The 144,179-nt window shown below is 41.4% G+C and overlaps 3 protein-coding genes across 3 annotated transcripts; all 3 read left to right on the forward strand.

Annotated features, from left to right (window-relative positions):
• The first annotated feature begins 5,563 nt into the window (after nt 1–5,563).
• On the forward strand, nt 5,564–100,493 carry scamp1 (secretory carrier membrane protein 1). Its single transcript, XM_060935638.1, has 9 exons — nt 5,564–5,740; nt 51,723–51,800; nt 52,046–52,153; nt 69,218–69,329; nt 70,979–71,107; nt 89,670–89,829; nt 95,932–96,033; nt 96,161–96,278; nt 98,641–100,493. The coding sequence occupies exons 1-9, from the start codon at nt 5,684–5,686 to the stop codon at nt 98,788–98,790; spliced, it is 1,014 nt and encodes a 337-aa protein (XP_060791621.1). The 5' UTR covers nt 5,564–5,683; the 3' UTR covers nt 98,791–100,493.
• An 8,474-nt stretch (nt 100,494–108,967) lies between these two features.
• Nucleotides 108,968–111,319, forward strand: chchd10 (coiled-coil-helix-coiled-coil-helix domain containing 10). The gene is made up of 4 exons (XM_060935013.1): nt 108,968–109,144; nt 110,057–110,264; nt 110,712–110,853; nt 111,176–111,319. The coding sequence occupies exons 1-4, from the start codon at nt 109,104–109,106 to the stop codon at nt 111,193–111,195; spliced, it is 411 nt and encodes a 136-aa protein (XP_060790996.1). The 5' UTR covers nt 108,968–109,103; the 3' UTR covers nt 111,196–111,319.
• Nucleotides 111,320–114,773: 3,454 nt separating this feature from the next.
• Nucleotides 114,774–142,768, forward strand: ddt (D-dopachrome tautomerase). Its single transcript, XM_060935639.1, has 3 exons — nt 114,774–114,955; nt 133,507–133,682; nt 140,189–142,768. The coding sequence occupies exons 1-3, from the start codon at nt 114,848–114,850 to the stop codon at nt 140,259–140,261; spliced, it is 357 nt and encodes a 118-aa protein (XP_060791622.1). The 5' UTR covers nt 114,774–114,847; the 3' UTR covers nt 140,262–142,768.
• Nucleotides 142,769–144,179: the final 1,411 nt, after the last annotated feature.

Here is a 144,179-nt window from a genome sequence, read left to right on the forward strand (position 1 = left end):
ATATTTGGACAGGATGCTTCTTCACCAAAGTGATTTTCAAGAAGGTCCTCATCTCATCTCATCTCATCTCATTATCTCTAGCTGCTTTATCCTTCTACAGGGTCGCAGGCAAGCTGGAGCCTATCCCAGCTGACTACAGGCGAAAGGCGGGGTACACCCTGGACAAGTCGCCAGGTCATCACAGGGCTGACACATAGACACAGACAACCATTCACACTCACATTCACACCTACGGTCAATTTAGAGTCACCAGTCAACCTAACCTGCATGTCTTTGGACTGTGGGGGAAACCGGAGCACCCGGAGGAAACCCACGCGGACACGGGGAGAACATGCAAACTCCACACAGAAAGGCCCTCACCGGCCCCGGGGCTCGAACCCAGGACCTTCTTGCTGTGAGGCGACAGCGCTAACCACTACACCACCGTGCCGCCCTCAAGAAGGTCCTGTTAAAACTAATTACATGTTACAAGATTGAGAAAGTTTAAAAACAAAATATTTAAACTAATTGAAACAAATTACGTTACAGGCATTTAGCAGACGCTCTTATCCAGAGTGAGATACAACATACCTATAGGGCACGTCAGTCGTTCCTACTGGTCTAGGGAATCCAAACTGGTAACCTTTTGGTCCCAAAGCTGTTTTTCTAACCATTAAGCTATGGCTTCCCCCAAAGCCCCCAAATTCCATCCATCTATTATCCATAGCTGCTTATCCTGTGCAGGGTCACGGGCAAGCTGGAGCCTATCCCAGCTGACTATGGGCGAGAGGCAGGGTACACCCTGGACAAGTCGCCAGGTCATCACAGGGCTGACACTTAGGGACAAAGTACCATTCACACCTACGGTCAATTTAGAGCCACCAATTAGCCTAACCTGCAGGTCTTTAGACTGTAGGGGAAACCGGAGCACCCAGAGGAAACCCACGCAGACACGGGGAGAACATGCAAACTCCGCACAGAAAGGCCCCCGTCGGCCACTGGACTCGAACCCAGAACCTTCCTGGTGTGAGGCGACAGTGCTAACCACTACACCATCATGCTGCCCAAAATACAATCAACATAAAACAAATTACTGTGTGTGGTCGTATTTGCAGATAAAGTCACCACAGTACGAGTGGTGCAACTACTATTAATACTAATGCTAATCATTCATTTACTAGTGCATCTCAAAAAATTAGAATATTGTGAAAAAGTTCAATATTTTCCATCAGTTATTTAAGAAAGTGAAAGTTATATATTATATGGCCCTTTTCCACTACCCTTTTTCAGCTCACTTCAGCTCGCTTCAGCTCACTTCAGCCCGACACGGCTCGCGTTTCGACTACCAAAAACCAGCACGACTCAGCTCGTTTCAGCCCTGCTTAGCCCCTAAAACTCGCACAGTTTTGGAGTGGGGCTGAAGCGAGCCAAAGCGAGCCGAGTGAGGCTGGGGGCGTGAGGAGACACTCCCCTGTGCACTGATTGGTGAGGAGGAGTGTCCTTACATGCCCACACACGCCCCGCGAGCGCGCTGGGATCTGTAAGCACCGCAAACCCGGAAGGAGAAGAATTACGAATTACGAGAATTTCTGAAGCCTTATGCGCCTCGCCTCATCTATACGCTCTTGCCAGTATCTGTCCGCGTTGTCGGTGACAACAAGCCACAGCACCAAGACCAGCAACACTAACGACTCCATGTCCTCCATGTTTATTGTTTACTATTCGGGTCGTGAGACTACCGCTTAAAAGCTCACTGATGTCACTGTTTGCGCTGCTTAACGACATCACCTGACGTCCACCCACTTTCGCTAACTCCACCCAAAGTGTCCACCCACTTTCAGCCAGCACGGTTCAGCGCGGTTGTAGTCGAAATGCAACTCCAACAGCCCCGCTCAGCTCGACTCAGCACGGCACGGCTCAGCCCGACTCAGCCGCGTTTGTAGTGGAAAAGCGGCAATAGACTCATTACACATAAACTAAAATGTTTCAAGCATTTTTCAATTTTAATTTTAATCAGTATAGCATACAGTACAAAAACATTAAAAAACCCCATCTCAAAATATTAGAATATTTCATTTCGAGTTTGAGTAAAACAGTATGAACACAGTGTATCTCTCGTTCTAGTTCAGTACACACAACCACAATCATGGGGAAGACTGCTGACTTGACTGTTGTCCAGAAGATGATCACTGATGCCCTCCACAAGGAGGGTAAGCCACAAAAGGTCATTGCTGAAAAGGGTGGCTGGAAAAGGTGCACAAGCAACAGGGATGGCCGCAGTCTTGAGAGGATTGTCAAGAAAAGTCGATTCAAGAACTTGGGAGAGCTTCACAAGGAGTGGACAGGGTGTATTCAGACCAGGATAGTTCGATAGTTCACTTGCTTTGGTCCGAACCAAATGTTTTTTTTATTTTTTCATTTTAGTGTGGTTCGCTTTCATACTGTACATTTTAGTAAGCGAACCAAAATCTGTCAACAAAGCCACGCGCCCTGAGGTCGTTCAGCTATTGGTCAGAGACGACACACACACAAAGCGTTAAGTTCAAAAGTAGTCATGGAGGCTTTCCGTGCTGTTATTCTTTTTAATGTCATCAAAGCTATATATTTTTTCCAGTTTTTACTGTTTTCACAATTGTGCGATTACTATGCTGTTGTACAAGTAATTTATCAACGACGACGACAAAGGGCAAGGCAGCTACGGAGGATAGCGCTGATGAGCGCACATCATGTTGTGACAGTTCTGGCTCTTCACGCAATAGATGAATTTCTTTTTTGCGTCGCTAGTACGGCCACTTTTTGAAAGAATGTCCCTGATTTTAATGTAGGTCTGACGGAGTTTCTTCACTTTTAGCCGACATTGTTCTGGGGAGCGCGTGAACCCCTTCTCCTTCATTTTCTCACTGAATACAGCAAACACGTTGGCATTTTTGTGTGTTCTCTCCAAAAGCTCAGATATGTGGACATCTGCCCATATATCCACAAGGGTACGCGTTTCTTCCTCAGCCCACGTTTGCCCCCTACTCATTTTTTGTACTCTGTAGTCTAGCCTACCACTGGTCTGAATGACTGAACGACTGTTGTAAGGTTCCCTTGACAACCGAAACAGTGTTTGCACTTTGCGGTGGAGTGTCAAGACTCTGTTTCCCATAATGCTCGACAAACGACGGAAGCTCCCGATTTACAAAAAAGCAAAACTGTCGGATTAGGTCCGGTCTGCTTTCACACCTCCAAAAGATCCGCACCAGGGTTCCTTTGGTCCGGACCGAGTCCGACCTTGCAGCTAGGTCTCGGTCCGCTTGTTTGGTCCGGACCAGAGTTCAGTGGTTTGTATTCAGACCAACCCAAAAGGTCCGGACCAAGGGAAATTTGGTTCCTTTGGTCGTTTGGTCCGGACCAAACAACGTAGGTGTGAATACGCCATCAAGAAAGGGGATACAACTTTCGCATTCCTAATATCAAGCTACTCCTGAGCCAGAGACAATGTCAGAAGTGTCTCATCTGGGCTAAGGAGAGAAAGAAATGGACTGTTGCTCAGTGGTCCAAAGTCCTCTTTTCAGATGAAAGTACATTTTGCATTTAATTTGGAAATCATGGTTCTAGAGTCTGGAGGAAGAGTGGAGAGGCACAGAATCCAAGGTGTTTGAAGCCCAGTATGAAGTTTCCACAGTCTGTGATGATTTGGGGTGCCATGTCATCTGCTGGTGTTGGTCCACTGTATTTTATCAAGTCCAAAGTCAAGACAGTCATCTACCAGGAGATTTTAGAGCACTTCATGCTTCCATCTGCTGACGAGCTTTTTGGAGATGCTGATTTCCTTTTCCAGCAGGACTTAGCACCTACCCACTGTGCCAAAGCTACTACCAAATGGTTTGCTGACCATGATATTACTGTGTTTGATTGGCCAGCCAACTCGCCTGACCTAAACCCCATAGAGAATCTATGGGGTATTGTCAAGAGGATGATGAGAAACACCCGACCCAAAAATACAGATACACTGAAGGCCACTATCAAAGCAACCTGGGCTTCAATAACACCTCAGCAGTGCCACAGACTGATCACCTCCATGCCACACCGCACTGATACAGTAATTCATGGGAAAGGAGCCCCAACCAAGTATTGAGTGTATAAATGAATATACTTTTCAGAAGTTGGACATTTCTGTATTGTAAATCCTTTTTTTGATTGATCTTAGGGAATATTCTAATAATCTGAGATACTGGATATGAGCAATTCCAGCGTTATGGACGTGACACTTGAACTCAAAATGGCAACAAATGACCCAGTGCATGTTTTATTGTCTCCCAGTATTTAAACAGGTGTTGCATATTTTAAGGCTGTACCATACTGGAGAAGTGATAGAACAAGAACAATTCCCATAGTACATCTAGGGCATGCCAGAAAATGCCAATAAAAGATGCGTTATGGATGTGACAGAAAAAGTATCATTTTTCTTGGGTGACTGTACATTTTTATCAAACTCTGTGAAATTGTAAACCTAATGTCGAAATGGAGATATCCATTTGATAGAGGGGTCCAAGGTGAATATTAAAAAATCTTTGTTTAAAATATTTTGTATTTCATGCAGAGTTTCGGAAGGAAAAGTCAGCGTTATGGATGTGATGAAATTCCGTTATGGATGTGACGCGTCTGAAATAGACATGGCATATGTTTAGAAAATCAGCAATTTAACCACCATAACCCTTTGAAAAACTCTGTAAATATCAGCTAAAACTATCAAAGTTCTTAAAGAATATTTAGGATGGCTATTGTTTTGCTGTTTTGTGGATTTTAGCATACATTTCTGTGGCTTGTGGCAATAATATAGAATTGTACATGATCAAAGTTGATTTTAGCTTGGGGTTTACATTATAAGAAAGAAAGACTGACAGTGACGTATTAGGTTGGTTACAAATTGGTTCAACTTATTCACATCTGTAAAATACAGGCCTAGGTGAGATCTCTGGGAGTGGTTTTGATGTATTACATGTTGCTTTATTTTTGCATGGTGAGGTTGACATTTACATGGAATTGCCCATTTCTGATTTTCATGAGCTATAAGCCATAATCATCAAAATTAAAACTAAAAAAGGCTTTAAATATTTCACTTTACATGTAATAAATATGGAATATATGAAAGTTTACCTTTTTGAATTAAATTACGAAAAAAAAGGAACTTTTTCATGGTATTCTAATTTTTTGAGATGCACTAGTAGTCTCTAGTTGGCAGCACATACTTGGGTATGTTTTCCTTCTGTCACGTATAACTGAAGATTCATTGAAATGTTTCCTGAAGTCTGTTTTCCAACAAACAAACAAAAACACTGAGAATGAGAAAAGAAATCCTCCATAAAAACCTGAAATTAACCATGAAATTATTGGAAAGTGATATTTCGATTTTATTCATTCAAAATTTCGACTATTTCAAACAATATACCGTAGAATTAAAAAAAAGCATTTCGAAATATGTAACGATAACAATGACATTATAACGACTGGAACAAACAAACAAACAAACAAACGCCACAAAAACTGAAGTAATCATTTAGACAACCGGCACGTCCACGTCACTTCCGGTGCTGCCATTTTGTAGCTGCAGATCAGTGGAGAGTCGCCGCCGTTGCTGCTGTGCAGGATAGGGTTAACATTAGTGTGTTTTTGATACGGTTTTATTGTTCTCGGAAAGTGAAGACAGTTCATTGACGAAATGTCGGATTTCGACAGCAACCCTTTCGCGGACCCGGATTTCAGCAACCCTTTTCAGGTACAGAGAAAATCAAACCGTTCCCCTTCATCGATATCATTCAGTTAGTTAGACAGCTAGCTAGCGAGCTAAAGCTAACGTACCCAGCCCTGCTGAACAGTGTCCTGACTGATCATCAATGCGTTTATTTTATTTCTGTCAAAATAACTTAAACCTGCTGTTTGGTTTAAATGACTTCTAATTTACATGCATTTATTTAACGACGGTTTTCACGTCTGTTAGCTCTGTTTATTATTGACATTATTATTATTATTATTATTACCACCAAATGCTCGCTGCATATTTACTCAAGCTGTGATGGATTATTTATTTTTTTTAGTTAATAAAAATAGACATGGTGCTTGTCGTTTCACCAGATATACTGCATTATCTTCTGTTAAAATTTTTATTTTGTCCTTTCCAGCACTGATTAAGTCGGTTTGTTCGCATAACCCGATTCGCAGGATGAATCCCAAAAGACTTTGTGTTCCCTCCGTAGGTGCACTACATAAACTATCAAAATAACGGTTCTTCCGTTCATTGTAGTGCACAAAGACGACAGGTAGAGAGCGGTTTGCGGTTGAACCTTCTTCTGCTCCTGAGCTTTGCTGATCATGTTTACTGAGAAGAAGCAGCCAAGTCAGCTCAGGTGTCTATTTAAAGGGCTGTGACTCCTGTGCATGCAGTCTGAATGGTGTTTTTTTTTTTTTTTTATTTCAGTGTTTTTTTTTTTTTTGTTTTTTTTAAATGGATGTCCTTCTGGTGCAATCAGAAGGCTTTATATAGGAGATGAGCTGCACTGCTAGTCCAATGACCTGACTGGTGTGTTTTAACATATTGTTTTGTGCAGTTTTGCAAAGCACCTTTTGCTTGAGTCGTTTTCAGATTTAATCCTGGCTTCAGATTGGTTTCAGTGTTAAGCTGCAAAATCAACTCGCCGGTGCTGCAAGCTCTCACATGATCAACATTATTCATCAAAATCCAAGTTTGTGTCATGTGATTTCACAGAGCATTTATTTATTTATTTATAGAAGTCCTTTTATTTCAAAATGTGCAGCGTATCTACGAGGGTACTTCAAAAAGTTCTCGGCCTCATCCAGAAAATGCCACAGGAGAAAGATTTGTTCTTGCTTTATTTTTCAACATAGTCTCCTTTAACGGCGGCACGGTGGTGTAGTGGTTAGCGCTGTTGCCTCACAGCAAGAAGGTCCGGGTTCGAGCCCCGTGGCCGGCGAGGGCCTTTCTGTGTGGAGTTTGCATGTTCTCCCCATGTCCGCGTGGGTTTCCTCCGGGTGCTCCGGTTTCCCCCACAGTCCAAAGACATGCAGGTTAGGTTAACTGGTGACTCTAAATTGACCGTAGGTGTGAGTGTGAATGGTTGTCTGTGTCTATGTGTCAGTCCTGTGATGACCTGGCGACTGGGCCAGGGTGTACCCCGCCTTTCGCCCGTAGTCAGCTGGGATAGGCTCCAGCTTGCCTGCGACCCTGTAGAAGGATAAAGCAGCTAGAGATGATGAGATGAGACATTGCTAATGTGGTAAATGACTATTCTAGCTGGGTGGCACGGTGGTGTAGTGGTTAGCGCTGTCACCTCACAGCAAGAAGGTCCGGGTTCGAGCCTCATGGCCAGCGAGGGCCTTTCTGTGCGGAGTTTGCATGTTCTCCCCGTGTCCGCGTGGGTTTCCTCCGGGTGCCCCGGTTTCCCCCACAGTCCAAAGACATGCAGTTTAGGTTAACTGGTGACTCTAAATTGGCCGTAGGTGTGAATGTGAGTGTGAATGGTTGTCTGTGTCTATGTGTCAGCCCTGTGATGACCTGGCGATTTGTCCAGGGTGTACCCCGCCTTTCGCCCGTAGTCAGCTGGGATAGGCTCCAGCTTGCCTGCGACCCTGTAGAAAGATAAAGTGGCTAGAGATGATGAGATGAGTCTCCTTTAACTTCAATGCACTTGGTCCTCCAGTGTTCAAGCTTCTCTATCCCTTTGCGGAAGGTCACATCTTGAGCCTCCAGATTCTCCTCAATAGCACAGATGGCTTCATCATCACTCTGAAAAATGTGACCATGCGAGTGGGATTTCGGTTTGGGAAACTGATAGGAGTCAGATGGTGCCACGTCGGGTGAGGTAAGGTGCATGCAGTTCAAAGCCGTGTTTGGTTGCTTCTGCCACTGCCACCTGTGTTGTGTGGACGGGCACATTGTCCTGGAGCAACAGCACGCCAGCTCGAAGTGTTCCTCTCCTTTTTCCTTTGATTGTTTCTTTCGTTTGAGTTTTTGTGGACCGTGATATAAGGCTTTATAGTATACAGTTCTGCTCCTTGTTTCCGAGTGAGGACGAGAGCTTGTTGGAGTACCCTCGTATATCTACCGATATATACTTACACTAGTCTTTATCAGAGCTCTATCTGATGTGTCTCAAACAAGCACTGATGTTTTTGCACTGTATGGATGGAGATGAGAAATTGCTGCATACTGTAATGAATTGCTGTGGAACAGCTGGCGTATGGCGATCCAGATGCAGACCGAGCAAAAATAATTTAGTGGACTGAACTGGGGGGGACAACAAGAAGCTGTAGCAGAGTCATCCCATGCTTGGAGAAAATCTGTCCTTGGTTCAGTGACTTGATTTTATTTTAAAAATGAATCAATGCTGCTTCTGTCGCACATCCTATCCTTGTGTTGAGGCTTATCCAGTCCCATGTATTTCTTCTTTCGGCTGTTACTGTTAGGGGTCGCCACAGCGGATAATGTCCCTCTATCTCCTCCTGTCCGCTGTATCTTTTTGTCACACCAACCCTACTCATGTCCTCCTTCACCACAGCCATGAAACTCATCTTTGGTCGTCTTCTTTTCCTTCTACCTGACAACTCCATCTCCAGCATTCTTTTCCCAATATCCCCTGGATCTCTCCTCTGTACGTGTCCAAACCGTCTCAGTCTCACTTCTCACTGTGTCTCCAAGACGTCCTACATGTCCTGTCCCTTTTTAATATTCTTGTTTCTAATCCTGTCTAACTTTGTCACTCCCAATGAGAATCTCACCATCTTCAGTTCCGCTACCTCCAGTTCAGCCTCCTGTCTTTTTGTCAGTGGTGCTGTCTCCAAACCATACAACATTGCTGCGCTTATTACTGTCTTGTACTTTCCCTTTCACTCTTGCTGGCAACCTTCTGTCACAAATCACTCCTGACATCCTCCTCTCCTCCATCCATTCCAACCTGCTCACACTCTTCTGCACTTGCCATTACTTTGTACAGTTGACCCCAGCTATTTGAACTCCTCTGCTTTGACCACCTCTCTTCCTTGTAGCTGTACCATTCCACTGTCCTCACCCTTGTTCATGTACTCTGTCTTTCTACTACTGACTTTCCTTCTCCGTAGTGCATACTTCCGTGTCTCAAAGTCCTCCAGTCCCATGTATTTATGGGAACTAATTAGCTGAAGGAAGCTCTTCAGACTAGAGACGACCGAAAGCGCATGTGTAGAGACATTTTAGTAAGAAAGGGAAGAATTTATGGGCTTGTACAGAAAAATAAAAGTTGATGAATTGCCCCTTTTTTTTTTTTTTTTTTTTAAGGCATTTATTTTTCTGCCTCAAACCTAAAACTGACATTTCATCTGTTTAAAGTCAAAAGTGATGACTGGAAGTGCCAGTGTGAAACAAACCATCACTTTTGATTGATTAATCATGCTTAATATTAAAATATCGAGTCATGTTTGAATGAATTAACTTTATGAAAATGGAACTTCATAATTTTAATTCAAATCATCCTACTCTGTAGGAACAATTGGAAATGCATTTATTTATTTATTTATTTATTTATTTATTATTTTTTACAGCCCCAGTTAAAAAAAAAAAAAAGTTGGGACGTTGTGTAAAACATGAATAAAAACAGAATGTGAAGATTTGCAAATCATGGAAACTCTATATTTCATTGAAAATAGTACAAAGACAAGATATCAAATGTTAAAACTGAGAGATTTATTTTATTTTTTTAAAGATATTTTTTGGGCTTTTTCCACCCTCACTTGGATAGGACAGTGCAGAGACAGGAAACGAGCAGGAGAGAGAGAAACGGGGAGGGATCGGGAAATGACCTCGGGCCGGAATCGAACCCGGGTCCCCGGAACCACGGCATGGCGCCCCATCCACCTGAGCCACGATGCCCCCAGATTTATTGTTTTTTGAAAAATGTATGCACATTTTGAATTTGGTGTCAGCAACATGTTTCAAAAAAGTTGGGACAGCGGCAACAAAAGACTGAAAGTTGTGTAATGCCAAAAAAAACCCCTAATTTGGTTAATTGGCAACAGGTCAGTAACATGATTGGGTATAAAAAGAGCATCGTAGAGAGGCGGAGTCTCTCAGAAGTAAAGATGGGGAGAAGTTCACTGCTCTGTGAAAGACTGCGTGGGTGAACAGTGCAACAATTTAATTTAATTTAAGAAAAACATTCCTCAATGTAAAATTGCAAAGAATTTGTGGATCACATCATTTATGGCAGGGGTTCTCAACCTTTTCTACTTTAAGGCCCACCTATTCATTTCTTGTACCAAGTTGGGGCCTGTTTTTTTAAAATATATATATATATAAAAATAAAATCTCACACACAAGATCCCCACTTATTTTGGCTCAACTATTCTATTAGAATCTAATAACCTATTGTAAAGTGTATTAATGGGATGCAGCATCACTCCCTGTTACAGACGGGGAGCCCAGAAATTAAATAAATGCAATAAAACCAAACTGTTTAATTGTAGATTTTGTATTTTAAAATTGTAGCCAACATAAAACCATTCATGCAGGGCATTCTCACTCAGAAGGGATGAATGATCCAAAAGTGGAGTCTGGGCAATTAACACAAGAACTTATTGCCATGTTTGTGTACAGCAAACAAGCAAGTTATTAAAACCAAGAAGTACAGTAGAAACCACTCAATGGGATAGATCTTTACACGTTAACAAAGGATTTTTCCTACGAGTTGGACAATTATCCATCCGTTGAGTTCCCTGACATCTCAAACTACCTGGTGCTGCAGACATCGTTCTACGCAGACAAACAGATGAAACCTGGAAAAGCCTGGAGGTGTACAACTTTTTATATGTGGCTGGGTTAAAGATCTGGGGATCAGGACGGATCTAAGTGCAGGAAGAGTGTTTATTAGTAGGCGTGAGATTTACAAAAACCAATCGCAAACAAAAGCAGATTATTTAAACAGCGTTATAAACACAGCTAGAAACAAACATGGCGGTGATACTTCAGAGTCTTTATGAAAACAGCATACGTATCTGTGCATGCTGATTGCGCTCAAATCAGTATCAGGTGTTTCTCATAATGACCAGGTCCCAGGCGCATGCACAACGCTCTCCATGAGTGTGCGCGGCTGCTCGAGCTGCACCAGACTCAAGTACGAAAAGGCGCGACAATCAAATGTTCACCTGCCGTGTAACTTTTAGCTCACGTGTATATCACCATGCATTGGCACCAAAATGGCTTGTTTTCATCGATAACCCATCGCAAGCTGTAGTGTGACTGTAGCTTAATGAGGCGGTTGTGACACTGGATGCAACCCAGTAATTGTACCCGACTACGAGTAAAAATTAGCTTCAACTTGGGGTGCGGTGCAGCCCACTAGATGGTGCTGGGCCGTGGCTCAGTGGTTGAGAAACGCTGATCTGTGGTACATAATCATTTAAAAGATTCGGAGAATACTTCAGTAAACCATTGTCTGTGAAAGCAGTTCATTACCGCATCCACAAATGTAAGTTAAAACCAGATATAAACAGCATCCACAAACACCGCCACCTTTTATGGGCCTGAGCTCTTTTACAATGGACTGAAGCGAAGTGGAAAATTGTCCTGCGGTCTGACAAATCAAATGTATAAATTCTTTTTAGAAATCATGGACACCATGTCCTCCAGGCTAAAGAGGCGAGAGACCATCTGGCTTGTCTGTGCACAGTTCAAAAGCCAGCATCTGTGATGGTATGAGTGTACATTAGTGCACATGACATGGGTAGGTTGGACATCTGGGATCATTAATGCTGAATTATATCTACACGTTTCAGAGCAATATGTTGCCATCCAGACAATTTTTTTTCAGGGAAGGCCTTCCTTCTTTCAGCAAGACAATGCCAAACCGCTTTCTGCACATGTTAAAACTGCATGGCTCCGTAGTAAGAGTTTGGGTGCTAAACTGGCCTGCCTGCAGTCCAGTCCAGTCCTGTCTCCCATTCAAAACATTTGGTGCGTTATGAAGCACAAAATACGACAAAGAAGACCCTGAACTGCTGTTGAGCAACTGAAATTGTGTATCAGGCAAGAATGGGACAAGATTTCACTTTTCAAAACTACAGCGACTGGTCTCCTCAGTTCCCAGACGTTTAGAGTGTTGTTAAAAGTAGGTGATGCAACGCAGTGGTAAACATGTTTCTGTTGAAACTTTTTTTTTTTTTGGAAACTTGTTGCTGACCTCAAATTAGCGCATATTGTTTAAAAAATAAAAATAAAGTTTCTCAGTTTCAACATTTTGATATGTTGTCTTTATACTATTTTCAATTAAATATAGGGTTTCTGTGATATGCAAATTATTGCATTCTGTTTTTATGTACAGTTCACATAGCGTCCCAACTTTTTTGGAATCAGGGTTGGAAATCATAATTGTTTGCGCAGAATTTTGCATCTGTGAAAAGGTGGCATTCTTACTTGGGTTGTCATCTCGTATCAAAATTTAAACCCATAGTGGCTTTCAACTCTTCTTACATTATTAAGCATGACGTGTCCAGCCTGCTGCTGTGTTTCTGCGGCACGTAATCCAGGCAGTAATAGCAGTTGTTGCACGGTATTTCCCAGTGCGAGAACATTAGTGCGCTATAGAAATAGTGTACGTCATTTAAGATGCACCGAGTGACTCATACTGCCAACAGCCATTTTTGATAAACAGTTTTTGCTCGCTGATTGAAATAGGGATGTACTAGTGCATCTCAAAAAATTAGAATACCATGAAAAAGTTCCTTTTTTTCATAATTTAATTCAAAAAGGTAAACTTTCATCTTTCCTATATTCATTACATGTAAAGTGAAATATTTAAAGCCTTTTTTGTTTTAATTTTGATGATTATGGCTTATAGCTCATGAAAATCAGAAATCCAGTATCTCAAATTATTAGAATATTCCCTAAGATCAATCAAAAAAAGGATTTACAATACAGAAATGTCCAACTTCTGAAAAGTATATTCATTTATACACTCAATACTTGGTTGGGGCTCCTTTACCATGAATTACTGTATCAATGCGGTGTGGCATGGAGGTGATCAGTCTGTGGCACTGCTGAGGTGTTATTGAAGCCCAGGTTGCTTTGATAGTGGCCTTCAGCGTATCTGTATTTTTGGGTTGGGTGTTTCTCATCATCCTCTTGACAATACCCCATAGATTCTCTATGGGGTTCAGGTCAGGCGAGTTGGCTGGCCAATCAAACACAGTAATATCATGGTCAGCAAACCATTTGGTAGTAGTTTTGGCACTGTGGGTAGGTGCTAAGTCCTGCTGGAAAAGGAAATCAGCATCTCCAAAAAGCTCGTCAGCAGATGGAAGCATGAAGTGCTCTAAAATCTCCTGGTAGATGGCTGTCTTGACTTTGGACTTGATAAAATGCAGTGGACCAACACCAGCAGATGACATGGCACCCCAAATCATCACAGACTGTGGCAACTTCATACTGGGCTTCAGGGCTCGAAATTAACTTTTTTTCTTTGTGTCCCCCAGTGGTCCCGAATTCTGTGTTGTATTGTCCCGAATGGAAGCAATAGTGTCCCCATTTTTTTTCAACTCTGAAATAACCAGTGGTTAATATTATCATATGAAGTCTCATCTCATCTCATTATCTCTAGCCGCTTTATCCTGCCCTACAGGGTCGCAAGCAAGCCGGAGCCCATCCCAGGTGACCACGGGCGAAAGGCGGGGTACACCCTGGACAAGTCGCCAGGTCATCACAGGGCTGACACATAGACACAGACAACCATTCACACTCACACCTACGGTCAATTTAGAGTCACCAGTTAACCTAACCTGCATGTCTTTGGACTGTGGGGGAAACCGGAGCACCCGGAGGAAACCCACGCGGACACGGGGAGAACATGCAAACTCCACACAGAAAGGCCCTCGCCGGCCCCGGGGCTCGAACCCAGGACCTTCTTGCTGTGAGGCGACAGCGCTAACCACTACACCACCGTGCCGCCCATCATATGAAGTTACTATTATAATTGTAACTATGCGATTTTGAACCCTTGATATCATTTTTACAATAAGTCACAAGACACAAGCGACACATGTCCTATACATCATCTACTTCAAAATTACAGTTATTGCATTTTCAGTTTATTAAACTTTGGCGATCTCACTGTATGAATAGATACCTGTTTATTTAAAGGGGCCAACTAGCTCATTCAGAAAATGTTTCAACTCCCTACATCTGCAGTACACTTTAGTTGAAAATAAGACCCCTTTTATGTTCATTTCATCTACTTATACCTTGAATATCTGTTGGCACTTATAAGGCCAACTTATAATTTTCACCATTACCGTTATCCATTTTTATGAACTTTCCGTTATCCATTTTATGAACTTTCCGTTATCCATTTTTATGAACTTTCCGTTATCCATTTTATGAACTTTCGCTGCCGGGTGCAAACGTTAGCAACATCAGCATAGTGCCAGCCAGGGTCCGTGTATCATCCGATCATTCAAGTATTCCATTCAATCTGGAAAACGATGATACACGGACCTGCCAGGTCCGAGCCTAGTTGTGCTGCTGACTGACTAAACTTTCTGAACTAGAAAGACACCAAGAAAACTCACTTATTCTGTTGAACGGTATCTTCCGTCAATATCATCCACATCATTCCTGTTGTATTTTATAACGTGTCTAAGAGTGTTCATTCAGTTCATTCAGTTGCTAGCGTTGCCTGCAGACCAGGCGATGACACTTTGGATCCTGAAGGTCCCGGAGACGTTATGTCTGGGCTTTCAGTTTCTTCCCCGCGGTCGGTCCGCTTCAACCACTTCAGCATTTTTGTTCTGGCAAGAGTCGGCGCAGCGTGTGCGCTAGCAATTCCATTCCAAGTCCATATAATGCGGACTCCGGCCGAAGATTCTAGAACAGAATGCGCTGCTCTGTAGCCTACGGATGCAGGTGCATCGAAAGTGTAGCTACTATGTATTTTTCGCTGTTAACGTTTTAAAATTAAAATTGACAAATTAGGAGAATGTCTACGTATGTGTTACGGCTTTGTAAATAATATTAATGTAGAACTTTTTTCTAGATCTATTTTTTTCCATTGTCCCGGGATTGTCCCAGATATGATAATTTTGTGTCCCGATGACATTTTTTATGGTCCCCGGGACATCAGGACACCGTTAGTTTCGAGCGCTGCTGGGCTTCAAACACCTTGGATTCTGTGCCTCTCCACTCTTCCTCCAGACTCTAGAACCATGATTTCCAAATTAAATGCAAAATGTACTTTCATCTGAAAAGAGGACTTTGGACCACTGAGCAACAGTCCATTTCTTTCTCTCCTTAGCCCAGATAAGACACTTCTGACATTGTCTCTGGCTCAGGAGTAGCTTGATATTAGGAATGCAAAAGTTGTATCCCCTTTCTTGAAGATGTCTGTTCGTGATGGGTCTTGATACACTGACACCAGCCTCAGTCCACTCCTTGTGAAGCTCTCCCAAGTTCTTGAATCGACTTTTCTTGACAATCCTCTCAAGACTGCGGCCATCCCTGTTGCTTGTGCACCTTTTCCAGCCACCCTTTTCAGCAATGACCTTTTGTGGCTTACCCTCCTTGTGGAGGGAATCAGTGATCATCTTCTGGACAACAGTCAAATCAGGAGTCTTCCCCATGATTGTGGTTGTGTGTACTGAACTAGACCGAGAGATACACTGTGTTCATACTGTTTTACTCAACTCAAAATAAAATATTCTAATATTTTGAGATGTTTTTTTTTGTACCGTATGCCATACTGATTAAAATTAAAATTGAAAAATGCTTGAAACATTTTAGTTTGTGTAATGAGTCTATAATATATAACATTTTCACTTTCTTAAATAACTGATGGAAAATATTGAACTTTTTCACAAGATTCTAATTTTTTGAGATGCACTAGTATTTGTGGAGTAAATGTATGGACTGATGACCAAGCAACCGCTTTGGCACATCGCAGTATCGCCTTCAAAATGTCAGCAAGATAACTTCTTGAGATTTGTACATCACCATATACCATTGCACCTGCCTTTGAGGAGGTTGCTACTTGTTGTATTTCCAGAACCTTTGGTACAACGGGGAGTAAGGCAGGCTAAGATGAGGAAGGTGGAAAATAAGGCTGCAGTAGATGGACAGCAGGAGCTTTAAAGCATGCACGTGTACAGGAGTTTAAAACGGAAGAGCAGTGAAAGTCAACCAGAGGGCTGATGTGTTGAAACTGAGGAGTCTGGTTACATCAATGATTGATTTATGCTATAATTGTGTATGTAATCGCCCGTATTAATGAACTCGTTCTAATATGTTCTTGTTCCGATAGCAGCAGCTTGCATATGGACTTGAATGGTGGACGCTTCATATACGTGAAATTTTTTTTTTTTAAGAAATATATATATATATATTTTTTCTCATTTTCTGTAAGGAAATCCTTTTTTAGATGCTCCATGTTTCCTGGCACAGGAAAGTCTTCAGCACAGAGGACTCGAGCTTTTAGGAAAATCCACATGACACCCCTCCCACTCCCCATCTTATTAACGTAAGATGGATCAAACTCTTCAGCAGACAGGACATGCTGTTACAGGAGAACAGTCACCTTTAGGGTGTGTAAAAATAACCATTTTTATTTCTGGCTCCGTCACACCACGCTGTCATTGACTGACTGATTATTTTCCTATAACAGCTCACTTCGTCATGTTTTATTCCTTATAAAGTTATATTGCAGCTGAATCAATAACTGTCAGGCTCGAACTTTTTAAAAAAAAAAATGCTGCTGCTTTGATTTCGTTTGATGAATTCTACATGTTGGTAGAAATGACTGCGCAGTATTGCTTCTGTTCTTAACATTCATGAAGGTATTCGGAGTCTCGCACACCGTTAGGCCAGGACCACGCTGGTGTTGTGAAGAGCTCAGAGGTTAATCGCAGTGCTGCCCTTTGAGATATGCGTGCTTAATGTTTACCTGCAGCCCTCCCTGAGAATATTTAACATCAGCACAGTCTATGGTGACAGTCAGTCAGATTTCTTTTGCTGACGTTTTAGATTTGCGAAACATTTGAATGCGAACGTCCGTCTTTTTTTCTCTTCGCTAATAAAGCAGTGCATCTGTTTATCATCCCTTTAATCACGGCCTGCCCTCACCCCCCCACAATCAAGCCGCCCACGCGAAAGCAACCTGTGAAAAGCTTCACAGTCCTCACCAGCATTACCATGACATCCGCACGCAGAGAGACAGACAGACACCTTTATCTGTCACATGCACACTCAAGCACAGTGAAATTCGTCCTCTGCATTTAACCCATCTGAAGCAGTGAGCACACACACACGCACCCAGAGCAACAGCACCTGGGGGGCAGTTGGGGGTTAGGTGCCTCGCTCAAGGGCACGTCAGCCTAAGGCTGCTCCGCGTTAACCTAACCGCAGGTCTTTGGACTGTGGGGGAAACCCACGCAGACACAGGGAGAACATGCAAACTCCACACAGAAAGGCCCTCGTCGGCCGCCGGGCTTGAACCCAGAACCTTCTTGCTGTGAGGCAACAGTGCTAACCACTAGACAGACAGATACCCCTTTTCCACCAAATCAGTTCCAGGTCTGGTTCGGGGCCAGTGCTGGTTCACAACTTGTTCAACTTGCGAGCCAGCTGAGAACCAGTTTGCTTTTCCATAGCTCGCGGTGCTAAGGGAAGCCACGTCATTACATCGTTGTATACGTCAGTTACGTCGCTACGTTTGCATAAACCTTGGCGCGAATATCGAAGCAAAAACAACACGGAAGAAGCAGCAGCAACAACAATAATAATAATGGATGACTTCGCGTTTGTACAGCTGCGGCTTCTCGTCGCTTAAAAATGGCGATCTTTCGTGGTCTTATTATTGCTGGTCTTGACAAAACCGCCCCCCACCCCCCAGCCACACTGACGTAAGCAGTTCTTTCCTCTGGCCCAGCAGAGAGCTGGTGCTCGCCTGGAACCGTTTTTTCTGGCCCCAGAGCCAGTTCTTTGTCAGTGGAAACAGAAAACCCGGTTCCAAACTAAGCACTGGCCCCAAACCAGCCCTGGAACTGCTTTGGTGGAAAAGGGGCAATACATGCTTCGGTGGCTCTTGTTGGTTGCAAAGCTTTCAATCCCTCCCCTGTCTAACAATAAGACGTGCACTGCATATATGCATGCATATTATATTTTATTTTTTTAAATTTGACACACGGATTAAATAACTGTAAGAAAAGGAAATGATCCGAGTTGAATTTGGAACTTGATGCAGTATGCAATGTTACCTAATTTTGCATTCATTTGTTTTCTTTTGATTTATTACACTTATTACATTTGCACTGTAAGTGGTTTGTGTGTGAAAGCTGCAGGTTTGTGACCCTTGTAACCCGGAAAATGATTTGTTCTGGCGTCTGACCAAAGAGTCACATATACTGTAATGGAATTTTTTTTTTTTTTGCTCAGTAAGTATGTTTCTCTGATCAGAGCATGCATTTTTTGGTCAATAATTGATGATCCTTTGTGCTCCTGTGCGCCATACACTGCCCAATTACAGTACTGTATTGTAACATTTTTGCATCGCTGAAGTGAAAAGGATCCTGCCCCCCTTCCTGCACGGTCATTTTTACTTCATTTAATTTGTTATTGCCAAATCGTTATCCGGCATTTGTCCGTCACGTTTTCCGGTAACCATCCGAGCTACAGTGCAAAACCGCAGCGGCTTGTGATAACATGCTGGTGAGGGATGCGTGCAAATAACAAACAGGGAGCTTTTGTTGTCGAGAGACGTGGTGAGAATAAAAGTCTGTGCACATGCAAGGGAATGCTGTCGAGGGGGGAAAAGTGCCTTCAAAACAGTGAAACGTTTTTATATTTAAGGAAGGGAATCAATGAAATGAAGTCAGTATTTGGTGTGACGATTTTGTGGATGAATGGGTCACTGCTGTCTCCAATCAAAATGTTGGAATAATTTCATGATGTAAGGAAACCCTTTCATGCGTACATCACTGTATTTATACGTTTTATCTAGATTCTTAAATCTTCTTTAATTTTGAGTCTGTTTAAATATTACTTTGTATTAAAAACTAAATAGCTTGTCCATGACAAAAGGCGAAACATTCTGCCTGAAGTGTTTTATTTAAAAAAAATTTTTTTTGAATGTCCAAAAATGTTAAGTGAGATCTAAAATATGTCAGGTTGAAGACAAAAATGTTAATCCCTTCTGAATTAAAACAAACTTTACAGTTTTGGATTGTTGCATGACACAAGAAGGTAAAAAGAACAACACGCATTTTAAAAATTCTGAAAACATTACTAATTTTTTAGGGGGGGAACAAACAAACCAACCCAATGATTCATACTGACTTCTGTATGATTCTTTTGATTATTTATTTCTTCTTTCAACTGCTCCTGTTGAGGATCATCCTTCCCAATTTATGGTCCACACATATTTGATTTTGGCATAGGTTTTACACCAGATGCCCTTCCTGACACAACCCTCCACAATATATCCGGGTTTGGGACCGACACAAAGTATACCCTGCCGTGTGTTTACCTAATCTGCATGTCTGAACTGTGTGGGAAACCGGAGCACCTGGAGGAAACCCACACAAGGGGTGTTCACGCGGCACATATTTGCATCGATGCTGCACCGATGTATTTTGTTGCGATATATCTTACACCGGTGTAAATTTTGTGAAGCGTTCACATGTCACAAACCTGCTTACTAGAGAGAAACGTGTTCGCACTGGTGCAGCCCCACTTGCGTTCACACGGCAGTTTTTGCGACCGTGCTATACGATAGTAATAATGCAGAAATGAAATATGTGCATGCATGAAAATGTACAGTACTTCCTTTTCCCGGTTGTCATGGCATCACCAAGCGCTGGGAAAACGTGGATGAAGACACCAGTGTTGCCAGATACTGCTGACGTTTTCCAGCCCAAAATATGTTCAAATCCGCCAAAATGCACTTAAAACCACCCAATCTGGCAACACTGGAAGACACGCAGTTCTGTTGTTGTTGTTGATATTCGCCATTTTGGAAGCGCAAAATACCAGGATGCAAATTATGCAATGCCCGTATGTAATCAACTCTCCTCACGCGTAGCGAGTCTACCCCTGTAGCGTTCAGACGGCCCATTTTATATCGGTGCTGCCCCGCAAACTAGCGTTTACTCCGGAGTAAATTTCTTAAACCACCTCCCGAGCAGGGTTAGATTTGCACCGGTTTAAGCAGCTTTCAGGGGCTACACTGGTGTGAACGCTCTACCGGGGCAGCCCCGGTGCTACACCGGAGTAAAAGTTGCCGTGTGAACACCCCTACGTACACAGGGAAAACGTGCAAACTCCATGTAGAAAGGCCCCTGTTGGCCGTGAGGTTCGAACCCGGAACCGTCTTGCTAACCACTGCACCACCGTGCCACCCCATTTCTTTGTCTGATTAAACCTGCTTAATGTTGGTGTGATGGCCCTTGATGCTGTAACTACACTGTGTGCTTCTGAATCTAAAATCCCACTGAAGCACACACTAGGGCTGAGCGATGTGACCCAAATCTCGTATCCCGATACAGGTAATTTCATATCCAGATAATGATACAGGTCATGTATATTATATCAAAAGCCATTTTTTTTTTCATTAAAAATTAGGAATGTAGCATTTTCAGATTATCAAAATCAGAAAAAAGTGTAAACCTGGTACAAGTGCTTATTTTTGTAAGGTTGTTTGTAATAATGGTGGGAAAATGGTTAGCATTAGTCATCCAGCATTTAAAAAAAAAAAAAAAAACAGCGAGTGACCAAAACAAAACATGTTTTGATCCAAAATAATCCATCGTACTAAAAACGTCCTTATTTCCCGCACACATTCTCAGGCTTTTGTCTAAACCGGGGAACAGGGGTGCTGCGCCCTCTTACCGAAATGCCAATTGAACCCCAAGTCACACTTGGGCCATGCACTTGTATGCTACTGCACAACATGCAATCTTTCTCAAAACGATCTTTTCTCCGTGAAAACATCCCAGCAACACCACGTGACAATGTGTCTGATCATCAAATACGTTATAATTACTCCAAAAATATTCCAATCATAGTAGACACACTGCCAGACGGTGCAAAAACAATCCGAATTGGTGTTTTCCAGACTAAGGCGCCATGTTTAGTTGTCGCGGCTGCTCTCGCGAGATTTGACATGGGTTACATACAAGGTCAGCTGACTTGTAGAGCGAGATTTCTCGAGACTGAATGACCTTTCACCCACCGGCACGGGAGTTTGACAGAAGTAGTTCGCGAGTTGTTTTTGTTGACACTTGGGCATTTAAAGATGTCATCCCGCGGCACGAAGCGGAAGAAAGCCAAAGACTGTCCGGGGCAGAAGATGATTACTTTTCTTTTTCAATGTTGACGATTTGTTACAATTTCCCTGTCAGGTAGCCTCAGAATGTCCCATTGTAGCCTCAATTTTTCAAAGGCTTCGCACGGCGGAGGGGAGGGACGGACGGACAACCGGCACCATCCCCCCCGGTCGCTTCGCTCCCTCGCCATGGTGAGTGCCCTCGTACTAAATTTTTCTAGAAAAACCCCTGCATTCTGGTCTTAATGATGACACAAATTTCTTCTTAAACATGTTTACCTGTAATTCGGCCATAGGAGAAAAAGTCGGCCTCTAATCCAAAGCTAATAACCTTTATCTTTTAACCTAATCGGTTTGTGCTAACCAGTGGCAGCTGGTGGTCTTTGAAATGGGGGAAGCTCAGTTTTAGGTCTATGTAATTTTTATTTTATTTTTTTTCAATTATATGTCAGTTTGTTATTTATATGCGAGTTCTGCTTTGACTCTGCCAAGTCAACTTAAGCGTTCCTTGCTTTTCTCATGCCCAAGCTGTTTTCAGATGCTTTCTGTTAAATAATTAATATTTTTACGTTTTTATAATCTTTACTTTCTCTGCATGTTTTAAATTTACTTTAATTTTATTCTATTTTATTCCGCTGGTTTCTTTTTCTCCTTTTTTCTTTTTGGCGTTTTATTTTATTTCTACTATTGTTTAATTCTTATTATTTTCTTTTAATTCTTTTAATTAATTGTTTTAGATTAAAAATAATTATTTTATGTAATTTTATTTCTCTATTGTTTACTGTTTTTGTTTTTGCTTCTGTAAAGCACATTGAACTGCCATTGTGTATGAAATGTGCTATATAAATAAACTTGCCTTGCCTTTTGTATGCCCCGTCAAATTTTGGCCAAATCTCCAAAACCCAGTTTTGACCAAACAATGCATCCTTCTCCTTCGCCATTGTGCCTAGGTGGCACATAGCGCCTCCACCAAGATTTTCCAGTCTTCTCTGTTCTTTGCTTTCTTTTCGATCTCTCCCCAGGTCTTTTGGATGCTCTTGAATTGTTTCTCGACGGTACGCCTCCAGGTCTCTTTTGGTCTTCCTCTTTTCCTCTTTCCGTCATCAGGTGTCCACTTCAAAGCTTGTCTTGTTATATTCTCTGGATCTTTGCGTATCACATGCCCTAACCATTTCCATCTTTTCCTTTTAACTTGTCATGATGTCGCGTTGACCTGTCCGTTCATATAGTGCTTGATTAGATATTTTATTAGGCCAGTATATGCTACACATTTTTCGCAGACACGATGAATGAAACCCTGACAGTCTTTTGCTATCCCTCTGTACAATTCTCCAGCATTCTGCACCATAAAGGAGTACTGACAAAACGTTGCTGTTATAAAACCTTAGCTTAGTCTATTCTGTGATGTTACGAGATCTCCATATTTTATTTAGTTGAAGAAAAGATGTTCTCGCTTTCTGCAGTCTGTTGGTAATGTCTTTCTCTGTAGCATTGTCTTTACTAATTATACTGCCAAAGTATGTAAATTCGTCTACTACTTCTAGCGCATCGTTTTCTAAAGTTATTATGGGTGGTGCATCAGTGAGTTGCATGGTCTTCATCTTCTTGCTAATTTTTAGGCCTACCCACTCCACAGCTTTTCCAAGGTCATCAGTCTTTTCCTGTAGATGTTTTCTGTTACTTGACAATAGAGCTAAAGATGGACACTAACATCTATGTTGAAGGATATTGATTTTGCCGATGACACAGCTCTATTGTCAATGCATCCTTGGGATGGTCTTATTAAGAGGCAAGGCCAACAGTACGTTCTCTTCATCAAAGCACTCCTAATTAACCGGTTTACTTCGTCATACTAAGACAGCTGAACTCAGTGACTGTTTCTCCCTGACTTTGGAATTAAATCCATCTTGGGCATTGATCCGCCCTGTTTAATTTTGAGCCTGTCCTCGTAAGGAAGAGCATCAGATGTCTTCTCCAAAATCAGGTGGACAACATGAGCAGCGGTTGCCATTTTACACAGCTAACGGCAAGCTAGCTGGCTAGATTTCCCCTTAAAGTAAACAGCCTTTACTGAACCGAAACAATAGCAAGTAACAACAAACTCTCAAACATGATATTTATGGTTTTATTTACAGTGTATACAAATGGAAATAGCAACTGTAGATTGGTTGGAAAAGAACGAGAATGAGCGGCTAGTCTCATTACTTCTAGGGCTGTAACGATACACCCAACTCACGATTCGATTCGTATGGCGATTTTTGACCCACGATTCGATACGCCCACAATTTTTTTTAAAAATGTTTTTTTAAAGTAGTAAATTTGACTTATTAACATTTACTTACTTACATTAACTATTTAATAACAAATAATTCAGACCACTGCAGAGAATGAGTAATATGTATGCAAAAATGAACAAATGTATATCCAAAGATTTTTATTTCTCAAAATAACTGTTGAGCCAGAAGCTCTGTTTTTTTCGGTTCTGAAAAAGTCATTTTTCCAAATCGTGTAAATCCGTTAAGATTTTTTTTGGGGGGGTGGCTCTCTCACTGTCTCACTCTCATAGGGCCAATGATTTTCTGTGATCGCGGAAAACAGATGGAAATTACGGAATTTTTATGGTGAAACATTGCTCGCGTGTCAAAATGTAGCTGCCGCAGAAGGCTTCCGCCCAAGCAGACATGCCTTCAGTGTTGCCAGATATTGCTAACGTTTTCCACCCCAAAATATGTTCAAAACCAGCCAAAAAGCACCTAAACCTGCCCAATCTGGCAACACTGCATGCCTTTCCGGTCAAGTGATTGTGATTGGCTTGTGGCACACCTAGCCAGCCAATGAGCTGCTTGTTTACAGATTCGCTCCCCGCGTCGCAACCAGAATGGCGACCGCTTAAAAGAAATGAATCCTCTGCCAGTGGCGAGTGTGGACGTTGCGTGACTCGCAGAAGATTGTCGCAGGTCGGCGAAAAAACGACTTACTAATAGATATAAAAAAATAAAAGTAATTTAAGTAAGTTTAAAATGTAATTTAAATAAAAAGTAAAGTATTCATAAATTGAAGTTTGGAAGCGCCTCTGTTTTTGGGCTGAGGAGAAGTTTGAAAGGGTGTACCGCGATTCTGCCTTCTTGTATCGCGATACGGATCGTGGCTCTGTGTATCGCGATTTCGATACGCATATCGTTACAGCCCTAATTACTTCAGTTGCCAACTCCCTGCACGGACTGAGCTTGAATCCCTCCGTGTAATTTTCAAACGCTGTCAGTCATATGACATTCAGAAGAGATTTGAGAGTTCCTCCAATCATCATACAGAAGCCCAGCATCCAGTCCCGCCTTTCCGTTGCTGACTCTCCAGAGATCCTCAGAATTACGTTTTAAAAGCATATTGTCCAATGTCTCGCTTTGCTGCACAAAGATTAAAGCATATCCCGTAGTGGCATTAAACTACATACACGCTGAGCATCAATGGGTCGTACTTCCACAGGCCACTATGGGGGGAAAAATAATCTTGTCAGATTATGACTGCCAGCGAGAAATAACTTTCGAGCACAAAATACTGATTTTGGAATAAGAGAATTAACACGTTGTTTACCAGCTGGGAGGTCCGTATCGTGAAATACCGTGACTGAGGTCTTGAAAGTGCTGACCGAGGCCCTCTGGGCCGAGGTCAGTATTCAAGGCCGAGGTCACAGTATTTCATCATACAGATCGACCTTAAGCCGGTAAATAATATTTTTATTTTTTTCCTTTACCAAATTCTAACACAGGGATCGAAACGGGAATTTGGGAGCACTGGTCCATTCGGACCAGTGCCTCTCAGAGGTACTGGTCCGAATGGAGTAGCACTGGTCCGTATTTATAATTACAAATTTCAAGCCGATTTTATATATTTATTCATATAATACAACCATATTATATATGAGCGATCCATTTCAACTGTCTATAAACTTCTTCCTCAGTCATCTCATTATCATCACAATCTTCGAAACCCTCATCCAGGTCATCATCATGGTCATACACCACATCATGCTGCGCCTCCTCATTCTGTCTCTCCTGGGACTCTACATCTCCTGCCACATACTCCCTCTCATCACCTGCAGGCTGCTCTGGCTTATCACCCTCCTCCATACTTGTTGAGCGATATCCGTTTGTTTTGATAGCTGTCAGAAATGTCAAGCCAAGGACTTTTAAACTTCGCGGGGGTCTAATCTATCTGACCAATAGTGGTTCAAGTTACATTTGTCTTCACGGGCAGCAACGAAAATGAACGGGAAGAAACGAAACTTCACGCAGCCATGCTGCATGTAGCGGTGTATACTGCGCACGTAAACAATGTGGCGGCGCCTGCATCTATGCCAACTTGACAAATGTCTCACAAAATCTATTGAAATTATCGTAAAAAACGGTAAAATAGACCAAATTCTGCTTAAAATAGGCGAGAATCGTTGATAGAAACCATCGAGGCAGTGAGTAGTTTGATATATAGCGTGGCGAGCCAGTCACCCACTCGGTTGAGTACATGTTGTCACTAGTCGCCCGTACCCTTTCCAACTCGCATTGGCGAGTGGGCGACCGCCCGTTTTAGATCCCGGTAACAGAAAACGAGAGCACCCGAAAGGGAAAACCGAGCTGAGGCGAGCCGCCATTTTGAATCCTCATTCACGGCTGTAATGCAAATTGCTTCCTCCTCGGTATACAAGTGCACTTCCATGGCAGGAAAAAAACTACATTTTGCCGCCTATGTCGTCCCCTATTTTTATACAAAATTGAGGATTCAGGATTCAGCCATGTTTTTGCTCGGCGTTAGCAACAGTTACAGGTTTTTAGCTTTCTCCTGAAATGTTTTCTTTTATTTCGTCTTCATCAGAGTAATAAAACTCGCTTTCGCTGTGAACACTGTCATTATCGCTATCCATGAGGTAAAATTAATGCTATTCTCCGGAGAAATGCGAAAATAAATATTGACGACAATTGCTACTATGTTTGTTCTTGTGAACGAGCGAGTTGCCAGAGGTCCGTATCTGGGGTCCATAACTGGGGTCCGTATCGTAGGATACGGACCGGCTCGCCAGCCAATCAGAGCTCAGGATTTGATGGAAACCGGACCGCGAAAAAAATAGCGTAAATACATCTTTAACAGGAACTTTTTCGTGACGTTTTACAGGAAGCTGGGCTTCCCTTGTAGCCTTAGAGTACAGTGGTGCTAGCAGGGCCAAGCAACCTGTTGTCCCAAATAAACTGTCAAATCAAATGATATGTTATGTGGCGTGTGCCTTCATATCACAGAACTCAAATACACACAGTACCCAAGATTGCTGTTGCCGTCAGTAGAGATGGCTGCTGCTAGGCAGATTTATCTGGCGTGTCAAGGTGACGGAGGATCGTTTCACTTGTATGTGGAAACACTAATGAAGCCAAGCAAAAGAAAGTGCAGGGCAAACCACGCATTCGGACATGGTGGAAAAAAAAGCTGCTGGCTTGAATCGACCGTTATCTTCTGCATATGAGGAGAGAACACCATAACTCCGAGCTGAAACACTGCTCTGCTTTTATCAAGGGCACAAAAGTGACATGCTCCATTAGACACTTCAAAGACTTGATTGCCTTGATTGAATGCACTTGATCAGCTAACGAGCTTGCGATATGTTATTACCTCACTTCAGCTTCTATATTCTGGACTGGCCAATTAGGTTTCCCGGCAACTGGGCAGCACGTTGGTGCTTCGGCTTGTCTAAGCTGACTGTGTGTGTGTGTGTGTGTGTGTGTGTGTGTGTGTGTGTGAGAGAGAGCGAGAGACTGCATTCAGGTGTTGTTGGTTGTATTCCTAAGCACTAGCGTGACTTTTTGCTCCAGACAACAGTGACAAAAACCATTGAGCAAATGTGATGCGGATATATTCAATGTGAGCAGGAGAGAACCGGATAGAAAATGGGATGTGAAGCTTTTTGGGTGTGTTTGAGCCTGCAGGGTCATGACGCCCACAAACGTACCGCAGAATAATGAGCTGTCAAGAGATGAGTGGGTAAAGAAAGGTGAAATAAGGCAGAGGCAGACAGGGATAGATGCAAGCAGGGCGGTAGAGCTTCAAGTGGAAATAAATTGTGAAAGTGCCATCAGTGGATTATGTGACTGGAGATAAATGCTAGGGATGTGCCTCCTGCCTCATTTGAATCTATTAAGTATCTGTTTTTTTTAAAGATATTTTTTTGGGCTTTTTTTCACCTTTATTTGGATAGGACAGTGTAGAGACAGGAAATAAGCAGGAGAGAGAGACTGGGAGGGATCGGGAAATGACCCCGGGCCGGAATCGAACCCGAGTCCCCGGATCCACGGCACGGCGCCCCATCCACCCGAGCCACGACACCCCCTATTAAGTATCTGTTGATGAACATTTTCAAGTTCCATCTTTAGGGAGGTGTAATCAAATATTGCTTTGTAATACAGAGCAGTACGTTTTCAGTTTAATACAACCCCAAATCAGAAAACAGTTGGGACAGTATGTTGAAATGAAAATTGAATGCACTGATTGTAAATCATCTTTGACCTGTATTGCACTCAGAACAATGCAACAGCACGTTTATTTGATATTTTACCTCATTAAGTTTGTTTTTCACAATTTCTTGCAACGTATTTAAAAAAAAAAAAACTGAGACAATAATGCATTTACCACTTTTGTAATGTTGCCATTCTTTCTCCCAACACCCAAAAGATGTTTTGGTACTGAAGACACAGAGTGATGAAGCGTTTCAGGTGTTATTTTGTCCCATTCTTCCTGCACACAGGTCTTAAAGTGCATATCACAGGTAAATTCAGGAGCAAGATCAATGTAATTCTTCTATTTTATATTAAACTTTGGTCAAATATCTGTCACATTTTCATATTGTGCAATTTTTTTCCCCCTTGTGCAATACCAGAAAAATTCAGTTGAAATCAAGACATTTGAGGCGAATTGGTCCGCCTCTGAAAAAACTTGGCATTTGGATTTCCCGGCAAACATTGATTTTCGTGACGTCACGTGCGGGACGCCTCCCTCTGAATCCTACGTCAGCGCTGGTTTGTTTATGAGAAAACGACCTGGTGGTTTTCTGCAAATTTCTTCAACGTTATCGCGTAATTATTAAAATGGTTAACAGATGTATCGTAGGAGGGTGTAGCAACACCAATTTTGATGGGATTAGTACTCGTTTTCCAAAAGACCAGACAATGAGAGAGAAATGGGAGCGCTTGGTCTACACAGGCTGTGCACTGAAACCGTGAAAAGCTCGCGCAGCCTGCTGGCGCTTTTGCAGGTGACGTCACGAATCTGGCTCCAGACTCCCTTGCGATTTTTCCTGACGCTTTTTTGTTTGTTTGTTTGTTTGCTGTAGACAGATGGCCTTGTGCAAAATTACCCTTCTGGATGAGTGTGTAAACTTTCATATATATAAAATATTTAAAAAAAAACCGAAATTGGTCCCGGATATGCACTTTAAGGTGTGCAACAGTATGGTGTCATGGTTGTCTTATATTTTTGGTTTCAAAATTCGCCACACATTCTATATTCGGGACAGAGGGTACAGGCACCCTCTTCTTCCACAGCCCTGCCTTTGTAATGTGTGCAGAATGTGGTTTTGCATTGTCTTGTTGAAATATCCCTGGAGAAGATGCCATCTTGATGGTAGCATATGTTGCTCCAAAATCTCAGTGTACTTTTCTGCATTAATGCTGCCATCACAGAAGTGTAATTACCTTTGCCAAGGGCACTGACCCGACCCCATACCATGACAAACCCTAGCTTTTGGACTTGTTGCTGGTAACAGTCTTTGGTCCAGCGCACACAATGTCCATTTCTTAAAAAAATGTACCTGGAATATTGCTTCATGTGACCACAATAGACATTTCCACTGTGTGATGGTCCATCCCAGATTAGGGATGTTAACCGATGACCGTTTGACCGATGGTTGACCGAATCAGCATCAACCGATTTAAATTTTTTCTGGTTGTCGGTTAAAAAAAAATCAGTTGTTTTGAAGCTGCCGATTTTGGAGTGGAGAACCTGGAATTCTGTGTTGTAAACTCTTGGGGCATGCCATGCGGTGTAAGGACGACAGCTGACAAATCAGAAACACCCATTCAGTCATGTCCCGCCCTCCCGCCCCAGTTGAAGACAGCTGCCACTCGGCGAAAGAAAAGTCTCAAAGTATCAGGCCAGACTTTTTAGCTTACAAATTACTATTTTTTAAAAAAATTATTATTAGAAGGCACATCGAGTTTAGTCCTGCCTTGGCCAGTGCATTCTGAAAGTATGTTTCGGTCTGTAGCCAACAATGCATGTTATTGCAGATCATATCTCTCCACACAAACTTACACTACGTTCACACTGCAAGGCTTAATGCTCAATTCCGATTTTTTTGTGAAATCCGATTTTTTTTGTGAGGTCGTTCACATTAACAAATATATGCGACTTGTATGTGATCCTCAGTATGAACGAAAAGCGACCTAAAAGTGTTCCGCATGCGCATTGCAGGATACGACGACGTCACACGCAGTGAGCACGGCCAGTGTTTACGGAAGTAACCTAAAGTTTCCTGTGTATGACAGTAGCCAGCATGGAGTACCTGGCGATGATGCAGTTGTTGTTGCGACGGAGCCAGAACATGCACAATAGCCTGATGTTAAGGAGGAGGTTGAGAAGGAAGAGGGCAAGGGTTTTGGCTCAGGCGTTCTGCGGGGTAGTGACTGCAACCTCTGTTCAAAGGAACATCAAAGCCATGTTGTTGTAACTTATTTTGAGAGACCCGCCGCCTACTTCAGCGCAGAATAGTGACGTTTGTGGCTTGTTGATGACGTGTAAGTCGGATGAATGCGACCTGGCGGTTCAGACTGAAGTCGCATATGAAAAGATCGGATAGGAATCGGAATTAGGACCACATATCCAAACGGCCTGGGTCGGATTTGAAAAAATCGGATCTGTGTCGTTCATATTGTCAATAAAAGATCGGATACAGGTCACATATGGGCGAAAAAATCGGATTTGAGTCACTTCAGCCTGCAGTGTGAACGTAGTGTAAAGGCGCAGATGCCGACTTTTTGGAGGGAAGGGGAGAGAATGAAATGACAGCGGTGTCTGGAGGGGGAGCGACAAACGCAGCTTTTATGTCTGTGAGCCAAGTCGGTGACGGCTTCAGAGCAACTTCAATACCATGCAGTAATGGTGTGTTGATATTGGTAACGGCGTTATAACGATTGTAGCTAATTAATTAGATTACCCGGCGTTATAGCAGCCTTTATTTTAACGCCGTTATTCCCATCACTGAATGTTATGTACTTCTTCTAGCACTTGCCTTTATTTTCAACGCCATCATGGCCAACTGAAACTGTCTCTAAGCTGGAGCCATTTGTCCTCCGCTCCAATACAAACCCCTCGACATCAGTACCGCGTTTGACTAAATGTTTCGCGCTGTAGAAAAGGTAATGTGAGTGGAGGGCAGCGACTGGGACTGAATGTGCGGATGCTCGCGGTTAGATTTAGAATAGATTCTAATAATTCCAATTCTAGAATTTTAAACTCGTAGGTTAACCGACTTTAACCGGCTAATGAGGGTCGGTCAAGATTTTTTTTGTTTGTTTGTTTGTTTGTTTTCGCCATCCCTATCCCAGATGTCTTTGAGCCCAGAGAAGTCAACAAGCCCTTCTGGATACAGTTAACATAAGGCTTCCTTTTTGCACAGTAAAGTGTTTTTTTTTTTTTTTTTTTTTTTTTTTTTAAACTGGTATTTGTGCACGTGACTCCACATTGTAGTGTTTGATAAAGGTTTGCCAAATTAATCCTGAGCCCATGTGGCTATATCTGCTATAGAAGAATGACTTTTCTTGATGCGGTGCTATCTGAGGGATCGGAGATCACGGGTGTTCAGCTTAGGCTTGTGCCCTTACCTTTTACACACTGAAATTCCTCCAGATTCCTTGAATTGTTTTATGATCTGTACCGTCAAGGGTGAAATATCCAATGTTCTCATGCATTTGTTGACAAACTGGAGATCCACAGCCCACCTTTGCTCCTCAAAGACTAGGTCTTTGCTAATTTTGTACCAAATCACAATTACAATAGCCTGTTTCAAATCACATCATTACTAGCCCTAAATTGCCCCGTCCCAACTTTTTTGTAATATGTTGCAGGCGCCCGAAATGCAGGAATGGATGTATATTAACAAATGAAATGAAGTTGACCAGACAAAACATGAAATATCTTGGGTTCATACTGTCAGTCAATTTAGAAATTGCTGCTTTTATTTTTGTTTTGCATTTTCTATACCCTCCCAACTCTTTCTGATTTGGGGTTGTATTTCGGTTTGTATAGTGTAGCACAGGGGTTTTCAAAGTGTGGGAGAGTCAGCCCCCCCTCGGAGAGCAAATAAACAACCCCCCCCCCCCCCCCCCCCCCCCCCTTACAATTTTTGTTGTTGCTATACTTAATGTTCCATTCGTATTTTTAAAAAATGGTTGTTGTACACATTATTTTTTTTCTTTTTCACATTTTAAACATCTGTGCTTTTTAAAACATCTTGTTTTACACATTTTAAACATCTCATAGCATCGTTAGCTAGCACCTCTTGGCAGACAACACACTGTGGCAGTGGAGCATCTTCAGATCCAGTCCATGAAAATCCAAACTTTAAATAATCGTGGTCATACTTCCTTCTTTTTCCAGTCCCCCAGGATTCCGCGGGCCTTTTTTGTGATTGTTGTGGGCTAAAATGTCTGATGTTGCGGGGGGTTTTCCAAAAAAAATTGCGATGAAAGTTGCGGTGTTTTTTAGGTTTTTGTTGCGATTACATTGCGGGAGGAAGTGAAAGTTGCGAGAAATTGTTGCAATTTTCTCTTTTTGTGATTAAAATTGAGTGATATGTTAAATATTAAGTTATTACTAAAAAACTATTGATTAAAAAAACAAAGACACTGAGAAATGGTCCTATAAACAACTTTACCAATATAAAAGATTACCAGGACTACAAAAATGCAGAAAAATAGGCTTTACTTATCCAAATGCACCTGTTGGTTCAAAAGTTAAAGTGCAGAGAACCTCACAGCACAACATGAAGTTACCTTCAAATATAATATAAATGCCTCAGCTTTCATATAAGAAAAAAACTATTAATACTAGTACTGTGTGCAGGCAGTCTCTCCTGAAGACTAAATTAAACAATAATTATAAACTAATAAAATAAATGGCTCAGGCTTCATAGAAGAAAAAAAAATTTGAACAGAATATCACAGTATGATGCTGAAGCTGCCTAAACAATGGAAAATAAAATACCATTTTGGCAAAAATGTTGGCATCCATTAATTTCTTGTATTAAGTAAAAAAAAATAAAGTGCACACAGTCCTTCACTGTAAACATAACACACGCATGCTGCTTCTCTTGAACACACGGAAGTAAGGCGGAAGGTAGTTTGTCGACGTCACCTCAAGACGACGCCAATGATTGGTCAAATTTGCGGGAAAGTTGCGGTGATTGGATATAATTGCAACACCGCCCTGAATTCGCCGGGATTGGTTGAATTTGCACTGAAGTTGCAAATCGCAACATCCTGGAGGCTCTGTTTTTTTGCTTGGCCCAGACTTTATCTCCTCACTCACTGTAGCTTTAGGTACTAAAAATCGATACATTTTGTCTCTCACATTGCGCCCCCCCCGAAGAACTCTGGCGCCCCCCAGGGGGGGGCGCTCCCCACACTTTGAAAAGCCCTGGTGTAGCAGATTAGGTCCGAATTTTACAGGAATACTTCACTTAATGATACAAGCACCAAAATTTGCACAGACTTAGTTTCGATACCCCTCCTTCAGAAAAGCCCGGTAGCCACCTGAAAAATTCAAGATGGCGGCCGAAAAAGCGGGAAAGCATAGTATCTATATTTTGACCTGCAATTAACATTTTACAGTTTATTACATCATATACACATAATTAAATGATGCATTTCACATGATTTTGTTTATTCTTCACCAAATTCACACATTTGATCAGTGTATATTTTATTTTAGGACTTTAAGTTCATGACTGCAAGACAAATAGTGTTCATGATCATCTATTTGTCATTATATAGAAGAATGATGTCAGAGCACAACCAGGGCACACTGAGTCAATACCCTGCCAATATTGAAGAGAATGACTTCAAACTTCTTGAAAAGTTTATCTTGTTTGACAAAAACTGTCCCTTAGATAGTGTTGATGAGGCCCGTCTTCAGTTGTTTGCTCGAAAACAGAGGGCATATGATGCAATCCCCCCCTACAAAAGGAGCACTGGTGCAAGAAACAAATCGTGCAACACATCAATCTGCAAACATCTGGGGACAAGCAATGTGTAGAGAAATGCATGAAGAAAGTCCATCTGAATGGGGATGGGAGAAAGAGGGTGATGGTTGGAAGGTATTGTGGACCACTTTGGCACCAATTAGTCGGAGTTGCCAGCAACTTACGAAGTGTAACTGCAAGGGTGTTTGCCATGGAAACTGCAAGTGTTACCGACTTGGCTTGAAATGTACACAGCTCTGTGGCTGTAACTGTGTGCCAAGAGAAGAGACCTACATGTATGGCAAATGGATCTCATAAGATGTACATAAACTTGTTGAGCTTAGTATTTACAACCCCGATTCCAAAAAAGTTGGGACAAAGTACAAATTGTAAATAAAAACGGAATGCAATGATGTGAAAGTTTCAAAATTCCATATTTTATTCAGAATAGAACATAGATGACATCAAATGTTTAAACTGAGAAAATGTATCATTTAAAGCAGGGGTTCTCAACCTTTTGCAACCTGGGCCCCACCAAAGCTGGTTCATTGCAGTTGGGGGCCCCTCTTCTCGCCCCGCCCCATCCCCCCCCCCCCCAAACACACTCACCCGCAGTGACGCCACCCGAACTACAGCACCTTATATCGATAGATAGATAGATAGATAGATAGCCCTGGGCTAGATGATTATTATTATTATTAATAGTAGTAGCAGCAGTAGTAGCATTATCCATAGTAGACTAGCAGTAAGAAAACAACAAAAACAACAAATTATTTGGGTAGAGCTGAAATGGGGAAAGCAAAAATACAGTGTGGGGTAGTAGTCTTTAAAAAGACTGTTTGGGTTTTGCGCTGTATCGATGGATTGATGATAGTAGACTAGCGAGAGTCGGCACGAGTTAACTCGGCAAGAAACCAGACTAGTGTGTGTGTGTGTGGCAAGCACTCACACGGTGGCCACGGTATGCAGACTCACTCACGTGACGTTGCGTCATGTTCGCGTCACGGGCTTAAAATAACCTACACACAAGATTTTATGATAGATTGATGATAGATTTTATAATAGTATTGATTTGTATGTAATAGTCCAATGTCCTGCATTTTGACATGGGTAAATGTGTTGCATCTGCTTAGCTACTATAGCCTGTTAGCCCCAGATTTTTTTTTTCCTCCATACATGAAGCCTACTCGCGACCCCCCTGGAGTACACACAACCACCCCCCCCCCCCCCCGGTTGAGAACCACTGATTTAAAGAGAAAAATTAGGTGATTTTAAATTTCATGACAACAACGCATCTCAAAAAAGTTGGGACAAGGCCATGTTTACCACTGTGAGACATCCCCTTTTCTCTTTACAACAGTCTGTAAACGTCTGGGGACTGAGGAGACAAGTTGCTCAAGTTTAGGGATAGGAATGTTAACCCATTCTTGTCTAATGTAGGATTCTAGTTGCTCAACTGTCTTGGGTCTTTTTTTTGTCGTATCTTCCGTTTTATGATGCGCCAAATGTTTTCTATGGGTGAAAGATCTGGACTGCAGGCTGGCCAGTTCAGTACCCGGACTCTTCTTCTACGCAGCCATGATGCTGTAATTGATGCAGTATGTGGTTTGGCATTGTCATGTTGGAAAATGCAAGGTCTTCCCTGAAAGAGACGTCATCTGGATGGGAGCATATGTTGCTCTAGAACCTGGATATACCTTTCAGCATTGATGGTGTCTTTCCAGATGTGTAAGCTGCCCATGCCACACGCGCTAATGCAACCCCATACCATCAGAGATGCAGGCTTCTGAACTGAGCGCTGATAACAACTTGGGTCGTCCTTCTCCTCTTTAGTCCGAATGACACAGCGTCCCTGATTTCCATAAAGAACTTCAAATTTTGATTTGTCTGACCACAGAACAGTTTTCCACTTTGCCACAGTCCAATTTAAATGAGCCTTGGCCCAGAGATGACGTCTGCGCTTCTGGATCATGTTTAGATACGGCTTCTTCTTTGAACTATCGAGTTTTAGCTGGCAACGGTGGATGGCACGGTGAATTGTGTTCACAGATAATGTTCTCTGGAAATATTCCTGAGCCCATTTTGTGATTTCCAATACAGAAGCATGCCTGTACGTGATGCAGTGCCGTCTAAGGGCCCGAAGATCACAGGCACCCAGTCCGGCCTTGACCCTTACGCACAGAGATTCTTCCAGATTCTCTGAATCTTTTGATGATATTATGCACTGTAGATGATGATCTGTTCAAACTCTTTGCAATTTTACACTGTCGAACTCCTTTCTGATATTGCTCCACTATTTGTCGGCGCAGAATTAGGGGGATTGGTGATCCTCTTCCCATCTTTACTTCTGAGAGCCGCTGCCACTCCAAGATGCTCTTTTTATCCCCAGTCATGTTAATGACCTATTGCCAATTGACCTAATGAGTTGCAATTTGGTCCTCCAGCTGTTCCTTTTTTGTACCTTTAACTTTTCCAGCCTCTTATTGCCCCGTCCCAACTTTTTTGAGATGTGTTGCTGTCATGAAATTTAAAATGAGCCAATATTTGGCATGAAATTTCAAAATGTCTCACTTTCAACATTTGATATGTTGTCTATGTTCTATTGTGAATACAAGATCAGTTTTTGAGATTTGTAAATTATTGCATTCCGTTTTTATTTACAATTTGTACTTTGTCCCAACTTTTTTGGAATCGGGGTTGTAGTTTAAGTTATGGTGATTGTTCCTGTTTTAGTAGTTTTGACCCAGTGTCATAGCTTTTGCATTCTTGTTCTATTACAATGTAACCACAAGGTTGTTTTGTTCCAGTTGTTTTGCCCTAATGGCATGTTTGTATATTTTCATACCTATGATTAGTTGCGTTTTAAATCACCAGAGGTTTGTTATATTGTTTACATATGTTTTGTTAGCAGTAATATTGAAATGAGAATTTATCTGTATATATGTGAATGAGGCTGTTTTATTATCTTTATGTGCAAAAGATAATATGAACTGGCCTAAGCTATGTTTCTTATAATTTTGGTTGTTGCATCATGTAGTTAAGTGTTTTTAAATGATATGGTTTTGTTTCAAATATAATGAAAAATTGGCTGTTTTCTTGAGCTCTGTCAAATTTGATGATTTATTAAGTTGTACTCTGTCAGTCAATAAGGTATGTATTTTTGAGTCGGCCATCTTGGAAAATGGCTGCCATCTTTACTGAATTGCCGCTTTTCCACTACCAACGCGGCGGAGTTGGGCTGAGCCGTGCGGTGCTGAGTTGGGCTGAGTCGAGCTGAGCGGGGCTGTTGGAGTTGCATTTCGACTACAACCGTGCTGAACCGTGCTGGCTGGAAGTGGGTGGACACATTGGGTGGAGTTAGCGAAAGTGGGTGGACGTCACGTGATGTCGTTAGGCGGCGCAAACAGTGACATCAGTGACCTTTTAAGCAGTAGTCTCACGACCCGGATAGTAAACAGTAAACATGGAGGACATGGAGTCGTTAGTGTTGCTGGTCTTGGTGCTGTGGCTTGTTGTCACCGACAACGCCAACAGATGCTGGCAAGAGCGTATAGATGAGACGAGGCGCATAAGGCTTCAGAAATTCTCGTAATTTGTAATTCTTCTTCTTCTGGGTTTACGGTGTTTACAGATCCCAGCGTGCTCGTGGGGTGTGTGTGGGCATGTGAGGACACTCCTCTTCACCAATCAGTGCACAGGGGAGTGTCTCCTCACGCCCCTAGCCCCACTCAGCTCGGTTTGGCTCACTTCAGCCCCACTCCAAAACCGTGCGAGTTTTGGGTGCTGAGTAGGGCTGAAGCGAGCTGAGTCGTGCTGCTCTGAGGTAGTCGAAACGCGAGCCGTGTTGGGCTGAAGTGAGCTGAGAAAGGGTAGTGGAAAAGGGCCATATGTGTGGTTATCAGGAATTCCTTAAGCACTTTGGTCTAAACTATATATTTAGCTCATTTTATGACCATCTCTCGAAGTGCTCTGTCAGTAATTTATGTGTTTTAAGCCAGCCAGCTTTAAAAATGGCCGCCATTTTGAAATTTTGTGAGGATACTAACCTTACTAGAGGCTATTTGGCTTTAGCTATGTTTCTTCAAAATTTGATGACTATCATGAAGTGAAGTGCTTTATCAGTACAAAATGCATTTTTAAGTCGGCCATCTTGAAAAACGGCCGCTATTTTGAATTTTTGTGTGGCTACCGGGCTTTTTTGAAACATCTTGATGTTATCTATGTCTGTGCAAAATTTGGTGCTTGTATCATTTAAGTGAAGTATTTTGCCAATAATCTGCTACACTAGTAGTCATACAATGGCAGCAAATTCTTCTGATCCATCCATCTTCTTCAGTAACTGCTTTTGTCCTGGTTAGGGTTGCAGAGCATCTAGAGCCTGCGCTGAGAATATTAGGCACACAGCAGGAAAATACCATCAGGTAAACTGGACTGAAAGTCCTAGCTGTAACAGTGCATCAGTTAGAAGTTTGTTTGGGAAATTTGGGACAATGGTGGTAATGCATGTTTATATATTCTGTGTAATCTGTGAATACAGATATTTCCATATTATATTTACTGGAGCAGTGAATAAGCCAGAAAACGTACACTCCACACAAGAGCACATGGAGCGTCTTCTGGTGTGAAATGGGCTTAATGTGCATTCTGCTGAATGCTATTGCCCATGTGCTTCGAGTTAAGTGCGACTTCATCCACCAGTCTATCAAATTGTATTATTCCTGCACACTATATATCTGTGACACTGACCTCTCCTGACCTGTCTGATCCATCCTGATGCCCTACTTCTGGCTGGAGTTCTCATGGCTGCGCGCTCCTGTTGAGGATGGGTCCCATATGGACAGCCTAAGGCCCTGTCCACACGCCAACGGATTCAGGTGAATCTGATAAAATTGTTTGTTTCAGCCTGGCGTCCACACGGCACCGGCGTTTTGGGTGCCCCAAAACGATATTTTTTGAGAATGGGTTCCAGAGTGGAAAAATCTGGCAACGGCGCCGTTGCGAAGTCGTCTGGATGAGTAGAACGGATTTGTTTACGATGACGTCACAACCACATGACTAGAACAAGCAGCACTCTCGCGCGCATCATTCGTAACAACAGAAATTGAAATTGTTTACACATTAACCTGACTGACCTGCCAGACAGACAATTTACACCTGCTTTGATGAACAGAAAGTACAGCCTTCCACACAAAGCAACAGTTACCTGACTATAATGGAGGCAGAGGGGAAAAGGGTCAGAAGACCCTTCAGCAGACTGTTTTGTATGAACCACTAGCCTAGTAAACTAGACCCACCCGCCTAGCTAGAGTGGGTCTAGCCTCGCAACATATAAACAAAAACACTCCGGGCATCAAATCGTGCCCGCCAATCACAACGCAAGGTTTTTGTTTGGATTCTTTGGGCGGGCTTTTGCAGGAGTGACGACAAGGCTGCGTGACGCTGGAGAAAGCACAACAGGAAAGATGGCTACGGCTAGTGAACAGCGCGCGTTTGACTCCGCTTTGGAATCAGTTTTAGAAGAATTAGACTTGGAGTTTTCGTTGAAACATGAGCAGGAAGAGGCTCTCCGCTCATTCCTTTTCAAGAAGGACGTTTTCGCTGTTTTGCCGACCGGCTATGGCAAAAGTCTGATCTACCAGCTGGCTCCGCTCGTAGCCAAAAGGATGGGGCTAGTTTGTGCAGTACGAAGAATTAATAAACAGCTTTGAAACATTACTTTGATTGTTTCTTATTTTCCCGTCATTTTAAATTTAAGGGAAATTATTTCACCAAACACCACTAAATAAAAACTCTCAAAAACAGTTTAAGCAAACCCTTGAAAAACACTTGGAAAAAAAGTGTGTATGTGGTACAGACTCCAAACTTGTGGTCATTATCTCCAAACTTCTTAATATCTAGAACCTGTTTATTAATTAATACGCATTTTGAAAAATTATTTATTTCAAGACCTCCCCGACTGCGCGCTCTGACTACGTCACAGTCACTGTTGCGCTGATTGGTCAGAGCGTTGGCCTATACGCACAGAGACAGTTTGAAAGACAGCGGTTTGTTCCTCCCACCCCCTTCGGAAATGTCTACGGATCGAGGCCAGACTAAATATTCACATTTAGTCTGGCTTGCCAGGCTAATGAACCACTGCATTGCATTCACTTTTGTATACAGCTTTTCTTTTAAATAAACAAGTAACTGAACCATTTCTTGAATTTCTTTTTTTTTTATTGGATAAGACTGCTTTTCAAAATGTTCACACACAATATAAAAAGTTATATAAATTATATAAAAATGCTTTTCAAAATGTTCACACGCAATAAGAAAATTAAGTTATACAAAACTATGCACACTAATAAAACTAATTTGTACACACAGAAGGCACGATTTCCTCGCGTAGTCGCAGCCATCTTCTTGTTGTGTGTTTGTTCCTGTGAGTGCTTCACGCCGGGTAGAAGAAGGGGTTTATGAGCAATTCCAGCGTTATGGACGTGACACTTGAACTCAAAATGGCAACAAATGACCCAGTGCATGTTTTATTGTCTCCCAGTATTTAAACAGGTGTTGCATATTTTAAGGCTGTACCATACTGGAGAAGTGATAGAACAAGAACAATTCCCATAGTACATCTAGGGCATGCCAGAAAACGCCAATAAAAGATGCGTTATGGATGTGACAGAAAAAGTATCACTTTTCTTGGGTGACTGTACATTTTTATCAAACTCTGTGAAATTGTAAACCTAATGTCGAAATGGAGATATCCATTTGATAGAGGGGTCCAAGGTGAATATTAAAAAATCTTTGTTTAAAATATTTTGTATTTCATGCAGAGTTTCGGAAGGAAAAGTCAGCGTTATGGATGTGACGAAATTCCGTTATGGATGTGACGCGTCTGAAATAGACATGGCATATGTTTAGAAAATCAGCAATTTAACCACCATAACCCTTTGAAAAACTCTCTAAATATCAGCTAAAACTATCAAAGTTCTTAAATAATATTTAGGATGGCTATTGTTTTGCTGTTTTGTGGATTTTAGCATATACTGAGTACAGAATTATTAGGCAAGTGAGTATTTTGACCACAACATCCTTTTAATGCATGTTGTCCCACTCCAAGCTGTTTAGGCTTGAAAGCCTACTACCAATTAAGTATATCAGGTGCTGTGCATCTGTGTAATGAGAGGGGGTGTGGTCTAATGACATCAACACCCTATATCAGGTGTGCATAATTATTAGGCAACCTCTTTTCCTCTGGCAAAATGGGTCAGAAGAGAGATCTGACAGACTTTGAAAAGTATAAAATTGTGAGATGTCTTGCAGACGGATGCAGCACTCTTGAAATTGCGAAGATGTTGAAACGTGATCACCGAACAATCAAGCGTTTCATTGCAAATAGTCAACAGGGTCGAAAGAAGCGTGTGGGGGGGAAAAAAGGCGCAAAATAACTGCACATGATCTGTGGAAAATCAAGCGTGAAGCTAACAAGCAGCCATTAGCATCCAGTTCTGCCATATTCCAGAGTTGCAACATTCCTGGAGTGTCAAAGAGTACAAGGTGTGCAATACTGAGGGACATGGCCAAGGTAAGGAACGCTGAAAAACGACCACCACTGAGTAAGGCACACAAGATAAAACGTCAAGACTGGGCCAAGAAATATCTTGAGACTGATTTTTCTAAGGTGCTGTGGTCTGATGAGATGAGAGTGACTCTTGATGGGCCAGATGGATGGGCCTGTGGCTGGATCAGTAATGGGCACAGAGCTCCACTCTGACTCAGACGCCAGCAAGGTGGAGGTGGAGTACTGCTATGGGCTGGTATCATCAAAGACGAGCTTGTTGGACCTTTTCGAGTTGAGGATGGACTCCAACTCAACTCCCAGACCTACTGCCAGTTCCTGGAAGAAACCTTCTTCAAGCAGTGGTATAGGAAAAAGTCAGCATCTTTCAAGAAGAACATGATTTTCATGCAGGATGACGCTCCATCTCATGCGTCCAAATACTCCACTGCGTGGCTAGCCAGTAAAGGTCTGAAAAGTGAAAAAATAATGACATGGCCCCCTTGTTCACCTGACCTAAACCCCATAGAGAACCTGTGGTCCATTATAAAACGTGAGGTCTACAAAGAGGGAAAACAGTACACCTCTCTGAACAGCGTCTGGGAGGCCGTGGTTGCTGCTGCACACAGTGTTGGTTGTGAACAGATAAAGAAATTGACAGAATCTATGGATGGAAGGCTTTTGAGTGTCCTCATGAAGAAGGGTGGCTATATTGGTCACTGATTTGTTTTGTGTTTGAATGTCAGATATGTTTATTTGCAAATCTGGAGTTGTCATATCAGTGTACCTGGTGAAAATAAATAAGTGAAATGGCTACATATTTGGTTTTTATTAAGTTGCCTAATAATTCTGCACAGTGAAAGTTACCTGAACACATACATATTCTCCTAAAATGGCCAAAACTAAAAACACCCCACTCTAACTTCCATACATATTCAGCTTTGATATTTATGAGTCTTTTTGTTTGATTGAGAACATAGTTGTTGTTCAATAATAAAACTAATCCTCAAAAATACAACTTGCCTAATAATTCTGCACTCCGTGTACATTTCTGTGGCTTGTGGCAATAATATAGAATTGTACATGATCATAGTTGATTTTAGCTTGGGTTTTACATTATAAGAAAGACAGACAGACAGACAGACAGACAGTGACACATTAGGTTGGTTACAAATTGGTTCAACTTATTCACATCTGTAAAATACAGGCCTAGGTGAGATCTCTGGGAGTGGTTTTGATGTATTACATGTTGCTTTATTTTTGCATGGTGAGGTTGACATTTACATGGAATTGCCCTTATGCGTGTAACAGACGTTGCATTGTGTTGTTCACCAGTCTTTTTATTCTGAAGAAATGAGACACAAATACACTGCTGAGGACGGGCTGCAAACGTCCAGTGGCATTGGCGCATACATTTCCAAAACGAACTGAAAGAGGCCAGCGCCTCATTCCCATAACTACCTGCGCTCTTAAAGGGCCAGCGCAGAATTTCCCCACCACTACACACAATGGCAAGTGGAAAAAAATAAACCCGTTACATGCGCATGCGTCCTACTACTTCTATTGTTCTGGTGTCTCCGATGGGACCATCTTACAGCGCACGTAGAGGTGTGGCATGTGTATTGCATCGTTTTCAGCAAGTGTTGCGTTGCCATATGGACCTGATGTTTTACTGATCCGTTGCCCATGTGGACGCGATATTATTTTTTTTTACCCGCTAAAGAAAAAAAATCTCGTTGTCGTGTGGATGTGTAGCCTAAAGATGAACTTCGATGATGGTTTTTGGACAATTAATCCTACGACTTAGGACTGCAGTTGCCATGAACAGTTTTGCACTCAAGTCTCCATCAACGAACAGTTAATAATGTCAACAAAATAGACTTCATGTAAAAACTCCAATGAATTTCCTGGTTGCACAGCTGTACTTTTTGACTATTATGGCACACGGTTGTAGAAGTGAGTAGGGCTGAACGATATATCGTTATCATATCTATATCTAGATATGAACATTCAAGATATTAATATCGAAAAAGCAACGATATAGACAATATAGATTTCCCCTCCCCGCGCTCGCCCTGCATATACAGCTCTGGCAGTCACGACAAACATCATTTTTACGATTGCCCTTGAATGCACTGCTAAGGCCAGCCAACCACAAACCTTATTTCGTGCTTGCTGTGGATCGACAGCTGAAGCCAACCAATGACAAACTTATGAGGGCGGGAGTGAGGGAGACGGAGACCGACGCGCGCACACTACAGACACAGCAGGGAAATTAAAGAGAGAGAAAGAAAACGAGTGCAGAAGATAATGCGGCCGGTGGCGGTGCAGAATCTGACTTGGTGCCAAAACATAAATCATCCTCCATTATTTGGAGTAGGGATGGCGAAAACTAAAAAAAAAATCTTGACCGACCACCGAGCCTCATTAGCCGGTTAAAGTCGGTTAACCTATGAGTTTAAACAGGGATGCAAACGGCGCGCCTTTTGGCGGATGCCGCCGTTTTCACAGCTGAATCGTGCAGATCCGATTTTTTTTTTCTTTTTTTTTTTGGGGGGGGGGGCGTTGGAGTGTCTGAATAATTTCATCAGAGTCAATTCTGTATTAAAATTACTAAATAAGCAAATGCCGTTACAGTCCATGAAACATAGGAAGCATGAGAAGAAAACAGTAAATCAGAAAGCTGCGCACATTTGCGCAGCTTCCGCGAAAACATGCGCAGCTTTCTGATTTACTGTTTTCTTCTCATGCTTCCTATGTTTCATGGACTGTAACGGCATTTGCTTATTTAGTAATTTTAATACAGAATTTACTCTGATGAAATTATTCAGACACTCCAACGCCCCCCCCCCCCCCCCCCCCCCCCCCCCAAAAAAAAAAAAAAAATCGGATCTGCACGATTCAGCCGTGAAAAAGTCGGCATCTGCGCCTTTAGTTTGTGTGGAGAGATATGATCTGCAATAACATGCATTGTTGGCTACAGACCGGAACATACTTTCAGAATGCACTGGCCAAGGCAGGACTAAACTCGATGTGCCTTCTAATAATAATTAAAAAAACCCAGAATAGTAATTTGTAAGCTAAAAAGCCTGTGTCTACACTTTTCTTTCGCCGAGTGGCAGCTGTCTTCAACTGGGGCGGGAGGACGGGACATGACTGAATGGGTGTTTCTGATTTGTCAGCTGTCGTCCTTACACCGCATGGCATGCCCCAAGAGTTTACAACACAGAATTCCAGGTTCTCCGCTCCAAAATCGGCAGCTTTAAAACGATTAACTTTTTTTTTTTTTTCTTTTAACCGACAACCAAAATAAAAATTAACCGGTTGACGTTGATTTGGTCAACCATCGATCAAACGGTCATCGGTTAACATCCCTAATTTGGAGGTATTTTGGATTCAAAAAAGGATGATGTTAACCAGAGTGAGGTGTTTGTGCAGGTCGTGCTTAGCAAAAATTGTGACGAAGCAAGGTAGCACAACAAACATGTTTCACCACCTGAAACAACACCATCGCGTGCTGCACGAAGAGTGTATGACAATCAGAGAAACACTGGGGACTTCTCAGTCATCCCAAAATAAGCCAAAGCAAAGTTTGATTGCTGATGTGTTCAGTAGCGTTACACCGTACGAGTCGACGTCCACCAGACATAAAGAAATTACAGACGTTATAACATACCACATTGTAAAAGACATGGTACCTGTGTACAGAGTCTCGAAAGAGGGCTTTTAAAAAATGGTTTGGATGCTGGACAAGCGTTATAGAATACCATCCCGAACACACTTTAATCAAGTGGCCATTCCGAAACTCTATAATTGTAAAATGAATGTTGAATCTGAGCTCCGTGAAATCGATCATTTTGCCACAACCACGGACCTATTGTTAAAGCAGAGCTGCAGTAAAATGTTTGATTTGTAATTTGTTAATGTTGATGACTGGCAGTGAGTTCTTACTGCATTTTCCACACTTTTTTTTTTTTGTATTATGTTTTTATTTTTCTGAAAAATGCTTGGTTTTCACCGAACCCGTAGTCTAGAGGTCTGCGCAGGACAGAATTTTCAGTCCCTCTCCCGCATTGTGCAGTCCCGCTTCCGCCCGCTCCCGCAAAGAATTATTTTCAGTCCCGCTCCCGCCCGCAAATCCCGCGTGATGCAGACATTCGCGTTATTTCTCACGAAAGTTCTTGTCATTGGCTTGGGGAATTAAACATGCTGAGCTTAGCTGAGCTCTCCACTGACCGATCCTTCATTTATTGTAAGTTTATTGTTTAGACTCTGACATTCTGCTGACACATTCCAAGTTGAGCGCTGCATGCGCTCTTGATTGACAGCTCTCGCTTTGCGCTCTCGCACTCCCACTTCCGAGTCTGTGGCGTTATGATTCCAACCGCGATTTCATTCTCCTCTCATATGAAGTGCTGCGCAACCACAACCAGCTCCTCAGATTATACACTGTCTATTTCTAGCTTTAAATTGAACAATCTGTGCGATACACAGTCCTTTATAATACTAGTTAATACTTTTTTTTTAATACTTTTTAACACTTAGGACTAATACTCTTGACTTTTTAACGGTAAATGTACCTCTTTTTAAAGCAGCACTTACTTCTGAAGCACTATGAGCTTCACTAGAGGAGCTCTGCTCTTCTGCCATGATCGGAGATCTCAAACACGGAAGAGCGGAAAGGAATCGGAAATGTACGCGAGATTAGACCATAGGCATCTTAAAATGTTTTATTAATGCCAAATAAAATATCCAGCACAAATTATATACGATAGACGTAAATTAATAATTTATAAATTTTATTTTAAACACGTTTTTAGTTAGCGGGACTGCAGCTTATCACTTCTCCCGCCCACTCCCGCATTGTGCACTCCCCCTCGCGCCCGCAATGAGCTTTCAAAATTTGTCCCGCGCCGCACTGCTTTGCGGTGGGTCTCACGGGTCCCGTGGGACTCCTGCGGGAGTGCAGGGCTCTACCGTAGTCATGTCATATATCGATATCGAGATATCTGGCATGAATATCGAGATATGAAATTTTGTCCATATCGTTCAGCCCTGGAAGTGAGTTATTTATAATCTCACTATCCGTTACCACCTAAATGAGGACTGGTTCCCTTTTGAGTCTGGATTCTTCCTCGTTTCGTCTCGGAGTTTTTCCTTGCCACCATCATCTCAGATTTGCTTGTTGCTCACAGTTCCCTATAGTCCCACTCCAAAATCGAGTAGAAAACCTTCCCAGGAGAGTGGAGGATGATATAACAGCAATTATTAAAAATGCAGGGCACTTTTTTTTTTTCGATGGAATAAAAACATGTTCTATTCCCTTCTAACTGGTTTCACTCATTTGGTTTGTTAGCATATCACTTATCCTACGTCAATGGAGAATGAGCGTTGAATATGGTTTACGATGCTGCATGGTTGTCAAGACAACATGACGTCACGCTTTGGAGACGTAAAACTTCTGCGCTAGAGAGTGACTGTGACAGTTTGTAAGCAAACATGGCCACCAGGTTTGCTTTGTTAAATATGGAAGATTTTGAGAGAATATTGAAAGACGAAGACGCGTTGAACACCTGAATGGAACGTGTATCTATAATAATAATAATAATATTGGCTGGCTTTTTTTCATGGGATATCAGATGTATTCCATTCAGCTAGCATGATGCTGAACGAATTGGAGACGAGTTCAATATCATGCTAGCTGAATGGAATACATCTGATATACCACGAAAAATCCAGCCAATATTATTTAAATATGGAATGGGGTGTTGACGTGGCCATAAACATCTGGCTGTATCGTTTAAGCCTGTAAATGCCTTGACGTTCTCTTTGAAGGAAAAAGCCAAATGTAGATCATGGGAGGTTCATGTCCTGGTATCCAAAAGTCATTAGTCCATCAGTATGGGCATTACAATAACGACGTGCATGTGTTGGATCATTCCTCTCTCTCAAGTGTCCCTTCGAAGAGCTGCTTAGGTCCAGGTCATACTTGTGGATCCTAATTAGCTACCACTGGCGTCATGTTTCCATCATTAGAAACGGGCCAAGTAGTACACCAAGGAAAACCACGCACACTTGTGTTATGAGTTGAAACAAGTGTGTGATTTAAGAGGTATTTGTCACTTTGGGCTGTCGTACTTTGAAGTCCGGTTAGGCGTTGCTGATCTGTTTTGTTTATAAAGACACTCGGTACGTGTTTGAGAAAATAGTTTTCTTTGTGCGTGTATGTGTGCGCGCATACACAGTTGGTTCATGAAACATTCATTGCTGTACTGTCTGAAATATTCATAGCGCTGGGCTCTTGATGGCTAGCCAGAGATGCCCCAGGTACTCAGACCTCCTTCAATAGTCTGTATACAGTTCGTCAGGTATGGGATCATAGTATTTAATTAAATGTTCTCACATTTCTTTCTGTGCTGTCTTGCTCTTAAAGGGGGGGAAAAATGTCCTGTCGTATGTTTGGTCACACAGATTCCTGCTTTTTATAGCCAGTGAAAATTATTGGAATCATCGTTTCCCTGCCAGATGGAAATTATAGGCTGCGGCTCCATCAAATATCCCCCTACTGCTCAAGCGTCAAGAGAGAAAGATGCTCTCAAATGTAATTTTGCCCAGTCCTTTTCTCTCTTTTGCGTTCTATTTTTTGCCGCTTTATTTCTGGCCTTGTCATGTTTTTCCATCCAGTCGTCACAGGCTAATCTGATTTAGCTCTAGGTTTGCGGACGCCGCTCGAGATGACGTTAAGCAAGAGAAAGCATGAGCTTTTTGCATTAGATTTGTAGGAAATGCTTTATAACTCGTACTTTTTATCATAAATCGTTTCTCAGTTCATATTGAGACGAGGTAGGTCTATGCCTAGAATCTCAAAAGGAAGATGTTCAAGCGTGAGGTTTTTACTTTCATGCAGAGTTTCAAAGACCTTGAATATGAAGTTTGCTGTCAGGGTCGCCAGGTTTCAGCAAAAGTCCAACCTTAAATCCAACTAGTTCTTCTATTATTGTGAAAAGGAAATCTCCATGTCTTGGAGATATTGTCATGCAAGGCGGCTTAAAGGACCCAAGGACCGTGTCCTGACTTTGTGGTTGATTCTGAATGTGTGTTCTGATCTTTCTGGAACAAACCCGAGCACTCAAGTACATCTGATAAATATTCATAGATGGCTATTGTGTGTGAATTTTTTTTTTTTTTTTTTTTAATTCGGGGTTTTATTTATTTTTGGTGTGTCGCTGAGTCAGCCAGCCCTGAGTACGCGACATCACAGCGGTAACCAGTTTTAAGGCCGAGGCATTTGACAGCTATAGACCAAAGCCAGACTCGGCAGGCGAGAGTGGTTGCAATGGCCTCTTCGTTCGGATTTTATTGGAGATTCTTTGGATTTCTCAGATAGTAATACATCTGACTGTGATAGTCCTGAAATTGGTGTGTGTGTACACGTAGAACCCTATTAGTTCGAACCATTGGAAAGTGAATCCGACAGTAACACGTCAGCCACGGAGGCCCCCACCTTATGAAATAAAGGCGGAGAACAAGGCCATCTAGAGAATTGGATGGAATTGAACTGACAGTCTCATGTGACTCATTAAAACAGGATAGGTGTTATAACTTATGCAACATGCAAGTACATGCATGCATTTTCACTGATAAAACGTAAAAGGCTAATTAATCAGATGAACTGAGACGATCACATTCTGAAGCAAATTAAATCTTTTACCAATAACTTAAATACACAATACAAGTTACATGTATTAATCTAAATGCAGGTAAACGAGTGTTGTTGTGATGTAACCAAATGAGAGTTGCATCTTACCCGTCTGTGTTCTCGCTTCTTGAAGGTCGATCTTGTGGCCGATTTTGTTTTGAAACAATCTGACATTCAGTTCTTCGTTCATTCGCTTCTTCCATGTAATGCCTCGGTCACAACCGGCCGTACGTGCTCCTACGGCCGGTCTACGTGCAAAAAACGCAAGAAACGCACGGAGGGCGCCTGAAACACACGGAAGGCGTGCGTGTGATGTGCTGATTTTCGAGCCGCAGACCGGCCGCAGAGGTTCTTTGTCATGTCAAACTCTACAGGCGCTTACGTTTTTTTCAGGTTGCAAGACAAACTTACGGCCAACGTGCGTCTTTCTCCACGAACAAAAAAAACGCAGCGATTTGGGAAACGCCAAAAAAATCGTACGTCCGGTTGTGACCTAGGCTTAAGGGCAAGATATTGCTGCTGAGGCAAGCATATCCAGCAGAGAAATCAGACGGCTGGTCCGCTCATTCTCCACTTTCTCCATGCTAAGTACTCCATTACTGCTCGGCTCACGCTCTGGGAGAACTGGTGCAACTGAACTTGCTTTCCTTGTTTTCTTTTCCTTTAATTGTTGGTACTGCACCCTCTTTCAATACGGGCTTATAGCCAATGGTCCTCAACGGATCAGAGGTTTCGTATGAGTCATCAGTAAAATGTGCCCGTGAATTTCTCGCAAAACGCGTTCAGATCTTTGCAGTTTGAACATTCTTGGGCCATGAATTCAACATACGGTAAATCCACCTTCTGTCGTGTTGCTGCACCCACCAGCAACACATCATCTACGTGGCATGGCGATAAATTAGCTCAAAATGGAGGATCGGAGTTGCAGTCAGCTCTGTGTTTTAGTATAGCGGAAATGGCGATGTGACCAATAGACGTACTGTTGTGACGTCACAGATGTCAAGGTCATTCACTCAGACCGCTACCTATATGAATCATTTTAATCGTAAAAATTACTGTATTAGATTTATTGTTAACGCTTAAAACTATTACTGTGCCATTCTTGAGGTCTCAAGGCATTTATAAACAAAAGGTGAGCCCATGGCTCTGCGTATATGCTTTAATGTGTTTGAGATCAAAGAGTAAATGGTAAATAATAAAAATGCAGTAAATAGCCCTATTCCACAACTGTAGTAATCCATATTATGTCAAGAAGCTCTGAACTAAGTAAAGAGAAACGACATCCATCATTACTTTAAGACATGAAGTGTCCTTAATTCATAAAAATCAAGCAAAACATTGAGTTAAAAGCTGTGTCCAAATGTTTGACTGGGTTTGGAAAAGAACACCATTGCATTGTTCAAACTCTTAAACTAGGCACTATTTAAAAATGTAATAGATCTGATGTGGTTCGGTGTGAAGGTATAGTCGGGTCCAAAGCACAAAAGAATTGAATGCAATTTTCAGCAAGCATTAACTTGGCAAATATGCACCCATGTGCCGAGTATTTTAGACCTTTAAAGCCTAGGTCACAACCGGATGTACGATTTTTTTTTTTTTTTTTTTTTTGGGCTGTGCGATTTTTGGCGTTTCCCAAATCGCTGCATTTTTTTTTTGTTCGTGGAGAAAGACGCACGTTGGCCGTAAGTTTGTCTTGCAACCTGAAAAAACCGTAAGCGCCCGTAGAGTTTGTTTGACATGACGACGAACCTCTGCGGCCGGTCTACGGCTCGAAAATCAGCACGTCACACGCGCGCCCTCCATGCGTTTCTTGCGTTTTTTGCACGTAGACTGGCCGTAGGAGCACGTACGGCCAGTTGTGACCGAGGCTTAACTATTTAAAACTATAGTGTAGAATAATCCCTGAAAATTTCAAGCATCTAGCATGAATAGTTCAAATGTAATGCATTATTGAACTTTGCAGTTTTTTGCAACACTCGTTTCCTAGGACCATGATTGGGGTGTTTTTTTTATATATAATATATATATGAGTGATTCCACGCTTATGGGTACTGAAATGGGGACATGAACTTTATTTTTAAAAATTCACCTAAAACCATTTCTTTTTTTACCATCAGGTCACAAAACATGTAATCTTTAATGAATGATATGTTAAAAGATAATTTTAATTTTCTGAGATGTAATAAAAACATATTTATATGCCAAAGTCAGAACGTAACAGAAGTGTTGTGGACATATATATTCTCAATTTTAACAATGTAGAATTACTTTTTGAAACATAGGAAGGTGATGTTTTAGCAAATATAATTAATAAACATGTGTAGTAGAATAAACATGCACATTCTTTCAATAAGATTAACATGGTATAGAGCTAGATTGTAATTAATTTGTAACAGACGCGAGATGGACAATCGTAACAGAAGTAATGTAACAGACATCATTTTGGAACTCATAGGCTTGACTTTGGCATATAAATATGTTTTTATTACATCTCAGAAAATTAAAGTTATCTTTTAACATATCATTCATTAAAGATTACATGTTTTGTGACCTGATGGTAAAAAAAGAAATGGTTTTAGGTGAATAAGTTCATGTCCCCATTTCAGTACCCATAAGCGTGGAATCACTCGTATAAATTTTTTTTTTTTTTTTAAATTAAAGCCTAAATATCTCAGAAACCCAAAAAAAGATACAAAAGATGACATCATTTATTACAATATTACACACTAGCTGTTGGGTAGAATGACAGTATTTACATCAAGTATGAAGCAAATCCAAAATTAATATTTGTTGTACTGACCCAGAAAAAATGGTTCCAGTGAATGAATGAATATTTCAATTTTAAACAGAACTACTACTTCCCCGTTACATTTCTGTATTGTCTGGGTTTTTTTTCAGGATCCCTCGGTCACACAAGTTACACGAAATGCACCACCTGGCCTGGAGGAATACAATCCATTTACAGATACAAAGCCGGTAAGTCTCTTTAGACCACATTATGGCGATCATAAAATTACTTTTATATTTATAATTGAGCTGCATTTTACACTGTTGAAAAGTGGCATTTGCGGAGGGTTTTTTTTCCCCCCCTTTTCACCTAATTATTTAATAGCATAACTTTGATTTGATTCATTTTGTCAGTTTGTGATGTTCCATATTTCTTTCAAATTTGGACTATAAACTGATGTACGATGCTAATATTTCTTTTTGAATGTTGTTAGGCTCCACCTGGCTCAGGTCCCAAAGTCCCGCCCACTGCGAACACACAGCCAGCCATCATGAAGCCTACTGAGGAACCACCAGCTTATTCACAGCCACAGCAAACACAGGTACACACACATCTGTTCTCATTGCAGCGGTAACGGGGACCGTTGTAAGCGCGGTGAAGGAGTCTGGAAATGAATCATGAAAGCCGTAGCCAAGGAAATCAAACTCCTAAAGGAACAACTTGAGTTTTCCAAAATCCAGCTGCTTTATGGAGCTGATCTCAGATGGGGTTTTCATTCTTAAAGCGTTACTTGTAACATCATGTCAAGTTTTTGCAGAAACGGGTAAGATTGATTGATTCAGTTGGCCAGTGTCGTTGAGTTTATATCGTATCATTTGTTTCCATTGAAAGAATATGTTTATTGAAAACAGTAAAAGATGCAACATTGTGACTTGCCTAAACTTTGCGTTTTACCAACTACGTTGCTCTGGCGTCAGATTTGTGCTTTGTGAAAAACGCCTAGTGTTTTTCAGTAGCCATGGATGCATGTATTAATACCTTCATCAAATACTTCAAATATCTCTTATCGTGGTATATGGCACCAAAACGTCCCGATCCATCAGGTTTCCAAGTCAAACTTTAAAATGTGTACGATTTCATGCACAGCAATATTAAACCCCCTGACGAGATCGTTTTCTCTTAAAAATGTTCCAGCAGTTGTCGTGATTGTCGTCATGAACTGTGTCACAAATCCTAAAGCTCTGATCTTGCATGCAAAAGTATTTAGGCCACCCATTTTTTATCTTCAGGTTCACGGATTTTTTTCAACATATTTTTGATGTCGGTCGAAATAAAAAATAAGTGTCCTTGTCCAGTTTTTTTTTTGCATGGCAAAATTTCAATGTCGGATTAAGATGATAAAATTTAAATTCAAGAGACACACTTTATATATATATATATATATATATATATATATATATATATATATATATATATATATATATATAAATAATCACACACACAGTGTGTGTTCTTGTGTATAAGTTTATAACACGGACTAGCATTCCAGTACTTACTTCTCTGAAGGTATGTGGTCATATGACCGTTGAGCTCTCATGAGCACATCGAAGGCTGATACGTTCGTGCTACTTGATTCGATAAGACATTCTGCGGCATCCTCTTCTAATTCCACAGTCAGATACTTGCAGTCAAAATCACGAACTAACGTTATGGCAGGCATATTCGGCATCGCGCTCGTTACATCACCACCTTCTTTCTGAGAACCAAAGATTGTTTTGATCTTTTCATTGTTTACTTTCAACGCTTGAGAGACGAAATCGCCCACGTTTTGGTAAGTGAGACAGTGAAAAGACTTTTCTTTACCACACTTTATGCTTACGTACAGTTGAGGCGATAGCTCAGAATCCATGCTGTCAGCGTCAGCCATGGTCAGCACGAGGTTGACACTGTCGTAAAGCGGTCGTAAATACCGTAAAAACATTCAAGCGACATTTACTCAATGTCGTAAATAGTTTCGTTTTCGGACTCGGCTGAAGTGGATATATACAACACACATTGTCGTTTGTATATGCGGTTCTAATACTTTTTATTTAAATAAATATGACCTAGTACCAGGGATACAGTGCTGTTACAAGAAAAATGACTTTTTTTTTTTTTTTTACATTTCTTTTTGTACGTTTCGGCGGTTAAAATAAAAATACACACAGACTTTATTTTTGTAGCGGTAGTATTTAACTGCCATCGGTGGATCCGTGATCCGAAAAATCTAAAATGAGTCGCCTTACGAATCTAGAAACAGACTGAGCCCATGTTTACATTAGACCGTATCAGCGGATCATCAGATTAACGTTTTTAAAACGATTAGTGTGCACACAGCAACACCAATACACGATTCGCGTGCACACAGCAACACCAATACACGGATACGCTCGGCTCCACAGGCATCCTGCGCTCCAAATCACTCCGCCCTGAACAGCGAGTGCCCTCTGGAGGGTGCGCACTCCGGCCCTGCGCAGCTCACAGAGCGCGCGAGTGAAGTGAACAAGCTGTGATTCGGGACTGAGCCGCTGTGTGTGTGATCCCAGCGCATATCACTTACCACTTGCAAGTGGAAGGATGGCAAGCCTAAAGACAATCATAACTACACAGTGGGCAGTATTTGCATCAGTATTTGCAGTATTTTCATACTTTTATACTCTTTAATGAAAGGTGATACAAGGCGGAAGTCCGCGCCGTTTTTCAGCAGTCGCGTCACATGACCAATGCCAGCGAATCAGGAAGGTGGATGTCACAGTGACGTTGTCCAATGAGACGCCAGCTAGAGCTCAGCACAGCGTATCCGCGTATTCTGAATGTTTACACAGCACCGGCGCTGACACGATCTGGATTGAATACGTGGATGCTGGCGGATTCCCGTTTCCAGGCGGTTTAATGTAAACGGACAGTGCATCCGCGAAGAAAACGAGACAGATACGGTCTAATGTAAACGTAGCCTGAAAGCAAAACAGACCTTTCAGAAGCCTACATGAGCGGTGCTTAAAATTCAAACATTAACCAGTTTTTATATTGGTTAATGTTAGTACTCAATAACAATCTAGAATCATACCTTAATATGCGATTTGAGATGCAACTAGTTTGTTGCGTCAGTATAGAAAACACGTTGTTTTTTTTGTTTTTTTTTTATATTCACGCATTACTTGCTTTTAATGCGACTTTCAGTAGCAAGGAGTAGCAGAAAGAAATTTACATAGTGATATTTTTCAGATAATTATTTTGTTTAAAAAAAAAATGGAAGAAAGCAAAAGAAAAGCTGGTTGGTTTCTCTCGTGATCCCATTTGTAAATCATGCAGCGACTCCTAGTTTGAAGAACCCCTGCTCTAATGTAGGTATTAAAAAGACAGGCTTAAAGAGGGACATAAAGACCAACTTATTGACCCTTTTGTTTCTGAGTTACTCTTCCATCTCCAGTTAAATTTGTAACCAGAGTTGCCAGCTTTCAGCAAAATTTCCAACAAAAACCCCAAAACGCACTTGAAAAATTCTAGCACTGGGAAAGGGAGTTGAATTTTTCACTGTCGTGTATACCAAATCTTGTATTTGCAATATCTGCAGTGTGCCTTTTTGTCGTCACTTAATCATGACATTCCCTCTTTCCCTCTGCTAATCTTTACAAAATATCTTGCAGTGTAATTCTGTACATTCATGTCTGCATTTACAAGTGTACACAGCCTATATTTTCAGAAATTGCTTTGATTTCATTTCAGTTATTTGCTTTAAAACACGATCTTGGCTGCCAACCAAGCTGATAACTCGTGCTGCGTCCGAAATCACTCACGACTCGGTGTATATAGTGGACTCAGTAGTGAGTTCGCCATTTTGTAGTGCTGTCCAAATGTACAGTGAGAATTATTACACCCGATATAGCGGACTCGTAGTATCCCACAATGCATTGTGAAAAGTAGCGTACAACCGATGGTCACAAACCAACCGGTATATACCATCATGCCTTGCGGTTCCTTATGACAGCGGGCACGAGAGAGATTTAGAAGTTGTGGTGCGAAAATGGCAGTAATATTGCAGTGTGTTGGGGTGAACGGACAGAGGAAGAAACGCATTCTAAACGGACGTTCAAGTACAATTAAAAATAGTAAGGGAATAGAAAATGAGCTGAAATAGAATGAGACGGATAAAATACAAGAGTAAAAGTTACAGTGCAGAGCGAGGAATTAATCAAAAGCCTCAAATCTGATTTCATAAAAGGGAGCAGCAAAGAAGACAGGATTCAGCCTTGATTTAAAAGAACTGAAAGACGCAGCAGACATAAAGTACTTTTGTATTTATTAAGCTGGGAAATACGCTCAGTATAATATGGATTTATCACAGAAATACATCTCATCTCATTATCTCTAGCTGCTTTATCCTTCTACAGGGTCGCAGGCAAGCTGGAGCCTATCCCAGCTGACTACGGGCGAAAGGCGGGGTACACCCTGGACAAGTCGCCAGGTCATCACAGGGCTGACACATAGACACAGACAACCATTCACACTCACATTCACACCTACGGTCAATTTAGAGTCACCAGTTAACCTAACCTGCATGTCTTTGGACTGTGGGGGAAACCGGAGCACCCGGAGGAAACCCACGCGGACACGGGGAGAACATGCAAACTCCGCACAGAAAAGCCCTCGCCGGCCACGGGGCTCGAACACAGACCTTCTTGCTGTGAGGTGACAGCGCTAACCACTACACCACCGTGCCGCCCACAGAAATACATGCATGTATTTATTTTGAAAACCCACCAGCCAACTGATCTGGCATGTTTTAAGTGTGTGACTGTAATGATGTAAATAACAGCATGGCGGAGTAGTGTCCAAAAGTGCGTTTTCATTTTACCAATGAGCTCATTACAACCCCAGTTCCAAAAAAGTTAGGTTGTTGTGTCAAACATTGATAAAAACAGAATGTGAAGATTTGCAAATCATAGAAGCCCTATATTTCATTGAAAATAGTACAAAGAAAACGTAATGTTGAAACTAAGAAATTTTGTTTTTTTGGAAAATTTATGTTCATTTTGAATTTCATGTCAGCAACACATTTCAAAAAAGTTGGGACAGGGGCAACAAAAGACTGATAAAGTTGTGTAACACTAAAAACACTAAAAAAAAAAAAAAAAAAAATCTAATTTGGTTAATTGGCAACAGGTCAGTAACATGATTGGGTATAAAAAGAGCATCCCAGAGAGGCGTAGTTTTTCAGAAGTAAAGATGGGGAGGGGTTCACCACTCTGTGAAAGACTGCGGGGGCAAACAGTGCAACAATTTAAGAATAACATTCCTCAATGTAAAATTGCAAAGAATTTGGGGATCACGTCATCTATGGTAGATAATATCTTTAAAAGATTCAGAGAATCTGGAGAAATCTCTGTATGCAAGAGACAAGGCTGAAAACTGACATTGGATGCCTGGGATCTTCAGGCCCTCAGGAGAGACTGCATTAAAAGCAAACACGTGTCTGGAGTGGAAATCACTGTATGGGTTCAGGAACACTTCAGAAAACCATCGTCTGTGAAAACAGTTCATTACTGCATCCAGAAATGCAAGTTAAACCCAGATAAAAACAATATCCAGAAACACCACCACCTTCTCTGGGCCCGAGCTCTTGTACGATGGAAAATTGTCCTGAGGTCTGACAAATCAAAAGTAGAATTTTTTTTTTTTTTAGAAATTATGGACACCACGTCCTCCAGGCTAAAGAGGAGAGGGACCATCCGGCTTATCAGTGCACAGTTCCAAAGCCAGCATCTGTGATGGTATGAGGGTACATTAGTGCACATGACACGGGTAGCTTGTACATCTGGGAAGGCATCATTAATGCTGAATGATGAACACGTTTCAGAGCAATATGCTGCCATCCAGACAAAATCTTTTTCAGGGAAGGCCTTCCTTCTTTCAGCAAGACAATGCCAAACCGCTTTCTGTACATATCAAAACTGCATAGATCTGTAGTAAAAGAGTCTGGGTGCTAAACTGGCCTGCCTGCAGTCCAGACCTGTCTTGCATTTAAAACATTTGTCGTGTTATGAAGTGCAAAATACAACAAAGCAGACCCCAAAGTGTTGAGTAACTGAAACTGTAGATCAGGCAAGAATGTGACAACATTTCTCTTTCAGAACTACAGCAATTGGTCGTCTCAGTTCCCAAACATTTACAGAGTGTTGTTAAAAGTAGAGGTGATGCAACACAGTGGTAAACATGCCCCTGTCCCAATTTTTTTGAAATGTGATGCTGACATCAAATTCAAAATGAGCATACATTTTTCAAAAAACAATCAAGTTTCTCAGTTTTAACATCTGATATGTTGTCTTTGTACTATTTTCAATGAAATATAGGCTTTCCATGATTTGCAAATTATTGCATTCTGTTTTTATTTACAGTTTACACAGCGTCCCAACTTTTTTGGAATTGGGGTTGTATATAGCGTTCCCTAGATAGTGATTAGGAAGTAGTGAGTGAGTGATTTCAGACACAGCTTAGGTTTAACCGAGACTGGGAGGAAAGGGAAGGGGGGGAAAGACGCCACCTGTGGACCTGAACTCGTTATTTCCACCCACAGCTTTTGCCCCCCCCCCCCCCCCCCCCCAAAAAAAAAAAAAAAAAGTAGCCCAGCAGTAAAACCCCCACGACCCTGATTATAGCTTTTCTGTGTAGGTGTCTGGCCTGTTAATTTTTAATGGCTGATCAGATCGAACTGGAACACCACAGATGTAGGAAACTTGCAGAACAGACTAGCGAAATATCAACAAACCCAGCAAATTTATTCAAAACACAACACTGTACTCGGGAAGAGGCAAGTTCTTGCAAAACGATTCAGTATGGACTCCTCAGACTGGTAGAAATTGTCAATAGATTGAGTCAAAATTGTAGCCGAATACAAATGAGAGGGCGTTTGAAACAGCTGCTGAATAGAATTATAAATAACTTCTCTTTTGATCTTTACTCTTCCTTTCTATTGTCCACCTCCATCATGTTTAGTCATGCATCTGTTGCCTAACTGACTCGTGCAGCAGTTTCTAATCTCATGACCGCTAATATGAGAGCGCTGTGTCTCCTGAGACATCACACTCTGTGTTCATGACAAATTGAGAGCGGGTGTGAAGACCGCTGTGACGGAGGAAGCCGAAGGCAGGAGCAGAGTAAAGGAGAAATGGTCATCATGAAGCCTGCTGTTTGGGTAGCTGTTGTTTTTAAACCCTAAAACACACGTTGCACTTGTCCTAATTACAACAGACAAGATACCAGTAGAGGAACCGCTATAGTGAAGCTGCACTGGGACCTGCTGCGCTCACATTATTTACGGTAATAATACAGCCTAGTTCGCGCATTGGCGATACGGAGAACAAATGCTTTACGTGTTCAGTAAGGGTGGAAAAAAGGAGAAACCTACATCAGTGGCGAATCCTTTTTCCTTTTATAGTATAAGACTGTTTGTTCACACTCTTGGTAATATTGTCAGCGTTCGAAAGTTTGCTTTCCCTTCTGGAAACCAATCAGGTTGCAACCTTGAAGATCCTGAAACATGTGGCCAGAAGAGTGTGCAAATAAATGAGATGCTTCTTAGTTTTCAGCACTGGTTGCATGCACAAATATCGTTGGACGCAAGTAGATTAGAATAAGTATAATTAACAATTATTCCATGAAATCGAGTCGCATACGAGCTGATAGCTGACGAGGCGCGTTGCGCTGAGCTGACAATAAGCCACGTATGATGAGAGTGAGTGGAATAACGGTTTTGTTCTATCCACATTCATTGGATTTTGAGAAACGGAGCATTTTTGGTTTTTTGCAAATTTGATAGATAAAAACTTTATACAAAACATCCGACAATTTCTGCTTGGGCGTATTTCTTAACCTGTCGATTACTGCACAAATTGACTTTCAGGTTATTTATATATTCATTTTTGTAGAAAACTGGCATGCTATTTGGTCGCGGATCCGCGAAAATTCGCAGATTTGAATAAATTTTGTGAAATTCCAAAATGCTCAAAAATTGGGAGAGGTGTTGACTTGGGGTAAATGCACAAACGTAATATTTGCTATTTTGCATCCGATGCCGTGTTTTACGGACTGACCGATTATGCGTGTGTAACGAGGTTCGTGATTGGAAGAAAATGTGTCAAGCGTTAGTAATGTAGCCAATCGGCAACGTGAATGGATTGGATTGTAGCTCATTCTTGCTTGTTTACAGCGTGGTAACCGCATTTCGAAGTTAGAAAGCGAATATTTTGAACAATGGCAAAAATTATTGATTGAAAAGAAGAAAACCGAGCAAGGGAAGTTGATAGTGGGTGCAGAGTGAAATGGAATTGGGAATGGTGTTCGAAACCGTTAAGAGTCGTATATAACGATAAAGAAACGGACACCACTGTGGGCGAATATTACCGGAAAGTTGACATTGCTGGTAAATGCATGTGCGTCTTGTGTGATGCAGAGACTAACTATACTGATCGTGGTTGCGTTGCCCTGGTTGACCATATCAAAACAAAAGGGCACGCCCGGAAACTGTATGAAAATCGGTCAAATCATCAGCTGCTGAGTAATTTTTCACTCGTCTCCGGAAAGATGCACAAAAACAAGATTTAACGTACGGCATTAGCCCTGTTTACTTGCAGGCCTCGGGAAAGCCTGCAGCTACACAGTCTAAGCGTCTGACGCCATTTGTGGACAGGAAAGCACACATTGAGGTAAGAAACCACTTTTTGCTGAAGTTTTTGGCACTTTCCTCTTAACTGTCAAACAATGCAAAGAATACAATATATCCTAATTGTAGAGAAAAGTTTCAAATTTAGAATGAAATGCTACTGATTTGACATTCAGATCTAGTTGTGAGTTACTTACAATTGCAAAATCATGAAAATACCTCACTAAAGTCATTTTATGCAGATAAAACTTAACATTTAGATCTACTGCAGGCTAAGTTTAACTAATCAAATGTAGTTTAGTGTACATGTGAGTCTTCGTAATGCACAATAGAACAGTTAGTGAATCTAATAGGCTATAGGCCTATATGCTTTTGCGTGAAACTGTTAATGTTGTGGTTTAATGCTTCTTGAATTTAAATACTGTACATGCTGATATTACCAGATATGTACTGTGATTTTAACTTCTTTTAAAACTTTTTTTTTTTTTTCCCAGGCTTTAATCTTAGCTTTTGCTGCAGAGAAAACTCTGGCCATGAGTGATGTAGAAGATTTTGTAGCCCTGTGTAAAGAAGTAGCTAAAGATAATTAAAAAAAAAAAGCCTTGGATGCACTTCACATGGCAAGAAGTAGTGCAACTTACAAGCTGATTCATGGACTGGGAAAAACTTTGACAGACTGTTCCACCCAAGAAAAAGAAAAAGCATGCTGCCAACTTAGGATGTATAATTTTTCAGCAATATAATAATGCACATTGTTTTTGTATTAACCAGGGCTTTGAACCGGTTCAAGGAACGAAAACGAAAACCGGGAACTTTTTCTATTTCACATGGAACAGAAACGAAACCAGAGACTTTATTATTTTTTATGTTCCGGAACAGAAACGCTTATTAAAAATAATGGTAACCGGTTAATACCGGTTTTTATCTCGTTCCTCAAAGTTTCCGTAGCCTACAAATAAAATAGTCATTCTTCTCCTGCGCAAGTTTCTATGACCCTCTGGGGTTCACTTCCTGTGTGACGTTCGCTGATTGAATGGAGAGAGCGGGAAGGTGGACTGCTATCACGTCTCCATGTGATAAAGTGAGTAATTGCATTACTGAGTGTCTGAGCAAAGAAGAGCCTGAACGATGCAACCTCCCTATTGGCTGTTTGTAAAAATGTATCAGTTGTTGCCCTTCCCACGGGAATCATCGCGGGCTCGAGAGACGAGACCTGACGAGTTAGTTCGTTGGTAGCAGAACAAAATGTCTGGACACAAATCGGGTTTTCAGAAAAGGAAAGAAAATAAACGGAGGGTCGAAAATACAAAAAAGGAGGCAGAAAATGCAAAACGAGTTTTAAGGTAGGACAAATGGTTACTTTTCTGAGGCAGCCCGCCGTGGCTGCCTGCAGGCTTATTTATTATAGCCCATTTAGTTAAAATAGTTGATATAAAATGTTTATAGTTATGTGATGGTTGTCCTGATTTAGACTGGTGTTTTTTTTTGTTTTGTTGTTGTTTTTTTGGGGGGGGGATTGCGTGATGTTGCACCCGGGTCCAGATTAGGGCAGAACCGGCCCTGGCTACATTTCAGGTGTAGTTTGTTTTATGTATGTACGTACTTGCATAGATGTGTACTTGGTCTTCCAATATGGCGCCTAACAAAATCTCGCAGCGCGGTGACGTCATGCGGTAGCCCTCTATAGGGCCTGACTAGCCTTTGGTAACACACTAAACGAATTCTCTTTCATTTTTGGCACTTTTTCTGTTTGTGTAGATGGGAAGACGTACTGAGAATCCAAATCGCCAACATTTGAAATAATAATTGTTTTGAATTATTTCTTGTCTTATTTAATGAAGGTTGTAATAGAATTAGCCTACATTTGGCTTAAGCTGGATGAGACAGAGACATAATTTTATAGCCATTTCTTAAACAGCTGACAGGGAACGTAATTAACCGTTCCGGGAACGAAATTTTTTTGTTCTAACCGGTTCGGGAACGTCTATTTAATGGTGGAACCCAAAACCGGAAACGTTAAAGTTCCGTTTCTGTTCGGAACGAACCAATAGGAAAAAAATTCTGGTTCAAAGCCCTGGTATTAACTAATTTTCAAAAATGCTATCCTGTTTCAGTAATATTTACTGAAAATAAACTTATTAAAAATGGTAATGATGTTTGATAAGTTTTAGTAGCCCTCCATTAGTCAGACGAGTGGAGCCAGTCAGATGAAATACCCCTCAGTGGTCATGAGATTTCTTGAAAGTGTGAAAAATTATGTTCTTGTAATTTGTAAGTTTGCATGCATTTTATTCTAAAAGTTTCTCAAATTTTAAAATATGTGCTATGAATTCTGTGAAAAGGTCCTGGCTTCTGGGGCCCCCAGACCCCCCAGCGGGGCGTTGCCCCTGCACCCCAGTGGGGGCATGGCCTGCCTCCACACCCCGTGGCTTGACTTTCACTTTTTTTTTTTTTTAGATATCCCCAGTGGCATGCCTGGGAAAGTGCCGTCTTGCTGTCATGCCGAGATATAGAATCGCTTTAGACCTTTATCTAATTCTTCCTTGGATATTTCAATTATGTAACTTTCAAACTACTTTGAGCTTTTGACCCAGTCTAAAAAAAAATCCGACAAATTTTAATGCTTAAAGATAAATGTCAACAAACCGGTGAAATGACAGGAGCGATTGTGAAAAATTCTAAAATTCTTGAAATACTTTTCTTTCTGTATTTTGTTGCTTGTATTTTTGGGGGTTGTGTTTTCGAGTACAGTTTTTTTTTTTTTTTTTTTTTTTTTTTTTTAAATTTCGTCCTCGGTTGGTTCAGCAGGCTTTCGTCTAAACCGGGGAACAGGGGCGTTGCGCCCTCTTACCGAAATGCCGATTGAACCCCAAGTCACACTTAGGCCATGCACTTATATGCTACTGCACAACATGCAGTCTTTCTCAAAACGATCTTTTCTCCATGAAAACATCCCAGCAACACCACGTGACAATGTGTCTGATCATCAAATACGTTATAATTACTCCAAAAATATTCCAATCATAGTAGATACACCGCCAGACGGTGCAAAAATAATCCGAATTGGTGTTTTCCAGACTGAGGCGCCATGTTGTTTAGTTGTTTACTTGTCGCAGCTGCTCTCGCGAGATTTGACATGGGTTACATACAAGGTCAGCTGACTTGTAGAGCGAGCTTTCTTGAGACTGAATGACCTTTCACCCACCAGCGCGGGAGCTTTTAACAGAAGTAGTTCACGAGTTATTTTTGTTGACACTTGGGCATTTAAAGATGTCATCCCGCGGCATGAAATGGAAGAAAGCCAAAGACTGTTCGGGGCAGAAGATTACTTTTCTTTTTCAATGTTGACAGACAATTTGTTACAGTTTCCCTCTTAGATAGCCTCAGAATGTCCCATTGTAGCCTCAATTTTTCAAAGGCTTTGCACGGTGGGGGGGACAACCGGCACCATCCCCCCGCCGCTTCGCTCCCTCGCCATGGTGAGCGCCCTCATACTAAAATTTTCTAGAAAAACCCCTGTTCAGCAACACCATTTTTCTCTTCTCATGGTATATGATCTGATAGCCTAGTAGTAGAGTAGCCAATGGGAGTGCGCGATTGCTCATATCGAGTGAAATGTAGCTAGAATAAGTAATAATTATCTACATGTACAATGCGTGGATGATTTTCCCCCAATGTAGCGTGGCACGAACATCACCCCAACCAGCACATAGTCCACCCCTCAGCCATTCGGGACATACGGTAGGATGTTTAATTCAGCATGGCCGGGGGGTTGAGCATTGCCTGAAAAGGGGAAGACCAAGGGGGTTTATTCAGATCTCTGGAAAACATTTTATCCTCATTTTCCAGCAGTGATAAGCGACAAGTATATTTAACAACCAACATGTAAGACCTCATAGAAAAAACACTAAAATTGAATCTGTATCAAACATTGTGTCATAGATTTAGAATCATGCATGATTACATACCGTCAATTTCATTTTATTTATTTATTTATTTATTTATTTTTGAAGATGGAAATGAACAAGGATTATTTGTGAGAGAGAACTAACGGGGGGAGGACACACACACGGTCACATGAGGAGTAACATGACCAGGCATAGCACGGCCTATGCAAGGATCACTTGACTAATCATAAGGAGGATAGAGGGCAGTTTTGAGCTGTAAAGTGATGTGCTGACACCCTTCACAGTCGGCGCTTTTGGACCAGAGGAACTTTCATAGTTCTTGAACCGTTGGAGGAAGTTTACCCCTCTTTTGTGTGTGTTTTTTTTTTTTTTTTTTCAGGACTGCAGGAACTGAGAACAATTGTAGTTTTTAGGTTGCTGTTTTAAGGGACCTTTTTTTTTTTTTTTGCTTCTAGTTGAGGGTGCAAACCAAGAATGATGTGTTAGGGTCATTGGTCCAAATGTAAGTGCATGTTGATTGGTCAAACACAAGCCAATGCAGCACCGGCATCAGCCATTTTTAAAAACGTGAGCCGTGCAAACAACTCTTAATGTGAGCATTAAAAAATCGGGGGGGGGACGTGAACAAATGAATCCACAGAGAAGTCAAGGCTTTATTGAGTTTATATGTGATGGAGGAAACGCAGCACAATTTTGATGCATCGAAGCAAAATATAAAAATCTTGACTAGCATTTCCTGCTAATGTCCTACTAGCAGGCCAGCTTGAGTCACTTCAGCGTTCTTACTGATGGTGCACATGCAAACGGGGGGAAACCTTGAAGGGATGTAGTTCTCGGGGAACACCCTAGCGGGTAGTTCCTCCCAGTAAGTCCATAGAACTGTTTGGTCCAAAAACGCCTGTTTGCCTTTTGGTGCAAGAACTTGAGAGAAGACACCCAGAACTCCCCTCTTTCCATTGGCCACATTTATTCTACTTCATTCCATTCTCTAGATTGGTGTCAACTAGCAACACTGCACCAATTATAAACCAAATAGAACACAACATTGTCAAATTCTCTAATTATTATTATTAGCTCACAAAGCCATAGGCCGATGAGCTATTGCCATCACGCGGCGTCCGTCCATCCACAATTCACAAAAATCACTACTCCTTGAGTTTTCAATGGATTTTGATTTTGTTTGGAAGATCTAGTCAGTCTTCACAATAGTTGCTCCCTGGTTTTGTGATCGGTATGGCCATGTGAGCTACTGCGTCGGTGATGCTCTTTTATGTGATCTGATTGGTCAGCAGGTGTTGAGTAATTTGCTATAACACCAGTTCTGACAGCTGTCATAGTTAATTAATTCAAATGAGAGACTGGTGAAGAAACGTAACTGTTGTTTGTAGCTGCTCTAAGTCAGGGGTGGGCAATTATTTTTTCCATGGGGCCACATGAGAAACAGAAAATTTTGTGGTGGGCCGGACCAAAAGGCTGAACTAAATTCTGCATAATATTAATTGTATTTCTTTATATAAAGCAGTAAATAACATTGTTTTTACAAGCTGCTAAGACTGGTAAGAGTATGGAAAAAACGAGGTTGCCTTACAAAAAAAAAGTCATTTATTCAATCAAATTTCCCAAAACAATGGTTAAAACGTGAATGTTTGTACTTTTTTTTTTTTTTTTTTCAGTCACATTCACCCTAAAACACAGTAAAGACATCACAATATTGTCTTTCTAATCCACATATCAAACAAGATGCATCATATTATAATAATGATGCCGTGTCAATTCGGTGTAGGTATCAGATCTACAGATCGGCTCGGGCTCCGGCGCTTGCTAGTGACATCACGCTATGTGATTGGCTGGACCGTTTGAAGGATGATGTACAAGTTTGTGGTTGGTCTGGACAAATTACGGAAGTAGTTATCGCGGGATTAGGTTTCGTGGGATTTCATGTCATGTTCATGTCGCGTGCAATGCGTTTTTGTTGAACACAACTTCAAAATAAAAGCAATGCACATTCAGTCCATGCATGAGGTAAAATTAGAAAATACGTTTATTTTGTAATTTCTAATTAACCTTACGCGGGCCGGTCAGAATGAACCAAAGGGCCGGATGCGGCCTGCGGGCCGTAAAATGCCCAGGTCTGCTCTAAGTGGTAACAGGAACATGTTTTGCAGACATTCCACAGCATTAAATGTAACTCTCAACTTATTACTGAATATTCATTCTTAGATGTTTGAATTCAGGCTGTCGAAGTTAATGCGATAATGACGCGTTGACGCAAATTCCTTTTAGCGCCAGTAATTTTTATTTTTTTGGGGGGATGCGCAATTAACGCATGCACTTTCTTCCGTAGTTTGGGAAATCAGGAAGTGACGTAGTGCAAGTGAGTGGTACGGAGCTGGTTGGCATACGTCGTGATAAAGTGCACTTGTGTACGGAATCAACTTGTATTGTTGCATTCTGACCGTTTACATAAAATGTGGTTATATTTGCTTTTGATCGTCCGGGGGGGAGAAAAGATGACGTATTAAGGTCCAGGTGTGTGTACACAAATGTGCAAGCTATACACTGATGAGTTTTTTATTCTGAGACATTTGAGTAATATAAAAGTGTTTGTTTTATAAATGCAATATTTGCTCATGAATGTACGTTATATTTACCAGTGAGTTGTTGCATTTTACTGGAAAACATCTTTTTATAAGCTCTGTGGCTTAACAAATGTATTTATTTGGGTTTTGTATTTTTATTTTCTTTATTTAAAGATGACCACTACTGTTATCCAGAGTCCACATCAGCGAGTTAGTTTAGTTTAGTTTATTGCCTAGTTTGAGGCTGGAAGTTAAGCACAGAAATGGAGGAAAATACTATACTGTTTTTTGTTCACACTGAATTGTGCTAAACCCTCAAAATTATAAACGCTTTATCACGCCGATTTTTATTTTTTATTTTTAAATGATGTGGGGGAACGAAAAATCTAAGATTTATTTTAAAAAAAAATGACGTGGGGGGAATAAAATACCCACAAAAATAATTTTTGTTGTGTCCAGCCTTATTCTTCCTGACCCGGCCACATGCATTTGCATAAAGCAAAAATATTTGTCCATTCCCACTCACCAAAAACTCAATCCTTTCAAGGTACATTTTAGAACAGATTTTTTTAAAAAACATGCGATTTAATTTGCAAGTAATCGAGAGTTAACCATGGACAATAATGTGGATTAGATATTTTAATTGATTTGATTGACAGCCGGGCGGCACGGTGGTGTAGTGGTTAGCGCTGTCGCCTCACAGCAAGAAGGTCCGGGTTCAAGCCCCGTGGCCGGCGAGGACCTTTCTGTGTGGAGTTTGCATGTTCTCCCCGTGTCCGCGTGGGTTTCTTCCGGGTGCTCCGGTTTCCTCCACAGTCCAAAGACATGCAGGTTAGGTTAACTGGTGACTCTAAATTGACCGTAGGTGTGAATGTGAGTGTGAATGGTTGTCTGTGTCTATGTGTCAGCCCTGTGATGACCTGGTGACTTGTCCAGGGTGTACCCCGCCTTTCGCCCGTAGTCAGCTGGGATAGGCTCCAGCTTGCCTGCGACCCTGTAGAACAGGATAAAGCGGCTAGAGATAATGAGATGATTGACAGCCCTCATTAAAATTGTAATTGTTGGGGAAATTGCAGGGCAGGTGGAGTTCACATGAACTGAACAATGCGGAGTATTACGGTGCTTATTATTGTTGAAGTGTCCATCAGTAATTTTATTGCAACTGAGATAAACTGTAAAGCAGGCAAAGGAACTCATGTTAATCCGAGCACTTTTTAAGAGATTAAACTGCTATATTGTTGTCATCCAGTGTAGTGATATGGTGCTGAGGAAACCCTCTCGTACAGAGAACCGACATGCTGTTCCTTCAGTTTTCCTTTGAATTGGTCTGTGGCACTATTTGCATTCACAAATATTTCGACGTTCTAAAATGCTAGCGTGTTGGAGTAAACAAGAAAAATGGTGTTACCGTTTATATTTCTGCACTGCGACTAAAAACAGGTTGCGGAGGCGAACAGAAAGGTGCTCGTATGTCCCAGTAGGGGGGCACAGCCCACGTAACGGTACACACGCGCACATCTGCAGGAGATCAGACACAGTGATTCAGTAATGTGTTGAACACTGCAGTATCGACTTCGGCTCCTGACTTGTATTTTTTTTTTTTTTTTTTTGTATTTGTATCACCTGCATCACTCAAGTGTCTGCTTTGTGCATATAGGGAGAAGCAGTGTGTGTGTATCACCAACAGAAAATATTCCATTTTTGCAGCAAAAATGTTTCATTGGGTATTTACCCAGTTACTTTCCTGCAAGTTTTGTTCACAGCATACGGGGCTTGCTGGATTGTTGTGAAAATAGATGGCTACTGTTTGTCAAAATTTGTACACCCCGACTCATTCGTAGGTTTTTCTGTATTTTGACTATTTTTGACATTGTAGAGCAATACGGACGACATCAACACTGTAAAATAGCATGTATGGAATGATGCGGTGTAAACACAAGTGTTAAGTTCATTTTGTCGTCTTCAAAGTAGCCACCATTTACCTTGACACTTTACACACTATTGGCATCATCTTAACCAGCTTCATGAGGTAGTCACCTGGAATGCTTTTCAATTAACAGCTATGCCTCGTCAAAAGTTAATTAGTGCAATTTCTTACCTTCTTAATGTGTTTTGAGATCAAACAGTAAATAATGCAGTAAATAGCCCTGTTCCACAACTGTAGTAATCCATATTATGTTAAGAAGTGCTCAACTAAGTAAAGAGAAACGACATCCATGGTTAAAAGACATGAAGTGCCTTTTAGTTAATAAAAATAAAGAAAACATTTGAATTAAAGATTAAAATAGAAATAATATCCAGGTGAGGGAAATCTGTTTTTGAAATATGTATAACAAGAATATAACATATGCCAGGACAGCGTGTTTTTCTGTGGACCAGTTTCCCCTTGTTTTTCACCTTGTTCAATCTGTAATGGGTGCATTTTAATGGTGTGTGTGTGTGTGTGTGTGTGTGTGTGTGTGTGTGTGTGTGTGTTGCAGGATCAGGCACGGGCCCAGGCTGAATTGCTGAGGAGGCAGGAGGAGTTGGAGAGGAAAGCTGCAGAGCTTGACCGCAGAGAGAGAGAGATGCAGTCACTCAATGCATCTGGAGGTGTGAACTATATTCACCATTTATTAAATGAAGCCCTTCTGCTGTAAACTTGACCCATATGCAAAATCTTCAGTTACTTCAAAATACCGTGGCAAATTCACGATTGTGGCTGTTCCCCTTTTATTGTGCTGCTTTTTCTTATTATTTATAATTATTTTTTTCGCGGTGCAGTTTACATCAAATCCTGCGCTCTGATTGGCTGGCGAGCGGGTCCGTATCCTACGGTACAGACCCCGGATACGGACCTCTGGTGACTCGCTCATTCACAACAACAAACAGTAGAATTTTTTGTCAACATTTTATCTTTTTTTTTTTTTTTTTAATAAGATTTATTTATAAGATTATCAAAAATCTTATAAATTTTTGCCAGCATTTCTCAGGAGAATAGCATTAATTTTGCAGCATGGATAGCGATAATGAGTGTTCACAGCGAAAGCGAGTTTTACTACCCTGAGCAAGAAGAAATAAAAGAAAACATTTCAGGAGAAAGCTAAAAACCTGTAACTGTTGCTAACGCCGAGCAAAAACATGGCTGAATCCTGAATGACTCAATTTTGTATAAATAGGGGACTACATAGGTGGCAAAATGTAGTTTTTTTCCTGCCATGGAAGTGCACTTGTATACCGAGGAGGAAGCAATTTGCATTACAGCTGTGAATGAGGATTCAAAATGGCGGCTCGGCTCGGTTTTCCCTTTTGGGCGCTCTCGTTTTCTGTTAGAATTTTGTAAAGAAAAAAATTAATTTATTATTTACCAGCTTAAGGTCGGTCCGTATGGTGAAATACCGTGACCTCGGCCCAGAGGGCCTCGGTCAGTACTTTCAAGACCTCGGTCACGGTATTTCACGATACAGACCTCCCAGCTGGTAAATAACACACGTATTTTATATATTTTTATTTATTTATTTATTCAAAAAAATTATGGATGTTACATTTTTCAGACTCTAATAGTGCCTTGTCTAAATTGCTTGACACCGTGATAGTTGCTCTCTTTCTGCTTGGTTGGAGACAGTTAGGGAGAGAATTCAGTCTTGATAATTGCGGCCAATATTTAAGTTATTCCACAAAATCAAGTCATATGTGAGCTGATAGTCGACAAGACGTGTAGCGCCAAGTTGGCTGTAAGCCATGTACGACGAGATTGAGTGAGTGGAAAAACTGTTTTATTCTATCCACATTCACTGGCTTTTGACAAACAGACGGTTTGGGGGGGGGTTTTTGTTTGTTTTTTTTGTTGTTTTTTTCTTGCAAATTTTGATAAGCTTTTTTTTTTTTTTTAACAAAATGTCTGACAATCATTTCCACTTAAACCGGTGAAATGACGGTAGCAATTTGTGAAAAATACTCTAATTCTTGGAAGGAAAAAAAAAAGATACGTTCTTACTGTCAAATACATTTTGTTGCTTTTCTTTTGTATTTTTTGCCGTTTTCGTTTTCAAGTAGAGTGTGTTATTTCATCCTTGGTTGGTTCAGCAACACACCCTGCCATTTTGGTTTTCTCTACTCACGGTATATAAGCTAATAGCCTCGTAGTCGAGTAGCCAATCAGAGCACGTGATTGCATCAGTGAATGTGGATCGAATAATTAAGGATAAACTTTTTTTGTACCCCCCCCACCCCTTTTTCTCTCTTTCTCTTCACTTTCTCAGGGAGGAAAAACAACTGGCCACCGCTGCCTGAGAAGTTTCCTGTGGGTCCGTGTTTCTATCATGACATATCAGTGGATATCCCAGTGGAGTTTCAGAAGACAGTGAAGATCATGTACTACCTGTGGATGTGTGAGTGTGTCCTGTCCAACCACAAGCCACTTATCTGAAGCGCTTTCTCTCTCTCAGCCAATCAGCAGAGCTGTTCTTGTGCTTTTGAAAACGAGACAGAGACACACCCCGCATTTGTGTGGTGGCCATGGAAAGCCCTTCACGTAGTGAAAATTTGACATTTTCTGCAAAATTATTTATTCATTCATTCATACAGTTCAGTAAAGTGTAGTTTCCAGAACTATATATTTTAAATGTATAGCTCTGGAAACTACACTTTACTGAACTGTATGAATGAATATATTTCTCTTATGCATGTTGTAGCAGTTTAAAGTCTGGTTAGCCAGTAAAAAGGCGAAAATTGCTTTTCAAGGAATAGGCTGATCCCAGTTTTGCTGCAGTAACTATAAAGGGATAAAGTATGCTTTTTTTTTTTTTTGTGAAATGGTTTGTAAATTTTTAAATCATTGGTAAGTTGCTGTGGTAGAAGAGGAGTAAACGACTTGCTGTTTTCGGAAGTTGCATTATGGTCAAAAACTTGATCCAAGCCTGACATTCACACTGTGACAAAGAATGGACAATAAATATCCACCATCTCCATTCTCGGTGTCCAAAAGACACATACAGAGGAGACACAGTGCTTTGGGATTGAGTTTCCTGGTGATGAAAAAGTAAGTTTTAGGCTCGCAACTTTTAATCTACAGGAGGCTTTGGCTGTCATAGGATATGATGAATCAGGACGTTATGAGCTCGGGAGGGTTTCAGTTGAATCTACACCTACCGAGTGCTGGAGACGTATCACCCTGCCCACAGCTTGCTAGTGAGGTGAGGTGAAGGATTTATTCGGGAAGGTGTTTATGTGGTGTGCTTAGCATGAGCAAAATCACTCGAGCCACGAAGATGGACTAACCCCAGAGGAGTATTTGTAGACTCTGTGTCAGGGGAAAAGATAGAGGAAGGGTCATGGGTGTTTCACAGCATCACGTTTAATGTTCTCATTTATCATGCCGTTCTCTTATCTAGCCCTATATAAGCTTACACCGGGGGATAATGAGGGTAACTGTTCAGGGGAATGCTGGGCATGGTGCTTGCTATAGTGCTGAGTCCCTTGAGGGACCCTGCTTCACACTGGCCTATGGAGGAATGGTAGAGGTTAATAATATGGCCAGAACCACCAGTGTATATATACAGTGCAATGCAATAATGAGTACACCCCCCCCCCCCCCCCCCCCCCCGAAAAACGACATTTTTCACAGTATTAAAATGAACACAAACAATATGTCCCAAACAGTTCCTTGATGTTTATTGCACTATGTTCTTACATTATAACTCAAGCAGAAAGGTGAAAAGATGCCTTAAATTACATATTTTTCTGTTTCCGTGAAAGTGGGGTGGAGCAAAAGTGAGTACACCCCACAACAAACTCAATTACATCCAGTACATTTAATACTTTGTATGGCCTCCATTATTTGCAATGGCAGCCCCAAGTCTCCTTGGCATGGAGTGCACAAGTTGACAACATTTGGCTACATCAATCTTTTTCCATTCTTCAAGGATGACATCTTTCAGAGCCTGGATGTTGGATGGAGAGTGATGCTCAACCTGCCTCTTCAGTATTCCCCAAAGACGCTTTATAGGGTTCAGATCAGGTGACATACTTGGCCATGGAATCACTCTCACCCTGTTTGTCTGTGAAGATTCTCAATCATCCAGGTCATAGTAAACTGTGGGTGGTAGAAAAAGGGCAACTGGACTTGCTTGAAGATTCTTGAAAACGTTTCACCTCTCGTCCAAAAGGCTTCCTCAGTTCAGAACTGAGGAAGCTTTTTGGACGAGAGGTGAAACGTTTTCAAGAATCTTCAAGCAAGTCCAGTTGCCCTTTTTCTACCACCCACAGTTCTCACCCTGTTTCTCTTCAGAAAGTCAGCAGTGGCCTTAGATGTGTGTTTTGGGTCATTGTCATGTTGAAAAATGGCACGACGACCAACGGCCCGAAGTGATGGAAGCATCTTAGCTTTCAGTATAGAGCAGTACATTTGAGAATTCATGATGCCATCAATGAAATGCAGTTGTCCAACACCCGCAGCACTCATGCAACCCCACATAAGAACACTACCCCCTCCATGTTTCACTGTGGGCACCATGCATTTTTCCTTGTACTCCTCACCCTTGCGACGCCAGACTGTTTTGAAGCCATCAGTTCCAAAAAGATTGATTTTGGTCTCATCACTCCAGAGTGTAGAGTCCCAGTAGCCTTCATCCTTTTCAGCATGTGCCCTGGCGAACTCTAGACGGGCTTTTTTGTGACTGGGCTTTAGGAGAGGCTTCCTTCGGGGACGACACCCATGCATGCCATTCCGCTGCACTGTACGGCATATTGTGTCACGTGACACATTCACTCCAATTTCAGTCTCTACTTCCTTAGATACCTGTTGTGCACTTGCATGCCGATTTTCCTCAACTTTTCTCATTACAAGCCGCTCCTGCCTGGGTGTTAATTTTCTTGGCCGGCCTGTACGTCTCTGTACTTTGGCTGCAGTTCCATCTGTCTTGAATTTTTGGATCACTTTTGCAACCGTGTTCTTACTGATAAGTAAGGCTTTACTGATCATCTTGTAGCCCTCACCTCTCTTGTGTAAAGCAATAATCCGCTTTCTCAGATCCAGAGACATTTCCTGGCCATGAGGTGCCATTGCTGACAGCAGGAAATGGGAAAGGGTGGTTTGCTTTAGGTAACAGCCTTTTGTAGCCAACTGCCTAATTAACACCTGTGTAATGACTAATTAGACTCACCTGTGGTTAATTGTTTGTTCAGGTCCACATTGGTAGCCTAAAAAGTTGCTTTACTCAGAGCCCTTCAGTGGGGTGTACTCATTTCTGCACCACACAAATTTCACTAAAACTGAAATAAAAATCTCATCTCATTATCTGTAGCCGCTTTATCCTTCTACAGGGTCGCAGGCAAGCTGGAGCCTATCCCAGCTGACTATGGGCGAAAGGCAGGGTACACCCTGGACAAGTCGCCAGGTCATCACAGGGCTGACACATAGACGCAGACAACCATTCACACTCACATTCACACCTACGGTCAATTTAGAGTCACCAGTTAACCTAACCTGCATGTCTTTGGACTGTGGGGGAAACCGGAGCACCCGGAGGAAACCCACGCGGACACGGGGAGAACATGCAAACTCCGCACAGAAAGGCCCTCGCCGGCCCCGGGGCTCGAACCCAGGACCTTCTTGCTGTGAGGCGACAGCGCTAACCACTACACCACCGTGCCGCCCTGAAATAAAAATCATTTAAGTTATATTATTAGCCTTTGTTTTGAGTTCAAAAGCTCAACAGAATCTGTGTTTAACTTAGTCTGGGAACATTTTGGAAATATATCTTTGTGTTCCTTGTCATATTGTGTGAAATGTTACTTTTCAAAGAGGGTGTACTCATTATTGCATTGCACTGTATATATATTCCCCCCCCCAATCATTTAATAATGTTTAAGTATTTTCTGATGCACAGTACAACAAGGTTATGCTATTATAGGATAATCAGTGACACCAGGGTTACCACAAGAAACTGGTCAGCTGAAGACAGGAAAAAGTAATCTTGGCTGACAAGGTACAGCATGTACAAAGTAGCTTCAAGGTACGGCATGTGTGTGCTGACATGCTTTTCTGCTTATCACGGTTGTATAGTGTGGTTATTTGAATTACTGTGGCCTTCCTGTCCATTTCTTCAACAAGCCTGGCTGCTGTTCTCTGACCTCTCTTGTCATCAGGGTGTTTCCGTCCACTGAGCCGACGCTCGCTGGATGTTTTTTGTTTTTCACATCATTCTGTAGAGACTGTTCTGTGAAAACCAAGAGATTTGGCACCACCAGCCATGCCGCAATCAGGTTCCCCGAGATCACGTTTTATTCCTCATTCTCATGTTTGATATGAACTTTAACTGAAGTTCTTGACCTGTATCTGCCCCGCTGCCACATGATTGGCTGATTTGGACAAATGCGCAAAGGTACGTGTTCCTATTCAAGTCATTGGTGCCTTTACTCAAGCATCGAAATGGTCAAATTCTCCATGTTTCATTTTCTGTAACCGAGAGCGTCTGTCTGTCGCTCAGATGATCCCCCTCCTTAAGTGGAGCTCGAAATTAGATCTGCTGTAATATGAGCACACGCTCCTGCATGCCTAAATCATTACCAGACCTACAAATGCACTGTTTTGTCGAAATAAATGGCTACACTGTTTGTGTTGAAATTTTATCATGTTTCTCAGTTTCTGATTTAAATGATTTTATATAATGTAATATTATAATTAAAGGCTTACATTTTTTATTTCTGCTTTTTGCCACTGAGAAATGCACGAATCGGTTGGTGTTTGATTTAAGAGCATGTCAAATGAAAAGCCTTTTATGAAGTAAATATAGACGAGGAGTTTTTTCTTTCTGAAGTTGTTGGATGAATGAAGTGTTTGAGTACGCTATATGGCAACTGGGAATCAAATAAATAATAGATAATTAGTTTTACCCAGATAAGTACTCTACTTGCCCTGGGTGCCTAGACTAGCCATTTTATCTGCTGCTGTGAGCAGTACATGGGATGAAAACAGCCCTGAAATTTCCCATGGAGCGCTCTGTGGGCGTGTTATGCAAGTCTGTTATTCAAGTTTGTTTAAATGTGTCAGGATCGGTGTGGCATTCATGATAAGATATCCTTGTGTAGTACATTGTAGAAGTGGTTAAAACAGTTTCTGTAATCTTACACAGACTGAGCTTTAGTTTTGTGGTTTCTGGCTCTGAAAGTGAACAGGAAACTTGGCAGTGCTACACTACATGGCCAAATATTTGTGGACATCTCGCCATCGCACTCATGTGATTCTTCCCCAGACTGTTGCCACAAAGTTGGAAGCATACATCTGTCTTGGTATGTTGGAGCATTATGGTTTCCCTTTCTTGGAAGTAAGAGGCCAAAACATTGTTCCAGCATAACATTACTTCAGTGCACAAAGCTAGGTCCATGAAGACATGGTGTGCCAAGGTTGGCGTGGAAGAACTCCGTTGGCTTGCACGGAGCCCTGACCTCAACCCCACTGGACACCTTTGGGATGAATTGGAACACCGACTGCACCCTGTCCCAACATCAGTGCCTGATCTCATGAATGCTCTTGTGGATGAAATGAACACACGTCCCCACAGCCACACCACAAAATCCTAGTGGAAAACCTTCCCAAGAAGAGTGGAGCTGATTATAACTGGAAAGAGGGGACAAAATCTGGAATGGGATGTTTAACAAGCACAAGTGGGGAAGCCATGGCCTAAAGGTGAGAGAAGAAGCTTTGAGACCAACAGGTTACTGGTTCGATTCCCTGTACCAGCAGGAAAGGCCCTTGAGCAAGGCACCTAACCCCTAGCTACTCCCTAGACTGCTCTGGGTGTTGTACGTTGCTCTGGATAAGAGCGCCTGCAAAATCCCAGTCGTGTATGAGCCTCATGATGAGGTGTCGTCAAACTTTTGACTGTGCAGTGTATTTTACATCAGTGTTTCTCAACCACTGGGCTGCAGCCCATTAGTGGACCATGAATTCCCCCCACCCAAGTTGAAGCTAATTTTTATTCATACAATTGCTGGGTTGCATCCGAAGTCACAGCCGCCTCATTAAGCTATGGTCACGCTACAGCTCGCAATGCTTTGTGATGGGAAATTGATGAAAATGAGGCATTTTGGTGGTGATGTACACATGAGCTCAAAGTTGTGGTCACCCAACAGGTGAACACTTGACCGTCACACCTTTGTGCACTTGAGTCTGGTGCAGCTCAAGCGGCCACGCTTGCTCACGGAGCGCGTTGTGTGCGCTCTTGGGACCCAGTCGTTATGGAAAACACCTGATTCTGCTTTGAGCGCAATCAGCACGCACAGATACACGGATGCTGTTTTCACGGAGGCTTTGCAAAGTATTATTATTGTCACGTTTGTTTCTAGCTATGTTTATAAATATCACGCCTGCTAATAAACACTCTTCCTGCACTTAGATCCGTCTACCGCAGTCTATCTTATAGTGTCCTGATCCCCAGATCTTTAACCCAGTCACATCTAAAAAGTTGTACGCCTCTATGCTCTTCCAGGTTTTCATCTGTTTGTCCGCGTAGAACGATGTCTGAAGCAGCAGGTAGTTTGAGATGTCGGGGAACTCAACGGATGGATAATTTTCCAACTCGTAGAAAAAATCCTTCTTTGTCCATGTGTAAGGATCTAGCCCATGGAGTGGTTTCTATATCCATTTCTTTTGAGTGTACTTCTTGGTTTTAATAACTTGCTTGTTTGTTTGCTGAACACAAACATGGCAATACGTTCTTGTGTTAATCAACCAGACTCCACTTTTGGATCATTAATCCTTTTTGACTGAGAATAGGCTTGACATGGTGCCGCTGTGCTGATGAACCTCTCATACGCTTGTATGGGAGAATAGCACGTGTTCATTTGACCTTTAAAGACATTTAAGTGTTTACACAAAACTAGTCTATATTCAATAATAACATTTACGGAATATATTGTTAATTTTGTGCAGCGTTGTGATGAGCTTTTACTTTAAGCGTTTTTGAACGTTGTGTAATGCAATACACCAAATTCACGGGCGCCACCATCTTGGGTTTTTTAGTGATGTTTATCACCAGCCCATGTGTTTGTTTTGTTGTTGGTTCAATCAGCTTGAAATTCATGATTCCCACCTAGTGGTTGAATCTTCTCATGTTGACCTTGATTTTTAAATTTTTTTTTTTTCCCAATAAAATCCACTGGACACTTTGCTGTCTTGTGCCTGGGAAAGATCAGATCACTGAGGAGAAATTTTGTATCCTTCCTAAAAATCAATGATTTTCATCACATTTTTTCATGGAGGAAAAAAAAAGTTTTTAAATTATTAAGTTTGACCTCCTTATACACAGCGCATTCGAGCACTGCTGTCATTAGTCATGCTTTGTGTCTAGTTTAAAGTGGACATACCTGCTCAATTTTGGCTTTTACGTTTAAACACACAGAATGGACCAATTTCATTGATGTTACTTTTAAGCTTTCTCGGTGCATAATTGTGATGTACAAGAAGCAGCCTTTATCTGTAATTCTTACCCTGATACTCAAAAGTCAAAATCTCTTTATTTTTGGCTTTTTGGTCTGTTAATTTCTGATTTGAGGTTTTTTTTCTCATGAATGGAAAATTAAACAAATGGAAAATAATTGCTGGTTTGTGACCAGGGCAACGGACCGAAATGGAAATTATATAAAACCCTGGATTTTCAAGTGTTCATAACTTCTTTTTTTTTTTTTTAAAGACATTTACAAAATTGAACAAGCTTTCAATTCAGATCTTCACGTTCTTTAATTTGATACATTACACAACACTATGACAACAACTTTTAAAACATATATGCAAAACCATGGCCTCACTTCTTGTTTATAAACACCTCGAGACCTCAAGAATGGCATAGGAATAGTTTTAAGCATTAACAATAAATTTAATATAGTAATTTTTACGATTTAAAATGATTCATATAGGTAGCGGTCTGAGTGAATGACTTTGACATCTGTGACGTCACAGCAGGAAGGCTATCGGTCTCATTGCCATTTTCGCTATATTAAAACATAGAGCTAACTGCAACTCCGATCCTCCATTTTGAGCTAATTTATCGCCATGCCACATAGATGATGTGTTGCTGGCGGGTGCAGCAACATGACAGAAGGTGGCTTTATGTTGCATTCATGGCCCAAGAATGTTCAAACTGCAAAGATTTGGACGCGTTTTGCGAGAAATTCACGGGCACATTTTACTGAAGACTCGTACGAAACCTCTGATCTGTTGAGGAGCATTGGCTGTAAGCCCATATTGAAAGAGGGTGCAGTACCAACAAAGGAAAAGAAAACAAGAAAAGGAAAGTAAGTTCAGTTGCACCAGTTCTCCCGGAGCGTGAGCCGAGCAGGAATGGCGGAGTACTCCGTATGGAGAATGAGCGGACCAGCCGTCTGATTTTTTTTTTTTTTTTTTTCCGCTGGATATGCTTGCCTCAGCGGCAATATCTCGCCCTTACGTGGAAGAACCGAATGAACAAAGAACTGAAAGTCAGATTGTTTTTGAAACAATCGGCCTTCAAGAAGCGGGAACACAGATAGGTAAGATGCTACTCTCATTTGGTTACATCACAACAACACTCGTTTACCTGCATTTAGATTAATACATGTAACTTGTATTGTGTTTACACTACCGTTCAAAAGTTTGGGGTCACTTTTCGAAATGTCCTTATTTTTGAAAGAAAAGCACTGTTCTTTTCAATGAAGATCACTTTAAACTAATCAGAAATCCACTCTATACATTGCTAATGTGGTAAATGACTATTCTAGCTGCAAATGTCTGGTTTTTGGTGCAATATCTCCATAGGTGTATAGAGGCCCATTTCCAGCAACTCTCACTCCAGTGTTCTAATGGTACAATGTGTTTGCTCATTGCCTCAGAAGGCTAATGGATGATTAGAAAACCCTTGTACAATCATGTTAGCACAGCTGAAAACAGTTGAGCTCTTTAGAGAAGCTATAAAACTGACCTTCCTTTGAGCAGATTGAGTTTCTGGAGCATCACATTTGTGGGGTCGATTAAATGCTCAAAATGGCCAGAAAAATGTCTCGACTATATTTTCTCTTCATTTTACAACTTATGGTGGTAAATAAAAGTGTGACTTTTCATGGAAAACATAAAATTGTCTGGGTGACCCCAAACTTTTGAACGGTAGTGTAAGTTACCGGTATAAGGTTTAATTTGCTTTAGAATGTGATTGTCTCAGTTCATCTGATTATTTAATTAGCCTTTTACGTTTTATCAGTGAAAATGCATGCATGTACTTTGTATGTTGCATAAGTTATAACGCCTATCCTGTTTTAATGAGAGTTGCATGAGACCGTCAGTTCAATTCCATCCAATTCTCTAGACGGCTTTGTTCTCCGCCTTTATTTCATAAGGCGGGGGCCTCCGTGGCCGACGTGTTACTATCCGATTCGATGGTTCGAACTAATACGGTTCTACATGTATAGCAGTAGCATGTACACACACTCCAATTTCAGGACTATCACAGTCAGATGTATTACTGTCTGAGGAATCTGAAGAATCTTCAATAAATCTGAACGAAGAGGCCATTGCAACCACTCTCGCCTGCCGAGTCTGGCTTTGGTCTATCGCTGTCAAAGGCCTCGGCCTTAAAACCGGTTACCGCTGTGACGTCACGCAGTCAGGGCTGGCTGGCTCAGCGGGGCAGCTCGAATGCCAACTTTGTGGTCGATTTTTCTTTCTCTCTCTCTCAAAAATAAATAATTTATTCCCATTTATGCAGCATACAGAAGTCAAGGATGGAGATACATTTCTGAGTGGATAGTATTTAAAAATAAAGGTTCTGCATATCTCCTTTTAAATAAGGCCCTGCATGCATGGTTTGGCTTCTGGCACATCCATACAGTTTTAAATACAGTACCTACAATTAAAAACGGCTTGTTTTTATTGCAGTTATTTAATTCCTGGGCTCCCATCTGTAACAGGGAGTGATGTTGCATCCTGTTTATACACTTTACAATAGATTATTAGATTCTAAAAGAATAGGTGAGCCAAAATATTTGTTTATTTCTTTTTAATTGAGCCCCGATCTGACTCGTTACAAGTATGAATAGGTGGACCTGAAAGTAGAAAAGGTTGCGAACCCCTGGTTTACATCACATCATTGTGAATCTTAATTTACCTACTAGGGATCGACCGATATGTGGTTTTGTTTTGTTTTTTTTCTTCCAGGGCCGATACCGATTATTATGGAATTGGGATGCCGATAACCGATATGTGCAACCGATAAATGTAAACATTATAATTCACATGAAATTAAACATAGCACACACTGACACAGACCTTCATATCCATGAAATGTATGTTTAATTGTAAAATTGAACATGAAATTTTGTGCAGGGAGATGCCAGCAGCATTTGTACAATAAAATCAAACATTAGTTAGAATAAAATGAGAAATAAAATAATAATAAAATAAATATTCACCAATAAAAAAATAAATCACTCCCTACTATATTACAGCTCACCATTTTCAGTGGAAAATAAATGAAAATACACTCTGGATTCTTTTACACTAAGAACTAAGTAAGACTTACCAACTTCAAGTAGTTTTTAAATAACAAACCAAGTGTAGGGAGCTGCCTGCAGCATTTTTTAAAAAGTAAAATCAAACATAAAGTAGGCTATCACTCCCTATTATGGAACAACAAGTAACCATCTACAGCTCTGCTCCTTTAAAAGTATATCGCTTTCCGAATCAGAAGCGCTAGCGATGAGAATCACTTGCGCAAGAATACTAGTGGAGTACATTACAGCGCAGTGTGAAGTAGCATAAGAACATTTAAGTCAAGAGTTTAATTGATGTATTTCGTTCATTACCGTTTATCCAAGCAAGTGTACATCCACGACACAATTACTGAGCCCACAACAAGCGTCCTGACAAACTCCCTACAGTATTACATAGCCTACTAGCACCATATCACACCTGGCTTGTTTAAGTATTCAAATAGCGCTTTATAAAGTTACCTAACATGTACAAGTGCAATGCGCTTTCTGAGCACGAGTCACGTCATGAAGTTTACTCATCACCATAACAAATAGCCAGTAGGCTTGCGATAGCCTGCAGAACACAAACACTACGTTTTATTTCGTCTTCCCTTGACCACCTCTCTGTATGACTGTCCTTCTACTGTTCGAGTAGAACTACTGACACATTCACAACGTTTCCAGACGGGGATTTAAAAATGACTGCAGCCTACGTTATGCTGGGGACTGCTTACTATGGACAACATTACATGTAGTTTCAGCGAGACTAGTTGGTTGTAGGCTAATTCAAGTGCTTCCTTCCCTAAGCTAAGTTTGCCTGGCTACACAGATGCAAATGGACAATTTTAACGAGTAGTAGATGAAGAATGTAAACATATAATGATGTGCTTTTGCAACTTGTGTGTTTGACTTATTGCGGCAAAAGCAGCGTGTCCTTACCTTGAAGTGGGATCTGCTTCTGCCCGAGTGCTCATACGGCCGCCTTGAAACAGTTCACAGCGTTTAGCTACGCGTGTTGATTGGCTGTATCCCTTGTGCCAAACAAATCAGATGTTGTGGTGGGCGGGACCGTGTTCTTGAACTCAGAGAGGCGAGTGCAGGAAAGGACGTGCAGTGACAGTCGCGTTAGGAATGAAATGGCTGCAAAAACGCATGTTATCGGCATATCGGTGGAAATTATGGCCGATACCGATAACCCTAAAAATGCAGAATATCGGCCCGATATATCGGCCAGGCCGATTATCGGTCGACCCCTATTGCCTACACTTGAAACTGCCATTTTGACTCCATATATACAAAGCAATGATTTTAACTAGCTTTAAATAAAATGAGTTTATGAATGGGAGGAATAAAATTATGAACAGTTAATGCTTCTTTTTAATTCGGAACAATATTCAAATGTATTTTAAAAGGTTTCCAGTCCTTGTATGCTCATCAGGGAGGCACACATTTAGCACTGGTTTCTTGGCTTCTTTCTCGAACAATGAATAATTAAATCTGCCTTTTCTCCTCTCCATTTTGCATGAGGCGGATAATGACAGAAGGATTAATATTGAATCTGACACAGATACTCGAAAATGTCTTTATTTGAGGCTAATCTCATTGCTGTGATCAACGAAACAGCTTTTTCTCTTTTTTTTTTTTTTTTTTTTTTTTAAATTCATATTTATTAATTTTCTGGAACTCAACAGGTTTAATTCAGTTGAATTTTCCGTATAAAATGCGGTCGTACAGAATTCCGGATATAGCTTTGGATTCCTAGTGAGCAAGCCAAAGGTGACCGCGGCAATATTCTGCTGAGGAAGGAAGGAAACAGACTTGAAAGGGACCCAGTCCTCTTCTGGGTGACACCTGATGTCTAAATCATGAGACTTCTGTAACTGTGTACTGTAAAGAGCATGTTGAAAGGATGTTCAGTATGAGCAACACCAGCTTTGTGAACACAGCAGACCTTCTGTACAAATCTCCAGTATACAGGTGAAGAAAGGGTCAAGGGTTGTGGTGGTGTTTTGGTAACGGTGGTTTATGGGTTTCGACTGATGTACAGATTAAGCAGCTCATCAGAGCTCCAGTGATGATGGAAAGTTTTCAGATTTCATTTAGTCCTAGTTTCTTTATCCATATCGGAGTATGTCTGGAGATGAAACGCCTAGGCATGAAACGTGCATTTTTTTTTTTTTTTGGCATTTTTGTGCGCAAAACGCACAATTTCTGCGTTACCGTGATCCCTGCTGAAAGACTCTTTCACCAGGGATAACGGTAACGCAGAAATAGTGCGTTTTGTGCACAAAAATGCACGTTCATACTTTTAATGCGTCCTGGGAAGAACTTGAATTTTTCCCACTTGCCTTGGCAAATCTGTTATGTTTCACAAGCAAAGCAAAAGTGATGTCTCCCTTACGTTACCCAACCGTTGCTACCATTGTCCTGGGGGACAAGCAAACTTTGTTTAACCCGTTGATGCCTGAAACGCCTGCAAAAAAACGTCTGCAAATGCCCAAGCCAGTTTTTAGAAAAGGTCCCCATCTGCCTGAGGGTTTTCTGAAATAAAAATAATTAATTGAAAATGCCTATGAAAAATTCAATATCTCAGCCTCTGAAGCACATAAAGACATGAAATAAGTTGCATTTAAAAGATAAAATTCTCTACTTTTACTGGGTCATGCTCATTCAGCATTAACACTAACACATTTTTATAAAAAAAAACAAATCTGGCATGCGTCTTGAAAATAATGACAAATCAACAATGCTGCGTTATGCAGCAACCAGCATTTGGGGCAATGTTGCATTATGCAACAACCGGCGCTAGGGGCAATGTTGCACGACACAGCATCCGGCGTCAATGGGTTAAATACTGAAGACAACCGATATTGAAGATGTCAGACATCTGTAGTTCGAAGAAAAATACATATAAAGCTTTACTACCGGATTACTTGGATAATCGAAGTCCAAAAGAAGCAAAGGATAGATATACACAGACGTTAGAGTTTTAGTAATTATGATCCGTACAAAATTCCTCGAACCGATTGAAGTGATGTAGGTTTGAGGCCTAGCGTTACCTACATAGATGCTGGAATGTACCTTCTCGCTGTATTTTCTGTATTAATTTAAAAAAAAAAAAACAACAAACAAAAAACCCTTATCGTTTGCTGGAAAAGAAGAGCAGGGAGGATTGAGAATCGAGCGGCTGTGGTTTGTTTACACCCGATGCTAAAACTTGTAGTCGCGTCCGAGCAACCATCGCAAATACATGTACAAAAAGTCCTACTTACCCGGGCAAAAACAATACAGGATTTATCTTATAGTGTCCTGATCTCCAGATCTTTAACCCAGCCACACAAAGTTGTACTCCTCCAGGCTGTTCCAGGTTGTCTTCTGTTTGTCTGTGTCGAACGATGTCTGCAGCACCAGGTAGTTTGAGATGTCGGGGAACTCCAATGGATGGATAATTTTTCAACTACTAGAAAAGAAAAATCCTCCTTTGTTAGCGTGTAATAACTTATCCCATTGCAAAGAGCAACTTTCTGAAGGTATCTTGACTGCATTGGCCTCTAAACTGAAAATAATTGGAGACGGTTTCAGTAGGTCATTACATAATGGCAGCCAAATTGGTTTGCATGACCACCACTTCATTCACTGGAAGTAAACTCTCAAGCAAAAGTCACATGACTGAATACAATCTATATTTTATTACAGGTTAACCACTTGCAAAGAGTGACCGAAAATCCTTTCAGTCCTTGGATTGTCGGTGAAAAAATTGACGATCATGGCTGCACACCGTGACTGTATGGCTAAATAAATATTCCATTTCCCTGACATATATATATATAAGGGCTGTCAAAGTTAACGCGATCTCAATTTATCGTGATTAAAAAAAAATAGTGCCGTTAACGCAAATTCTAATTTGGCCCTGCGAGTCACCCGTAGTTCCTGTTGAGGCTTGTCGCGTGCTGCTTCAATAAGAGTAAGTGTGAGTGATGGAGAAAGGCATAGACATATAAACATAGACGCCGCCTTCTGCGTAGAATCATGCGTCATCCTCGCCGCCATATTGGATGTGGCAAAGTGGAGATTCTTCAACCGTCTCTGGTATAGCATCTAGACAGTAGCCGAGAATAAAGATGCCTCATTCATGTGATGCGTTTAACTGTACCAACAGGTTTACCGTCCAAACGAGATCACATGGGATTACCTTTCACAGGTGAGACTGGAAAAATACTTTTCAATACTGTTCCTTCAGTCTTCAGTTTCCCAGCTCATCTCCACCGGGTAGGTATAGAGTTATAAGCAGTGAGAATTAGATAATACAGTGCCACACTATGATGAACGTTTTTGAACGTATGATGAATGTTTTTAACCTTTCTGAATGTGAAGGAATCAGTGATGTATTTTGTTTTGGTATGACCAGGGCTCGAAATTAACTTTTTTTTCTTTGTGTCCCCCAGTGGTCCTGAATTCTGTGTTGTATTGTCCCGAATGGAAGCAATAGTGTCCCCATTTTTTTCCTCTCTGAAATAACCAGTGGTTAATATTATCATATGAAGTTACTATTATATTTGTAACTATACGATTTTGAACCCTTTATATCATTTTTACAATAAGTCACAAAACACAAGTGACACATGTCCAATACATCATCTACTTCAAAATTAGTTATTGCATTTTCAGTTTATTAAACTTTGGCGATCTCACTGTATGAATAGATACCTGTTTATTTAAAAGGGGCCAACTAGCTCATTCAGAAAATGTTTCAACTCACTACATCTGCAGTACACTTTAGTTGAAAATAAGACCCCTTTTATGTTCGTTTCATCTACTTATACCTTGAGTATCTGTTGGCGTATATAAGGCCAACTTATCATTTTCACCATTACCGTTATCCATTTTTATGTAATATACCTGTTGCCCCATTCAGAGATGTTTTGAAAGCCATCAGCCATACCATCAATGGATGAAATGCACACCCATGTTGCAAGCAGTACAATAGAAGGTTTGACCCAAAAAACGAAATATTTTAATCCAGTCTACAGTGTAAAATAAAGGAAAAACGCCATCCAATCCTATCGAGGTACCACCTCAAAATGATTGGATACTGACACGTCAATCAGACTGAAGCCCGCGAGCAGCCCGTCCCTTCTGTGTGTGTGTGAGAGCGAGCAGAGTGTCACACAGAGCGCAGGATTCTCTCAGTGCGCTCCCTCCAAACAACGGGGATTTACACGAAAACAGAAGGAGATATTCACAAAATTCTTTCACAGTGAGCGCCACAAGGCTCTCCTGAACACATGGATGTAATTTTTTTGTCTGTAGTATAAAAAATGAGGTCACTAGAGCAAGTTAAAAATGAGTGACTTTTCTGCCACGTTTATAATGGGAGTCTATGAGGCTGCGCGGCTGTGCTCTCGTTACTTTCAGGCTTCTCATTCAAAAACTGTAAATCCTATCGCTCAGGTAGACACATTGTGTGAATCAGGACAAGCGTGGCTACTACTTTTGAGAAAATTGTGTGTGGGGAGTGAAAATTGGGGCTGAAAACACAGTTTAAATGAGAAAGTTTGAGCTATTTTTCCAAGCTCTCTACACTATAACTTAACGAGCTGCACTGGTGTGTAACGCAATAGACACCCATTATAAAGCCGGAATTTCTCAGGCTTTATAAGGGGGAGGAGGGGTTGAGACGCGGGGGGTGGGAGTGTTTCTTTTCAAAATATGGCTTGCGGGAACAGTTATTCCAAAATCTCGTACTGCACCTTTAATGTAGAACTTCTTTTTCTAGATCTATTTTTTTCCATTGTCCCGGGATTGTCCCAGATATGATAATTTTGTGTCCCGATGACATTTTTTATGGTCCCCGGGACGTCGGGACACCGTTAGTTTCGAGCGCTGGGTATGACGATAGAACCTGGCCGAACTCAGTTTAGCGGTCATTCAGCTCACTTTATTCAGCGAGAGTAGGTCTGTGTGGTGACTCAATAAATAAAACAGTAAATTTTTATTTTCATTCACTATTTCCAGTTTTTCCACTATTTCCATCATTTATCATATTCAGTCTTGTAGGTTGGTTATTTTGGCCTCAGGTTTTGGTAGCTTGCTACGGTATGCTGACTGATTAGCTTACCTGAGCTATCTATCGCGTACTGCTCCACTCAAAGGACACTTTTCATTTTGTATCAGCCAATTTTAGGGGGCTGCTTTTGTGCCTACATATTTTTTATTTTTATGTTTTTTTTCTTCTTTTATGGCAAATACTTCTCTTCAAAAGAAACTCATGAAGAGTAAAATAAAACAGTTTTTTATTTTCAGTGATATGCACTTTATTTTTTATCCCTTGGTTTTCTCATCTAATATGGAACTTATGGATGTCAGTGGCTGTGACAAGACGTGTTATGCTCTACAATAAAAAATAAAAAAAAACATTGGTACAAAGCAAGCCCATTCACTTTTTTATGCTGATAAGAGAATTACAATGGTTTTTCATGTGACAAAAATGTGCGATTAAATTGCAATTAATCACGAGTTAACTATGACAGTTGCGACATTAATCGCGATTAAATATTTTACACACACACACACATATATATATATATATATATACACACACACACACACACACACACACACACAGGGTGCGATTTGTCAAAAACAGAAGGGGGGGGATGTTTTTTTTTTTTTTTTTTAAATCATGAAACGTCACAAAATTAAGGTAACAATAGGCTAACAGCTCAATAACATCCGATGATATCAAATGAATAACACTAAATGAAAACGAACACTAAACCAGAGATAGTAAATTCATCTTCCTATCTCTCTGACTAAATACACGAACACTAACACAACAAAGTTCGCATTGCTTGTCGCATTGCTGTGATGTTTCTCTCTCTCCGGATTAAATGGACAGTGACTTGAAAATCACTAAAATACATGAATACTAAATGAATAGTTTGCTCTGATGGCGCAGTTCACACTGTGCGCAGCTTTCCGATTTAAACTGTTTTTTTTCTCATCCTTATGCTTCCTGTTTCATGGACTGTAACGGATTTGCTTATTTAGTAATTTTAATACAGAATTTACTTTAAAATTATAATCAGACACTCCAACGTCCCCCCTAAAAAAAAAAAAAATCAGCCGTGAAAAAGGCGGCATCCGCCAAAAGGCGCGCTGTTTGCATCCCTGCATAGAACGCAAAGATATTGTTATTATCTACAATGTATCTATTTGCTGGGGACGTTCGTGAACATCAAAGCTGCCACTTCGGGTCATTTTGAAAGTGAGTGCAATGTAGACCATAGAAAACTGTCACAACATGCCTGTCATGTCAACTTTTTTTTTTGGTTTGTTTGTTTTATTGACGGGGTTGTCCCCGAGGATTTTTTTTCAGCAGAGATAAAAACCAGAGGGGGGGTGATCCCCCCCCATCCCCCCCAGCAAATCTCACCCAGTGTGTGTGTATGTATGTGTGTGTGTGTGTGTGTGTGTGTATATATATATATATATATATATATATATATATATATATATATATATATATATATATATATATATATAATATGAGTGATTCCACGCTTATGGGGACTGAAATGGGGACATGAACTTATTTTTAAAAATTCACCTAAAACCATTTCTTTTTTTTACCATCAGGTCACAAAACATGGAATCTTTAATGAATGATATGTTAAAAGATAACTTTAATTTTCTGAGATGTAATAAAAACATTTATATGCCAAAGTCAGAACGTAACAGAAGTGTTGTGGACATATATATTCTCAATTTTAACAATGTAGAATTATTTTTTGAAACATAGGGCAGTGATGTTTTAGCAAATATAATTAATAAACGTGTAGTAGAATAAACATGCACATTATTTCAATAAGATTAACATGGTATATAGCTAGATTGTAATTAATTTGTAACAGACGCGAGATGGACAATCGTAACAGAAGTAATGTAACAGACATCATTTTGGAACTCATAGGCTTGACTTTGGCATATAAATATGTTTTTATTACATCTCAGAAAATTAAAGTTATCTTTTAACATATCATTCATTAAAGATTACATGTTTTGTGACCTGATGGTAAAAAAAAGAAATGGTTTTAGGTGAATTTTTAAAAATAAGTTCATGTCCCCATTTCAGTACCCATAAGCGTGGAATCACTCATATATATATATATATATATATATATATATATATATATATATATATATATATATATATATAAAAATATTTGGGACCCGCAAAAAAAGCCAGGGACCTCAGTTTGGTCAGTCAGGTGGGTCCCTGGACCCAGAACGAAAAATCCTGGCACCATTCCTGTTCACCACATACTCAAGAACTTTTGTGATGTGTTTTAGTGAATGTCAAGTGCTAAATGTGAGTAATGCTTCCCTGCTTTCACTGTTTGCTGTAGTTGACTTGTTGGAGAACTGATGTATAGCGTGTGTGTGTGTCCCCAGTCCACACAGGAACACTGTTCTTGAACATCTTCGGCTGCTTGGCATGGTTTTGTGTAGATTCACAACGTGGTGTCGACTTTGGCCTGGCCATGCTGTGGTTCATGCTCTTCACTCCCTGCTCCTTTGTCTGCTGGTACAGACCTCTGTATGGAGCATTCAGGTAACACACACTCATTTGAATAGCTCCCAAGCATCACTACGGCATCACTTGTTTACTGCAATGCATTGTGGGGAATTGCCGGGGTCGGTAGTTGAGCGATATGATGGATGTCAGATTAATTTTACGTGAGAGCGATGTGAGGGGAGCAGTTTTGCCGTGCTCTGTCGTAGAAGATGATGAAATTGGTGGTTTAAAGAGGTGGATAACATGTCGAGGGTTTACAGAAGGAAAATCAGAATTCAAATCAAGCTTGGTGAGAAGGTAAGAGTCTATACATGCCCTGTGTCCAAAATCGCTCACTCGTTCACTACTCCTTATACAGGGAATTACTATATAGAAGACTATATAGTGAGCTCCTTTGTAAAATGAAAAAAGGCTTTCGGACACTAGTCCGTCGCGCTGGTATTTATGTCATTACTGTCGCACAATTAAAACGTGCCAGATCAGGCGGCTGGTGGGTTTTCAAAATAATATATACATGCATGTACTGTATTTTTGTGATATCCATTATTTTACTGAGCGCATTTCCCACGTTGATAAATACGAAGTACCTGCATCTTTCAGTTCTTTTAAATCAAGGCTGATTACTTTTCTTCTTTGCTGCTGCCTTTTCTTAAATCAGATTTGAGACTCTTAGTTTGATTTCTTTCAGCGTGCCCGCAATGCATGATGGGATATATTGCTTGGTTAGTACACCACTTTTTAATGATGCATTGTGGGATACTTTGAGTGCACTATATAGGGTGTAATAATCCTCACTATCGTTTCGGACAGCGCTGCAAAATGGCGTCCTCACTATATAGTGCCCTATATAGTGAGTAGGGAGTGATTTCGGACACAGGGCCAGTCTACCACACTGTACAACCTCAACTCTCAGAATGTCTTATTTCTGAGGACGTATATTGGATCATGAAGCAATCTTATACTTAAGTCTAAATTTGTTTCTTTTAATCTTCAGTTCTTCCTTACCATTTTTTAAGTAGCGTTGTTCTAATGAAATCTTAGCCTTGTACTTAACCGTGATCCAGCACAATGAAAGTTACAGATACATTAACAGTTGATTTGTGTTATGAACACAATCAACTGTTGACTGACTCAAGTCTAAGATTGCTTCATGATCCCGAGCCCAGACAAACAGCATCAAAACATTTTATAAATGAGTGATTAGTTAAATAAAACTTGATATCAGAAAACATTAGCCCAAAAAAAAAAAAAACTTTGGAAACCCGCTGATCTGCCGTGTCGTGTTCGGTATAAATGCGTTTTCTTCAATAAATGCCGCTAGTGAGGTACACTGAACGTTACACATACCCGAAAGAGAACCCTTCGTGTTTTGGGAGTTTTATCGGTCCGACAGGCTCGTTCAGCTGCCGAGTGCTTCGGCACTTTGAAAGGCAAAGGCCGAAGAATGCGTCTTTGTTTTACAGGCTTTGGAATATCGCTAGTTTCAAGCGATGAACAGTGTTGACTGTTATAATCTTCTATAACCGAAGGCCATTCCGCAGACCATGGAAATATTGCCGGGTCACAGTTTAAGTCCGTCTTTTTCCCACCAGAGAAATGTAAGCTACAAGCACTTGTCCATTTTGATTCAGTTCGAAGGTTTTCGTTGCGGGTTAAACTTTATCCATTTCTTTCTTCTCGACTGGCAGCTGATAAAAGCTCAAATTAGGGCTTCTCTTTGTTGTGGAGACATGGTTAAGCCTAGGTCACAACCGGACGTACAATTTTTTGGCCGTGCGATTTTTGGCGTTTCCCAAATCGCTGTGGTTTTTTTTTTGTTCATGGAGAAAGACGCACGTTGGCCGTAAGTTTGTCTTGCAACCTGAAAAAAATGTAAGCGCCAGTAGAGTTTGTTTGACATGACAAAGAACCTCTGTGGCCAGTCTACGGCTCGAAAATCAGCACGTCACGCGCGCCCTCCGTGCGTTTCTTGCGTTTTTTTGTACGTAGACCGGCCGTAGGAGCACGTACGGCCGGTTGTGACCTAGGCTTAAAGCACACAGCAATTCACTTTAGCATGGTTAAAACCGGTTAGACAAAACAATGCAGTGTTTAACAAAGGTGAAAGTAAACAATCCGGCGAAACTGACCCTCAGGTATCACCCATAAGGGTTGTTTTACAATCAGGGTACGCAAGCTAAAAATCACATTTAACACTTATCTTCAATATCAAAAAGCTTGACTAAATAAACTTGGTTGTTTATTGTAGCCCTGTGATAGCTCTATTTACCATGCAAAAAAAATTTGGTGATAACGTTATTTTTGGTGAATGTATGGCAATATATGTCATATTTAGCAAAATTACTCGTGTCATTTAGAAAAAGTGCTTTTTTGACCACAGGTAGCTCCAAAAGGGATGCACTTAAATCATTTTTTATACCATAAAACAAATATTTGGTTCCATTTCATTGGAAACATAGTTAAGTTTTAATGTTGAATGCCAGTAAGTTTTCAGACTATTTTGATCAAATTAGTATGTAATTGTGTAAAAAAAAAAAAATGTCCTCTCCAAGACAGCTCATTTTTCAATATAAAATAACATAACGTATCTAAAATGATGATTTTCATCCTAAAATGTGGTCAAGATATTGGGACATAAATATTAGAGACAACTAACACAAAGCTTACAGCCTTGTATTTAAAAGCACTATGGAAGTAGTGGATTCTGAATTGTCAAAAATGTCCTCCCCGAGAATCACTTCATTTGTTTCTCCCATCTTATAGCAGATTACACAAAACTACCATACACATATCAAAAAATTACCTGAGATCTGTTCTTTAACTTGTCCTTCACTTAAAAACTGGTACAAGAACCAGTTTGAATCAATTTGAATTTTGGACCCCTGTGACACAAACTTTGCACCCTGATTGTAAAACAACCCCTAATGCATTGCGGTACACAAGCGATGATGTAGTTATGGGTTAGGTCTATTACTCTGACATTGCTGAGAGTTCAGCTAAGCCTAACCTGCTCTAAACTTTTCATACTCTGTTGTAAACAGTGCTTAAAAATGCACTCCTCCTTTTTTAAGAACTTTGTTGCTGTATTACATAATTGAACAAAATGTCGCTAAGCCTTTTGGCAAGACAACCTTTAAAACACATTTAAAGTGTGTAGTTGTTGATGTGGTAAGGTGGATGATAAATTAAGTGAGGAGATGACTAATAATTCGCTAGGGAGATTTAAAAAATAAACACCCTAGTGAGGGAATGACTCCTGTAACTGCTATCATGGACAGTAAGTGATGCCAGGAACTGATTTGTTTTGGGTAAACATAATGCTGTAATGAAAAATGACATGATGTTCTTTTAATAAATAAAATGTTGCAGTTGAACAGACATTTATGCACCGGTCCCACAACACCGATAACGATGACAGTACCTGGATTTAGTTCCAGTCTGGAGCAGTCACACCACAACTATAATCCTGACTATCGGTGGTTAGTTTTCGTGGGAAAATGTAGCGGTTGTATGCTGTTTGTGGGCACACCCAGTGCACTCAGCAGCACCCAACGGCTGACCATGACAGCGAGGAAGAGCTGCTTTTGATGCCCATTTTGCACAGAAGGCAAAGCCGAAAGAAGAATCTGGGTGCATGAAATCCTGCAGCACAGAGATAACCGCTAATCTCAGATTCCTGGCGCTCCCGTACGTAACAGACCCGCACCCCACTCGGACGGTCAGTGGCATGACTGACGCAGCTATACACTGTACACGCATAAGACGCATGTCTGTGTGTTTTGCTTTGAGAGTGCTAATAAATGAACCTTTAACACAAACAGGTAGCCTAAACTGTGGCTGATTATCCTGTTTACAGTGGGTGTTCCCACCGCGAAAGAGAAACTAATAGAAATCCAAAGAGTGAAGGGGATCATATCATTATGTGAAATATTCTTTTGTGAATGCGTAAGTGGTCACTCAGTGCTCTGACTCGGGTGTGAGAAAAGTGACTAGATTTGTTTCATCTAATTTAGATACTTAAATAATATATTATTTGGTAGTGGGCATATAGGGAAGTGTATCAGACATGAGACCCCATGCGGCAAAGCATTTTTTAACATGATCCATGGGTAGTATTTGTGGCTACACACTCTAAAACAGGGGTCACCAAACTACGGCCCGCAGGCCAGATCCGGCCCGCCACCCCCCTTTGACCGGCCCCCCCAGCCCCTCTGCCCCCCATCACTTGAACCGGCCCTATGAGGCAATCCCCAAAAGTGGTCATGGCCTATTTTTTTTAAATTGCTTTTTGGCAAATAATAACATGTCTGCATGTTGTATTTTGTTGATTTTATCAATTAAAATTGATATTTAGTTACAAAATGAACTATTCATATTTTCCGAATTTTCGTCATATGCTCGCGATCAAGCAGTGACGGGCAGCGCATGCGCAGAGAACTGTCAGTGTTCAGGACAGCAAAATGGCTAGCGGTAAGCGAAAAGCTGACAGAGTGCGCAGAGTTTTTAAAGAACAGTGGACCACCGGTTATTTTTTCGTTCAGTGTAAGGACCGTGCAGTTTATCTTGTATGTAAAGAAAGTGTGCCGGTTTTCAAAGAATATAATCTGCGTCGTCACTATGAAACCCGCCACAAAGAGTATGCTAGTTTGCGAGGGCAAATAAGAGAAGACAGGATTCGGAGGATGAAATGCGGACTGGCTGCACAACAGAATGTATTCCTTCGCCAAACCCAGATCAACCAGGCTGCTGTCTGAGCTAGCTATAAGGTAGCTCACCTACTAGCTACCCATGGAAAGCCGTTTACTGATGGGGACTTTGTTAAAGTATGCATGCTTGCTGTGGCCGAGGAGGCGTGTCCCAACAAGAAGGATGCGCTCAACGCGGTGAGTCTCTCCGCACCTACTATGACCAGGCGAACCGAAGATTTGGGGGACAACGTGTATGACCAGCTGAATGAGAGAGCATCAGAATTCGAGTTTTTTGCTTTGGCCATGGATGAGAGCAATGACGTGCAGGACACAGCACAACTGCTGTGATCTATTGATCTATTGCTCATATTATAATTTCACTGTTTTTTAAAATGTATTTATTTTATAGGCCTATTTATTTGACCTTTATTAAGTGCTGCATACAATTATTTATATTATTAATAATATCAACAGGCCTACCTACAATTTATAATTTTCCACTCACCTTTGCCAGTGTCAATCACCTCAACTAGGCAGATGTTTCTTACCTTGACAGCTTTGATATTTTTATTAGAAAATAAATAAATGGAATATCTGTGGTATTTCAAATTAAAACAAAGTGTGAAGACTTGATTACTACTTTTGCAAACCACTAGTAAAGATAAACAAATATGTGCCCGGAATCAAGTGTTGATATAGTAGTATGGATATAGTAGTGGGGATGGCCGTGCCAGGCTAGTAATCTCTACTACACAATGAGGCCTGCTGGTGGTCATATTTGTCTGGGTCATACAATTCTATGTGATATAGCTGACCCGACCCCGGCCCCCATCACAGTCAGGAACGACAATGTGGCCCCCAGAGAAAAAAGTTAGGTGACCCCTACTCTAAAATCTCGGTTTAAATTGGCTCAACTTGCAGCACGGCATGACACTTCGCACTCAAATCCCCCCCATGTTCAACAGCAGATGCTGGGTAACATGGGCATGGTTTACAGAGATTTTAGAGCGTGCAGCCAACGCACACTACACACCAGTCATACCCACTCTACTGCCGATGATCTTCTATACATCTTCCTTTTTGGCTGTATCTTTGTACAGCTTGTGTTTTTTGTCAAAGTGTGGGATTCATTGACGTTTCTCTAATCAGCTTCTCCATTGATGCAACAAGGATGTACAAAGATACCCGGGAAAAATAGCACGTTCTCAGACATCACATGTAAACCATTACCTGATTGGTCAGATGTTTCATCGGCTCAGGTCCAGGTCTGGAAAAATGGCTCCAGAAGCAGTCTCGCCGATACCGATAAACCCAGGCCTGGGCTATAGGTATCGTTATCGGTCTGGTGTGACCACAAACTGCAAGGGACCGATTTATTTATTGTTGTAGTTCTAGGTATCGGTGTTGTGGGACCGGGCCCTTAACAATATTCATTCTCGTCTCTCTCTAGGAGTGACAGCTCTTTCCGCTTCTTTGTGTTTTTCTTCGTCTATATTTGCCAGTTCGGTGTCCATGTGATGCAGGCCATTGGCATCACAGGCTGGGGAGTCAGGTATTGCCATGCGCTTATTTCCTCTTCCAGCAGTTTTTAAGAATTGCTTTTTCATCTCATTTTAGGAAAACTAGGCTAATTGAATGGCACATTTAAAGCATTGTGTTTATGCTGTTTGTGTGTGTAGTGGTTGGATCTCGGCGCTTACTGGCCTTAATACGAGCATTCCTGTTGGCATCATCATGATCCTGATTGCTGCTCTGTTTACTGCCTCTGCTGTCATCTCTCTCATCATGTTTAAAAAGGTAAAGCTGCTTTTCTGAGGTGGGAAAGTTGGCATATGGATAATGGGTAGTGGGAACTGTGTGTGTGTGTGTGTGTGTGTGCAGGCCTCGCCATTAACAGTAGCCCGATTGCCCGGGGCAACCATTCAATAGATTCAGGCAACCAGACTCTCACAAATGCTTGCCCGATCGGTAGGGCTGTAACGATATGCAAATCGAAATCGCGATACGCAGAGCCACAATCCGTATCGCGATACAAGAAGGCAGAATCGCGGTACACCCTTTCAAACTTCTCCTCAGCCCAAAAACAGAGGCGCTTCCAAACTTCAATTTATGAATACTTTACTTTTTATTTAAATTACATTTTAAACTTACTTAAATTACTTTTATTTTTTTATATCTATTAGTAAGTCGTTTTTTAGCCGACCTGCGACAATCTTCTGCGAGTCACGCAACGTCCACACTCGCCACTGGCAGAGCATTCATTTCTTTCAAGCGGTCGCCATTCTGGTTGCGACACGGGGAGCGAATCTGTAAACAAGCAGCTCATTGGCTGGCTAGGTGTGCCACAAGCCAATCACAATCACTTGACCGGAAAGGCATGCAGTGTTGCCAGATTGGGCAGTTTTAGGTGCTTTTTGGCTGGTTTTGAACATATTTTGGGGTGGAAAACGTTAGCAATATGTGGCAACACTGAAGGCATGTCTGCTTGGGCGGAAGCCTTCTGCGGCAGTTACATTTTGACACGCGAGCAATGTTTCACTATAAAAATTCCGTAATTTCCATCTGTTTTCCACGATCACAGAAAATCATTGGCCCTATGAGAGTGAGACAGTGAAAGAGCGCCCCCCCCCCCCCCCCCCCCCCCCCAAAAAAAAAATCTTAACGGATTTACACGATTTGGAAAAATGACTTTTTCAGAACCGAAAAAAACAGAACTTCCGGCTCAACAGTATTATTTTGAGAAATAAAACAATCTTTGGATATACATTTGTTCATTTTTGCATACATATTACTCATTCTCTGCAGTGGTCTGAATTATTTGTTATTAAATAGTTAATGTAAGTAAGTAAATGTTAAGTCAAATTTACTACTTTAAAAAAAACATTTAAAAAAAAAAAAGCGTGGGCGTATCGAATCGTGGGTCAAAAATCGCGATACGAATCGTGAGTTGGGTGTATCGTTACAGCCCTACCGATCGGGCAACTACCCAAATATGTCAACTTGCATGAAAAACCATGTTTATTCATTCATATTATGATGAAATTCCATCACGATTTGCGATTGTTTGACTCGGAAAGACCGCGTCCATGTTATCATTACGGGATGTTCAACAACTAGCGGAATTCACATTTGCACATCACGGGCTCGCAATGCAGTTTCCCCATTGCTAATAATTATCGCGTAGTGCATATTCAGTGTTCTATTGGCATGTCCTTCACTACATGACTAATTACCGCATTACTCGCACGGGGCGCTAGTGTCAATGCTTGTCGATACAGACAGCGTCTGAGAAGGTTGAATAATAAATAAAAAAATAAAATAAACAAAGTCACAAACTTTGGCATTATGTCTGGTTTGGAGAAATTGGGTTTTAAAATAAAGACAAGGAAGAGAAGAAAAAGAAAACTCAATCAAGCTCATCAGTGGATTTCTGCAGCCGCAGCTTCCCCTGCCGGCTAAACAACAGCATGAAACGCATCTACACACACAGCGAGAGAGAGAGAGAGAGATAATAGGGAATTGTTCATTATCACCTTTGAAATAAACAAAAATGCAAATTCCCAGTGTAGTACATAGAGCAAGCTAAAAACAGGCTACAGCACAAAGAACAAGCTGTTATATAAATGTTAGGGCAATGCTTACTGACAGCTCTGTTTATCTTTATATGTCTTCATACAAAGATACACAAGGGGGAGCAAAGTAATTAACAAATGTTTAATTAATCTGCTTTTTTTATGAGCACACAAAAGAACACAATGCACATTCATGGTGGTTTACACAAAAAGTGGTTAGACACGATATAATTGAACCCAGAAACCAAGGGAACACAAAGAGGGATAAGAAAATCAACAAAATAAGCTTTTAAGAGGCATTAGTAGAGCATGTGAGTGAACATTGTGTTGTAAGCATATGTGTTTGTGGCATATTCAAAGGAAAAAAGTATGTAATATTTGGGCAACCATGTTCTGAGTTCGGGCAACCAGATTTCTACAAATGGTTGCCCGAATGGGCAACCATGTCTCAAAGTTAACGTAGAGCCCTGGTGTGTGTATGTGCAGGCCGGTTTGTTTGTGGTTTGTCCTGAGAATACTTACCCAAAAGAAGATCGTCTAGGGACTTTACATCACTATCTTTCTATTTTGTGTGTGTGTGTGTGTAGGTCCACGGGCTGTACCGGACCACTGGTGCGAGCTTTGAGAAGGCCCAACAGGAATTCGCCACCGGCGTCATGTCCAACAAAACGGTCCAAACAGCGGCCGCTAACGCCGCCTCGACCGCTGCTCGCGGAGCCTTCAAAGAGCAGTTCTGATCGGCCGATCAAGAGCAGGCCCGACTTCAAGCTCCTCCCACTTTCCCCTGTTTTTCATTCTTTCTTATTGTACTCCTTTGACTTGAGTCACCTGTAAGCCTGTTTCAGATGTGGAGGATCCCAGACTCTGCCCCTTCATCGATTCGGTGCACGCCATTGGCTAACTGTGACTCTATCCCCTTCACTCAGCAGATGCACTCAACTGGCTGTCACACTGAGATCATGTGTGTGTGTGTGTGTGTGTGTGTGGGAGAGAGAGAGATACTTCAGTCACTTTCAAATTGTCCATTCAGAGAGTGAGTGTGTGCTGAGTTATGTTTCTCATTTAACAAAATAGGAAGTGGTGTCAGCAAGCATTCTGTCCACTTGCTGTAAACATCGAAAGCGAACAGAACAGAGTTGAAATGTCATCCACACAATCCACTAATATCTCACTCCAACAAGCGTTTCATTCCTGCCCCTCATTGGCCAATAGGAGCGTCCCTCGCTGAACACACCCAGTGGGAGATTCAGGTGGCTCTTCTGTTGCTTTTTTTTTTTTTTAAAGTCTCCGATTTTGCCTTACACGCTGTTCCTGCTTTTCTGAAAATAAGTTGACACTCCTTCACTTCGCTTCTGAGGCTTGTTCGATGGTCTCCAAACACAAGAGTTGGATTAGACATGCTTGAGAAGCTCACTAAGCCTCCGTCCAGGTCTTGTATCTGAAGTTTTATGGTACCAGTGAGTAGTAAAAGCCTCGATAGAAGAAAACGCTATCTGCAGCGAAAGCCTCCCACCTCTGTTTTTCTAGTGTCATGCTTCAGAGATGCCGAAAAATAGAGAAAAAAAATAATCGCATGCTCGCACTCGTGTTGGTGGGGGAGAGAGTGAGTGAGTGTGTTGAGTGAATGAGCGAGTCTTAAGCTGTTTAACTCCACAGCAAATGATCTCTCTTAGGTTTATATATTTAAGTTGTCTCATCATTTCAAGTCCGACAGGACACTTTAGGTTTTAGATTATGTTTAAGTATTCCTCATTTAATGCAGCCTTGAACATTGAGAAACAACTCCGAAGATTATGGGCTGTCTGTGTTTCGAGAGAGAATTTGTGTGTGGTAGCTTCAGTCAGCTCTTTACAGTATTGACTTCAGAACTGACACAGTCACACGAACACGTTACTATGAGACGTTCTGCTCATAGCTTTGTTTTAAAATCGTGTCCCTTCCCCCCATTCTCCCCTTTTGCTTTTGTAGGGTTTCCAATTCTATCCTGTCGAGATGAGCTGCTGCAAGTTGTTCTTCCCAATTTTTTTTTTTTTAAATATATAAAGAACATTTCAACAAATGGCACCTGAATGTTTGTTCTATATTATTACGAATCAAATGGGCAAGTCCATAGAAAGATGTAACACGAGCCTGTGCGTGTGTTGGATCGTGGCTTTTAAGTTGTGATTTTGAACTCGATGACCTTATTAGTTGAAACACTGAGGAGGTGGTGATGCGAAGTTCGTTCGAGCAAACCTAAGGGATATTTGTATATTTTGTAAAAAACGAAAACAAAAAACATTAATGATAATTGACGAGTGGTTGCCTGTCGTCCTGAATAATTTCATCGTACTGTACAAATGCACTCTTGTCTCCCTCTGCAGTCGCATGTCAAGTAGTTTTGAGTTTTGTATATTTATTGTATTAACACAGGAATAAAATAAGAAAATGGACTACTTGACCTGCTTCTAGTAGTGTTTTTTTTTTTTTTTTTTTTTTTTCCCCCCCCCTCGCGCTCCAAAAGCTTGTCACATTTTCATATCCACGCTTTGGGTTCTTACATACAGACATGAGGTGGTGGTGCAGTCAGGGGCCCAGCAGCCATTTTAAGAGATTTGGGCCACTGAAGCAAGTCAGTAAGGACCTCATGCCCTACAGGCGCACCACTGAGGAGATAAACCTCACAAACATCCTTAAAACGTCAATGCATCATTCAACACTATATGTGAGAACGTGAAGGTAGAAAGCGAAACCCTAGCATTGCTTTTACTTCACTTTTCACCTGTGAACGTCCTGAAGTACCAACTGGTGCTGCCACTGCTCGATTCTTCGACACCAAACGAGACAAACCGCGTTAATAAAGAAGGGAGTTGATGCCAAAAAACAACTAAATGACTCCAGGTTTGGAAGAAATGCATAACTGTCTTAATTTTTTGGGTTACTGACATGCTAGTGATGGTTTATCTTCATCTTAAGAGAATGATGGAATGAGTTCATAAATGATTATCGGGTCACTATGATCATTCACTAACCTTGGCTTCCTTACAATGATGTTACACTCATAGCTGTCAGTGAATTTGGCACCGAACACACATTACATCCCCAGGTAACACTTCTATCCCAGAACATGTTCACACACCGTGTCTGAAATCACTCACTCATTCACTACTCCCTACTCACTATATAGGGAATTCTATATAGTGAGCTCATTGGTAAAATGAAAAAACACTCGGACACTAGTCCGCCACGCTGTTATTTACATCATTACTGTCACACAATTAAAACATGCCAGATCAGTCGGCTGATGGGTTTTCAAAATAATAAATACATATCATACTGAGCGTATTTCCCAGATTAATAAATACAAAGTACTTTGTGTCTGCTGCATCTTTCAGTAATCAAGACTGAATACTTTCTTCTTTGCCGCTGCCTTTTGTTAAATCAAATTTGAGGGTTTTGATTAATTCCTCGCTCTGCACTGTAACTTTTTTTTTTTAATTCTTGTATTTTATCAGTCTCATTTTAGCTTATTTTCTATTCTCTTACTATTTTTAATTGCACTTGAATGTCCGTTTGTGTTTCTTCCTCTGTCTGTTCACCCCAACACATTTTCCCCCTTTTTTCTTTTCTCTCTTTCTCTTCAGCGTGACCGCAGTGCATGATGGTACATATTGGTTGGTTAGTAACCATCAGTTGTACACTACTTTTCACAATGCATTGTGGGATACTTTTTAAGTACACTATATCAGGTGTAATAATGCTCACTATACATTTGGACAGCACTACAAAATGGTGGACTCACTATACAGTCCACTATATAGTGAGTAGCGAGTGATTTTCAGACACAGGGACCGTCTTATCGCACACATCCAGTCTCCTTTCTAATGTAGATAATTAAGTGATGTTCTGGTTGGGGCGTATGCAGTTTTAATTGTGATTTGAGTCATTCATTACATAACAGGCATTTAGCAGACCCTTTTATTCAGAGTGGCCTGGGGAGCAGTTAGGGGTTAGGTGCCTTGCTCAAGGGCACTTCAGCCATTCCTGCTGGTCCAGGGAATCGAACCGGTGACCATTCAGTCAGTCCAAAGTAAAGCAGTAAATGTGCGGGTTTCCCCCCCTTTGGGATTTGTGACTATCAGTCAGGCTCAATTCGGAGCAAAAATTGTAGGCCTAGTTCCTTAAAACACCCTGACCTTAAATAGAGCTGTCTTTTGAAAAGCCCTAATACTATCTCAAGATTCTGAACATCCCTTAAATCCACACTTTACTCCTGTCTCGTTACAGATGCAAGACATACAGTGGTGCTTAAAAGTTTGTGAACCCTTTAGAATTTTCTATATTTCTGCATAAATATGACTTAAAACATCAGATTTTCACAAGTTCTAAAAGTAGATAAAGAGAACCCAGTTAAATGAGACAAAAATATTATACTGGGTCATTTATTTATTGAGGAAAATGATCCAATATTACATATCTGTGAGTGGCAAAAGTATGTGAACCTTTGCTTTCAGTATCTGGTGTGACCCCCTTGTGCAGTAATAACTGCAACTAAACGTTTCCGGTAACTGTTGATCAGTCCTGCACACCGGCTTGGAGGAATTTTAGCCCATTCCTCCATACAGAACAGCTTCAACTCTGGGATGTTGGTGGGTTTCCTCACATGCACTGCTCGCTTCAGGTCCTTCCACAACATTTCCATTGGATTAAGGTCAGGACTTGGCCATTCCAAAACATTAACTTTATTCTTCTTTAACCATTCTTTGGTAGAATGACTTGTGTGCTTAGGATCATTGTCTTGCTGCATGACCCACCTTCTCTTGAGATTCAGTTCATGGACAGATGTCCTGACATTTTCCTTTAGAATTCACTGGTATAATTCAGAATTCATTGTTCCATCAAATGATGACAAGCCATCCTGGCCCAGATGCAGCAAAACAGACCCAAACCATGATACTACCACCACCATGTTTCACAGATGGCTTGTCCATGTGATCTTTAGTAAACTGCAGACGAGCAGCAATGTTCTTTTTGGAGAGCAGTGGCTTTCTCCTTGCAACCCTGCCATGCACACCATTTGTTGTTCAGTGTTCTCCTGATGGTGGACTCATTAACATTAGCCAACGTAAGAGAGGCCTTCAGTTGCTTAGAAGTTACGCTGGGGTCCTTTGTGACCTCGCCGACTATTACACGTCTTGCTCTTGAAGCGATCTTTGTTGGTGGACCACTCCTGGGAAGGGTAACAATGGTCTTGAATTTCCTCCATTTGTACACAATCTGTCTGACTGTGGATTGGTGGAGTTCAAATTCTTTAGAGATGGTTTTGTAACCTTTTCCAGCCTGATGAGCATTAACAATGTTTTTTCTGAGGTCCTCAGAAATCTCCTTTGTTTGTGCCATGATACACTTCCACAAACGTGTTGTGAAGATCAGACTTTGATAGATCCCTGTTCTTTAAATAAAACAGGGTGCCCACTCACACCTGATTGTCATCCCATTGATTGAAAACACCTGACTCTAATTTCACCTTCAAATTAACTGCTAATCCTAAAGGTTCACATACTTTTACCACTCACAGATATGTAATATTGGATCATTTTCCTCAATAAATAAATGACCAAGTATTATAATTTTGTCTCATTTGTTTAACTGGGTTCTCTTTATCTACTTTTAGGACTTGTGTGAAAATCTGATGTTCTTTTAGGTCATATTTATGCAGAAATATAGAAAATTCTAAAGGGTTCACAAACTTTCAAGCACTGCTGTGATATGGATTATTACAGTTGTGAAATAGGGCTATTACTGTTATTATTTACTATTTACTTTATGATCTCGAGCACATTAAGAAGGCAAGAAATTGCACTAATTAACTTTTGACGAGGCACACGTTAATTGAAGAGCATTCCAGGTGACTACCTCATGAAGCTGGTTAAGAGAATGCCAATAGTGTGCAAAGTGTCATCAAGGTAAACACTGGCTACTTTGAAGAGTCTAAAATGTGAAACATAGTGTTTTAACACTTTTTTGTTTACCGCATAACATATGGAATTATTTCATTGGTATGGTGTCTTCAGTATTGTTCTACAGTGGAGAAAATGGTCAAAATCCAGAAAAACCTGTGAATGAGTAGGGGTGTCCAGACTTTGTACTGTATACATGTGTACAGTCCATAATATGAACAAGCAGGAATGGTTGTCAGCATTGCTAGCCAATATGCACAAGCCAACAAGCAGCCTCTAATGTCACACATACACAAGTGATTGCAACAAGGAACAAAAAGACTGCGAAAATTAACTGCCATTTCGGGGGGACAACAACCACCCAGCTCTGTTGTGATGGGTGCAACTGCAGTAGTCTTTTATATTCTGTGTTATAACACGGTGTTCAACAAACATTTGCCAAAGTTACTTCCTTGCAAAGGTCAACATAAGGATCCGATGTAACTGAACAGCAGCAGCAGCTGGGTTTGAATACTTAATAATAGTCCATTCCTATAAATAAGGCATTTTATAATGGTTGTTTTGTCGTGGTGCTTTATTTTTGCCAGAATAGAGGGTTAAATACACAAGCCCACTCTCACATACGCACCGCCTAGTGGCCAGTGTTAGTAATTACCAGTCATACACACCGCCTAGTGGACAGTGTTAGTAACTGCCAGTCATACACACCGCCTAGTGGCCAGTGTTAGTAATTGCCAGTCATACACACCGCCTAGTGGCCAGTGTTAGTAATTGCCAGTCATATACACCGCCTAGTGGTCAGTGTTGATAATTACCAGTCTCACACACACCGCCTAGTGGCCAGTGTTAGTAAATACCAGTCATACGCACCACCTAGTGGCCAGTGTTAGTAACTGCCAGTCAGACACACCGTCTAGTGGTCAGTGTTAGTAATTACCAGTCACACACACACCGCCTAGTGGCCAGTGTTAGTAATTGCCAGTCATACACACCGCCTAGTGGCCAGTGTTGGTAATTACCAGTCATACACACCGCCTAGTGGCCAGTGTTGGTAATTACCAGTCATACACACCGCCTAGTGAACAGTGTTAGTAACTGCCAGTCATACACACCGCCTAGTGGCCAGTGTTAGTAATTGCCAGTCATACACACCGCCTAGTGGCCAGTGTTAGTAATTACCAGTCATATACACCGCCTAGTGGTCAGTGTTGGTAATTACCAGTCACACACACCGCCTAGTGGCCAGTGTTAGTAATTACCAGTCACACACACCGCCTAGTGGCCAGTGTTAGTAACTGCCAGTCATACACACCGCCTAGTGGCCAGTGTTAGTAACTGCCAGTCATACACACCGCCTAGTGGCCAGTGTTGGTAATTACCAGTCACACACACACACACACACACACCGCCTAGTGGCCAGTGTTAGTAATTACCAGTCATACGCACCACCTCGTGGCCAGTGTTAGTAACTGCCAGTCAGACACACCGTCTAGTGGTCAGTGTTAGTAATTACCAGTCACACACACACCGCCTAGTGGCCAGTGTTAGTAATTGCCAGTCATACACACCGCCTAGTGGTCAGTGTTAGTAATTACCAGTCATACACACCGCCTAGTGGTCAGTGTTAGTAATTACCAGTCACACACATACCGCCTAGTGGTCAGTGTTAGTAATTACCAGTCACACACACACCGCCTAGTGGCCAGTGTTAGTAATTACCAGTCATACACACTGCCTAGTGGTCAGTGTTAGTAATTGGCAGTCGTACGCACCGCCTAGTGGCCAGTGTTAGTAACTGCCAGTCAGACACACCGTCTTGTGGTCAGTGTTAGTAACTGCCAGTCATACACACCGCCTAGTGGCCAGTTTTTAAAATAACGTCTCTTGGCGCTACATCTTACACTCTCTCCAAAACTCAAATATCACGCTCTGAGTACAAATTACGCAAGAGAATCTGAGATTGTGACATGACTTACCAAGGTTGAGATCTAGTGGACACATTGCTTCTAAATTGTTGTAAACAACCCTGAAGATACCCCAGTGTCAGGCGTTTGGGTGCAAAAATAAGCCTGATAATTCAAACAAGTTTCAAAGTGTTTACTGTCATATGCACAGTCAGGAACATGTCCTTTTGCACAATGAAATTCTTAGTTCGCTGTCCACCAAGAATGCCAATTACAACAGTAAATAGGTGGAAGAAATAATACAAAGTAAAGGCAATACAGTGCAAAAAAAGTATTGTACAAAATAAAGTTAATGTAGTGCAAAATAGGCAGTATAATACAAAAATAAGGCAATGATTGAACGTAGCAGTGAAAAAGGCATTAATGTGCAAGCAAATGTAGACAGATGTAAACAGTCAAGGACAGTTTACAGGGAGGTAGTCCATGGTTATAGACTCCTGTCAGCTGTTCAGGAGTCTGATGGCAGTGGGAAAGAAAGAGTTCTTTAGTCTGACAGTCCTGCATTTCATGCTTCTGTATCTCCTGCCTGAGGGTAGAAGCATGAACAGTCTGTGCTGGGGGTGGGTGGGGTCTTTGAGGATGGAGGCAGCTCTCCTGTGGACTCTGCAGTGGTAGATGCTCTGCAGAGAGGGCAGTGGAGTTTTGGTGATCCTCTCAGCAGTCTTCACCACTCTCTGCAGGTGTTTGCGGTCCATAGCTGTAGTGCTGCTGTACCACACATTGATGCAGTTGGTCAGGATAGAAATTGCTGAGGATCTTGGGCGACATACCAAACTTCCTCAGCCTCCTCAGAAAGTACAGTCACTGTTGAGCCCAATCAGCTGTGTGGTGTTAGGTGTCCACATGAGGTCCTCACTGATGTGAACACCTAGGTATTTGAGACTGCTCACCCTCTCCACCTCAAGCTCCCGGATGAACAGTAGTTGATGAGGTCTCCTCTCCTTCCTCATGTCCACTATCATCTCCTTCGTCTTGTCTGTGTTGAGGGTGAGGTTGTTGTCCTCACACAATGACACCAGACTAGCCACCTCCCTCCTGTAGGCCGTTTTGTCTCCACCAGTGATGCAGCCTATCACTGCGGTGTTGTCCGTGAACTTCAGGAGGATGATGTCCTTGTGGGAGGCGACACAGTCATGGGTGAACAGGGTGTAGAGGATGGGGCTGAGGACGCATCCCTGTGGGGTGCCAATGTTTGTGATGATGCTGGCTGAAGTCCTATTACCAATCCTGACAGTCTGGGGCCAGCCAGTCAGGAAGTCGGGAAACAATGAACATGCACAAACAGTGAAACGACACGTACCCAGCCTTTGGGAGCCTTTTGCTGCCTATAAAACCTCCATCCCTGGCTACTCAGCGTGTGTGTGTGTGGGGGGGGGGTTCCCCCAAAAATGTAAATTTTCCTTGTATTTTTACGACAGGCTTTTGTTTGCTTTTCTCAGTGAATAAAAACAATCTTTTTAGATGGCAAGAATACTGTTGGTATGATGAGATTGTTTGTTTGCCAGTAAAACCACATGGTCACAAAGTTTGTGATTAGATTTTTTAGAATTAGAAGCTTTTGTCACATATACATTACAGCACAGTGAAAGTCTTTCTCTGCATTCAGCCCATCTAAAGTGAACACACATACAGAGAGAGAGAGCAGTTGCACGTGGGGATTTTTTTTCTTGAAGAAGACTTTATTTGATGGCTCTGTGTAATGATGGGTAACAGCATACTAGTGAACCAGTCACGTCACAAATGGATATTTCATTTCAGCTCAAATTGTTGCATGCAGGTAAGCCAATTTTAAGCAATATCATAAATTTTAAAATTAATAAATTAAGTTTTATTTTTAATTTAAAGTATGGGAATTAACACCCAAATGAGGCTTGTTTAGTAATTGTGGTGTCGTGGTTAGCGCTGTCACCTCTCAACAAGAAGGTACTGGGTTTGAACCTGCTGGCAAACTAGGACCTTTCTGTACAGAGTTTGGATGTTACAAGACGGTGTACTCCACCTCTTGGCTGAAGTCAGCTTGGATTGGCTCCAACTCACCCCCAACCCACAGTGCATGAGTGGTATAGAAAATGGATGGTAAACATGGTGGCAGTATTTAAAGGCAACTTTTACAGAAATTGAATCATCTCAACTGTAACTGGTTATATGATACACACTATGTACATTTAAGCATGAAAATTATGACAAAAACTTCAAAATACTTTCATTACGCCTATGTATTGCTAGGGAGACAGTTTTTTCTTTCCCAGACTGTCTCTTTATAATCCTCGATTATGATTACGTTTGTATCTGTCTATAAACAAATGACACATTTAACACTATCACATTGGTGCAGCTGGTAGGGTTGTCAACTTGGCTCAAGATTTTCTGGTTTGATCCTGAGCTCAGGCTGCTTTCTGTATGGAGTTTTGCATGTTTTCTTCATGTCCATGTGGGTTTTCTTTTGGGTTCTCTGTTTTTCTCCTACTTTCCAAAACCAAGTCGATAAGCAGATTGGTTGTGCTAAATTGTCCGTGTCAAGGTTGGACTGGTGTCCCATATGGGGTGAATTCTCTCACCTCACACCCAGTGTTCCTGGGATAGACACTGATCTGCTGTGAGAAAGGCACTTACTGAAGATGAGTGAGTGAAGAAACCACTATTAAGTGGCTTAGTAACCCATATTCAGTCGTTACGTTCATTTGTTTCTCCAAATCCTGCATGACAACTCTTAAATGTTTGAACATTTTCCATGATCATCTCTGGTGAAGATGGACTGTATATTTGCATTTCTTTTTTGCTCCACTAGAGGGCGACGTAAAGATTGTTTTTCTTTTCTGTGGAGAGATTAAGCAATCCCCAGTGACGTTATTGAGGTAATTTGATGTCTCAGTGGACATTATGATAACACTCCAGCTGTTATAACATTATCTCAGCTTCTCTTTAGAGCCTGACACGAGATTAATACTGTACAAGGAATGTTACACATAAAGGTCACGTGGCTCTCTGCAGGCGGCGATTTAATAGGGAGCGGATGTGCGCATGCGCGTCTATGCAGCCCACACAAGGTCATTTTGCGCGTGCACCGGCTGCCAGGAGTTCATTCGTGCAGTACTCAGGGACGCGACTGGAGTTTATTAACACTATTTACACAAAGGCATTCTAAACATGGCGAGAGGAAGTCGCAGTCGTGCTTCAGCATCAGCAAGGTAAAAAAAAAACAACCTGTCTTAACGAGCTAATATGTACTGACGCACTAGGTATATGATTGACGTTTTCCCTACCCGTATTCTGACAAATCCAGCCGATTTGTATCGGGATTGGCTGAAACTATCCCGCCTGCTTCTCTCGGATTGGCTAGTAGGTCTTACAGTGAACTTTTCTCCTCGCAGATCTCTGGCTTGGCCAATCATAGTACAGGAGGCGGGACAAAACTGAACGTCGGTGGAAAAAATAATGCTACCTCATTAGTTGTAGAATCATATCTGGTTTTTAATATGTTTCAGTAAAGAACACCAGTGTGTTAAACGCGGTGATGAGCTGGAATTGCTCTAATCCATGGCTGAACTGTGTTTCCAAACGGATCTGTTGGATTTTTGGGATTTGGGTGCTTATTTAGGAAAGGACAAAACACTTAAGACTGTGTGGTTATTTGATTACCAAGCAAGTTGTCCTCTTGCTACCTAAATCCAAGGGTCAGGCTGTGCAGGGGGCCATCTGTCAATGTGTAAATGTGAAAGGAGGGGAATTGGCACTAGAATGAGGTTTGTTTGGTACGGTAAGTATGTCTGATGTACAGCTTTTGTAACCTTCAACACACATTCAGGCAAAGTCATCAAACACGAGACGCCTACTAACCACAGCAGATACAGTCCAATACTGCACACACACACTAGTATTATTAACACTGTTAATAGCTGTTACAGATTTTGGTTCACTATACTCGATTTTTACTTGAGTGTACAATATAGTTAATCCCATTGGTTGACTGGTTTCACCTCGCACACTTTGCCACAAAATGTCCTGTGTCTTTGGAATCTTTTCTGGTAAACTTTGACTTTTGGGTTCTGTATTATCTAAACATGGTAATCTAATCCCTCTTTCTCTCTCTCTCCTCGCAGTGTTCCAGCTCCAGTGACCCCTCCTCCATCAGCGGTGGCCCCAGCTCCTGTCCAGCCTAAACAGCCAGGACTCATGGCTCAGATGGCCACGACGGCTGCAGGTGTGGCCGTGGGCTCGGCCGTGGGTCACGTGGTGGGTGGTGCCCTTACTGGAGCCTTCAGTGGAGGCAGCTCTTCTGAAACACCAAGCCCAGCTCCTGCACATCAGGCAAGTCCTCACACTCACAGTATACATAAATGTAAGGAGGTTTAATCATAGACAAATAGATACATTAGTAATGTGGAATAAACTATAGAATTTAAACAGTATTGTTGCTGTTGTATAGTACTGTTCAAGATATGGATGATTTTATTATGATTAGGATCTCTCTCAGGATGATGACGATATTCTCTCATGATCAATCTCTCAGGATGATTTCTCTCTCTAGGATAATGATACTCATTCTCTCTCATAATCGTGCTCTCTCAGAGAATGATCATACTCTCTCACTCATGATTGCTCTCGCTCTCAGATAACGAGTCTCTCTCAGGATGATTTTCTCTCTTTCTGTCTCTTTTGGATAATGATGATCTATCTCATAATTTCTCTCTCTCTCAGGATTATGCTGTCTCTCAGGATGATAATAGTCTGTGTCTCTCTCTCTCTCTCTCATAGGAGCCTGCACGAGCTGCTCCCCCTCAGGCCGGCCCATGTCTTTTCGAAGTAAGGCAATTTCTCGACTGTGCTACCACTCAGACAGACCTCAGCTTGTGCGAAGGCTTCAACGAAGCTCTCAAACAGTGCAAATTTTCACACGGTATACACATTACCTTTTCATATATTATGGCATGACCTCTGTAATCTGTAAGGGTTTTTTTTGGGGGGGGGGATCAGGAGCAGTTCACACAGTGCGTATTGCTTCATTGAACCACTCTGCTTGCTGTGAACTGATGCACTAAGAAACCCAGTTTTCCATGACTTGGCTTTTGGCTTTATAAAGTACGCAAAGAGAATGTGTCCTCCAGTCTGCCCTGGTTGTAAACTTGGTGTATGCTTTTCTGACATCTTGATAGTTTTTCATAAAATGTTCAAATTGTGTAATCCAAATAAATGTGCCGTTTTTCTTGCTTCTATTCTAGGTGTTTCATCTCTGGTATGAAGACACTAAACACTACTCTGCACTCAGTATAAATCATCTAGAGCCCTCCAGTACCTGACCTGTATTTACTTTATTTCTGTTCTAGTTTTTAACTTGTAAGATAAAATAAAGAGCTGCTATTTCCCTTCTTGTTTCTTTATTTGGTATGTTTGATCAAATACTGAATTACTCGTGTCCCTCATGACATGATCTTGAGCACTGGCGGTACCAACATCTAAGGTTTGGCCACAGCATTTGCTGTTTCTGGCCCCTTGCTAGGGCGATGTGGGGAAACATCAGAAACGACCCAAAATGAATTTGCCTAGTGAAAGTCATTTGACTGAAGGGGAAAGGATGAAGTCAAGGGTTTTTTGGTTATTTCAACCATATACAGTTGGTACAGTACACGGTTAAAATGAAATAACATTTCTCCAGGACCATGGTGCTGCATTAAATGTCACAGGGCTACAGACCTACATACAACCCCAATTCCAAAAAAAGTTGGGACAAAGTACAAATTGTAAATAAAAACGGAATGCAATTAATTTACAAATCTCAAAAACTGATATTGCATTCACAATAGAACATAGACAACATATCAAATGTCGAAAGTGAGACACTTTGAAATTTCATGCCAAAGATTGGCTCATTTGAAATTTCATGACAGCAACACATCTCAAAGTTGGGACGGGGCAATAAGAGGCTGGGAAAGTTAAAGGTACAAAAAAAGAACAGCTGGAGGGCCAAATTGCAACTCATTAGGTCAATTGGCAATAGGTCATTAACATGACTGGGTATAAAAAGAGCATCTTGGAGTGGCAGCGGCTCTCAGAAGTAAAGAGGGGAAGAGGACCACCAATCCCCCTAATTCTGCACCGACAAATAGTGGAGCAATATCAGAAAGGAGTTCGACAGTGTAAAATTGCAAAGAGTTTGAACATATCATCTACAGTGCATAATATCAAAAGATTCAGAGAATCTGGAAGAATCTCTGTGCGTAAGGGTCAAGGCCGGAAAACCATACCGGGTGCCCGTGATCTTTGGGCCCTTGGACGGCACTGCATCACATACAGGCATGCTTCTGTATTGGAAATCACAAAATGGGCTCAGGAATATTTCCAGAGAACATTATCTGTGAACACAATTCACCGTGCCACCCGCCGTCGCCAGCTAAAACTCTATAGTTCACAGAAGAAGCCGTATCTAAACACGATCCAGAAGCGCAGACGTCTTCTCTGGGCCGAGGCTCATTTAAAATGGACTGTGGCAAAGTGGAAAACTGTTCTGTGGTCAGATGAATCAAAATTTGAAGTTCTTTATGGAAATCAGGGACACCGTGTCATTCGGACTAAAGAGGAGAAGGACGACCCAAGTTATCAGCACTCAGTTCAGAAGCCTGCATCTCTGATGGTATGGGGTTGCATTAGTGCGTGTGGCATGGGCAGCTTACACATCTGGAAAGACACCATCAATGCCACAAGGTATATCCAGGTTCTAGAGCAGCATATGCTCCCATCCAGACGACGTCTCTTTCAGGGAAGACCTTGCATTTTCCAACATGACAATGCCAAACCACATACTGCATCAATTACAGCATCATGGCTGTGTAGAAGAAGGGTCCGGGTACTGAACTGGCCAGCCAGCCTGCAGTCCAGACCTTTCACCCATAGAAAACATTTGGCGCATCATAAAACGGAAGATACGACAAAAAAGACCTAAGACAGTTGAGCAACTAGAATCCTACATTAGACAAGAATGGGTTAACATTCCTATCCCTAAACTTGAGCAACTTGTCTCCTCAGTCCCCAGACGTTTACAGACTGTTGTAAAGAGAAAAGGGGATGTCTCACAGTGGTAAACATGGCCTTGTCCCAACTTTTTTGAAATGTGTTGTCATGAAATTTAAAATCACCTAATTTTTCTCTTTAAATGATACATTTTCTCAGTTTAAACATTTGATATATCATCTATGTTCTATTCTGAATAAAATATGGAATTTTGAAACTTCCACATCATTGCATTCTGTTTTTATTTACAATTTGAACTTTGTCCCAACTTTTTTGGAATCGAGGTTGTACATCTTGAGGTAAACAGTATGGCCTTACGGAAACAGCCAAACACAAGGAGCTTTAACTAATTGGTATAACCATGGAACTGCATCATACCAAGATGGCGATGTGCGGAAAATCCATCAAATCCTGCGCTCTGATTGGCTGGCGAGCGGGTCCATATCCTACGGTATGGACCCCAGTTACAGACCTCTGGCGACTTGCTCGTTCACAACAACAAACATAGTAGAATTTTTTGTCAACATTTATCTTTTTTATAAGATTTATTTATAACATTATCAAAAATCTTGTAAATTTTTGCCAACATTTCTCAGGAAAATAGCATTAATTTTACAGCATGGATAGCGATAACGACAGTGTTCACAGCGAAAGCGAGTTTTACTACCCTGAGGAAGAAGAAATAAAAGAAAACATTTCAGGAGAAAGCTAAAAACCTGTAACTTGCTAACGCCGAGCAAAAACATGGCTGAATCCTGAATGACTCCTATTTGTATAAATAGGGGACTACATAGGCGGCAAAATGTAGTTTTTGCATTACAGCCGTGAATGAGGATTTAAAATAGCATTAATTTTACAGCATGGATAGCGATAATGACAGTGTTCACAGCGAAAGCGAGTTTTACTACCCTGAGGAAGACAAAATAAAAGAAAACATTTCGGGAGAAAGCTAATGACTCAATTTTGTATAAATAGGGGACTACATAGGCGGCAAAATGTAGTTTTTTTCCTGTCATGGACTTGTATACCGAGGAGGAAGCAATTTGCATTACAGCCATGAATGAGGATTCAAAATGGTGGCTCGGCTCGATTTTCCCTTTCAGGCACTCTCGTTTTCTGTTAGAATTTGGTAAAGAAAAAAATAAATATATTATTTACCAGCTTAAGGTCGGTCTGTATGGTGAAATACCGTGACCTCGGCCGAGGTCAGTATTCAAGGCCGAGGTCACGGTATTTCATGATACGGACCGACCTTAAGCTGGTAAATAACACATATATATTGCGCATACTTCTTTGGTGAGTGATTCAAAAATTTATATTTTCAATATGGCTACCAGCAGCCATCTTGGATTGGTCATTTTTGGCCTGTTCGCCCTGGATAGTGAGTTTGGCACACATCCCAAGTTGTTCCTTGGGTTCAAATTAACCTATAACCATTGAGTTATCCTCTCCTAAATTATGTGCATAAATATCTAACCCAGGTCTTCTACTAGTGAGCACCTTTAAAGTCATGTCAATTTTTTTTAAACAATTCAAGAACTGTTTTAACTGATTACCTTAATGTGTGTACACTATTATGGATAAAAAGTGACTATTTTTAATGGATGTAAAAAGTAGAATAAACCGAAACTTGAGTAATATAATTTTATCCTGCACTTTGTGTAATTCTGAGCCTCAGTGCACGTGGACAGCACATCCTGCCGTGCTAACGAGTCCTCTCAGCAAGATCTTCGAGCTCACGTTAAACAAAACCGACCAATCACAGATGAAAATGAACAGGCGTTTCAACCAATCGTGCGTTGTGTGGGCGGGACGTTGTGTTGTCTGCAGTTCTGTCGGGCTAGTGTCGAATTTGAATTAAGCGACTCTTACAGAAACAAACAAAAATGCCTTTTATTGATGTAGAGACCAATTTGCCGGCAAGTAAATTTTCTGAAGACTTTCTGAAAAAGCTCTGCTCCACCACAGCGGCTGTTTTGGGGAAACCGGAGGATGTGAGTATGGTTAAGATTTCAGCTAAAACAGCGAGCTAATGTTGTGTCACGTGACCTCTTAGTTTTGCTCACTGAATCATTCGGATACACACTGAGGTCGTATTCAACTTTACAGAAAACACACAGTTAGTGGATATTAAAATTGACTTCATAAAGTGCAAATTCACAACAGCCTGAAACAATAAATACACCGGACAATAGAAACACAATTCAATGACAACAGAGCCGTGTTGTGTGAGAAAGCTACTGCAAAAATGGACTATAAACTCTGTGGGGCAGCCGGGGCCTGAGGATTCGAGAAGCAGCCTTGGGCCCAGAGGGTTGCTGGTTTGATTCCTGGGACTGGCAGGAAAAATGTGAGAGGAGTTGAGTGAATGAACAGCACTTTTTTTCTTCTCGCTCTGTATCACAGCTGAAGTGCCCTTGAGCATGGCACCAAACTCCCAACTTTAATTTCCCGAGTCTAAAACCGGGGCATCGCCCCCTGCTGGATGCGTTCCAACCTCTATGGCAAAATGAATGGGAATATCTTTTCAAAAAATTACATTTTCTTTGATTGATTGCTTTATTCCGAACAGTAAAGAAGATATATAAAAAAAAGCAATCATCAAAACATCGTCATAAACAGAATAGCGTAGCCACAAGGCAATAACATAATGTTCAGAAAGGATTAGGAAGAAGTAAATAACTTATCAAATCCTAACCCTCTATACCACCGTTAATCAAACGTCACTTTCCACCATAATAAACTATATATACAAAAGAAAGCAAAATCAACAAAAATAATATACCAAGACATACCAACATGGTATATCACCCAAATCTCATATATAACACAAATAATGCTATGCATATATACACACAATACATACAGTACATATAACTATACACATCCATACGTACACAGACGCCCATATCATAATTATGCATCTTATGCTTATATATTATATACAATTATTTTGGGTTACACTTCAAAGTTTAGACAATGGCTTCCATATGTTGTGCATGTCGGGCAGCTCTATCGATCCTGGTGATCATACTTTATTTTTTACACCGATTTGAATTGTTTTGAATGTTTTTTTAATAAGCTGATCAAAGACTACACGGACCCGACATCACCGCAAGTCTAGCGCCTTTCCAAATCTGTAGCAGGTAGCGGCCGGCGAGTAGCCTACATCAACATGCCGGTTTGAGGGAAATTCGGAGCTGCGGTGCTGGCGATTTGCCTGATCTGGCCTACCACGACATTTACAATTTTCTTGTTAATCATGAATCGTGTTACACTGGCAAAGCCCTCAAAGCTTACAAGAGCCTGGAAGCTTATAAATATTTTGTTGCGGGATGGGTATCCCAACTATACCTCTGGAAGGTTCTGAAGAAGAATGTCTACTTGATAACCTCACGGGTAAGTGCCATTAAGACGTTTATCATGAAGAGACTATGCAGGACGTTTTATCGTAAGAATGTTCAAAATCTAAACTCAGTTCCAGATATGAGAAGAAAACAGTAAATCAGAAAGTAGCGTACGTTTTCGCGGAAGCTGCGCAAATGTGCACATCTTTCTGATTTACTGTTTTCTTCTCATATCTGGAACTGAGTTTAGATTTCGTTTTCTTCTCATACTTCCTATGTTTCATGGACTGTAACGGCATTTGCTTATTTAGTAATTTTAATACAGAATTTACTCTGATGAAATTATTCAGACACTCCAACGCCCCCCCCCCCCCCCCCCCCCAAAAAAAATCGGATCTGCACGATTCAGCCATGAAAAAGGCGGCATCCGCCAAAAGGCGCGCCGTTTGCATCCCTGTTTAAACTCATAGGTTAACCGACTTTAACTGGCTAATGAGGCTCGGTGGTCGGTCAAGATTTTTTTTAGTTTTTGCCATCCCTACTATGGATTGGCCTTTCAAAGGCATATATGAGCCAAAAAGATAAAACATTGTCATAGACTAGGCCAGGGTAGTAGGGCTAGGCATAGCCATTTTAAACGTTAGAGATCAAGCGGACTGACGGCCACAAACAGTTCTGTCTAGTTTCTAAGTATGCAGTTATCATTCAATCCGAAAATCAACTTAACAGATGTACTAGGAGTATTGAATTAGAAGATTACACCTACCTGATATGAAGTGTTCACTACAAATTCGGCTGGTAGAACTGGGGTTCCAGTTTTCTCTTCGCACAGCGGACACCCATTTTGCGCGTCTCTCCGCGTCTGCGGGGAATCTATAAAATGACAGGCCCTCCTTTTGGCCCTGTCTATTGGTACAACCAAATGCTGAACAAGATATAACCATTCTCGAAAGATCTACTCCCACACACTTGATAATTAGAACGGGTTTGTTTAAGTTCTATGCGCGGCCATGCTGTCCAAGATGGCAGATAAACAAATATCACGTGACGTCACGTGCACGCTCTCTATAGCATGGTTGGCGGAGTATTTCTGTACCAATAAGAAATGCATCCCTCGTGGGGATAACCATTACAGATCAGGGCATGTAGTCAACTGCCGCTATTCACAGGGAGAGCACTCGTAAGGGCTAGCATGAAGAACAAAACTTATGGGTTGTTTTACAATCAGGGTACAAAGTTTGTGTCACAGGGGTCCAAAATTCAAATTGATTCAAACTGGTTCTTGTACCAGTTTTTAAGTGAAGGACAAGTTAAAGAACAGATTTCAGGTCATTTTTTGACATGTGTATGGTAGTTTTGTGTAATCTGCTATAAGATAAAGAAGATTAAGTGTAGCTTTAAGCAGGGCTGGGAGAAACAAATGAAGTGATTCTCGGGGAGGACATTTTTTTTGACAATTCAGAATCCACTACTTCCATAGTGCTTTTAAATATAAGGCTGTAAGCTTTGTGTTAGTTGTCTCTAATATTTATGTCCCAATATCTTGACCACATTTTAGGATGAAAATAATCATTTTAGATATGTTATTTTATATTGAAAAATTAGCTGTCTCGGAGAGGACATTTTTTTTTGACACAATTACATACTAATTTGATCAAAATAGTCTGAAAACTTACTGGCATTCAACATTAAAACTTAACTATGTTTCCAATGATATGGAACCAAATATGTGTTTTATGGTATAAAGAATGATTTAAGTGCATCCCTTTTGGAGCTACCTGTGGTCAAAAAAGCACTTTTTCTAAATGACACGAGTAATTTTGCTAAATATGACATATATTGCCATACATTCACTAAAAATAATGTTATCACCAAATTTTTTTTTTGCATGGTAAATAGAGCTATCACAGGGCTACAATAAACAACCAAGTTTATTTTGTCAAGCTTTTTGATATTGAAGATAAGTGTTAAATGTGATTTTTAGCTTGCGTACCCTGATTGTAAAACAACCCTTATCAAGCCTACTGCTGACGTAATATGAGCGACTCTGACTAGACAGTTTGGTTGTAGTCCGTTTCTGACAGGTTAGGCGCAATTTCGATCTTTTTAAGACAGTGAAATTTCACTTGATACTTTCACAGTTAGTAGATAATCCCAACATATTCAACATTTTTTTGGGGGTGTACAAGTTCCACGTCATAACTTCGTGGGATTTTTAAAAAAAAATCGGGTCTATGGGATTTTCAATAGTATGGCTCTCGGCTTAGGAACGCTACCACTAGGATCGCTGTGTTTCACTTTCCCTCCCTATGGCTCAGACAGGTGCTTTTATCATTTTGTAGAAGCTCACTTTTATCAACATTTCAGAGAATAATCAAGTATTTTCTTGTTATCTACATGTACTTCTATCACAATTCAGTTAAAGTAAGAAAATCAGACAACAGATGTGATGATGGGGAATAGGCCAATAGCTTAATTTCAACTGATTTATTTCACCTTTGTGAAAACGGCAAGAAAATGCATTGCTTGCATATTAACATCAACATTTTATGCGATGAACTTTTTTTTTTTTAAACAATAGGCTATGCATTGTAACAGGAACGAGCGCATGAGCCTAATCGTTGTCACCTCCGAACCTTTACCCAAAATGCCTCTGTTTAATCTTAACCAGTGTAGGCTATTAACTGTTTTGAAAACGTGAACCCTGAGTTGACAACAGCATCAAACAAGTCAAGACAATCTATGATTACACATTAAAGACAACAAAAAATGTTTCAGAAACACAGCCACCTACCCTAAAGAAGATGCCATTTTATTGCATATATTTACATGATTTGTGAATTTGCTCCAGTAGCACTTTATTGCCCGAGAGCCTGCTGTGAAACTGCAAAAAAGTATCATCGAAATTGGCCCGGGTAACGAGCAAGGCTTTGAGAGTAGGCACGGTCATGCGATTCCTCTCATCAGTCAGGTGTTGCTCATGAGTGAAAATATTTGCTCAACTGGAGCATTGGTGCCAGGTAGGCACATGGCAAACTGGCAAAGCTGGCTGACATTGCTGTAAGGAATCTCCCTACTCTTGAAGTGCGCGAACATCTCCACCCAGCGCTCATCCGTTCGGCATTGTCGCGTAGTAGTTGACAGCCGCTAGCGAAAGAAACCGTTATAACGCGGCCTCTATATTGCAACATTGTACAAATAGATACATTGTAAGGTTGACTGCGCACACGCACATTGATGCTGAATTGCTAGAAGCTTCAGTGTTTCCCACAGACCAGGTAGCAATTTGTGGTGCTCCACTGTGCCGATGAGGGAATCGTGCGCGGTGGTGTTGTGGCGGTCGGTGGAGTCGGTCATTGGGGTGTATGCAAAGTGTTTACAGCGGGCAGTGTTCAAACACACAGTATTTTTCTTCAGAGTCACCTGCTGGGACTATTTTAAAGCTACAAGAAGCATTTGAGATTATTCAGTTCAATCTAAATTCTTTCAAGTTCTCTAGACAGCTAAAACAATTTTTACCAGAACCCTGCCTGGTTTCATTCCTCGACCCAACTTTACATTACAGGGCAGGCCATTAGTTTGCTGGTCTTGATGTTGGTGGAAAACCTGTCTTTAAATATATGAAAATTACTCACCAAAATTGAAGTTAAAGTTTAGTTTTTACTTGAGATGCACCGATGGCAATTTTTTGGGCCGATTCCGATTTCCGATTTTCCATGGAGTGTGACCTGCCGATACCGATTTTGGCCGATTCCGATTTAATTTTTTCAAACCACTTCACAGCACACACACAGACTATTTTCTTTTTATCTTTTCTTTAATAGAACATTCTGCCAGATTTTCAGTAATAAATTTTCAACACCTCAAAGGTTGAAAACAGACAAAAAGACATTGTTCTTTGTAAAATCTTTCTTCATGTTTGGTATTAACATATTAATTCCTGAAATAGGAAATTCACACAAACATTTTTTTCTTTTCTCATCCAATATCTGGCACAAAAACAACTTCCCCCTCATATATTATTTGCCTACTGCTATGGAACACACCTTTCATAAGCCTATTTAGATCTGAAAACTTATGCCTTATGGAACAACCCATTTCTTCGTTCAGTATCAAAATACAAAAATAATTTCCAGTCATACTTGTACCATAGCCATTCTATCATCTTTGTCAAATGTGTATTTGTAGAGTAATTTCCAATGGAATCAAGTGCAACCAAGGTTGTAAAACAAAAAGGCATTTTTTTCTCTCTCTCTTTGTACAAATCTAACTAGATGTTTGGTAATAGGCTAACGTATTAATTCCTGTAACGGGAAATTCACACAACCACAAACGTTTTCTTCTTTTCACATCCAATATCTGGCACAAAAAAAAAAAATTCACTGTATGTGGATATCCAAATATAGTGAGTTTTTTTTTGTTGTTAACAGCGCGCGCGCCGGAGCTCGTTAGGCGCGCAGGACTGGCACTGTTCTGCGCAAGCGCAACACAATTGCACTAGAAAGCATGTTCAAGCTGTCAGTGTAGCTGCAGTCTTTTTAGTTGCGAATTACGAGTATTTCCACTTTCATCTCTACGTGATACACAAGTTTTGATCGGCAGAAAATCGGCACATTTTAATTTTGACCGGCTGGTCGCCAGTCATGGCCGATCACGTGAAAATCGGCCGATTCCGATCGGCAGCCGGTCAATCGGTGCATCTCTGGTTTTTACCTTAGTTATTTGCCTTTTTGGTGATAATTGGTGCAAAGCCTGCATGCCCTATCGGAACATTTAATTCTGCGTGGCTTTCTGAAAAAAAAAACCTCCAGTGCCCTGTCATAAGGGAAGTGATTGCTTAGATGGGATAATGCAATAAGGCCGGTTCCTCGCGTCAAGCTGCCACTGTATGCATCAAAATTGGTTTATAGCCTGACTCAGGGATGTCCGTTTCCTGTAAGCCAGGAAGGCTATGATAAAGCTCATCATGAGCATGACGTAGGCTACCTTGTAAAATAAGGGGTCGGAAGGCGAATCGGGAAGGCTGCGTTATTTTTAATTAGCCTAACAGGCCTACTTGCAGTCCGGGTATATGCACAACGGCAGGCCTGTGGACACGCCTCTCCGTCTCTCTCTGTGTGCACGCGCGAACGAGAAGAAAGAGCACTATGAATGAACGGAACGATACGCAACGGAATTTTTTTTTTTTTCAAAATCGCGAGTCTGATTGTGTGGCGCTAGGAATCCATTGTGTGGCGCTGCGCCACACAATGGTCTATGTATGGGAAACCCTGAGCTTTATTGATATCTCGTTGGCTATATATGATCGCTGTAACCGGGACAGTTTGTTAATGTTTGGTGTAAACCGGGACATTTCAGCGTCCCGACGGACCTTTGTCGGGACTGGGGACACGCAACTCAAAATCGGGACTGTCCCGATCAAACTGGGATGTCTGGTCACGTTATCCCAACTGCACACTGGGTGCTGCAGCACTATCTAAAAGAAAACCTAATTAAACAAATGAGTCAAAAATATTATATTTGGTCCGTTGCTGTAGTCAACTCAATAAACCTCGAGTCCCCAGTGTTCCAAGTCCAAATCATTAAAGAAAATTTTGAGTCCAAGACTCCAACAGCACCATTTGACAGTGGCTGTTGCTGCCTTTATGTAAAAGCATCTTTGCTGCTGTGTTGGATTAACGTTAAGCCAGTATCTCACTGGGCTGCGACAGCTTGCGAATGTCATTCGCGAGAGAGTTTCAAAAGTGTCTTGAAACATTTGCGGGGCTTCTCAATTTCCTCGCATGAGTTGCAAAGTATCGTTACTTTGTCGCTGAAATTTTGAACATGTTCGAAAAATTTGCGCGACAAAATTTCTCTCAAAATAGCCGCAAATGCGTCGCTGGTGTCGCAAAGCCATTGCGAACCCTTCTCAAGTCAGTTTCCCTGAGGCTTCCTCTACTTCCCTGCCTGCCGAGGGAAAGCGGGGCTGCGACAGCTTGCGACTAGTTGGAGACACAACAATTGCGGTAAAATATGCGAATATCAATTCAGTATGATTCCAAGTGAAAATTGTTGCCAATTCATATATTTTATCGTAATTGTTGTCTCCAGCTAGTCGCAGGCTGTCGCAGCCCAGTGAGATACTACCCTTACTGCTTGACTGCCCCATTTTAGTTAATAGGCTACAGATAAAAAGCTTGTTCATCACTCAGCAAGCTCCGCTACCAACAGGAGAGACGGTTAACACTAGCTAGTTCATCGGTTGGTCAGCAAGCAAGCCCCGCTGTCAACAGGGCAATGAACATAGTGTGTCACTTCCTTCTCTGGATGTGGTCTTGCCAAATGACGATTGAAGTTCGAGGTTGTCCCCGTTGTCTCCTTTATAGTTCTTCTACATATGGAACATGTAGCAGTGCATTTTTTTTTTTCCCACTGCATGCAGGGCTCAACATTAACTTTTAAACCCAATTGCCCTGGAGGGCGGGGTACACCCTGGACAAGTCGCCAGGTCATCACAGGGCTGACACATAGACACAGACAACCATTCACACTCACATTCACACCTACGGTCAATTTAGAGTCACCAGTTAACCTAACCTGCATGTCTTTGGACCCGCCCGTAGTCAGCTGGGATAGGCTCCAGCTTGCCTGCGACCCTGTAGAAGGATAAAGCGGCTAGAGATAATGAATGAATGAATGAATGCCCTGGAGGGCAAGTGGGAGTTAATTTCCACCCCCCTCCCCCCCCAAATATTATCACTTTCCCCCTATTTTGTAAGTACTAGGTGTGTTTTTCTTTTTTAAGGAAAACTCGAGAATAGTTGTGAATTGCAACATAAAATGAAGATCACACATTGAGTTGAAGTTTGGTTCGTGATTAAGTTTATTATTAAGTTTGTTTATTGGTTACTTTTTACTTGTAACGGACAATAACGATTTTCTCATTCTCATCTCATTATCTCTAGCCGCTTTATCCTGTTCTACAGGGTCGCAGGCAAGCTGGAGCCTATCCCAGCTGACTACGGGCGAAAGGCGGGGTACACCCTGGACAAGTCGCCAGGTCATCACAGGGCTGACACATAGACACAGACAACCATTCACACTCACATTCACACCTACGGTCAATTTAGAGTCACCAGTTAACCTAACCTGCATGTCTTTGGACTGTGGGGGAAACCGGAGCACCCGGAGGAAACCCACGCGGACACGGGGAGAACATGCAAACTCCACACAGAAAGGCCCTCGCCGGCCACGGGGCTCGAACCCGGACCTTCTTGCTGTGAGGCGACAGCGCTAACCACTACACCACCGTGCCGCCCCCAATAACGATTTTATCCAAAATAATTTTTCCTGCCTTAGTCGATTTATTTCCATTTCATGTGCATGCAGCTGTTGTAAAGTTCACTGTATTTGTGTAGAACACTCTTACTGTAGGTTCATTACTCGATAATGTAGAAATCATAAAATAGAAATCTATAACAAAGTTTGTATGAAGAAAACAATAGGGTTCCAAGACTTTTGAACAGTACTGTGTTTGAGAATATTTATATATCTTTTGTTATATCATCCACCTCTAGGTTTAAAAGAAAAAAAACCCAGCGCTGCGTCATGACAGACAGGATAATGTTTGAGTTTAAAATTGTTTACTGTATAGGTTGTGGGTGTTTTATATAGACCTGGCAACCTGTAACCGAATCAGCGCAGCCGGTGTGTTCTGACGCAGTGTGGTGTTTTTTTTTTTTTTTTTTAAATAAACCTAGAGGTGGATGATTAAAAAAAATATATAAATATTTTGCACAGGACTGTGCTCCTCTGATAACAGAAACAAAGCTCCAGCTCTCTCTGCTCTTAATCTGTTCTTTCAGGATTTATTGCGCATGTCGCTCCTTGTTGAGTTTTTTTTATGCCCGAATTGTTTGAAACTAATCTGGGTTTTCTGTGTTGAATAAGGAAGCTGCTTCACCTTTAAGAAATTCGAACACTTTCATGAAGGAGCTAACTCGAATGCGAGCAGAAAAAAAATAAAACGAGATTCTTAAGCAAACTCTTCCATCCTCACTTCCGACTTTCTGTTTTTGTAAAATTTTAAATGCAATTGTGAATTTCTCTGGAGTTTTCAGGCTGAGCTTCTCTCATCGTATTCTTTAACCATTCATTTCCTCGTTGTTCTTGAAGCATTTGCTTCTATTTGTTCACATTTTTCTTGATAGCGGGGAGACGGTAATGCCTTTTATCTATTTCTCTGTTTGAACGAGCAAAAACAGCGCAAAAATTAACCGTATTGAAGACGGAATAAGCCTTGCTTGCATGAAAGACGGTGTCTGTCTGACCCCAGCTGTAATTATCCGTGATGCGTGACATCATGCACAAGGGGTCTATAAACAGTATGCGTACCATACTACAACAGCAGGGGTATTATAAAATAACTTGCAAAGCAGTAAATGAAACAGAGACTAAGAAAACAGCCAAGACATAATGGCGGATACGTAGCGAGGGACACTTTTAGAAACTGAAATAAAAGATCAATTTTTGTGGTGCTAGTCCGTAATATTCCAATTCCAACTTGCCCGGTCGGGGACATGTCCCACTTGCCCGAATGCATGTTTCACTTGCCCTGGGCAATCGGGCAGTGCTTAATGTCGATCCCTGGCATGAGAAGCCTGTATAAACAAAGTGGACAATCCTAGAGGCATTCTCTCCAGGCATTTTAGCATCATTAGCGTTAGTTTTGTTCCTGAACATGACGTATGAACTAGGGATGTTAACCGATGACCGTTTGACCGATGGTTGACCGAATCAACGTCAACCGGTTAATATTTTTTTGGTTATCGGTTAAAAAAATAAAATAAATCGTTTTGAAGCTGCCAATTTTGGAGCGGAGAACCTGGAATTCTGTGCTGTAAACGCTTGGGGCATGCCATGCGGTGTAAGGACGACAGCTGACAAATCAGAAACACCCATTCAGTCATGTCCCGCCCTCCCGCCCCAGTTGAAGACAGTTGACAAATCAGAAACACCCATTCAGTCATGTCCCGCCCTCCCACCCCAGTTGAAGACAGCTGCCACTCGGTGAAAGAAAAAAGTGTAGACACAGGCTTTTTAGCTTACAAATTACTATTCTGTTTTTTTTTTTTTTTTTATTATTATTATTAGAAGGCACATGGAGTTTAGTCCTGCCTTGGCCAGTGCATTCTGAAAGTATGTTTCGGTCTGTAGCCAACAATGCATGTTATTGCAGATCATATCTCTCCACACAAACTAAAGGCGCAGATGCCGACTTTTGGAGGGAAGGGGAGAGAATGAAATGACGGCGGTGTCTGGAGGGGGAGCGACAAACGCAGCTTTTATGTCTGTGAGCCAAGTCGGTGACGGCTTCAGAGCAACTTCAATACCATGCAGTAATGGCGTGTTGATATTGGTAACGGCGTTATAACAGCCTTTATTTTAACGCCGTTATTCCCATCACTGAATGTTATGTACTACTTCTAGCACTTGACTTTATTTTCAACGCCATCATGGCCAACTGAAACTGTCTCTAAGCTGGAGCCATTTGTCCTCCGCTCCAATACAAACCCCTCGACATCAGTGCCGCGTTTGACTAAATGTTTCGCGCTGTAGAAAAGGTAATGTGAGTGGAGGGCAGCGACTGGGACTGAATGTGTGGATGCTCACGGTTAGATTTAGAATAGATTCTAATAATTCCAATTCTAGAATTTTAGGCCAAGTTTACATTAGACCGTATCGGTCTCGTTTTCTTCGCGGATGCACTGTCCGTTTACATTAAACCGCCTGGAAACGCCGGGAAACGGGAATCCGCCAGGGTCCACGTATTCAATCCAGATTGTGTCAGCTCCGGTGCTGTGTAAACATTGAGATGCGCGGGTACGCTGTGCTGAGCTCTAGCTGGCGTCGTCATTGGACAACGTCACTGTGACATCCACCTTCCCGATTCGCTGGCGTTGGTCATGTGACGCGACTGCTGAAAAACGGCGCGGACTTCCGCCTTGTATCACCTTTCATTAAAGAGTATAAAAGTATGAAAATACTGCAAATACTGATGCAAATACTGCCCATTGTGTAGTTATGATTGTCTTTAGGCTTGCCATCCTTCCACTTGCAAGCGGTAAGTGATATGCGCTGGGATCACACACACAGCGGCTCAGTCCCGAAAACACTGCTAGTGTGCTTCACTCGCGCGCTCTGTGAGCTGCGCAGGGCCGGAGTGCGCACCCTCCAGAGGGCACTCGCTGTTCAGGGCAGAGTGATTTGGAGCGCAGGATGCCTGCGGAGCCGAGCGTATCCATGTATTGGTGTTGCTGTATGCACGCAAATCGTGTATTGGTGTTGCTGTGTGCACACTAATCGTTTTAAAAACGTTAATCTGATGATCCACTGATACGGTCTAATGTAAACATGGGCATAAACTCATAGGTTAACCGGCTAATGAGGCTCGGTGGTCGGTCAAGATTTTTTTTAGTTTTCGCCATCCCTAGTATGAACAGGTGAATGTGCATTCTCTTGCACAAAACTAGTGTGAAAATTAATGTAGATGTAAATATCTTGCCAAATTATTATGGCATGTTACAAAAAGTAAAGAAAAAAATCCCAGTTCTCGTCTCCAGTTTACGAATCCGAATGCAGTTAATGTACAAGTCCAAGTTCGAGTCCTCAGTGCTCAAGTCAAGTCATGAGTCTCAGTGGTTGCGTTAGACTTTTTCATTGTCCGTCATTTTGACGGACAGGGTCGTAAAAATTCCGTCATTGTCCATTATTATCTGTCATTTTATTTTAACTTTTAAATGACAATGTATATAGGCTATAAATGCTATATATTTAATAACTTGTGTTTTCATGGACTCATTTTCATTTAAAAATTAATTCACAGAACAAGCTTGTATTATTTAATCATTTATTTATGTATTTATGATGCAAAAAGATGAACAGAGATTCTGACGTTCGGTCACTTGTGAACCCATTTTCCCTCCGCTAAAAACATTGCGGCTGTTGTGCCTTAACGGGCATATGAACAATGTTATTTTACAACGTAGCAAGACAATTGCAGTTAAAATATGAACAGTCCACTACAACGATTTAAGTGACAATCTAATTTGACCTGTTTGCGTGAGCTCAAACCTTCCTTCTGGCCCGCATGGATTTAAATTGGGAGCTCGCTTGTGCATAATCAAAGTCGTCAGTGGAGACTGCTGCCGAGGCAATTGTCATTAAATTTTGTGTCTTTGCCTCGGACAGACGACTTCTCATTGACGTTTTAATTTTATTCTGAAGGCTGAACCCGCGCTCTGCTGCGACACTGGAGACTGGAATAACCAGCGCCACTTCAGCCAAAGTTCTGAAGTCGGGAAACATTTCTCCCAGGGAAGTGATCAGAAGCCGGCAAGAGTCTCTGAAAGTTGGATTTCCCGACCCTGCTAGTACTCTCTTCATAGGGAGGAAATCCTGCAGCATGCGGTCTTTCTGCACCAGTGGTGCCGCTGCACCCCGCGGTGACCCGTAGTGGGCTGACACGGAAGGTCTTAAATAAAACGAAGTTATGTTTAAATGTTAGTCTACCCGTGCTCTCATTAAAATGATAGTTTAGCAGATATTCGAGCAGTGATGTTCCTAAGCTTCCTAAGCTTGCTGGGGAAGAATACAATAAATCGACATTTGTTTCATTTTAAAAACAAGAAAACAACTAGCCTAAATGAGCGCTATTGCATTAAGACGTACAGGCAGGGAAACGACACAAACAACCCAATGCATCTCTTTTTTTAATAGCAAAAATGACATGTCTTCTGCAGAGAAGGGAAACATTAATCCATCTCACTGTGCTAGTGGTTAGAAAAGTCAGAGCGCGGTCAGGAGCGCGATGGGGGGAACAGCCTTGCGCAGTGGCTACAATATATACGAGTAGCCTATGCACTGAACATCAAGACTGCCGCAACGTCGGCTCAGATTGAAAGTGACGGCAGTGAAGACTATGTATACTGTATGTAAGAAAACTCTGCCACAACTTGCCAATCATTTAAATTGTGTGTTTCATTATGTTTTATTATTGTTATTATTAGGCTATTGTTTCATTTAGAAACAATTCATTATTATTAGGTTATTGGTAATGGTAACGGTAAACATCCGTCAAATGACCGACGGCCTTCAGATTTTTCCGTCATAGCTAAAAAAAAATCCGTCAATGACGGACAATTGTCAGTTAACGCGACCTACGGAGTCTTTAAAATTGGAGCACGAGTCCTGGACTCAAGTACTACAAGCCTGATTTGGTCATTTGTTTATTGAAGAAAACGATCCAATATTTGAAGAAGAAGCAGCCTTTATTTCTCACAAGTGCACTCAAGCACAGTGAAATTCCTCTTCTGCATTTAACCCATCTGATGCAGTGCGCGCACACAGAGCAGTAGGCCGCTATGCTACAGTGACAGTGATTACATATCAGTGAGTGGCAAAAGTATGTGAACCTTTGCTTTCAGTATCTGTTGTGACCGCCTTGTGCAGCAACAACTACAACTGAATGTTTCCATTAACTGTTGATCAGAGCTGCACATCAGCTTGGAGGAATTTTCGCCCATTCCTATGGACAGAACATCTTCAACTCTGGGATGTTGGTGGGTTTCCTCACATAAACGGCTTGCACAACATGTCTATTGGATTAAGGTCAGGACTTTGACTTGGCCGTTCCTAAACATTAACTTTATTCTTCCTTAACTGTTCTTTGGTAGAACGACTTGTGTGATGAGTTGTTGGTACAAATGACTTCCTGTACCACTTCTTTCTGCAGCAAAGCTGAATGAGTCTTCTGCTTTGTTGTTTGACCAGTAGGTCATAGAGAGAATGCTGTGAGTTTATTGAGTGTCCTCTTTTATACCACCACCTCAAAATGGTCCAGAGAGCAGCCCAAGACTGTGCCAACCTTCTTGATCAGTTGGGGGGGGGGGGGGGGTTGTTGTTTTTTTTTTTGCATTTTCAGCTCAAATGCTACCTCACCAGCAGACTGCTGCAAAGAAGACCACACTGGCTACCACAGACTGGTGGAAGATCTCAAATATCTTGCTGCAAACATTAAATGATCTGAGTTTCCTCTGAAAGTAGAGTCTGCTCATCCTTTTCCTGTACACAGCCTCGGAGTTGTCCTTCCATTACAGCTTGTTGTCAGGATGGACATCAAAGTATCTGCATGTGTCAACCAGTTCAACACCCGAACCCATGATGGTAAAAGGTCTCGTTTGGGCTTCTTCCTTGTGTAGTCCACCACCACCACCCTTAGTCTTGGCCACACTGAGGAGCAGATCGTTCTTCCCGCACCACTCCATGAAGTTGTTGACCAGGTCCCTGCAGTCTTCTTCCTGTCCATCCCTGATGCCACCAAAGAGTTGTCAGGAACTTTCTGAAAGTGTATGTACTGAAAGTCTGGGTTGTACAGGGTGAAGAGGAATGGGGAGAACTGGGTTCCCTGTGGTGATCCAGTGCTGCTCAGCAGGTGCTCAGACAGGCAGTGACCCATGAAATCATGAATCAAAATTCTGCAACGATGATATCAACTTGCAACATGAAGTGATATATATATTGCTGATATTAATGCAGAAATGAGGAACTTGTAATGGAAACTTCTAATAAACACTTCAGAACACTTAGCAGTTGTCTTTTCAGTTATTTATTATAGTAGATCATATAAAACAGGAAAGGAAGAAGAGAAGACACCACTTCAGATGATGCCGAGAGTACGCACTCTGAGTTGTGTCTTAGTGGCTGTTATCTATTATACTCTAAAGGCATTCGCTTACTGCTCGCGTCTTCACGTGATTGGCTCGAGACTTTCTATGAAGCTTTGTTAAAGCGTGCACCTGGCGTGCTCTGGGATGTGCAGGTGTATGCATGGTTAGGGAGAACCCAGACACCCTGCTTATCACCAGCCAAGGGCACAGAAAGGTGATTACAGCATGTGGGAAAACAACTTTTCTCAGTACACTAGGCCACTTGAGCTCAGCACACACAAACACAGAGAATAGGAATGTTCATTCGCTAAATTTCCTTCACAAACTTTACTCTGACAGGGTTTCCCCTGGGTTCTGAAAAATATTCTCCACTTTTTTCCTTGAAAAATCAAGTCAAGGAAGTATTCTTCACTTTTTCTTATTTTTTTTTTCTTCACTTGCGCTGTTTTTTCTTAGCTACCAACTTATCAAAGTGGACTTAATACAGGATTATACCAACCAAACTGGCACAATTCAAATATTTGTACAGATACAGCTAGGCCTCTCCATTACAGATAAAATTTGGGCTCCACTCCAGCCTCTAATCAGAAAGACTTGATTTTGGGCAGTCTGTGTACCATCAGGCTAAAGTAAACCTCTTTAGTTTGAGTTTACTGAAGGTTATTTGAGCATGGAATTATTCTAAAGAGGTATTAGGACTCCCTTTAGCCTTTACTTCAACAGAACACTTGACTTACAATTGAACAGAGTCGAGAAGAGTCTGGGAACAACCAACAGTGAAGTAATCCTAATTTCCAGTCGATTTACGAACACAGAACGATACCGTAATTTTCAGCATATGTTTGCCACAGGGACTCAACACACCACATCCCCCGAAACATCGCTCCCTTCAGTCACTTGCCGGCTGACAGCACTTTGACTTTTTTTTTTTTTAAACCGACCCCTGTATTACTGACACTGTCTGATGTGCTCGGGGATGGTCAGGGCTCTGAGTGTGCCTCCCCCATGGCTGTTTCAGCCCTTAAATCATCTTCAGTAATTGAAGAAGACTGCTCAAAAATCTTCATCAGCTTACACCGTGCCATTGTTTGGTTCACGCAGAGATAAATACACCACCACACCAGGCTGATTAAGATGCACTGCGATTGGTCAAAAGCTTGGCGCTCATTTGGTCATTGTGTAGTCAATTTTTATTGGTCACAAGCACACGCTCATTGTTTACACTCTGGCTTCCCGCCATCTCTTCGCTGCGGTTGGATTTTGGCAAACGGAGGGATTTCTGGACGGATTTCTATAAAAGATGACTTATGATAATGTCAAATACATTCGTCACTGTGACGACTGCTAGTAAGTTTCTCTTTGTCACTGATGGATTATATATGTCAGTGATGAGCTTGTTCCTGGTATTCTGTGTGAGACTCCTTACCATGAGCAAAATGATGAGACCATATGATCACTGTAGTTGTTAAATATGGGGTGGAGTCGCTGTAGATTTCCTTCCTTATTGGTGTGCACCTGTTACTTTGGGCAGTGTCCCAAAAGCCTCCATATAACCCTACTCCATAATGAAAAGAAATTTACCACAAGGATCATCAGGAGATAACCTTAGAGAGGTATAAAGCATGGGGGAAAATCAAGAGTTGGAGAAATCAAGCTACTACAGTAACTAAATTGTGCTGTAAATCTGCATATAAAGCTGGCTACCAGAGCTGTATTAGTTACTGATTACATAGCATCCAAGTTAGTTTCCCAGCGCTCATCCTGGAGTAATCCCCATACTGCACAGTTTGCTGTTTTCCCTGCTCTAACACACTAACTTGAGCTTCATTCAGCTGGTTAGATAAATAAAGGTGTTTTGGGAACGGGGGAAACACAAAATTGTGCTGGTACCAGTATTAGGAACCTGTGATTCTCAACCATCTAGTATTTCTCAACCATCTAGTGGGCCGTGAATTTTTTTTTTTTTCAAGTTGAAGCTAATTTTTCGTAGGGATTCCTGGGTTGCATCAGATGTCGCATCCACCTCATTAGATATGCAGAACATGAAGTGGTGGTCAGCTAAGCTCACGGTTCATCTCTGGGGTGTCTTGCTATTCGTTAAAATGCCTTACACTTGTGTTTTGCTCTGTTCAAATCGAACAAACCATGAAAGTGAAAACTTTCGTCCAGGTTCCCTGTGAAGTGATAAAGGGTGAAAGAGCAAAGGATTTTACCAAAAGACAATGAGAAAAGTGGCTCTTGAACCTTTCGCTGTGATCAAAGGGAGCCGAGTCGAAGAACACTCGAGTTTGCAGTGATCGCTTCCTGAAAGGTTTGTAAATTCCTCCAATTTATTTTGTTTTGGATTTGCAAATCACTTTTCTCGCCATTTTCTGTTATTTCATGATGTTTTGAAGTTCAGGAGACGCTGAAGTCCTCAGATGTGTTTTGTTTGCTTTGATCGTGGTCGCCGTATTGTAAACTAACGCGGATATAGTATACGTAATCCCCAGGTCTTTTTAAGGAGTTTCTGTGGATCTTTGAGAATGATATAGCTGGAATAGGATAGCAGGGAGGATTGAGAATTGAGCAGCTGTGGTTTGTTTCCACCTGACACTAAAACTTGTAGCGTCCGAGTAACCATCACGTACAAAAAGCTCTAAAATTCCTACTTACCCGGACAAAAACAATACAGGATTCATCTTGTAGTGTCTTGATCCCCAGATCTTTAACCCAGCCACATATTAAAAAGTTGTACGCTTCCGTGCTCTTCCAGGTTTTCATCTGCGTGTCTGTGTAGAACGATGTCTAGAGCACCAGGTAGTTCAAAATGTCGGGGAACTCAATGGATGGATAATTTTCCAACTCATAGCAAAAAAAAAAAAAAATCCTTCTTTGTTAGCATGTAAGGATCTAATCCCATTGAGTGGTGTCTGTATCCACTTCTTTTGAGTGTACGTCTTGGTTTTAATAACCTGCTTGTTTTCTGTACAGAAACACGGCAATAAGTTCTTGTGTTAATTGACCAGACTCCGATTTTGGATCATTAATCCCTTTTGACTGAGAATGCCCTGCATGCATGGTTTGGCTTCTGGCACATTCATACAGTTTTAAATACAATACCTACAATTAAAAACAAAATTTCATTGTATTTATTTAATACTTGGGCTTCCATCTGTAACAGGGAGTGGTGTTGCATCCCATAAATACACTTTACAATAGATTATTATGTTTTAATAGAATAGATGAGCCAAAATAATTGGGGATCTTTTTTTTATGGGCCCCAACTCGTTACAATTATGAAAAGGTGGACCTCAAAGTAGGAAAGGTTTAGAACCCCTGATCTAAGCAATTATACTTGCTCCCATATAGGCAGGCCACTAGATGTCATGCTAGAGCTTTGAGGACCGTTACACAGGATAACCTGGCTTTAACCTGACACTGTGTGTGTGTGTGTGTGTGTGTGTGTGTGTGTGTGTGTGTGTGTTTTGTTCCCCCCCCCCTTTTCAGAGGATGAATGTGGTGGTGAAGCCTGATCTGCCCATGTTTATTGCTGGCTCATGTTCCCCTGCCGTGTCGCTCTTGATTTCTGCCGTAGCTGTGACTGACACTGCAGAGAAGAACAAGGAGCACAGTGCCAAACTCTTCCAGTTTCTCACCCAGGAGTTGGGACTCAGCCAGGACCGGTCAGTAGGAGATGTAGCACCACTGGTTCAACACCTTTTGCTCAAATTTATCAAGAGTGTTTCAAATAAGATCTTTGAAAGCACGGCCTTCCTAATGTTTTCTACTCCTGAGATTAGGTGTGGTGTAAGAAAAACATCTTCCATTGGCTGAAGTGCAGCTGATGTTTAGGATAAACAGCAAGCCTGCTTCAGCTGAGTGAAGTGCTTGGGATTTAATGTACTGTTTCAAGAGGCACAATACTGTGCATTCTTTTACTTCTTAGATGTATTGACAAGCCTTTTAGGCAGTGAAATGAACCACAGAATTCCTAATGTTGTTTCGGTTCTGTTTGTACCTACTTTCATATCCAGATTCATTTAAAAACAACAAAAAAGTATTGTTTATATTCGCATTTGTCAAGTGTACCTATCTAATAGCAACTGTAGTCGAAAGATTACACTATTTGGCAAGCGAGAGCAAGTGTGTAATCTAAAGCAGCCCTACATGTCGTGGATAACATGAACACGCCTGTGAATATCTCAGTGGTGTGTGTGTATGTATGTGGTTCTTTACTCTAAGGAGGTGCTGGGAGTAGTGTGTCCACCTGGTTAGTGTAGGTCAGAGCTTACCTTTAACTGTGTGGTGTATGATTTAGTACCAGCATGTATTGAGAATCCAGCTGCATGTTTTTCTAATTCTAAAGCAGATAACTAGCAGGTTCATGACATGAAGTTGTTGGTGCATGATTGCTTCCAAAGAACCGAAAGATGTTTGATTTCTCCTTTTTCTTCACTTGCTTGAGAAAAGAAGGCTGCTGATATCAGAAACCTTGAAAATGAAAAAGTCACAAAGAAAGCCATGTATAGTCATGGGGGGAAAAGAAAGTACATGCTCCTTCAATTCGATGATTTTATTTTTCAGGACCTAAATATAACAATTTGGTCCTCACCAATTTCTGTAAACAAATAACCTCAGGTAACCAAAAAAAAAAAAAACACAGTATGTACAGGGCTCGACATTAATGGTCGTCCGACTGTCCGGGACAACCAAACATTTGGTCCAGACAAGTCGAATCTGCATCTGCCTGTCTGATGGGACAAGTTGAATATTTGTTAGAAATCACCATTTAGTTACATCAATAAAGTTCCAACAAAACTAGTTCAATCCCCTCAGTGATCTGGCCTTGTTATTGTTTACGAAATTCCGGGGAAGCAGAGTATAGCAGGTGCGTGTGGAAAAATAACCATGTCGTAATATCTAATTATAGATTATAAGACACTGAATTCATTGAAGTAGGAAAAATGGCGATCAAATACCTCAGTAAAATAAATGTCTGTGGTTAATCTTCATTTCATTCTGACTTTTTATTGTTTTGTTCTTTTGTACGGTTCACATTAACACGTTTATTGTTAAATATTCCGCGGGAATTTTACGACAGTGCTGAACTCACTTACAGTTTTTCATTCACAACGTGATTCTGTCCCCCTTATCATGTCCAACTTGTTTTCTTTCGTTTTTATTAAAAAAATTATTTATACTTCAAGTTTTACTGGATTAATCAAAATTTAACATTATTTCCTCCAGAAGCTTTGAATTTGGGTGAGTCTGACTCTTAAAACTGCAGATTAGGTAACGGGTTAGAACACACACGCACCATAATGGGGCACTGGATAGTTTTTGTTTATTGTTACAGTTAAAGTTTGAGTTGTATTGAAAAATTATAAATCATTAAAGCATAATGATGATCATAACTATACCTGCTTTTTGGTAAACTTTGTTAAACATGTTTTCCTTTTTTTGACTAGGAAATGCATAATAATAAAAATGTTATAGTCAGGACAAGTGAAAAATCTTCATGTCGAGCCCTTGTGGCGCTGCAATATATCTTACTTTTTTCCTCTACCGTTTTATATTGTTACACGCATTCTAATGTCATGTCCAACCCATGTGTTAATTTGCCAGTCATATTGCGACAATGCCATGCCATAGGTTTAACTCAGCATGGAGATGTAACAGGTCTGCCCCCCCCCCCCCCCCTTTTTTTTTCTTGGAAATGACATGATTCCATTTAAAGGAGGATGGCGCACGCTGTAATGTGTCTGTCTGCTACTCCTCACGAGTTCCTGTTACTGTGTGCTTACACGTTTTCTTTCTTGCAAAAATATCCATAGTCGCACTGTATGTTAAAACAAAAGGACTCTTCTACGGTCATCAGTAGGAGAAAGGAACCAACAAACCCCTCACTGTTGAAATGAGAAGGAAAGAAGGTTTGCCTATTTCTCGTTGCTTGTCTGGAGCTGGAAAAACCGGAAGTGTCACTAGCCACTAATTTCACTGTCCAAGGTGGATCCCCTTCTCTAGTGTCTTCGAAACTTTGTTCCGAATCGCATATCCTCCTTGTTAAACACAATCATCAGCCGGTGACAAAACCGACAGAAGTGGAAGAGCATGGGGATAACTGGAACCGGAGCTGTTATCGCGACGAATTTATGATTGTTTGGGAGATTGCCGGAGTTGTGAGTAGCGAAACAAAACTGACTGACTTGACTAAACTTTTGGATATTTTGTTTAAAGGTTTCCGTTTTTGTTTTTTCCATTAATCCTCTTCGCCCATCCGAGAGCATAGGGCCTCAGTGAAGTGCCTCCACTGCTTCCGGTCACATGTGGTCTTCCTCACCTCTTACCATGAGGCGTTGGCTCTAGTTAAGTCCTTGTTGACACCCCTCCTCCAAGACAGCCACGGCCTTCCCCTCCTTCTCTTCCCTTGAGGGTTCCACTCAAGGGCAGCTCTAGTGATGGATGCAGGGGGCTTTCGTAGGGTGTGGCCTATCCATCTCCATTTTCTTCTTCTGATGGTAACTTCCACTGGTTCTTGGCCTGTTCTCTCCAGTAGGTCTTGATTACTGACCTTCCTGGGCCACCAGATTCCAAGGATGTAGCGTAGTCTTGAGTTGATGAAGGTTTGGAGTTTAGTGCTGTTGAGTTGTGTCAGGCCCCACGTTTCACAGCCATATAACAGGATGGACTTCACGTTGGATTTGAGGATTTGTAGTTTGGTTTTGATGGAGATGTTCCTGGCCCTCCAGACTGGTTTTAGCTGGGCAAACGCAGCCTTAGCCTTTCCTATGCGAGCCTTGACGTCCTTGCTTGCCCCTCCATCATTGCTGATGACACTCCCAAGGTACGTGAATTCCTTCACTGTCTCCAGCTTTGTTCCTCTGCAGCACACAGGTTTGGCCTTCCCAGCTGTTTTGACCCTGCATCTCTTTTGTTTTTGTTGCATTTATTGCCAGTCCCAGTCGACTCGAGTTGTGCTCTAATTTCTGCATTTTCTCTCTCATCTGACTGATGCTGTGGCTCAGGAGGGCGAGATCATCCGTGAAGTCTAGGTCGTCTACCATATCCATCAACGTCCACTGTATCCCTGTCCTTCCTTCTTTTGTGGTCTCCCTCATTACCCAGTCAAGTACGGTTATGAAAAGCAGCGGGCTTAAGAGGCACCCGTCTCACTCCAGTGGTCATGTTAAAAGGCTCTGTCAGATCTCCTTCGTGGGATACTTGGGCTTGAAAGTTGGTGTAGAAGACTTTAATCATGTTGATGATCTTTGTGTGTATTCCGTAGAGGGCAAGGATGTTCCACAGTGTGGTCCTGTCGACTGAGTCGAAGGCTTTCTCATAATCAATAAAGACCGCATACAGTTGTGAGTTGAATTCTATGGATTGTTCAACTATGATTCTCAGGGCTGCAATCTGGTTACTACACGATCTGTTTGGGCGGAAGCCTGCTTGGTTGTCTCTAAGTTTGGATTCCATGGCGTTTGCCATCCTGTTGTAGAGTAGCTTGCTGGCAACTGAGAGGAGCATTATGCCACGCCAGTTCTTGCACTGGGTCAAGTCTCCTTTCTTTGGTAGTTTAATGATGATCCCTTTCTTCCAGTCTAAGGGTATCTTCTTTTCTTGCCATATTCTGTTAAGGAGGGGGAGGAGGGCTTCAACAGACAGACTGCCTGCCTCTTTCCAAACTTCTGGGGGTATACCATCAGGTCCTGCGGCTTTACCATTCTTGAGTGATGAAATAGCCTTATGAATCTCTGCCTTGCGTGGTGGTCCGGTGCATATGTCAAGCACTTCCTTTTGAGGTTCAACTTCCGGAGGGTCCAGTGGAGGTGTGCGATTAAGGATGTCTTCAAAGTGTTCTTGCCAACGTTTCATTTGCCTTTCCTTTATTGCAAGCAACTTGCCCTCTTTATCCTGTACCGGCTTGCTAATTTGCCGCCTCCTGCCACACAGAGTTTTCGTAATTCTGTAAAGGGTTTTCATGTCCTGCTTGGAAGCAGCCTCTTCCGCCTCAGCGGTCATATCCGAGATCCACTTCCTTTTGTCTCTCCTACAACTTCTCTTCACTTTCCAGTCTGCTTTGTTGTAGAGCTTCATAGCATTAGCCTTCTGGTTCCTGGTTCTACTGTTGTCAATATTTGCTTTCAGTTTGCGTCTGTCCTCCACCTTCTCCCATGTCTCTTGATTCATCCACTCCTTTTTCTCTCTCTTAATCTTTCCCAGAACCTCTTCACATGTGCTTGTGTATGCTTCCTTGAAGATAGACCATTCCGTTTTGATTTCATCATCTTTCTCCTCTTTGTTGTCTGAGTTGTAGCGTAGGGCATCAAAGCGGTTTGCCAAGGTGAGTGTGGACTCTTGTTTTGTTTCTGGGTTTTTCAGCCTCTCCACATTATACTTTGTTGTCAGCTGTTTTTTCTTCCTACAGGCCGCGAGGCGTATCCTGCAGGTGGCCAAGAATAGGTGGTGGGCCGAGCCAACATCAGCACTTCTCTTTATTCTGCAGTCTTGTAGGGTTCCACGCCATCTTCTAGAAATTGCAGTGTGGTCTGTCTGGTTCTCAACAGATCCATCGGGTGATTGCCAGGTCACTTTGTGGCTCTCCTTGTGCGGGAACAAGGTGCCGCCTATTACGAGGTCGTTCATGGAGCACAAGTCGACAAAGAGCTCTCCGTTGTGGTTCATGGTCCCGACACCTTGCTTTCTCATCACTCTTTCGTTGCCACTGTCTACTGATCCCACTTTGGCATTCATGCCACCCATGAGGATGGTGATGTCCCTCTTCTTGCGTTTGGCCATGGTGGCTTGCAGCTGTTCTTAGAACATTTCCTTATCTGCTTCACTTGCATCATTTGTAGGGGCATATGCCTGTATGATGGTTGTGTCTTGACAGCGGGATGTGAACCTTGCCATGATTATTCTCTCTGAGGTGGGTTCCTATTCCTTCAGACTCCGTGCACTTGTCTTTGACATGATGATTTGTACTCCTCTTACATGTGTCTAGTGCCAGAGTATATGATGGTTTCTCCACTCTGTAGGGTTTTTTTATCACTTCCAAGCCATCTCGTTTCGCTTAACCCAACAATTTAAATCTTCAGCCTCTCCATTTCTGCAGCTACTTGGTGAATTCTTCCAGCTTGGAAAGGAGTTCTAACATTCCATATTGCAATTTTAGTACGATATTTGGGGGACAGAAGTTTCGGTCGATGAGACGTCATAGGCTGTCCTCCACCAGAAATGTCATTTAAGTTTATTGGCACACCTTGTCCCGCACTGAGTTGATCCTCTCGCAGGTTGAGGCGTTTTCACTGAGGTTTTCGTAATCAGAGATTATCCACCTGTGGGTGATTGACCCAGAGGCTTCACATACACCTATTGGCCTCAGGGATTGCGGATGTACTTTGCGTTATCCTGAGTTCACCCCTGCACCACGGTGAGGCACATTCTCCCGAGTGTGGGGACTGCAGCATCCCTAGGTGCTCAGACTTCGCGGGGGCCTTTTTTTGTTTACTTCTGATAAAATTACGGGAAGAGGTTGCAAACTGGTGAACTGCAGTGTGGGTATTCTGTGATTTGAAATAATACGTGGGAACTGAACTGTGATTGTGGGTGTTGGACTGATCTGGTTGAGAACAATATAGTTGTGAAATGTACAAACGACTGATTTTTGTGAATTGTTATTTGGGCTCTTTTCATTGTGTGATGTGGTGTGTGCTGGTATTTAATTTAATTCTTGCCTATAATTCAGTACTAAACATTCTTAAGTGTCTCCTAGATGAAAATAAAGTATACTATGCTAGTTAACCATTGAAACTAAGGATTCATGTGATACTTGAAGTTGATGCATGTGTTCTTGTGCATTTCTCTCTTTCTTTTGACTTAACCTGCATACTCCCTGATTAATTTAAACAAATTTGACAGTGTTTTACTGCCTGGCACCCCAGCTTACTGTTAGATAAGACAGAAGTCTTACACCCTGTGTGTAGTTAATTTTTCCTAAACTGTAAACCAGCATTCAGAAAACAGATGGGAGGAAAAAATAAGTACACCCTTCCTAAATCCATAATCATTAAGAAGGTAATTAGCAGATATTTATAGACCTGAGTGTATGTATGCAGACTGCATGTGTATGTTCATATCATAAGAGACATCCTCCTCATTGGTTTGTGTGTGTGTTGTGTCTGTGCAGCATTGTGATCCGGTTCTACCCGCTGGAGCTGTGGCAGGTGGGGAAGAAAGGCACAGTGATGAGCTTCCTGTAGAGAAACACACTTTACATATGCTACCATCATGCTGGTATTGTGTGTAAGGGAAAATTTGTTATTGTGTAGTCTGAGAGAAATACTTGATTTTTGCCTTGAAATCTGGAGGAAAAAAGGATGTCTCGTTTCCCTCCAGTTTCAATATTCTTTTTAAGGAATACTTGAGTGGATTTTAACCTTATTAACTGCACGTGGAACATACAGTATGTGTGATTCCCACAAACCAAAATTTCCACATGTTTCTATATACTGAGAAAAGAACAAAAACCTGTATGCAAAGCACCTTCGTAGTGGAAATCCAGCGTCAGTATCCTTTATAACCACAGCACTGTTGAATTCTCAGATCTGATTGGTAGAAAGTGTTGATTAATTTTCCGGAACAACAGGTTTATATTTAATGCACTCGTTCTAATGTTATCACTTCTATAGTAACAACTACTGTAATGCACAGGGACCTGGTTATGCCAGGCTTAAAAATAAACAGATTACAAAACATGCCATTTAACAAAGAAAAGGATTTAATCCTTATACAGTGAAGCTTTTTATAAAGACACGTTTATGGACGGAGTCTTCACTGTCATCTGTTTGTAATGGTCAGTAGGTTTTCCACCATTGGAGAGTCTTCAGAGACAGAGGACTTTGTGCTTTCCAGTGTCTCGTTAACATGGCAAGCTGTGCCTTTTCTCTTGTATTTGATGGAACCTTGTGGTATAAGAGGAGTATGGGACATGCTGTTCTAGGAAAACACACATTTGCACACCCTATCATGTTTTTATCTTTATTTTCTCAGTAATGGAAAACATATTGAAATATTTTTTTGTTGGTAATTGCACATACACGCAGATGTGGGAGATGACGTGAAAGAAAAGCTGGAATACATTTAAGGTAATTTATCAACTCCAATTTATTAGCCCATATTGGCCCAAGGGATTCAGAAGGTGGCAACATGGCAATGACAAACGAGACGTCCTTAAATGAAATCTAGTAGTATAGTTAATATTTTGTAACAATTACCATTTTAATAGTTGCTATTTATTAGTTTTATATAGTATGAAATGTGGTCCTAAATTTGTATCACTTCTGATCTATTCTTGGGTTTCATGTGACGTCACATCCGCTTCATTAGTTATTCAAGACTTTAGCTGGTGGTCTACCAAAGCTCAGTTGACAAAGCGTTTGTGTAGAGAAGGTGCATTGCTCGCATGAAAAACGCCTTACGCTTGCGTTGTTTTAGGTTGTTCGAATCGATCAAGCCGTGAAACTGAAAAGTTTCTTCAGGGTTCCCCGTGAACTAATAAAGGGTGAACGAACACAGGATTTCACAAAAAGACGTCAAGAAAGGCGGCTTTTGAACCCCTCCCTGAAATCGAAGGGAGCCGAGTCGAGGCATGCTCGAGTTTGCAGTGATCACTTGGTGAAAGGTTTGTATCTCCCTCTCAGCTACGTCCTTAGTGTTTTCCAAGTACTTTTCTTGCTATGTGTCATTGTCATGTGACTAAAGTCCCCGGCTGTTTCTTTGTTTACTGCTCACTCCTCACAGTCCATATGCATGAAGGTCGCGACAAAATTCTTCCCCAGCCGTACAGTTACAATGCGCTGCGATCACTTCTCCATCTTGTTTAACTAAGATCCAGGTCTTTAAAGGGGTTTCTGATGATCTTTGTGAATGATTTGCCTGAGAAATAAGCGCCAACACAAGTGAGAATCAAACGAACTGTTTGTTTACACTTCAACTTGCAGCACTTTGTTGTAAAGACGTGAACGAAAGCTTAAAAAAATACATACTTACACAGGCAAAAACAATACAGGATTCATTCGGCAGTGACTTGATACCGAGGTATCAAAAAAGTTGTAAGCCTCCATACTCTTCCACGTTTTCATCTGTTTTGCGGTGTAGAAGGACGTCTGCAACACCAGATAGTTCGAGATGTCTGGGAACTCGACTGAAGGGTAGTTTTCAAGATTGTACGACACATCCTTCTTTCTCAGACTGTAGGGGTTTATTCCATTGCACATCGCAATCTTCTGAATATATCTAAAGCGAGCAGTGGCTTCTAGATTACGAGCGTACCCTGATAAGTTATCGCTAGTTGTTTGCACTACGGCAGCTGTTTTGGTTTGCTAGACCACCAGCTGTTTTACCAGAAGTGAAATCGCTAAGAGAAGTCATGTGACTGAAACCCAAGAATAGTCTAGCTGATCATGTGATCACTTATCATTTTTGATTAATGTAGAATTTATATAGTTGAACAATTTAAAGTGATCATGTTTCTCCTGAGGAGAGAAAGGAAGGAGTATTGCCCCACAGACTGATCCTAACACCCTGACATGGAGAGAGATGGCCTGCCTCTCTATTCATCTATAAACTATTTGTATTATTTTACTAATTTTATCCATATTGTTTTTATTATTTTCCCTTTTTCATTCTTTGTAAGTTGACTGAAATTATGCAGTATGAAATAGTTTTGCTGGATCATTTCTTCTAAATAAATGAATTGTTAAATTCGCTTCATTAATCTTTAATTATTCACACATGCATTGCACACAGGATCAATGAATGAAGAAAAATTCTCAATCTAAACACAGTCTGAAAATAAACACATTTTTATCTGCTAAACATTTGCAATAAAATTACTAACCAATTAGAAAACACAATCACATCCTCCTCGTTCAAATATGGTGTGTTAGTCTTTTGTATATTGTATAAAAGTAGTTTTGTTTTTTAATGTGAAGTCCTTTAGATTTCTAACAGTCAGTTTTCTAGGAAAGGACACATGGATCCCAGGCAATTGTTGCCATTAAATGAGCAAAACATTTGGTTTGGTGTGTCAAGCATTTAAGGAATGTCGGTCAACCCAAATGTTAACCACAATACATAAGGGAACATGTCTCATGAGACGTAAACACACTCCGAGGCACAGGATGTTCTACAATGTGGAGCAAGTCTGAGTTTTCAGGCATTTGTGGAAAGATATTTGGACATCTAATTAGTGTGTAAAATTCATTTCACCATTGGAGGACTACAAACATCACCTGCTATTGGACTTGGAACTGCATGGGTAGTTTCACCAGCCTCTATTAACTTGTACATGGACTTGAGTTTGATTGAAAATAACACAAGATTGTAGTGTTGCAGCCTTGTGGTTTGATCCTACACTGTCAGAAATAGGGGTACGGGAGGAGTCCATTTCCATACCCCATGGTACAATCTACGCTAATGTACCCTCTATGGCTCATTATTGGACCTCAAGGTAACTACAGTTGTGTTCAAAATAATAGCAGTGTGTTTAAAAACGTGAGTAAAGCTCAAAATCCTTATAATAGTTTTTATTTCCATGCATTGGGAACAATGCACATTATATTCTACATCAAAACATGAAGAAAAATGTATCAATATTTTAATTACTTTACAGAAAATGAAGAAAAATGAACATTGGGCTGTTCAAAAAAATAGCAGTGTCTGCATTTTTCATTACAAACTCCAAATATTTACTGTATAAACTGAAAAAATCTTAAGGATTTAGTATTCCTGTGAATCACTAAACTAATTTTTAGTTGTATAACCACAGTTTCTGAGAACTTCTGGCACCTGTGAACAGGTATTCTAGCCCAAGATGATTTGACAACATTCCACAATTCCTCTGCATTTCTTGGTTTTGCCTCAGAAACAGCATTTTTGATGTCACCCCACAAGTTTTCTATCGGATTAAGGTCCGGGGATTGGGCTGGCCACTCCATAACTTTCATTTTGTTGGTCTTGAACCCTGATGCTGCTCGCTTACTGGTGTGTTTGGGGTCGTTGTCTTGTTGAAACACCCATTTCAAGGGCATTTCCACTTCAGCATAAGGCAACATGACCTCTTCAAGTATTTTGATATATGCAAACTGATCCATGATCCCTGGTATGCGATAAATGGG

This window comes from Neoarius graeffei, chromosome 12 (assembly GCF_027579695.1).
Source record: "Neoarius graeffei isolate fNeoGra1 chromosome 12, fNeoGra1.pri, whole genome shotgun sequence".
NCBI lineage: Eukaryota > Metazoa > Chordata > Actinopteri > Siluriformes > Ariidae > Neoarius > Neoarius graeffei.

What these genes read in the sequence shown, in the direction of transcription:
- ddt (XM_060935639.1), top strand. Translation starts at nt 114,848, where the DNA reads ATGCCTTTTATTGATGTAGAGACCAATTTGCCGGCAAGTAAATTTTCT. An exon ending in TTTTGGGGAAACCGGAGGAT is followed by an intron (nt 114,956 to 133,506) that starts GTGAGTATGGTT and finishes CCCCCTTTTCAG; the next exon opens with AGGATGAATGTGGTGGTGAA. An exon ending in TTGGGACTCAGCCAGGACCG is followed by an intron (nt 133,683 to 140,188) that starts GTCAGTAGGAGA and finishes GTGTCTGTGCAG; the next exon opens with CATTGTGATCCGGTTCTACC.
- scamp1 (XM_060935638.1), top strand. Translation starts at nt 5,684, where the DNA reads ATGTCGGATTTCGACAGCAACCCTTTCGCGGACCCGGATTTCAGCAAC. An exon ending in CCTCTGTATGGAGCATTCAG is followed by an intron (nt 89,830 to 95,931) that starts GTAACACACACT and finishes GTCTCTCTCTAG; the next exon opens with GAGTGACAGCTCTTTCCGCT. An exon ending in CTCTCATCATGTTTAAAAAG is followed by an intron (nt 96,279 to 98,640) that starts GTAAAGCTGCTT and finishes GTGTGTGTGTAG; the next exon opens with GTCCACGGGCTGTACCGGAC.
- chchd10 (XM_060935013.1), top strand. Translation starts at nt 109,104, where the DNA reads ATGGCGAGAGGAAGTCGCAGTCGTGCTTCAGCATCAGCAAG. An exon ending in GCCCAGCTCCTGCACATCAG is followed by an intron (nt 110,265 to 110,711) that starts GCAAGTCCTCAC and finishes TCTCTCTCATAG; the next exon opens with GAGCCTGCACGAGCTGCTCC. An exon ending in ACAGTGCAAATTTTCACACG is followed by an intron (nt 110,854 to 111,175) that starts GTATACACATTA and finishes CTTCTATTCTAG; the next exon opens with GTGTTTCATCTCTGGTATGA.